This window comes from Alosa alosa, chromosome 10 (genome assembly GCF_017589495.1).
Source record: "Alosa alosa isolate M-15738 ecotype Scorff River chromosome 10, AALO_Geno_1.1, whole genome shotgun sequence".
Lineage (NCBI taxonomy): Eukaryota > Metazoa > Chordata > Actinopteri > Clupeiformes > Clupeidae > Alosa > Alosa alosa.
The window spans coordinates 25477726-25621904 of NC_063198.1; the positions used below are offsets into that span (position 1 = coordinate 25477726).

The following is a 144179-nucleotide window of genomic DNA, read 5'->3' on the forward strand; positions in this document are numbered from 1 at the left end:
CAAGCCATTAACCATGCAGTTGCAGTGCAGAGAGAAGACAACTCCCACTGGCTTTCTTCACTTTCTCCACCAGCCTGTGGCATCTTTAGCTTGCCTGCTCGATAAATTTAGGCTTATTAACTTCAGATGCACAGTCATTAGTTTGGTCAGACACACAGCAGCATCTGACTGGAAGGAGAAAGCCTTTAGCATTCTCAGCAAAGGGTAATTGCCTTGTAGCATGAGATATCAAAGAGCTTTTAAACCCTGCACACCCAAATGGCACAAGAGACAAAATGGCTGGCCTTGAGTTTTGGTGTGCTGTGCCTGTCACACACACATTAAAACAACACAGTTTAATTTCACACCTCCTAGTGCAGGTTTCACTGATACATTATGTGTGAACATGAGCACAGAAGAAGGTAAACAAGCCACAAAATAGGCTATAACTATAGCTTAACACGCCACCCAATGTCAGTAGTAATATATGTTCTTACCTTAACTTTCACGAGTTGAGTCATACCTCTCCCGTGTCAGTATGTGCACTCAAACGCTCTGGTGCGCGGCACGACTGTGTTAGCATTTTGATATGCTAGCGGGCTCAGACGTAGAAGTAGTCAAAAACATCCACGTTTTTCCGACTTAAATACAGTTGCACGAGTAGTTGATAAAAATGTCTACGGTCACACAACATGAAACGTGGCGATTTTCCAAGCGAATAAACAGGAGAACTACAATGTGTGCCGCAATAGCAGTGGGAGTACTTCGACCTAGCGTAGTAATATTAATTAAAGGAGAATTCCGGTGTGATATTGACCTAAAGTGTATTGAAACATGATACCGAGTGTGAACGTATGTCTCATAGCCCATCTCGGCTTGTCCCCTGCACTCCAAAATCTGGCGCTAGTTAGCCGATGCTACCAACAGCTTTTTCAATAGTGGTGCTTCGCATCGGCTAGCCATGCAAATAAATCACTGTTTTACACCCATTTACGAGGCTCAATGTATCTCCACACTTCATTGGTAGACTTCCGAGGGCCCTGACATTTAAAACGAGACATTGAGAACTTTGAAAAAGCACTGGTAGTTTACTTACAAGACGATTTATACAGACAGTATCTTTTAAGTTTAGCGTTTGCAGCCATCTTGAATTTAGTCACGATAAGTCGAAGCAACGAAAGTAAGAATGAACAGGTATGATAAGGGATCAGATTCCAAAAATAATTCAGTGGAAATGCATGGATTCCAGTTTCTTCCAGTAGCAGCAACTGGAATCCATGCATTTCCACTGAATTTGCATGCATTTTTGTAGCCTATTTGTTTCACTGTATGAGGAAGTTCTCTCTCTCTCTCTCTCTGTCTCTCTCTCTCTGTTTGTTTGCCCATGCAAACCCATCTGACTGAGGTCATTAAGTGGAAAAGTTCACTTTGTCAGTAGTCCAGGTTCTGGTCTGCCAGAGTGGAGAATTATATTTATTGTTTGTGCTTTGCAGCTCTACTGGAGAGAAGATTCTCATTTGAATCGCAGCAGGCAGTCAGATAGATAGATAGATAGATAGATACTTTATTGATCCCCAGGGGAAATTCAAGGTCTCAGCAGCAGCATACATACAACACAAACACATTCTTTAACCGCAGAAAGAGTAATTAAAGTATATAATATAAAAACACAACTAAGCAGTAAGGACAGTAGAAGATAAAGAATATGCTAAATATACTAAAATACAAATTATACTAACACTTAATACAATATATAAAAATATACTAAAATACAAATTACAAAAGTACAAATTATACTAACACTTAATCTAAATCAATTCTAAAAACAGTATCCACATAGTGGTGATTAATAAATCAGAGGCGCTTGCAATGACTGAGGCAGTGACTGAGCCTGTGATTCTCTGTGCATAGTAAGGTATGGTAAGGTGCTCTGTGTGAATGAGTGTCATGGTGGTAGTGCAATGGTGATAGTGGTCATGGTGATAGTGCAAATGAGTAAGTCAACAGTGCAACAATGCAGAAATAAAGTAAAGTAAAGTCTATATATCTATATATTTAACTATTTAAGAAAATGTATAAGTGTGGCCACAGTTCGGCTGTGGCATGGAGGGGGGGGGGGGGTTATGCATATGTGCTGATGTGCTAATATAGCACGCAAACAGTGAGGCATAAAGACAGTGGTACAAGTGGCTAGTGGACAGACAGTACCAAACATGGAGGGGGTGAAGAGGCAGACAGACTGCAGATAAGTCTATCTCTCCTCTTCCCTTAAGTGAGGCATTGAACAGTCAGTATAAGCACACAGCCTGCAATATGGGGATACACTGTTGTTGACTTAACTAACTAAGGAGGAGACAGAAAGCAATGCAATGCAAAGTCAAAAAGAGTTAACAGTAAATATATTGTTATATGGACCCCTGAACCCCACCTCACCCTGTCCCAGGCTATTGATATAGCAAAAAGAAAACTGAGAAAGTATATTCTTGAAGTTGACTTTTTATAAACTATATTTTATATACTATAGTGAAGTATACTGAAAACAAAAGTCTAAGAATAAGTACATTAATACTAAAACTTATACTTTAGTATACTTTTTATGTCTTTCTGCCACAAAGTACTAATAGTATATCTTGCACCAAGTGCATAATAAGGTCAAGTCATTGACTCGTGCTTAACATTTAATTTATATATTAATATAATGTTGGAGTTTCAAACTTTACATAGTATGTGTGCTCAATTGCATTATCTTTATGTACCTTAAAATCATACACAAAAACAGAAAAACATTTGACTTGACTTTAATGATCAAGTTCCTATAAGGGTTTGGCAATAGGCGTGTTCGACTTAAGGCAGATCTGACTTGATGTGATGCATGCTGGGTTGAACACAATGCATACTGGGATGGACGCAATGCTTGCTGGTCAGAAATTCTGTCCGACTTCTGTCAGCCGGGGAAGGACTTACCACCGTGACACCATATCACATGACCTTAAAATATCGCGGGAGTCTTAGCCTGCAGACGGATCTTGCAGTTGCCTTCCACGAGCTGCACGAGCTAAAACACGCCCTCATGACGCCAGTTCAAAGACGTGATAGGGCCATTTTGGAGGAATGTCCTCATGACGATTATGACTTCTGGCCATGGTCCCGCCCCCACCTGGCAGCCAATGGGAGCCGCCCAATTTTAAATAGAGCATCACAGTCCCGCCCACAGCCGAAATGCGGTTAGGTGCCGGAAGTAAGATTCCCATTCATTTGTCCCATTGACGTTTTGGAAAAATCCGTATCTAAAGAGATTTACAGCATGTCTTAGGCTAACCAGCTACGGCATAACTCATAAGCATACAACATATCATTTCGAGTGAAAAAACGAAGAGAAAATAAAAAAAAAGTCAAAGGTACAAGACTGTGTACATATTTTCATTTCCGAGAGAAGGAACTACTCATCCCATAAACCACGGCGCCTCACTGAATAATATAAGCAAGGACGAACCGGCGCGAATTGCCATTTGAACAATTTCCAACCGGCGACAGCACGCGAACCCTTTCCTCCAAACAGTAATTTTTATATAGTGAATGTGCAGTTAATAGCAGTTATTTCAGGAGTAATCGTGTAAATAATAGTGTTTTGATATTGAATTTTATATCGTGTATACACATTGTGTATTTTATATCGTGTGTGTGTCAAAGCGGTTAACATTAACGTTAGCAACATGGTGCAGTGCTTCGTACCTGACTGTCATATGCTGTCATCACTGCTCAATTGGGCTGCCTGATGGATGCTACTATCTGCTACTATATCGCTGCGTCGACGTTACTTCCGTGATTTTGGAAAAGCCCGTAAAAAAAAAAAAAAAAGTTTCATTAGGAGCCACTTCCGGGAACCCGGATCGCACGAGGGGGGGTCAAAATCCCCCATTTATGCAGAGCAGAGGCAGCGACTGCTCCATTGAAGTCTATGGGCACATAGCTCAGAATTTCACCACATATGCTAAGGTCTTGGTTCTATAGAGTTAGGAATGTGAATTTCGGGCACGTTTTCATGATCCTCAAACCCTTCTGAACATTTCAGGTAAATTTTTAGCATTTTTGAGCATTCCAGTCTGGAGAAAATCGACCTTATATCAGGTGTGCGCCGGTTATTTCTGCAGCTGCTGTTGGCCGGTTGCAACGTACGCTCGTCAATACGTCATCGACACGCCTCTTTATGCAGACAGGATTCGATCCCCATTTCGCGCCCATAGACATGAACTACGACGAAGTATCTTGCTCCGCCTTAACAATCTTTATTGAATTCTTACTTCCGGCATCGGCTGTGGGCGGGACTGTGATGCTCTTTTCACGGTCTCCCTTGCAAAAAATATAATGTTAACGGTCTCGTTGACCCGTTCTCAACAAGGAAAGGAGAAGGAGAAGATATCCTAGCTAAAACGTAATTTTCAACATTAAGATACCACAATGGCATTTGCCATTTATTATTTCAAGGACAAGACTGTGGAAGTTGGGAAGATTTCATGGATGAGTACTGACGACCAGCAACGATGTCCAAAAGTAATCACTCAGTGCCCTGATCTAGAAGAAGAAGACGACGGATGGATGGAGATAAAGTGGGACATGAAAGACAGAAAAAAGTCAGACAGTCCAGCCTTTTCCCCAGCAAAGGTTTTGATGGTTGGTGGTAAGTTGTTAATTGTATTGCTTCTCAGTTAGCTTGATAGCATTGTTCTGAAAGTGAGGCCTTGACATAGGCTAACTTGTATCATTGTGAACTAGCAGCTATTGTTATTTACAATTTGCAATGTCGAGGATGAGAAAATGAGCCCTTGTTTTGGCGTTAGATGCCGACGAGGATGGCAACGAACATTCCCGTTTGTCATGTTCACTCACAACTAACGTTAGTTGTTCGGTTGGCACCTTTGACTTCTTTGTTTTGGTCGCCATTTTTCTTTTTCTATAGCTATATGAAGGCAAAATAGCTAGTGAATTTGGCATAATAAACATAGATAAGTAATTCAGCTTATACTTTAAGTGTACATTTAATTTTGAACTTTTAAACCCCACTTTGCACTCTTAAACCTACATGTTTTGCCTGTGGTAGTTTCTACAGGTTTTTCCATATTTTAATAGGCGTTTCAAAATGCAAGAGAGATCCCACAAGCTTTTAATTTGATCTTGTTTCTTACACAGACAACTACAGTGATCTCTGCAAGAAGAGGCAGGAATTCATTAAGGGTGAAGACATCTGGCAAGAAGCAATCAAGAGGAAGAGTAAGCCGAACAGCAAGTGGAAAGATGTGGAAGAGGATCATGAAGTTCCATCAAAAAAGGTAGGTACCTTGATAAATACCTTGGTATGACGCACGTTGATTGTAAGTGACATTTCTTTATCATTTCTGGTGTGCATAAAAAAAATACCAACATAGTTATATGATTTTTGTTTTGAGTTAGGTTCTCTAGGTATGATCCATCAAGGTGGTGCAGTTGATTCTGTAAATGCAACTAAATCATCATTAACATGAATGTTATTATATGCCTGTTATAAACATATAAAACCGAATTATAATTTTGACAGAAGAGAAAGAAGTCAACGTATGCTGAAAAAGAGTCGGCAAACCAAATGATAGAAGAGCTGAAGAAGCAGCTGGCAAACGAAATATCTTCAGAGGTAAAATATTTGACTATTATGGTATTTTGAGTTGAAGCAATAATTATGGTGTGGATTTTCTGCCTGATCCTGATTTTCTGCCTGATTCTTTGATTTCACGTGTTTTGGTGTAGTCGACTAACTCAAATGAGGAGTCATCAGATGAGGAGCAGCTGCCCAGAAACTGGATTGGGGCACAGAAGAAAGTGAAAGAGCTTCAGAGAGAAATCAAGAGCCTGAAAGCAGACCATGGGATGATACTACATGCTATGAGAGGTATTTTCTATTTATCAATTCAAGTAGCCTAAAGCAACAGTCAACAGCTTTTAACGACTGAAGATGTGCCTATACTGATTCCCAAAGTCAGGTCAGGCATAATGAACTAAACTTAATAACACAATAAACTGAAATTTTCATACACTCCCATACTGAAGCATTGAAATCTGAACACCTGGCTTCAACCTGAGATTTATAGGTTATGGCTGATTCAGTCTCCTACTGCTTCCTGTTCCTGCCTAGTCAGCTCCTCTTCCAGTCACGGTCTTCATAACAAAAATGACTAATTTAATGTTTTAATGGTCTCAAAACACAGTATTGACACAAAACTTTTGTTGCCTTGTTTTTAGTGCTGGGCGGTATACCGGTTCACACCATATACCGGTGTATATTTTCGTTATGATATGAATTTTTATTATACCGTTGTATTTGATTACACAACGTATGGAACGCTGCGCCGCGCGACAGTGTTTCAGACGGGACTTTTTCACACGCACGCATGGTGCCACTGCGAGGCATAGTGAGGGTAAACACAAAACACCTTAAGTTTTTCCCCTGAAGTATGACCCTTAAGGCTTAATTTCTCCTTATAGGTAAGGGGTTTATTTAAGGGTGTTGCCCAGAATAATACCTTAAATTGATTCTTTAGTTAAGGAAAAACGTTAAGGGATACTGCATTGAAAAGGATTTACCGTCACGAAAATTCTATTGAGATTGTTCAACAGCTGTAACTAGCTGGCTAGTAGGTGATGTCGTTAGTTAGCAACCCACCGAACACAGTGAAGTTTAATGATCTTGTCATTCATCTCACCTTAAGAATATTCGCTGAAATTATCCAGGTAGCAAGAAAAGCGTGTTATAGACATGCACTGAGCAATACTAGCTGGCTAGTTAGAAATTATCCTGACTGTCATCAGTGCACCAAAACGAACTTTTTTGTTAATGTTTTGCCTAGCGAACCGAACCTCATGGCAGGCAAACAAGACATCCACATCCACATGAAGTTAACGTTAGCCTACCACTAACGTCATGTAAACCACACAATAACAATACATTTCTGATAGGCCTATTTGACAGAGTAAGCATATTAACAGAGAGGTTTTTAAATGGTATCATTTTCAAAAAAGTATAATTATTGCAAGTTGCACTACTTTTTGTATTGGTTTTATACAAGATGTTTGTGAAATTTGCACAGTAAAAGTTCTGTATTTTGACTGCAATTGTCTTTGCAATCTGATTAGATTTTTCATTAGAATCATGAGTGGCTCTTTGTAAACAGCATCATTTTCTGGGGCCATGCAAAACTGCATTACCACTAGTGTGGAGTCATTCTACATCATGACAGTAAAATAGACCATCCTTAGTCAATGTACTGCAGCAATTCCTCTCTCAACCTGTAGAAAATGCTGTGAACATCTGATTATGCATGGTAAAAAAAATACCGTCATATACCGTGAAACCATAAGAATTTTGAAAAATACCGTGATATACATTTTTGGTCATACCGCCCAGCACTACTTGTTTTCGTTCCCTTTACAGAGCTTCCAGCAGTAGTGACAAAACTGAAAGAGATCATAGAAAAAAACACAGTTCAGATCTCAACTCCTGCATCCACCTGGTCAACACCCACACCAGACCGACAAGTTTGTGCACCCGCCTCTCCTCAAGTGTTGTCTGACCCTGATGATATGGTAAATACCTCAAAATGCATTGATAGTGTATGTGTTTATCCATGTGGGGAAATGTTTGCTATACAATGTCCCTCTACACCTTGTGATTGTACACATAAGTTAGAAAGAAAGCATATTCATCAACTTTGTACTGGATGTATACAATTCATGATGGATTTGGAAATGCTATGATGATGCCCCCGAATTTCTTATGTTATGGAGTTAGTGTATAGACTGTAGGCCTATGCATATTCACTGCACTGATGAATAGATAGATTTACAAAGACATTTTTATGTAATTGTTTCATCATTATTTGGTGAGTAATATTCAAATGTTTTGCAGGTGCCTCTTATGCCAGGTTGTGTTGTAAAAGTCCTAAGACTAAAGCTGAAGTCTCTGCAGACTGCAAGTTCCGGTGCTCATCTATGGTAAAAATACATACTAATGCTAAACAATCAATGTTTTTCTCAAATTACAGAGGATTTGCATGTGATGTCACCGCCAGCATGCTGCCCATGGTTTTGCCACTCAGTGAGCAATCCCTTTATAGCAGTTTTTGCTGATTGCATTTAAGTTCAGAAATGTACCTGATAAACCATCCTCCCTGCCATGACGTGTGTTAATTGTGGACAGTGAATAAGAATAACATTGAGGTAATGTTTTGTTCTGTATGTGTTTTTTCATTCACAGCCCATGCCCAGACGAAATTTCCTGACACCACCATGCAAGATGTGAGACAAATCATAAGAAAGAAATACAACAACATAAGCTACGCCAACCAAGTAAATGAAAAGAAGTCATAAAAGTACAGATTTTGTTTCTATCTAGTTATTTATTTTTGGTTCCAAAGTTGTGCACTTGTCTTTTACCTTTTTTGACAATTTACATGAAACATGCACATTTTCCTTTCATTTTCTCCATTAAGGAAAGACTTGATTTCATAGGTCTTTGTTTTTGAAATGTTTGAAAATATATCAAACTTTTTTTCAACATTCTGTCTTGTGATTTTGTAAATGCATCACACTCTTGTATACAGTATGAGTAAACTTTAAGAATACTTTAAGGAGTATATTTCCAGTATATAAATAGTAAGCTACAAGTAATATGCCAAGCAAACTTAAAGTATAACAAGTAAACTAGTAAAATAACCAAAGTTTATAACAGTATACTTAAAGTATACAATAATAAACTAAAAATAGGGACTCAAAGTATATAACTAGTACAATGGCACTATATCGATAAGTGTACTTGTGGTATACTTTAAAGTGTACTTTTGCAAACTTAAAATGAACTTTAAAGTATACTTTTATAAACTTGAAATGTTCCAATTTAATCCAAAACAGTATTACATTTGTATACTTTCTAGTACACTAAAAGTACATGGTCTGTAGTATACTTGCTATACTTATACTTATACTGAAGCATACTTAAAGGAGAATTCCGGTGTGATACTGACCTAAAGTGTGTTGAAACATGATACCGAGTGTGAACGTATGTCTCATAGCCCATCTCGGCTTGTCCCCTGCATTCCAAAATCTGGCGCTAGTTAGCTGATGCTACCAACAGCTTTTTCAATGGTGGTGCTTCGGCATCGGGCTAGCCATGCAAATAAATCACTGTTTTACACCCAGTTACGAGGCTCAATGTATCTCCACACTTCATTGGAAGACTTCCGAGGGCCCTGACATTTAAAATGAGACATTGAGAACTTTGAAAATTTGACGATTTATACAGACAGTATCTTCACAAAGTTTAGCGTTTGCAGCCATCTTGAATTTAGTCACGATAAGTCGAGCGACGAGTAAGAATGAACAGGTATGATAAGGGATCAGATTCCAAAAATAATTCCGTGGAAATGCATGGATTCCAGTTGCTGCTACTGGAAGAAACTGGAATCCATGCATTTCCACTGAATTATTTTTGGAATCTGCAGGGGACAAGCCGAGATGGGCTATGAGACATACGTTCACACTCGGTATCATGTTTCAACACACTTTAGGTCAATATCACACCGGAATTCTCCTTTAATAAAATGAATTTAAGTATACTACTTTTTGCTAAGGGTCTGTTCATCCGTGCACCATTCATGTGTTCATGAAAGTGGCCTTTCCTGAAAGATGAAGATATGAGGGTTCCTATTCTGTACTTTAAACGGCAGTCAGATGGCTCATGTAGGAATCTTCCAACATGATGTTCCACAACATGTAATTAACATGAAGGATATATACAGTAGTTAATGGAACTGGACCAACTGGACAACACAGTTCTACTCACACAGGCTGTGAACCTACTGATGGCAAGCACACTAATAGTGGGACTGACCTTGACAGGATGACAGTCCAGTCCAAATATTATGAGACGGTAAGATGTATCATTTTTGTAAACTGTCCATGCAATATGAGAAACTGGCCATCAGCAGTGACAGAGGCATATCTGAAAACTGAATAGAACTGCTAATGCCATAAGATACTGTAATAATTGGGGCAGAAAGGTAGCCTGGCTAACGTCAGACCTCATCTCATTGAGATGGGGTCTGGGAACTAGACATTCATTTTCTCGTATTTGAAACGTGGTTTACGAATGCCCAGAGCCGTTTATTGGGCGCAACGAATGTCTATCAAATGCGTCTGTACGTAGCTCATAACGGCTTCGGTATGTCGTCATTGTCTTGCTGCCCTCCCTCCGTTCTGTGATTGGTTCCTTCGTTGAGGTGGAAACGAAGTCCATAGAATCCAGGCTGCCTAGCAGCGTGAATAAAATCGCGCGCGTAAGGCAGCATGGGAAAACCCAGGCTAGCAGAAAGGAGTGAGGTGGCTCTTACATACTGCTTAACAAATTAATCAAATAGGAGTTTGACAAAGCTTCACAATAGCAATAGCAATGCTTGACAGCAATGTTTTCAATTAATACATAATTTAACGGTATACCTTCTTCCTAGAAACATGACCGGTAATTATCAAGCTAATTTACAGTATGTGTTGATTTATATTCCGATTCTATGTCAGTAAACACAACTGACATCATTGTCATCACTTAAAGGAGAATTCCGGTGTGATATTGACCTAAAGTGTATTGAAAAATGATACCGAGTGTGAACGTATGTCTCATAGCCCATCTCGGCTTGTCCCCTGCACTCCAAAATCTGGCGCTAGTTAGCCGATGCTACCAACAGCTTTTTCAATAGTGGTGCTTCGGCATCAGGCTAGCCATGCAAATAAATCACTGTTTTACACCCATTTACGAGGCTCAATGTATCTCCACACTTCATTGGTAGACTTCCGAGGGCCCTGACATTTAAAATGAGACATTGAGAACTTTGAAAAAGCACTGGTAGTTTACTTACAAGACGATTTATACAGACAGTATCTTCACGAAGTTTAGCGTTCTTCTTGAGCCATCTTGAATTTAGTCACGATAAGTCAAGCAACGAGTAAGAATGAACAGGTATGATAAGGGATCAGATTCCAAAAATAATTCAGTGGAAATGCATGGATTCCAGTTGCTGCTACTGGAAGAAACTGGAATCCATGCATTTCCACTGAATTATTTTTGTGGGGGGTCAGTGTTTATACCGGATCTGTGTTTGCATATTTAATACGTTTCATACACGTGTTTCAACACTGCATTTCGGTCAGCCTACTTCCAAAACTCCAAAGCTGCTTGCTGTCAGATTTGGTTCCGAGGGAACAAGTTCAGTGTATCAACAACACTCAATAACAGTTTATATGATGTGTTCAATTAAATTCCCAACAATTTCACAATAGCTAGTTCCGCTTGCTTACGACGAGACTCAGGCTGCACAGTTGGCACCCGCTTCCTTATTTGGGTTTTGGGTTGCCAGGTTTTAGCCTATGACAAAACGGTTGAAATTGAAACTAAGTGATCGTGTATGTGTAGGGTGTATTTCATACACAATCTGGCAACCTGAATGGATCAATGATTTTAAAATGAAGTTTGATGGCCATGCAAATTACGGGAGTTTTCCGGGAGAAATAACAAAACGGGAGGGTGCTGGGAGATGACCTTGAAATACGGGAGAAACCCGGGAAAAACGGGAGTGTTGACAGGTTTGCCAATAATAGGTCCTGCCAGTTACAGCTAGCAAACAGAAGAAATGTAAAAAGAGTGGTAATGAAAGCACTCAGTGATGATGAAGGACAGCAGAAGCAGAACATTATGGGATGGCTGGGGCCCTGTCTCCTCCACCAACACACTCACTGCAGCCAGTAGATAAGTCAGCCTGGGTGGGTGAACCGTGACATGCTTAAAGGCAGTGTGTTTTGTAGAGTCATTCATCAGTCTTACAGCTCCTTTCGGCACACACACATGAACACACAGAAACATATGAACTTAACCTCTAGCCAGGCAAGTGAATATGGTTCTGACACGACACATTAGTTTAGCAGCACCCTTGTCCGTCTCACTTCAAAAGCAGTAAAAAGTCTCTCAACTCATTCCAGGTCCAATCCTGCTGCTCATGAATAAATGTGAACTGGTTGATGTGTGTTCCCTGTCAGAGGGAATATATCACCCACCAGCTCTGGGCGTCCGGAGGACAGGTCCCGTGGGAGCCTGAAGACTCTTTGTGATTAAGGTCGCCTACGCTGAGTTAGGTTGAGCTTCACAAAGTGCCTGTGACCAGCGTCTGATGCATGGGCCTCTTTTTACCACCAGCCCTTTGTGAAGGTCCTTCACCGAGTAAGGACAGGGGCAGAACAATGTTCTATTACATTCACCTCACCCCCACACACTAAAACTGTGGAGGCAATAAATAGAGATCAATCACCTGCCAGGGGAGCGACATCAGGCCCAAAAGTGGATGCATTTGTACAGCCATTTCTTGAATCTGATATCAATATAAAAATGAACTCAAAGAAGAAATTGTTGTGTCCAATCCCACACTCCCACATTTCTCGCTTGCACCTGTCCTCACTTTTTCTTCCAGATTATACTAAGACAATTTTGTCAGCCATCAGCTCTGACGCTAACGTGTGACGTGAAGCTCCGCTCAGCTCAGCTCAGACAATGACGCAAATTGAAGGAGGGCATTGCACCCTCTGGGACAGCTAAATACAGTGTGTGTGTGTATGCACGTGTGCTGCAGTGGCACACGCTGATTGAAAGAGTGATGACAGGGTACACGTGGGGACTGCGTCTGAAAAGAGAGAAAGAAAAGAGGAAGAAGAGAACGAGAGAGAAAAAGAGAGAGAGAGAAAGTGGAGGAGAGAGACAGGAAAAGATACAAAAAGGAAGGGAGAGGAAGATAAATCTTTGGACAAATAGAACAGGAAAGCAGTGGTAAAAAATCTACAGAGAGAGAGAGAGAGAGCAGGAAAAGAGATGGGGGAAATGAGAGGGTGTGTTGGAGTCTCTTGTTTACAACGATGGCCGATTCTGGCAGAGAGATGAGGTGGGGAGACGAGGTAGTGAAGACATTCACACAAGAGGCATGTACTGTAGCTTCACTGCAGCAGTCACGACCCAAGGATCTCCTCACTGAGTCAGTACTGGCAAATGCACATCAGCTGGGCTTCTCTCCTCCCTGACTGGATGCAGCAGAGGGAGGTCTGGATGACTAATGGGGAATGTTTCCCTCTCAGTCAGAGCCTTCCCTTTGTGCCTCTCTTGGGCTCGGGGCCCTGCTGCTCTTCCTTATGGCTCATTCGGACAGGATGCTGAGGTCATTTCGACTCCCACACACTCCCTCCTGTCCTCCTGTCCTGGTGGTAGGACATGTGACCTCTCCCAGTAAGAGGCACCCACCATGGTATCACACAAACAAATCTGAAAACTATTTGTACTATAAATACATTTTATCTAGACCACAGCCAGTTTATTTTGCACAGCTTTTTTGCTCACTCATTTCTGGAGAAATACATTGCTTATAAGTAGAGGGAAAGCAGATTTTAGTAGAGCATGTAGGTGAACATTCATATTACCTGCAGATGCCTGCTCATCTTCCATCAAGGCTTATTAGAGATGGCGGTGTAATGCCATTTTTCTGTCATATTTTCCACCATGGTGCTGGTCTGACCTTGTTCATGCTGCAGTTTGAATCTTCAGCAGCACAATTGGGCTGAGAACATGTCTGAGTGCAGTTGCCAGTAAGCTCTTATTCTGTAACGGCATACACTTTGAACATAACATGCATAATTGAAGATAACATTCATTCAGTTAAATTTCAAAGAAACATTCAGCTGTGTAAGCTGAAACAATTGTGTAGTTGTTTCTTAATCCTGCCCAGTTATACAGTGCCTTTTAGAATTGTTGGCACTGTAACGAAAGATAATTAAAAGGTTTAAAAGAAATTCACTCGATCATGCATCAATCTCATTATCTTTAAAATAGAAAAAAAAAAGTTTTATATGACAATAAAGAACCCATTTGTGTTTTAAACAAATTCACATACAGTATACATACACAGCATATAATACATAAATACACTTGAATGCAGGAAATGCAAATTATGTGACACTACAAATATTTCAGTAATTTTAAGTTGGCCAAGGGTTAGGGTTATGGTTATGGTTAGTGTTTGGGAATTTAAGGAGAAATCATTTCCTGTTTCACTGGGCTATGAGAGAAGGGTTGACACAAGGCCCAAATCCCTTAATCATGCATTAACATGGGGAAGTTTCAAGAGCATTTCACAAGCATGTGTTGACTTGTACAAATCAGGGAATGAATGCAAGAAAATAGCAGCTCAAAACACCCAAATCAACAACTGGGCCAATCATTTGCCCTGGCCATCCCAGACCCCTGAGTTACAGTAAATCCAAACGAAGACTTGCAAAAGGTTATGAACTGAAAAAAAGAAGGCGCACAGGAGAAGAGATTCTGTACTGAAGAATAGCCACATCCCTTCTTCTGTTTTCTCAAGTCCAAGACATGAGATATGAGAACACTTACAGTTTTGTTGGCATGTCTGGGGTTGCATAAAAGTCTAGATGAGGCGGTGCCAATAATTTCGTATGACACACATGTTTTTCAGAATAACATTACATTTTATGGGCTCATATGGTATATATTTTCTGTACTTGAGTTAAGACAACATTTGATAAACAATGAGGAGGAACTGTCATCAGCCCTTTTCACTCATGTTTGATAATGATGCCCAAAATTCTTGAGGGCTCGTATGTCAGCACTATACTGTAGCATATTAATGATGTGATGATTTATGAGTTATTTGGCTTAAAGTTTAGTAATGAAACTAAGTGCCCACTAATTTTCTAAATTAATGTTGGCAGTAATCCCAGATACAACCTTTTGGAACAAGGCTAAAACTTATTTTGGATGACCTTCCCAAAAAATTGGGAAAGACAATATTTGACAATATAGTGTAATGCAATTAAATGTCATCCTGATTTACAAACTGTTAATGAGCTGTTGGAAAATGATAGAACACATCTAACGCTGCAATTCACCCTTTAAGATCATCAGAACGGAATATTCCTCTGCTCTGCACTCGGCTGATATGCATACATTAGCAGGGGTGCTCCTGTTAAGGGCTTGCATGGCTGAACTACAACCCAGTAGAAGCTAATTAAAGTCGGTAGGTATCAAAGATCAGTATGCTGGCAGGCTGAACAGAATCAGCCAGTAAGACAGAATGCAATTAAATGCTTGCTGTAACACTGAGAGTATAATGGAGCATGCGGCTTCTTGGCAAACTTAAGGGTCTGTTTCAACGACTGAAACCAGTGTGTGTAGTGTGTGTGTGTGTGTGTGTGTGTGTCTGTGTGTGCATGTGTGTGTCTGTGTGCATGTGTGTGTGTCTGTCTGTGCATGTGTGTGTCTGTGTGCATGTGTGTGTGTGTGGGGGTACATGTTTGAAAAGGCGGGATGGGAGGGGGAAATGACGCATTGCTAAATTCTGCTTTAGAGGAAAACAAATTGTGACATTTCTGCAAACCTCAGTCATTTCCAGCAAAATGATTTATGGCACACTGCGGTAAAGTGGCAACTAGACCTTCATGAAGTTAATGCTTTACACGCTGATGTGGCTTCTTTGAATCCTACTGTAATACTGAAACCCACTTCTTCATATAGATTTTGAAAAAAATGCATCAGAATCTGCCAGACCAGACAAAACATAGAGCACATATTTATTGGTATTCTTTGTCCTCTCCAAAGGACAACTGAATTGGAGCAAGAAGTGTGATTGAGGACTGAAATCTAAGGATAACAAGCACAAACCAGCGTTCACAGTTACAAATGCAGCAGTGACTGTGATCTTTGCTAATCATGTAATTTGCCCCAAGCTGTAAGGGTCGACATTATCCACTAATTGCATTTCTGGTATATAATCAGACATTATGAGCTGAATTGCTGCTGATAAAAAATAAAAGATAATACAGTATGTCAGAATTTCAATAAGATGCAAACATTAAGAGTCACTCATAAACTAGTTTCAAGGCCATCCTCTTATTATTTGTGGTTAAAAAATATTTCAAACCTGTATGGTTTGTAAGAAGCATAGGCCTACAACATCGACATCACCCTGGTGGAAACAGTTATCTGCATTATGTTGCTGTAGTGGTTCAACCCTAATAAAGAAGAACCCCAACAGAGAAGAATAAAACTCCTAGCATGGAAGCTGCATTTCTTTTCATACTTAATGAAAAACACAGTTCAATCGGACATCCAGCAGGGCTATCACTGAGAGAAGGCGAGTTCACACAGCTAGCACTCTCAGTTAACACTGAGAGGGTGAGTTCACACAGCTAACACTGAGAGAGGGTGGAGAAAGAGTTCAAGATCAAGTAATAATAATAATAATAATAAAGCTTTATTTGTATAGCACCTTTCATACACAGAATGCAGCTCAAAGTGCTTTACATTTGAAACATGTAACACAATAATAGTCAGTCAGTCATTATCAATCACTTTTCTTTGCTGTTTATGTTATACTCAGCAACATATCAAAAATATAGAAAATGACGCCATAAGACTGGCAGCCTTAACCCTCTTACCCCCCACAAGCACGCCATATGGCAACTGTGGCAAGGAAAAACTCCCATATTCCAGGAAGAAACCTTGAGCAGAACCTGACTTAATAGGGGGAGCCCATCCGCTTCTGGCTGGCTGCGCCCTCCAATAGTAGCAGATGTAGAATAATCTGAAAATGTAGTCTACAGGATAAGATGAGTTAACTAAAAGCTTTCCTGTACAGGTATGTTTTCAGATCTTTTTTAAAAATATTTACTGAACTCGCCTGCTTGATGTACAGAGGCAGGGTGTTCCATAGTTTGGGGGCATAATGGATAAACGCAGCTTCTCCACTTTGTTTGTGGAGCACTTTGGGTGCGATTAAAAGATTAGAATTGGATGATCTAAGTTTCCTTTGTGGTTGATAAGATATTAAAAGCTCAGAGATATATGAAGGTGCTATGCCATTCAGAGCTTTGTAAGTAATTAACATAACCTTAAAATCAATTCTATAGGAAATAGGGAGCCAGTGCAGTTCAGCCAACACAGGGGTGATGTGTTCTCTCTTCTTAGTCTTAGTTAAAAGTCTAGCCGCGAGAGTTCTGTATGAGTGCCAATTTCTTTAGATGTTTTGGGAAGACCAGTGAAAAGTGCATTGCAGTAGTCTAACCTGCTAGTGATAAAGGTGAATTAGCTTTTTCTGCATCTTGTTGAGTTAAAAAGGGCCGACTTTGGCAATGTTTCTCAAGTGGAAATAGGCTGTCTGAGTAACTTTACTGATATGGGGCTTAAAACTTAACTCTGCATCTAAGATGACACCGAGGCTTGTTACTTTTGGTTTGACCTGGTGTGCCAAGTTCCCCAGATTACTAAGAATAATATCTCGCTTTAGTTTTGGTCCAACCAGAAGTACCTCTGTTTTGTCATCATTTAGTTTCAAAAAGTTTTGCTCATCCACTGATTAATGGAGGTTAGGCATGCAGTGAGGGAGCAAAGGCCATCTGGGTTAGTTGGCTCCACAGAAAGATACAATTGGGTGTCATCTGCGAGCTGTGGAAGTTTACATTATGCTGACTTATGACGTTTCCCAATGGGAGCATATATAGAGAAAAATAGCAGGGGACCAAGGCAGCTCCCCTGGGCCACACACAAAAAGGCAAGTCATGTTTTTCAGATACATGATCTCCTAGACTGATATAAAAATCTCTGCCAGTAATGTAGGTTTGAAACCAGTTTAGAGCATTATCAGAGAGACCCACCCACTTTGCAAAGGCGGTGAATTAGGATGCTATGATCAATGGTGTCAAATGCCGCACTCAAATCCAGAAGAATAAGGATTGAGACTTTGTTTGAGTCGGTAGCTAGTCTGAGATCATTGACTATCTTTACTAGAGCCGTTTCTGTGCTGTGATTTGATCTAAAACCTGATTGGAATTTTTCAAGGATACTGTTTTTAAGTTGAGGAAGGTATTTAACTGATTGCAAACAACTTTTTCAAGTACTTTGCTCAAAAAAGCGATAGATTTGATATAGGCCTGTAGTTGCTCAGATTGGTATGGTCAAGTTTTGACTTTTTAAGTAAAGGTTTCACAACAGCGGTTTTAAAAGCAGTTGGAAATATACCTGTTTCTAATGAGGTATTTATTACCTTGAGAAAAAAAGGAGCTAAGCCTTCATATACTTTTTTTTGAGGAATGTAGTAGGGATTGGATCTAAAAACACATGTTGAAGAGCTGGTTTGAGTTATAATTTTACCAAGCTCAGATTGAGTAATAGTGCTAAAGGACCTTTAATTTTGGGGGCTGTTTTTGGGTGTACTATCAAACATATTACTTGTGTTACCAATAGCCTCCCTTATAGAGAGATGACTTTGTTTTGAAGAAGTCTGCAAATTCTTAGATCTTAGAGAGGATGCCTGACTGAGTGTGTCAAAAAGGTATTTGATGCAATAGCCTATCAATGGTAGAGAACAACACCCTAGAGTTTCTACTGTTTTCAGCAATTACCTTAGAGAAGTGGTTCCTCCTCTCATTCCGAATAGCTCTATTATAATTTGCAATTTTTCTTTTTAGAATGGCGGTGAACCTGTAACTTAGTTTTTCTCCATGTTCTCTCAGCTTTCCTACATGATCTTTTTAGATCATGGATATTTTCTGTTTATCCAAGGTGTCAGTTTGCTACAGGGCCTTTTTTTAGTCTTTAAGGGTGCCACTCTGTCAAGCAGAGCCTAATTTCGATTAAGAGCCTCTACCATTTGATCAATGGGATGATGTAAAATATCTAAATTTATGGAGTCTATAAGAGCTATGAACTGCTGTTCTGCTCTAATGTCCAAGAGTCGCGATTTGATTGCAATTTGGATGAATTTTTGGAGTATGTAGTACAATATTAAAAGATACACAATGATGATCAGACATATTTTATATCATTTACTGATAAGTCTGTGACTTCTATCCCTCTGGAAATGACTAGATCGAGGGTGTTGCCAAGGTTGTGGGTGGGTCCTGTAACATGCTGCTTTAGCTCTAAACTGTCCAACACATTAAGGAACTTACTGGCTTTAGCATCAGTTGTCTTATTGACATGAATATTGAAGTCGCCATTTACAATTATCCCATCATAGCTAGTGATGATGAGCGACATAAGTTCAGAAAACTGGTCGAGAAAGCCAGTCCATAGTTTAGAGGGCGGTATAAGGTTAATAGAAGTACAACTGGGTCAGCCTTCAGAGTGAGGGGCAATATACTCAAAGGAAGCGAATTGGCCAAAGTTGACTTGTGTGCAACTATATTTGTTTGAGAGAATGGAGGCAATTCCACCACCTCGTTTGCCTTGTCTAATTGAGTGGAAGAAATTATAATTTGGGGACAAGTCTCAACAAGAACAGCTTCAGCTGTCTGAAGTCAGCCAGGTTTCAACAAGAAACAGAAAATCCAATTTTTTTCACTAATAAAATCATTGATTGCAAAGGTTTTGGTAGTAAGTGCACCTATATTTAGTAAACCCATGTTAGCTGAAAATGCCTCTGGCTTTGAGGAATATGCTGAGGTATGGAAAGAATATTTGTTAGGTTTCTAGTTTTAAATTTGTCTTTTCTTTTTTACTATATCGTTGGGTAGAAATCAACGTTGAATAGAACTATAAGCATAAGTCATGCTATTGCATGACACAGCTTGATCTATGGTAGTAGTATTGTATGTTACCCTGCAGAAAACATTCTCAGACCCATCCACATGTATAATGCCATTCGAATCAATACCTGGGGGTGAATCTGTAATATTTTCTACAGAATGTCAATGTCTCAGTGTGGACGCTTATGTTGTCAGAGAGTAGCCTGGCTCCATGTTGGTTTGGGTGGAGACCATCACGCTTCAGCATACTGGGCCCTCCCAGAACAAGCCCCAGTTGTTGACATAGGGGATGCTTAGGAAGCCGCAGTAGCGTTTGAGCCAGGTGTGGAGATCGAACAGTCTGGACCATCTCTCAGCACCTTTCTGTAGGTAGGGAGAGGCCCAGAGATGACAAAGCGTTTTTCTGTGCCCATCAGAGTGGTGATGAGAGTTTTGTAGTTTTCCTGCAGTGCTACTGACTGCTTATCTCTGATGTCGCTCGGGCCCACGGTAATGGCGATGTTGTTGACCTTGGTGTGGCGGGCCAGGATGCTTGGGAGTTTCTGCTGGATGTCAAGGACCTTGGCACCAGGGAAGCAGTAGACCTTGGAGGGACCGCTACATGATGGGGAATGCAGAGGTCTCCTAACCATGGAACTGCCGGATGACCAGGGTGGAGGCTGATGAGGTCCGGGGAGGGGGGGTCGGGGGCCGACTTTGAGGAGGGACCAGGATGGTTGTCTCGGGCTGGAGGGGCTCCTCATCCCTCGGTCAGAATGGCATAAGGATTTTCCAGTCGTATAGGTTGGGCTGGGCCTGAGTGCCGTCCGACCGCCTGGCCGTGCTTGTGATGCTTGCTTTCACGCCATGGCTCAGGCTGGTGTGGAGTGGAGCTGGCCAGCAGAGCAGGCTTGGTTCTCAGCAGAGGCGAGGGGAGAGGCAACAGGGACAGAAGTTGCATTAGTGCATGGCATGGTTAAAGTATTGGAGGACAGAGGAAATCAGGGCATCTGGCATTTGTATGTGTAAGAGAGGTAACGTTACTTCACGGAGAGAAAGGTGTCGAGGAACTGTTCATCCTTCTCAATCTGATGGAGGGTCGCTATTCTGGCTTCGAAGTTCCACTATCTTTTACCCACTGAGAAGGGCGCGATGAGTCGCAGCCTGGTGCACAGCTGAGGGGAGGCATCGCGGTGAGGGGCTCGCCGGTGTCAACTGTTTTTAAACGTTTGTTTGCTAGTTGGCTAGCAACAGCGTTATATCGTGCAGTTCCTTGATAACTCTCGAACACAGGTAGCGGGTAAGTAATCTGAGAAGATCTCACTTTTATATTGAGTCACTAGTTTTGAGAGGCGTTAGAAGGAATTTGATGCTTTCTTCTTCCAGATATCGATTTCCTTGGCCCGGTATTATTTGCAGCCCTTGATACTGGCTTAACGTTTAACTAAGATTTGACAGAAAAAGTTTGGCGATCAAGGTTATAGAGTCCGATAATCCAAAGCCTCGAGCAACAACAGTTTATGCAAGAGTTTGTTCACGAGATATGTCGGTAGCCAGTAAATCCGTAGAAAGTAGATGGTAACAAGGAGATTTAGTACTTATGTCCTTTTGATTTCTTACAGGTTGGGTCGTTGTTGCACATAACACGCTAGCATTATTGTCACAGAAGGTTATTGTCATGTACTCATAAAATTAATTATAAGTAATGAAATTATTAGGCTCAAGAGCCAGCTCAACTTTAAAGGATAAGTTAAAAAGTAGTAGGGCCTAATTAAAAAGGAATATATGGTGTGTGTGTGGGGGTAATGAAGTGTGTGGTCTGTGTGTATGGGGGTTAGGTGGGGGGTGGGTACCTGTGTGTGTGTGTTGGGGTGATGAAAAGGGGTTGGTTTAGGTTAGGGGAACATGATATTTGGTGGAGTGGGTGACTGTGAGTGCACTGGCCGATTGGATCCAACCACACCAACAAGGAAGGGAATAGGGGTAGGAAAGGTCAACTGTCAAAAATAAAATAAAATAATAATATGTAAATAACCCTAGGTTAGGGATGGGGGTTAGGTTAGGGTTAAGTTAAGGGGTGGAGGTTGGGTTAAGGGGAATTGGGGGTTGGGAGGTTAGGTTTAGGGATGGGGGTTAGGTTAAGGGTTAGGGTTAGGGTTAGGGATGGGGTTAGGTTAAGGGGTGGAGGTTAGGTTTAGGGATGGGGGTTAGGTTAAGGGGGTGGGGACTGGGGGTAGGAGGTTAGGGGTTGGGGGTTTGGGCCAAGCTCTTGGGTGGGGTTAAACTAGGGACTGGGGCTAAAAAGAAAAAAGTAAGTGCAAGAATTGGGACTAAAACCAGGAAAAGTGCTATAAGTGCTAGAAATCAAAAAGTGCTATAAGTGCTAAAAATCAAAAGTGTAAAATTCATAAGAAACAACCTCTGAAAATAAACACAACACTGCAGAAATAAAAAGTAAAGACATCTAAATTGTGTCAGGTGAAAAAAAAATATAATAAAAGGTAAAAGTCCTGGGTTAGTCTAGGGGGGAGTGGAAAAGATGGGGTGAACTGGGGTGGAGAACTTAGACTAAAAAGAGAGGGGGGGGGGAAAGTAATAACAAAGGGATAAATTACAAGGTATAAAATAAATAAGACAGGACCTGGGAGAAAAGGGGAAGGAAAGATGTAGCTTTATTGAGGAGCAGAAGGAAACAGAGGAGTGGATTAATTGAGACCAAGGGGGAAGAAAGTGTGAAGTTTATTTATCCAGCTCCGTTCTGCTCGTTGCCTCTGTGCTCGGGTCCAGCCGGGGTTGCTCTCGAGACCACAAATGCCAAGGTGTGCAGTGCTGTGTTGCTGGAAATGTGTGACTATATGGGTGGTGCGTGAGTTCCTAGAAATGGTGTATAGATGCTGTTTGAGTCTGGTTTTGATTGAGTGACCTGTTTCTCCTATATACTGTAAATATATATATTATATATATTTATATAAATATATAAATATATATATACTGTGTGTGTGTGTGTGTATGTGTGTAGAGGGGGGTAATGGGGTGTGTGGGGGAGGAGGGTATACTGTGTGTGTGGGGGGGGGGGTGATGAAATGATGTGTGTGTGTATAGGGGGGATTGGTGTGTGTGTGGGGAGGAGTAATAGGGTGTGTAGGTATTGTGTGTGTGTTTGGAAGGTATGGTGTAATGGGGTGCAAGTGTGTGAGTGTGTGTGGGGGGTGGGGAGGGGGTTGCAATGGTGTGTGTGTGTGTGTGAGGGGGCTGTACCTGTATGTGGGGGTGGGGGGCAAGTGGCAAGAAATATAGAGGAAAAATATAAATATAAAATAAATAAAAAATAAATACATTTTCCTTTTCACTGTTTTTCTTTTTTTTCAAAAAGCCTGAATTTTGGAATTTATACCTGTGAAATGCAAGAGCATCGATATAACCTCATTTTATTCTAGAAATTCTAGAAGAAGACTTGAGCCTGAGTTAGCAACTAATTGACTTTCACTGGTCTTAGTAGCGCAGCTCCTTTAGCAGTTAGCGCTAAATGTACTCTTCATGGAAGCCTCCAGAAGTTGTGGTGGTGGACATTACTTGAGTACATTTACTTAATTACTAAGTCACTTTTTCATGTATCTGTACTTTACTTGAGTATTTCAATTTTGTTAAACTTTTTACTTTTACTCCAGTACATTTCTAGGCCAAATATCTTACTTTTTACTCTACTACATTTTGTGACAGCTGAAGTACAACTGAAGTTCCTTTTAGAAAAAAGACTGTCCAAATATACATGTGTACTTACGTGTATATTTTCTATTAAGCGAGCTAGGCTTTAAATAATGGTGTTGCCTAACCTATGTTATTGTTATATCTACTAATTACTGTACCTTGTTGACCCCTTTTCACAATATTGATGTTACTATAACTAGCCTCTTGACGCCATCGAGCAAATGATAGACAATCCGACACTATCAAACACAAAAGGGAACATCTTGATTTGGTCTGAAAGTGTAAAGCATTCAACAAAGAAAAATGTGGTTACTTTGAAGGATCTAAGATAAGATATCACATTAGTTTGTTTTTAGTTCTTTCTACATACAACAATTCTTAGCTGATTTTGTCCTTGAATGGAGGAAAAAAGGCTCAATGAAAATGATGAATGCCTATGTCTGTGCCGAATCATTTCAACAATATACATTTCAGGACTTTTACTTTCGATACTTAAGTACATTTGAAGGCAAGTACTTTTGTACTTCCACTCAAGTGGAAATGTAAAAGGAGGACTTCTACTTTTACTGGAGTAACATTTAACCATGTGTATCTCTACTTTCACTCAAGTACAGGATTTGTGTACTTTGTCCACCACTGGCTCTCTGCAGGACATTAACACATAATTCTACAGGACTGTGGATTCGTAGCACTTCCTATCCATACCCTCACACTTACACTAGTGGTGCCTCTCTCCAGGACCAGCTTTGTTAAATAGGTCATGTCCTGCCACAGCAAAATGCCCCGAGTAGCCTGAACACTGTCTCCTATTAGCCCCTGCCACATCTGATCCCTTCACTTCATTTGCCCTTTGGGAAGGGGGCCAGGAAAAGAGAGGGAGACCCAGGACAGCATTGGGTGGCCAAGCATCTTGGTGAGGGTTATTTAGCAATGACTTAAGTTTCCTCCTAGAATGTAGTAATGTTGTAACAGTTGATGGTATGCTGTGTAAATCACATTTATGAGATTAAGAAGGAAAAAACAGCAACAAAATGGTTGTGGACGGGTTAACATTTCAGAGTAAGATCGTCAAACAAGTCTGATGAATGGCATCAGGTTGTGATTTGATTACATTTAAGATTGGGTTTTGTTACAGGCCTCAATGCTAGCGAGAGTTGGATGCGGTGATTAGATCTATGCAACAATAGACGTTTCCTGTCCTTGAGAGCCAACCTAGCCCTCAGATGACCTTACACTGGCTCTGAGATGGCCACAGGTCCACTTGGCTCAGAGCAGCAATCAATATTCCAGCCCATCAAAGAAAAGAGTCTGGGTCCTGCAGTGTCAGTTAGCCAGTAAATAGACTGTGCCTGTTTCTAGACCTTGCTAATTGCTAATGTTGTTGATTTGTCTGACCTAACTGTTCCAACACATCTGCGTACTGCCTGTGCTTGGATCTGCATTCTGGATCACTGCATCTGGATCTTGTGTGGGCTTCTACTGGTGGGCTCCTACTATAAACAGCTGATTGATTTGGGGGGGCAGCCATTTGTGCAGCCTTGTCCAATAATTTCACCATAATTATGCTTATAAACCTGTATTCCGATTGAAATGAGGAGTCTTTAGAGGGGAGAACAAACACTTAAAGAGTGTCTAAGTTGCCTCTTCCAGTGGACCAGGAGGGCCCTAACTTTAAAAAAAAACGTAAAAGAAAATGTATGGTTGTCAATGGTGAGAGACATTTTCTGGTCCTGTTTAACTTGTGGCTTGAGTTACACATAATGGTGATTATTAATTTAAAAGACAAATGTTCAAGTGAAGAAAGTCAGAGAAGGAGAAAGTGAGGGGAAGACGCACTACGCCCCAATGGGAATGAGGGCGCTCTCTCTCCCTATCAGTAACAAGGTTTCATTGACAAATCTCCCCTGGCCACTGAGAGGGCACCAGTGCCAGCTCCTGCTGCCTGTGGTGAGCACAGTGTCTATGATCAGGACCCTTCCACTACAGACACTTGTTGTTGAAGAATATTTATAGAGGAAGCTTTGTGGTGAAAAGTGTGTTCTCCGTGTTCTCGTAACTGTAAAACGTACATACGGTATTTCACTGCAGCCATAGGCCATAGAAATCACCTCAGACGTTACTTTCGGTAATAAACAGGTCTCCTCGTTTTGAATATGGAATAAAGCCATCACTTTGAACACAAAAAGGAAAAAGAACATTTGATGAGACTTCTACCACTCACAGTGTTTAATTGGCGGGAAATATGCAATCTGCTGCCACCTCTACCCTGCTGAAAATTGCAAAGCACCTGTCACTGTGTGTGTCAGGGAGTTTAAGTAGGGAAAATGCTAATGAGTTTTTGTCGGATTTCATCAGTGAGATGAACAGCTATTTTCACAGTAGACAGGATCTTGTTCAGCAAGTGAGAGGTGTGGAAGACAAGATAAAGATAGCATCACACTTTGCTGAGCTGCTATTGCATGTGTCACTTTCTCTCATTCTGTTGCTCCCTCTCTCTCTCTCTCTGCTGAAGGCTCTCTTGTAGCTATATTATCTAAACTTAATGCAAAAAATATCCATCCTTCCTTTCTTGAACACTTTATTTTACTGGAGATAGAACAGGAAGTAAATCAACCACACAGACACCTCCTGTCAAGATCAGAGCTTTCCTTAGGCATTCTGTATGAGCCTCTCTAGTGTACTGAAGTTCCACTTCTTGGTTCTGTTGTTGTAGTGGTGAGTTGAAGAGCTGGGTTGGGTTTGGGCAGCTGAGGTCAATGGTACCCAAAGGACAACCGCAGTGGTTTTTGCCTGAACTGAAAGTGAACCAAACAGACAGGCTTGTGAAGTACTACAACACAAATAATAACAATAACAACACATTGCATTTATATTGCACTTTTCAAGGAGCCTAAAGCGTTTTACAGTGAAGATGGAACCTCACTAAGCACCACCCATGTGTAGCACCCACCTGGGTAATGCATTGGCAGCCATTATGCGCCCGAACGCTCCCCACACAGCAGCTTGGAATCCAGGCATTTGTGTTCCATTTTCTTCTGCCCTTCACTCACATCCCCAACATTTCAGTGGCAGTTGACATTTAGCATCATCACCATTGTAGTCATGCCTCCCCAGTACATCCACTGAGCACTGAGTCTGCATCAGGTGGGACTGTACAACTACCACTAGATTGGGTTCAAATAGCAGTGTAGCAGTTTAGCCCTTTGAAGGATTTTCTCAAAATCATTGAATGTGCTGCATGAAATAAATAACTGCAGCAAGCAACAAGCTTTGAATTTAAAAGGCCCCCATATTCATCCTTTTGTCCACAAAATGAAAAGCAATGTAGTCAGTTTAATGCATGAAACGAATCATCACTCCGGTCCTTTGCACATGAAACTGTCAGCAGTTTGTGGTCAAAATATTACATAACATTTTGGTGGACAAAATACATTGCAATGTTACTTGGATGCCTGAACTAATGTACTCCATGGCACAAAATGTGCTTTGTCAATGAAAAGAAGTGTGACTTAAATAATGCCTCATGGATGGGTCATTGATGGTGTATGTACACATACAGGAATGCACATACTGCAGGAAAATACTACCTTTGTGTCTGTCTTTTTTCCCTTCTGTACATCGTGTGACAAATAATAAATTCATAACACTCTTCCAGCCCCTTAAGTACAGAAGCAGGGGAACTTGAGCATAGCTTGTATCAGTACTTGCATGCTTGTAGTCTTATTAAAATATAAATAAGAGGATGACAACATGGATGAAGATGTCTCATAACCGTAGTGTTTTGACAAACAATGTTATGATTAGCTTATTATTAACTTAAGTTCTTGTTGGTTCACACCTTATATGTGATTTTTGTGGGGTTAATATTGCTAGTCAGGTGTTTGAAGTGCCAAACAGATTAACATATCTATTCATCACTCAAAACATGGCATTTAGCAGGCCCACTGGCATCTGCACAGCACTCTGTAGATTTCTGCAGGAATTGCTGTGATGATCCTGTTCTTCTATAATAGCACCTTCTTGTCCAGAATGACTGTAATTTCTTAAAAACTGTGCCATTAACTCATGACGTGTGCAAGAAGTCAGATTCAATAGATTTTCAGTGCTGTGTTATATGAAAAGGTCTGAGTGTGACTGATATTTGGATGAGGTTGTGCAAATGTGATTATGTCGGCCGGCAGGGCATGCATCACGAAAACATTTTACAGCCCTATAAATTGCTGCAGAACATGGTAAACAGCCATTAAGACCAGGCCTCCAAATCATGAGCTGAGCTTTGCGCCATTAAGAAAATGTCTTTATATTTTCAGTGCAACCATTTTTGTCATTTTTCATGCATGTGCACATTCAATTCAGCAAAAAAGACTTGGGGCAAATATTGATAGGCTGAGAAAGATTATAAGGAGCTGTTTAATGAAACCAAATATGCAAAATTACATGATCCTCAAAGACCAAGCATTTTACAATTTCAGAATAAAGCATTTTCCAAATGAATAAATATGTCTGCATTTGCAACCTATGAAAAACAAAGACCTTGCATCTATATTTTGAACACAATGTCCTAAGGCTCTAACACATATACCACAGATACTGCTGATACCACTGCTCCCAGCAAACCTTCTATACTGTGCACTACACGAATGAAGTGTACACAATTTTTATCGCACTACTTACATAATTGTTTGTGTAAAGTGTCAACACTACCATGACAAGTTGTTACATTTAACCAGACACAGCATTCAAAAAATCCTCCATAGAAATGCATGGGGTTGGTTTGTAACGGCAATATGGCAGTTGTCTACACATATCCCACCTCTTCTGTTGCAAAACGTCGACATGTGAATACATTGAGCCAAGCATGTGGTGTGTTGTGAATACATCATGCCAATCATGTGTTGTGATCTCGCCGCTGGAGCAAGGTTGGTGTTGTGAAGCCTTGCGCACACACATTTCTGCCGAAATAGATGCCTGATAAGTGCCCAAAAAGCGTTGCAATATGGCCGCAGAGTGGAGGGACTTGTCTAAAAGGACTTTGCTTTAACTATAAAAGAAAGACTCACAATGGTTGGGATACTGATTTGCAGTGGCCTCTTTTTATCCCCTGCATTGATTGACAGAAGAGAAAATGGTTGTCTGTTCCAAAAGCCACATTGGAAGCCATGCTGGCGGGAGGGCAGGAGGAGAATCTGGAGTGCTCTGATCAATATGGTAATCAAGCCTGATTGGTGCTCTGGAGTCCCTTTATAGCTCCTGTTTGGAGAATAGGCTGCATGTAAGGAGACTTCTCTACCCGAGTAGTACAAACGTCACATTCATGGTCCTGTTTTAATGAACATTCCTCCCAACTGCATTACCCAACTGTGTTTCGCAAAAATGTTGAAATATTTGTGAAATATGTGTGTCAAAAATAATACCGGTAATAGAAAAGACAATTGAATGTGACTCCTGGAAGCATGGCGTTAATTCACTGAACGAGTGATGTCTTTCCTGAAGACCTGCCTTGATGAGAGGATTGGCAGATTGTATTCTCTATTGAATTCTGGAGCTCAAAGAGCATGGCAAAATGTAATGTATTTGCTGGGGGCAGAATTTTATTTCATTAGAATAAAGGTCCCAAAAATATGACATTTATTCCATGTTAAATGTTCCAATTTTTAACCAAATTATCCAGAATTATCTGAGGATTACATTGCCATGTTGCATTGCATATTGCAAAACCAAGTTGCACATTGAATATCTAATTGCTAAATGAATTGCCATTTCAATCAAGAGAATAAAATATAGCAATTAACCAAAATAATTCAAACTGAATTGAGGATTGCATTGCCACATTCTATATGATATTACACTACACAATATATTTTCAAATTGCATGATTAAATTGCACATTGAATTGTCAATTACAGAATGCACTGCCATGTGAATAAATGCGCTAACATGCTTTCATAATCCTTTTGTGGCTAAAATGTTAAGCTGACCTATGTTTTGTGGACAAAATTCCATACAATGTTACTTGGATTATATAAGCCCAGATATGCATATTTTCTGTTATAGAAACACAGCTAGTATTATACACTCTGAGTCTGGTGTTCATGTGATAAAAGTGCACAATAAAAAGTGAACACTAAAATGAAGCATATGAGCACCACTTACTGCAGAACAGTGTGATGCTATGCTACAGTATGCTAAGCCATTACTTACCCGAATTATGAATTATGTTTCCAGTTCCCACCACTGCACAGTGGCATGATGGGGGAAAAGCTCTTCATGTCACATTATCATGCAAAAAGGACTGTAGATCCACCTGTCAAAATTCCAACATCAAAGGGAGGATCCTTTTTAAAATTCACCTTCATCTGCTTTTCCTGGCGTTAGATGTGTGTATATGTCCCTACAGTATTGTGATGCTCTGTCACAAGACACATGAAAAACTAAACTAAATATATTTAGTTTAAGGGGGGGGGGGGGCAGATAGTGTTGGTCTGAGCCAGTTGTCACTATTGGCCTGAGGAAAAGACAACCAGCCTGAAAAATGATGAAGGTGAGACTAACCTAACACCTGCTCTTTTTTTCAAGATCAACTTATGCCCTGAGTCATCTTCACTGTGCTTTGCTGGCTTCTTTTGCCTCAAAACTCCCTTTTATAAGAATCTTGGAACAGTACCAAGAGCATTTCCGTTAGATAAGCATTTATATTACAGTCTAAAACGGACTAAAACATTTTTGGTTATGGGGCTTAATGTATCCAAACAAAGAGCACCCTCTCAAAGCATTAAAGCACTAAAAACATTCAAATGTTAATGGGTTGTATTTCAAATCCCTAGACAAATTGAAGAAGCAATGTAATATCTTTGTAATATCTTCTCTGCTGTTGTGATAACCCAGAGGACCTGGTCTAACCGTGCAACATAAACTGGATTTAAAGGTTCAATTGTGCTCTAATAACGCAGCTCATGCTGGACCACTGCACTGATTAGTGAGACGATGATCTAATCTCTGAGTGTTAAAGTAATTAGCCCTGCTTGTCATGGTGTAATGTTTTAAACCCACATGGCTGGAAATGCTTTACAGCAGAGACTAGATGAGGTTGGGTTTAATATTGGTGGTCTGACCTTATCAAAGTACACCACACCAGCTCCTGTGAGGGAAATACCACTGCGGTAGTCCTCCCTTTAAGTAATGCAACATTACATGTGGGACTATAGTAACCTTTGTGTGCACCTCCCATGCAGAGTCTGCCCTATGTCAAGCCTTTGTAGACTTCATTGATTAATAACATGTGTAGAGTGAAATCTACCGTTAGTTTGTCTTCAGGTTCAATTGAAGTTAGGTTATAATGTACAGATGTTAACTTGTGGTCGTCACTGGGATTTATATGATATCTGTAGCCCACCCCCAGTTGTAAATATGTAAAATCAGAAGGATTATTCAAGATTATTTTAGCTGTGTGTGAGCTGCCATCTCACATCATGAGGTCATGAGATTCAGATGGAAGTGTTCGCCAAGCTAAAGAGCACAACACCAGACCTGCATTCTCCAGTGATAGCTCCCATGACTATCAATTGTTTCTCTAACCAGTTTACCAAACCCTTAAGGGACACTGAAAACAGCAATCAGCCATTTACAACACATTGAGGCTGACCCTTTTTCTATCACTAATATTACAGTTGCTTCAGACAAGTATTGCTAATCAAGTTGGCCTGACTCAGTCAGGAACACACTAAACATGGGGGAAGACATTTAGATGAAGCTTAAGCTGTGTGGGTCTTGCGCTGTATCATATTTTTATTCACATTATTTAGACTAGAGCACACACTGTGTCACATTTCTCTACATTTTCAAAGGGACACTCAATTATGGAACCAGCAGACTCCTGAATTATCCTAAGAGCTGAATTAGCAAGGCCATTGTAACTACAGGCTCTGTTTTCACAGGTGTCTGAGAATGATGGTGCTGTAGCTTGAGCATGTGGCTAATACATTATTATTTCAAAACCACAAAAATAATCAACCAATTAATGCAGACAAACAATGGCATCCAAGTGCAGTGTATACCACAACAAGAGAGGTCTGCTTCTTTTTTTACCATGTTGACTTGTTTCGTAATGTTGCCCAAAATCACTGAGGCAGATTTAGTCGTAGGGAGGACTGTTATTTCTCTCAGAAGGCAAAAATAGTGACCCAAGGGGACTGAAAATATACAATGTAGCCACTACAAGACCAACAATGTGTTTTTTCAATTTCATTGCAAATTATGTAATGCTTTCATGTGTTACATGTTCTGCCCCATATTTATTTTTATTTCTGTTACAAAATTGCTCAAATAATGAGAAATCCCGAGGTCATGGGTTAGTCCCAAGGAACACATGCCGTGTATACCTTCCCTGTAGTCACCCCTCTTTTTTCAGGTGAGAATTTAGGTAGAACATTTTTGAATGTGCAAGTTGTAACATTTCTGCAAAATTGCTGAAGTCATGCAAGCTCACATGTGAAAATTGATTCTGGGTATTTTCACTGCATTTGCTGTTTACTATGCACCGGATGCACCATCAGTGTCTATTTGTGTGTGTGTGTGTGTGTGTGTGTGTGTGTGTGTGTGTGTGTGTGTGTGTGTGTGTGTGTGTGTGTGTGTGTGTGTGTGTGTGTGTGTGTGTGTGTGTGTGTGTGTGTGCGTGTGTGTGTGTGTGTGTGTGTTTGCATGCGTAATGCATGCATGCGCATGCATCTGTGCACAAACTCACCAACATCTCAGGATTAATCTGGGCAGGCGTGTGTCAGAGAGGTGGACAGCCCTGAGAGCCAAAACTCCACCACGGCAGCATTGCATCAGAGATGTGTCTGGCAGCATGAAGTCTAATGAGACCCTCTCCACTGCAGAGTTGGATAGTGGGCTTTGTTAGGGCTGTCTGCTTGTGGCCGTCTGTGACTGTGAATGTCTGTGTCCAACCTCTACAGCTGGCTGGTTCCCAATGAACCAGCTGTGTGATGTCAGATTGACCCTAAAAAGCACCCTCTGTGCGTTCATCAGGACTCGTCCGCTGAGCCAGCAGTGGTCAGAGGAGCTTGAGCAGAGCACCAGACTTTTCAAACACTGACTATTTACAAACGACTATTTTCCAAAATCAGTCAAATTGCATTAATTAAGTATAACTACATGAAAAGGCAAATATAAACATAGAATGCCTCAGGCCTGGGAAAACCAATGCTTACCAATGCTGACAACAATGATGTCACTTCCTCTATTTGTGTTATTTGCCCACAAGGTGGCAGCACAACCACAACATTCATTTGAATATCACTTGTGAAACTGGTTCATGAAAGTTTGCCTCTGAAATAAAGAAAAATTCAGGGGAGTGGAGTCCATGTAAGCTCAAATTCCCTTTTATCTGACAGGGCCATTGCTGCCACTCAGGACTCTGATGAATGCCAGGATGGATGCATGTCTGCAGTACTATGGCTTTATACCTAACATCTCTGAACATCTCTAACATCTCTGAACAAGGACCCTTTCCATTGAAAAGCCTTCCTTTGAGATTTGGTCCATTCGATACAGTAGGGCAGGGGTTCCCAAACTTTTCCACGACAAGGCCCCCCAAATACCAGGTTCTGGCCAAGGACCCCCTTGATGTGTTACTAAACCCATCAACAATACTACGGCAAATGTAAAAATACATTAAGCTAATCCTAATAATTATTTTAGCCACAAGCACTTCGCGATGGAGCATACCGTGTGTAAAAATTGCATTTGGGACTTTCTGCTATATGAGAGCTTCACTCTACTATTATTCCCAATTATTATCATGGAAAATATAATGTTCAGATATGCGACAAATTATTATAATGGCATTGTATTTTTCAAATGTATTTATTTGTTGCTTTTATTTTTCCATCCAACTTGCTGAGGCCCCCCTGGTGCCCCCTCGCGGCCCCCCAGGGGGCCCCGGCCCCCACTTTGAAAACCACTGCAGTAGGGCACAAGGTAGCAGACTGAGGTAAAACTGGCAGATACCCACGATTTTCTTATAGCCCTGTCATATGGTTACTACCATATGCTTGTTTTATCACTGCTAGTTATTTTTGCTCAGTAGCTGCTGTAAGAGTTTGAATGGAGTCTGTATACAGTGCTGTTAGCACATCTTACAGTATTTGGCAAAAACACCAACAGTCTTGATGAACAGGTTTGGACAGGATACGCATAAGTACTCTTACGCATGTGCTTGCAATTGATTTTTGATCATTAGTTTGGCTTAAGTTTTCATAAAGCCATTTGACAGTTTGTTTTCATAAAGCCATGCAGTTTATTTTCATAAAGCCATGGGACAATAGAGAGGCATGAAGACAGAACAGAGGGTTGCTCTTCGGTGTCAAGTTTAACATAGTACCTCACAATTAGACAGTATTTGAAACAACATTAAGAAATTGTAGTCTTCAATGCACTAGCCAGCTGGTAATAATAAAAGTGGATTAGCATGGTTAGCAGTGTCTTGTGGCGATGCAATGTTTTTTCTTAGTTGTGTGTGTGTATGGGTGTGTGTGTGTGTGTGCCCAAGGCAGCCTGTGGGAATATGTCTCATATGACCAGATAGATATGACCAGATATGACCATAGTCCTTAGTTATGTGTGGGTACCAGCATAAATAATATAGACAAATAGGAGAGTAAAGTATAATGTAGACAAGGTAAAATAAAAAACTATTTCAGTGCAAGAACAGGTTGAGGTAATAGGGTTATAGCCATTCATTCATTCAGTATTGTAGCAGAAGCCTGACCGCAGCCATTGATCATGTGTGCTAATATAGCATGAAAAACAGTGTAGCAGTAAAACAGTAGTGAAAACATTAGGCTGTGTACATTAGTAAAACAGTAGTAAGCAGTAGTGGGCAGTCAGTACTCAAACATGGACATCGAGAGGGTGGAGAGGCAGACAGACTAAGCAGAGAAGTCTATCTCTCCTCTTCCCTTTAGTGAGGCATTGAACAATGGCCCTAGGAACAAATTACTTCCTCAGCCTTTCAGTTGTGCATGGCAGTGAGCGAAGTCTCCAGCTGATCAAGCTCTTTTGGTTTTTGATAGTGCTGTAGAGCGGATGACATTCATTGTCCAAGATGTTGATCAGTTTGTTTAGGGTCCTTTTGTCAGATATTGAAGTGATGCACTCCAGTTCAGCTCCCACTACAGAGCCAGCTTTCCTTACCAGCCTGTCAAGTCGCCCAGCATCCCTCTTCTTTGTGCTTCCTCCCCAGCATACCACTGCATAGAAGAGGGCGCTGGCCACAACAGACTGGTAGAACATCCTGAGGAGCTTGCTGCACACATTGAAGGACCGCAGCCTCCTCAGGAAGTGCTCTGTCCTTTCTTGTAGAGTGCATCAGTGTTGGCTGACCAGTCCAGTTTATTGTCCAGGTGGAGACCCAGATACTTGTAGGTGCAAGAACTCATTCTCATCAAACTGAGTTTAGTACTTGCCTCTAAAACATACTTCAATTGTGGCAAATTGGGCCATGGTGTTGCTTTGATTTAGACTAGTGAGCCTTGGTTTAGTGAGCCTGTTTTTATTTTTTAATAAAACCTTTAATAAACAGTGTATACCTACTCTAAAATATGTTTTTTTCTTTTTGACAGGGCAAAAGTCTTCCGTGGAAAGAAAGTTCAAGGAGAATATGACATCAAAGTTGAGCAGGTAAAGTTTTACAATTTTCTTTGTAACTGTGCATAAGGCTTCAAAAACAACTTTGAAACCATTATTGTGGTTATGTTGGATTACTGCACACATACCGTGTACTTTTAAAGACCTCTGACATTTTTTTTTTTTTGACATTTTTAAAATGTCCATTAGGTGCTTTTTATGTTATACGACATATCACAAGCAAAATTTAACAGTCAATGTCTTGGCGCCCTTTTTCCCCTTTGATCACTTTGTGAGACACAGCTCACATATTGGGAACTAAATGCATGGATCTAAGTCACTGAAACATCTATAATCAAACCTTAGGGGGATTCGACTTGATGTAGCCGCCTGCAGCTGTCCTAAGCTGACTGCATAACATGATTATTTCTGAGATACTGATACGTTTTCAAACCGGAATTGTGCATACATTATGGTTGAAAACGTATCAGAGCTTGTGGAACAAACAAACAAAAAATCGCCCACATAAAATGCTACCCTATCAGATCTAATGTTTTAGTGGTAAATATGGCGAAACACAAGTAAGTCAAGTAAGAGTACTTTGAAAGGCGACGCCAGGAGTTGACGACTTCACAAATGTGCCTAACATCAGCATGTTCCAAACAAGTAGGCACTTCACCCACCATATCAGTTGGCTTGAAAGAATTGAAAAATATGGGTTGGGATTTAATGACCTTGGGAAATGTCAGACCAGTTAAGAACCACTGATGTAGACCACCCATTGCTCCAATCAGTCCACTGGCAGAACAATAGGCCTGACTGTGGTGGTACAGAGGCAGACAGACAGAGCACATTTTCTGAATCAGCCCATCTCCCCAACATGCCTCTTCAGTCCAGTCGTTACAGACATGCAGGGGCTTTCGAGGCCAAGGTCAAACTGGGGGAAGCCTTGGAAGCGTTGCTGCCATGCGCTAACGTAAGCGCCTGTCCCTGAGAGCAATGTATGTCAACATCTGAACTGAGGGCCGGCTCTCCTATTTCAGGGAAATGGACTCTCCACTGTGAGGTTGTCAGAATGATTTCGGAGTGGTACAGGGAAGCCCACATCGATCTATTCACCTCGCAAGAAAATCGTAATGTCAGCTATATTATTCAATAACGAATCAGTCTGTGCCCCTGAGGATGGATGTGATGGCCCCTCCCTGGCCTCCCTGGCCAAACGTCCTGCTGTTCGTGTTTCTCCCAGTAGATCTAAGCATTTACATTTACATAAATTAATTTAGCAGATACTGTTGTCCAAAATGACTTACGTATGTCAACTATCAGGGTTGGGTTGTAACGGATTACATGTAATCTGGATTATATAATCAGATTACAAAAATAAAGTAACCATAATCAGCCCAGATTACAATAAAAAATGTGTAATCAGATTATAGCTACATTGTTGGGGATTACTTGATTACATTTCACCATGCAAACAATGCAACTTTTTTATAATAGCCTAACAAATGTTTTAATTTGACAAGCAGCCCATTTGTTTGTCCACTAGATATCATCCAATTGCCTCTGTAGTTTCTTGACAAGAAAAAGGTTCAAATCAAAACCCAAGATGGAGGAGCTGTTGACGTTGACCGATAAACCCGTTCCAGTTGGGAAATATGTGTTCAGTACTTGGCAATATCGCCACAATTTTGAATTAAAGACAACAAAAAATAAGAATGTGTATATCATGTGCAAGTTGTGTAAAAAGTAATCCTAAAGTAATCAGATTATGTTACATGTTTTGGATTATCCTATTGATTACGTCACTGATTACAAAAATTTGCATGTAATCTGCAGTCAATAATGGATTACATTTCAAAGTAATCTGACCCTGTCAAATATATCACAAGGGATTACATTGTCCCCGGAGCAATTTGAGGTTAAGTGCCTAGATCAAGGGCACAATGGTGGAAGCCAGGAATTGAACCCACAACTTGTCATGCTACTACACACTAGCCCAGCTCCTTGACCACTAAACTACCACTGCCACACACTGACCAGGGTGAGAGAGAGGAGGCACACTCTAATTCTAATTGCTCCGAAATGGCCAGGGAACATCTGTTCGCGGAGATAGTCCATTTAACATCAAAGGGTTATCTAGCAGCCATTTCAGCATGTCATATAGGTTGTGTCTCCAGGTACACATCCATTAGCCACTTGCTCCCTCAGAAGGGTACTTCAGGCCAGCCTTGTGATCATTAGTCCCACAGTGGGATCTCTCCCTGGTGCCGGGTGCCCTTTGTGATCACCCTTTTGAGCCCTTACGTGATGTGGATATGAAATTCCTCTCGCATTAAGTGGCCTTTGCCTTTAGCGCCTGTAACAGCTAAAAGAGTGGATGAACTGCACACACTTTCAGCAAACCCCCTATGCACCAAGTTCACCGCAGATCATTCTGCTGAGAACAAACTCTGCCTAAGGATGTGTCTGCAGCTCAGTCTTGAGCACATATCAAGGCAGCTCCCTTCTGTCCCCTGTCATTCTCCTCTGATGAGCAGAGATTGCGTGTCCTATGTCCAGTACGAGCTTTGCTTATTAATATGGACAGGACGAGAGATATCAGATCATCTGACCAATTGTTTGTACTGTATGCTTTGCACAGCAGAGCACAACCTCCTATGAAACTCAAGGTGTAAACTTGCCTCAGGTGTACTCAGGTGTGAGGGGGGCAACAGGTGTGTCATGGCCAAGGCGGAGTTGGGCTCCTTGCCTTCCTTGTCACTGCCTGCCTTAGCCCTAGTTTGTGCATGCATCTAGTTCCTCATTCAGTCATAACGTGATGATAGTACATGCTGGTATTTGTCAGTGCCCTCATCAGGGGTATGCAGTTTGTTTGGATATGTTGCCGATCAGATTGCATATACAGCCACAGTAACAAAGAGGAACAGTAGAAGAATTTGTTGGTATTTGTGGGTTCCCGCGTCAAGGGCTTGCGGTTATCTATGTGTGGTGGTGGTAGCGTAGTGGTTAAGGAGCTGGGCTAGCATAGCCTGGTTAGCAGACCTTCTCAATTGGAATTGAGAGTGAGTGGGTCTGGATAAGGTTCACTGACTTACGACTTTCAGCAGGGGCGTAACTAGCAGTGAAACGAAACTGAAATTGGTGCATTAACAGTGTTTCCCACAGAATTGATTTATATTTGTGGTGGTAGGTTTGCAGAATTAACTTGAATGCAACAGTTTTTAACACATTAGCGCAGCGTGGTTATGATGCTAACAAGATTTAAGCACAATTTAGTAGAACCTGTAAATCATTGTGTTGTGGTCAATGTTGATATTGTGGTGGGCCGCCACAAATAAGTCAATGTATGGGAAATGCTGATTAAACTCTTAACAAGTCGTTTCAGAATGCAGCAATCTTGTAAACGAAGGTTTTCGATGCAGTTGTTTACTCAATTTCAAAGAAATACACGTCCATGCCGGATTTGCAATTGAATTTGGGTGCCTGTGTTTTAGGGACATTGGAAATGGGCTTCAATAGTCTCTTCGCCAGACGGACCTGCAGAGCAAATTCCAAATATGCCAAATGTTCGTATGGGTATTCCCAGGCTAGGGCTAGCATGCAGTAGCCAGAAAAGCTGTGGGTTCAGTTCACTGAGTTGTTCTGGGGACAATGTAACAATGCCCTTGTAATATAATTGAAGTCGCTTTGGAAAAAGTGTCTGCTACATGAAAATGTCAAATGTCAGAGTTGCTGATCGGATCATAAATAGCCACAGCAATGAAGAGCATTAGGATGCTACAGTTAGAAACATTTCCCAATGGAGAGATGTCAGACCCTCTTCAATAAGTGAAATTAGATTTGTATATTAATTTGACACACATGTATTTGTTGAAATAAACCCAAACTAATCTTTCAGTGGATCTAAGTAGTAGCCTATGCAATGTCCCAAAAGTACTCAATGCAAAAGTAATGAATTCATAATAAGTTGTTACAATCAGAATATAATCATAGAATGAAACTTATAATATGTATGGAGATCAAATGTTCTATTTGAGAATGTCAAAAATACATTGTACCTGTCATATTTCTCAGAGATCAAGCCTTGTTGTAGGCCTGAATGTATGTAGTGATGCAGTACTGTCTTGCTACCTTATTACTGGTTTGATGGTGTGCCCACATCATGATGGCCTTCCTGTTTACAAGGTGTTTACTTGGAGCTAAGGAAGTCATCAGGTTGTTAAAGCTATTCCTTTGATCTTTGTCTGGCTTCTCTTACGAACAGACATGGTAACCATTACACTGTTTCCTTCTGTCTCCCTTTCTCTAAAGAATGCTATTTTCCATTGTCTGCCAGCAATCTATAGGTTCATAAATGTAATGAATCAAGGGAGTTGAAGGGAGTAACAGACGCTGCACTTTAGCCGGGAATTACTGTCAGAAAATGTCACTGCATTGTAGATACTCAAGTTGTAATTGGTTTAGGTTAGAGGCATCACTAATGGGTGGGCTATTACAGAGGCATTGATCACACTTAAAGTCAACAAAGTGTCAATGGGGAAGCAGAACACAAAGCTTAGACATCATTATATCTGGTTGCAAAAATGAAAAGAATGTTTTTTTGTGTTAATGCAAAAAAAAGCGCTTTGAGTCTACCCCACCTCATAGAGAAATTTGTACCTGGGGAAATGTATCTTAGGGGTCACAAACCTATTCCATATCAGTTATGTTAGGCTACAAACATCCGAAGTTTCATGTGAAGTCGTGTGGACAAGTCTATGATATTGCAGACAAAAATGAATAAAAAGACAAAGAAATAATAATAAAAAAACACTGTATGACCACCTGCCTGTAATGCAACAGCGGTCTTATTTATTTGTGAAAGATAGACATTACAGTTTGGCTTATCATTTCAGGAAAATAAAACCAATAGCCATTTCTAATAGCTCAGTCAAATCACCATAAACCTGCGGCATGATACAATATGTTCTAGAAACCACTAAACACCAAACTTTGGTCTGATTGAAATTTCTAATACATAAATGTGCATAATAAATGATGTATACCTCTGGGAGCTCTCAAGCACAGAAGAGAGGTTTTGGGAATCCTAGTGGACCTTAGCTTTGGGTACAGTCCCCAGATCTGTGTTTGTCTTTCTTTGCTTATCAAGCCCAGATTATTAAGCCAGACCCACAGACCAATGTCAGATGGAATTGATTATCCAGTTCCTAAAATTTGCAACAAATTGCATGTCTGAAATGTGGCCACAAAAGCCACTATAAACTAAGGGAACCTTTTGACAAAGTATAGAAAAACAGGGCCCCAACATTTACAGTTTTATAGCTCAATCTCAACCTTTAATTAAAAGTGACTAATTGTTTTCACAGACACCCATGTTTTGCAGTGTTTTTTATAGGAAAGTAGTTAACAGTGTGCTGTTTAAATGAGTAATTGTGAAACACAATTGCATGATGTGTCATACTGACAGTAAAACCTAAGACAGCTAATCAGCCCACAACATCTTGTAAAACGCTGCAGTGGCTGGACAGTAAAGAATCGCTCAGGGTTGCTGTTATTGCCGAAGCCCAGTCAAAACAGTGTCCCCAGCCTCTTATTACACGCTGGAGATGAATGACATTATATTGCCACATGACTGCATACTCTCTGATCCTATAGTTGCCATGCACTGTATGATTTCTGATTACCAAATTTTTTTTTCAAATTACCTTTGACTGTATACGCAGATCAAAATGACGGATAAATGTAATAAGATTTCACATTAAATATTTCAGATTTTTACCCAATTGAAGATCGTGTTGTTTTTAGTTTGGCAATACTTTAGTAGAAATGAAATGAAATGCCTGTTTAAAGGGTGTGTATGTATTCTGGTTTTGTTCTCCAGGCTGATTTTTCTGAGATCAACCTTGTGGCTCATGCTAATGGGACCTGCAATGTGGACATGCAAGTCATCAGGAATGGGACTAAAGTGGTGCGGTAAGTCTGAAAGGTTCTCTTATTCTTCCTCAGTTACGGTACCCCTAATGAACATGTCACTTGTGCAGCATAGCTGTCTGGCTATGTAACTGCAAACCCAATATGGAACATTCCCAGTGGGATCTACTATCATAGAGGACACAAAGCAACCACCAGAAATGTGCCAAGGGGCCCCCTGCTATAGTGAATGAAGGGGGAAATAAAGATCTTGTGCTTGAGCAATAACTGGAGTCATGGGGCTGACTGAATCATAGGGGGCAATGTTTGTAAGGGACTGGATTTATTGCCCCATAGATCCCCTATAATCAAGATGTATTACCATAAAGTTGATAAGAGTGTATTTAATAGGTGGACTCATTGCATTTTCCCAGCACCTGTCAAGACCTGCTTCCAGTATTGTGTCTGGTACCTTGTCACAGAGGCCTGGGAGTGATTAAAAAAAAAGCATTGAATGGGCACGGTTCAACTCAAGGTCAAATTTTATATTAGCGGTCTCTCAAAGTGCCAGTGGGTGCAGCTGTAATGTGTGTATAGAATCTGATCTCTTCCTGAAGTAAGCCTGTTGATTTATAAAGTTTCACTAAAGATAACATAAAGATACTGTTTAAAAACATTGCCAAAACTAGTAGGAAGTAGTGATTACTCTCTCTATCTATTTCTCTCTCTCCCTCTCTCTCTCTCTCTTTCTCTCTCTCACACACACACACACACACACACAAACACACACACACACACTCATAGGCGAGAGACAGAGTGTTTCTCACTGTGGTGCCTCATTGGGGCTCATTAGGGCTCATTTATATTCTGTGCGCAGGAAGACTTGGTGTTCATCAAACTGTGCCCGTGTTTACCTCGCTCACACACACCCTCAGACAAAAGAAGAACCAACAGGCAGCATCTCCTATCACCATCACTTGTGCAGTGACCTGAGAAGCCTTCGCTCTGTTTTTCTTCCTTTCCTTCTCTCTCTCTCTCTCTCTCTCTCTCTCTCTCTCTCTCTCTCTCTCTCGCGCTCTCTAGTATCTTTTCTATCTTCATTTCAGTTTTGTTGAACTAGTTTTGCACTTTATGTTGTATGACAAATGAGAAATAAGGCATGGTGCAAGATCATCTGTTGTTCCATTGTAGAATTTTGGCATTTTTACCAACCTTGAACTCCAGTTTCATGTGCACAATGGTCTCTCTTCATTCCAGGGTCACTCATATCCTTCCTAATTTCTCCTATTCACATTTGCCCTTTAGGTCCTTCAAGCCTGATTTTGTTCTCATCCGACAACATGCCTACAGCATGGCAAAGAACGAGGATTTCCGCAACATGATCATTGGGCTGCAGTACGCCGGTGTCCCCAGTGTCAACTCCCTGGAGTCCATTTATAACCTATGTGACAAGCCATGGGCGGTGAGGCTTCCTCCCTTTGTTTAAGCTCATCTGGTGGTTAGATTGACCAAAAACTCTAAACTCTAAAAACTCTGTGTTGATATATACCATGGGTGAAGTGTTGTGCAAGTGACCTGAGATGGGAGAAATGCAGAAGCCTTTTCAGTGCTGCTGTCCTGCTGCTGTATTCAAATTAAAAGTGTTTCCTAGACGTTCAACAAATCTAATCTTGACAGTGAATAGTCTGCTTACTATACGTGCTGACAGGGCTTGAATGTATAACTAGAAGCAAAACTGTGTCATTATTATAATTTCCCTTTCACCTCTTTCTCTGCCATCAGTTTGCTCAACTCGTCGGCACTTGCAAGAAGCTTGGCCCTGATAAATTTCCACTTATTGAGCAGACTTACTATCCAAACCATAAGGACATGGTAAGCAAGTCATCATTGACCCTCACAGGATGGCAAAATCACAGACTACTGTGAAAACAGCATGTTCAGTCTTGTTCTGTGTTATGTATCAGACAGTGGCAAGAAATACTGATTATGATGTCATTACTTATGTAAGTGTTCCAGTGGCTGCAAGTGAGAATCTTCATGACAATCCAGACAAGAGAAGTTTATTTAGCCTCCCAGATAGGACATATACTTAGATATTTTGTGCATAAAAAAAGAAATCAAGCTTTAGTTTATTCCTTATTGTAAGTGAATATTTTTATTGAATGAAGGGACATAGTGTTAGTCTGGATGCTAGTCTATCTCTGCAGAGGAGAGACACAATACTCGGTCTGTATGCTGAAAGAGCTAGCATCCAGGCTAGCATTACACAGAAAATAAAGTATTGTTTGAAGAATATTTGAAATGTTTTTTTGAAAGTCCTAGTTAAACTTTACATACAATATTTTTGGTACGTATAGAAAACTATATTGACAGCAAAAGGAGACATAAATACCCATACAAACTTTTTGTATACAAAATCATTTCCTACATGGCTTCTATGCCTGCTTATGTTAAAGCAATGTATTAGCTTTTTGGCACAAGAAAAAAAAAAAACCATCGCACAATGAAACAAGATCACAAGGCAAAATCACAGAAAGAAGTTATCAAGGAGGCTTCCGTTTTAATCTAATGGGTGATTTCTATACTAATCTAACTCTTTTGTGCAGAGAGTTAAAGTCCAAATAATAGAAATATGCACATTTGTATACAGAATTCACACTGAAGTTCCAGGTGTCCAAAATATGCGCGCACATTTAAGTGTGCATACTGTACAGATTTGCTGCATGCAGCGATGAGAAATGTTCATGGTTATGGCAATATTTTCATCCTCAAAACAGACTTTTTTCACAATTCCAGTGTTTCTATTGCACTCTGGGGAAAGTGTTCCACTGGAATGGATCTTTCTTTTAGAGTAGATTTGAAAAGACAAGAGGAAAACACCAAACTGTCACCATATATTACACTATTGAATCAAGCAAAGACAAGTAAAGTCAGCATGAAACCCCGACCAGGGCTGATGTAGATTTGAAACATCTGTCTTCTGATGGGCACTCTCTTTCTTACATTCATAATAGTGGCAAGGTGAACCCTGAACGTCTTCGAACACAGATCTTTGAAGCCGCTGAGTTCTGGAGATCAGAGCGTGAGATAAATAGAGATTGGAAAATAGAGACCCATATGGCCCGCTGCCTCGCCTGGCTGATGGGTGAGAGTGGTGAGCGTGGCTTTGCCCTCAGGGGTCAGACAGGTCAAGCAAGTCCTTCTCAGGAGGAGGCCCACCCTGGTACCAGCCGCAAGAGCCATCGCTGCGCTTGATGCAGGCATGCTGCCGGGCCTGTTCTCCACTGAGGCTGTTGTCCAGCACCCAGTCTGTCCACAAACACTCGTTATCGGTGATCGTGGAACAGGGCACTGTGTAGCAAGGAGCAATCTGAGAGACAGGGCAGGGCCAATAGTTAGTCATTGGATTTGAATTAGTTTAGGTCAGATTTTATTTTAGTAAATAAAAAACATCAGCTTACATGACATATGTGGCATAATATCTTTTGCTCCCTTATTAATAATTATAAATAGCTCAAATCAAAAAATCAAGCTATGGCAACAGTTATTTAGTACTGTGCAGTACTCAGATGAAAACTAGTTATTTGAGAGATGACTTGATAGCTGTATAGTTGATCTCTGATGGGACATGAAAACAGCCGTCCTGTGCAGAATATTATTAAAGACTTAAAGGCAGCTGAAGATATTAGCCAGACTTACTTTGCAGTCACAGCCCATTTGATATCTATAATTAAGATTCTTCTTTTGCGTTAGTGACAAGTTGTCCCATGGCTCAGTAAAGTCACAAAGTCCAATTGAGACTTTTCCATCTCTGCGGATATGCCCTGCAGAACGACAATGATGTTCCGAGTTAAGAGGTACAAGTCTCTAAAGTCTAGCAGGATGTTGATCAGCAGAACTGACAAGCATTGATACAATTTTATTACTGTTTCAATGTGTGATATGTCATAATAGTGTACAGAAAAAAAACAAGAACTAAAGAACTAAACAAAAACTTGAGAAAGTGGAACTCTACCTGACAGTAGGTATTGAATTTTGTTATTGGAATCGAGCTTGACTCCGCAAAGAGAAGAGTAAAGTGGAGTGTAGACGTACTGGATGTCCTTAACTTTATCAAAGCCTTTAAACATCTGCAAGAATTAGAAAGCATTATTATGTTATTATCTATCAACATTGTAGCAGATTCATTTTCATTATTCAGAAGCAGGAACATATTCATGAACATGGCAGAGAAGTGGCCTTGACAGCAGCCTGATTTATGAGGAAGGAGAAAGTAACTGAATTCAACATGACAGAGTGACATATCACCACTATGGCATGTATATAGGAAAGCTAGTGAAATTGTATTGCCTGTTATTAAATTATTGAGCGCTTGTGACATTTTCTTCATTTTCTCTTTCATTCGGGCTCGTTGACTAAATAGATTTGTAACCTTGAGGCTGTCTACATGAGTTTAGATTGAATGAGTTGGGATGTGAGTGGAACAAGACAGGCAATGAGAAAAATCTCTTTAATTATTACTAGATGCAACGATAAGGCCTGAGGTGTTTTTCTGATCTCATCACATCAGTCAAAGCAGGAGGACATGGCAGTGAGTTAGTATCATACTGTATCTCATATTCACATACTGAGTCCAGGAACGAGCAGAGACATTTAAAGTGGTTGAAATTCAGATGGCCAATCTTACTCCTTACCTTAATGAGTTTAATTTCATATTGGACCATCTTCATGTAAGGGGAAGAGGTATTGCTTGGAGACACAATCTTCTCTCCTGATATCTTTGCTCGAATCACTGATAAATTAAACATGACTTTTCATTAGTAAAGCAATGATAAGCATAGAAATGTTAAACACTCTTAAAAACATGTTATAGCAGTTTTTCCTCCGCTTAGTTTCAAACAAAAAGCATCAGCTGAAGTCAAGCAAGTCTGGTTTTCGAAAAATCTTGTGTTTACATTATTCAAATGCAAATATTCATAATCAACTATGATGTCTATTGTTCTAACAGTGTTTCGAAGTGACCCCCACACACACACACACACACAAACACACACACACACACACACACACACACACACACACACACACACACACACACACACACACACACACACACAAACAGACACACACACACAGAGATTAATAGTCTGTGGGATGACCAGTGCTTGGGTAGGTTAAAAGCTGTACCTGGCCATTTAACAGCACACACTGATCTGTGGCTGTGATGATATTTGATCATGTGTGATTGTAACCAGAGACCTGAACAGCTATTAGACTGCTGGCACACTAAACCACACCGCTCCCCTGGCTGTTAATGGTTCCTCAACACTGGAGTATAAATCGGAACACGTTCTGCATCACAAGTACCTGTCTCTACCCTTTGGGTGCCCCAGCAGAAGAAAGGCTCACATTGTTCTAAAACAGGATTTCTGACTCTAGTAACCCTATGAAGCAGACTGCTGTTATCCATAGAGCACAAATCATGAGCGGAATGAAATATGCAAGAAACAAATATCAAGCAAAGAAGCCATTTTTTGAGGTGTTTTGGGCTATGCTGTGTGCAACCAGAGGGTATTAGCTTACAATTACAAGCTCATATCTGTCATTCCAATCTCCTTTGTCCTTGACAGAGGCTGGAAAGCTCATCCAGCTGGGCAGGCCTCTCCCTGTGGGGCCTGCCGGTGACATATTCCCAGCACAGCTTGACGTTCAGATCTCCAGCCCCACAGAGTCAGTGCTGTGCTGTCAGTTGTAACCCTTTAATGGGACCGTGCCAGTGACTGCTGGCTACGAGCGTGCAACAAGGCTGTTATTTGCTGCGCTGTCTAGGTTTGTCAGGTGCCCAAATTACTTGCACTTGCATGTGGATAGCGAGGAGAGTACAAAATGTATCTCACTCTATCCCAATTTCAGCTGTATGTGGATAGCGAGGAGAGTACAAAATGTATCTCAATCTATCCCAATTTCAGCTGTATGTTTAGCAACGTGCTGCATACCATTATTGAAACCAAACCGCATTAAACGTTCCCCTTGTTTTTATGGACAACTCTTGTGCAGTTTTCTGCCTGCCAATCTCAGGTGAATTGATTAGGTCAGCTTTATCAACACTGTCTGACTGCAAATATCTAGTTGCCCCCTGAACTCTGATTTCTCAAAATATGTCCTCAAAGACTTTCTCTCTCCTCTCCATATTTCTTTCCCATGTGATTACAGGAGTCTACTGTTCAGTTGTGAAGCAGCTCAGACACTACATTGTTTCAAACACACACACACACGTGTAAATATGCTGTATACTGCATTGCTAAACTGTCACTTTAAAGTCACCCTACAGGAAAGGAATTATAACTATCTAACAGACATGTTAAATTGTTAATTATTGTCCTTATGTTGCTCTTGATGTTTTCATATTTGAACCACACACAATGTCAGACAGACTGGTGCCATAGCATCTAAACATGTCACCACAAGCAATGCAAGCAATGATTTTGCATATTGGTTAGGAATATAACTACTTTCTTACAATGTTCAGATAGATATTTTCACATAATATTGCAACAATGCAAACACATGTCACTCCCCTCACTTCAGAAACATTTGTTATTTTGTTATGATATCATTAGAAAAGGTATGCAGATTTGGGCAATTCCCCACTACAGGCTAACATCTGCTTTACAGACGTGAACGCAGCAAAATGTGGGAAGATGAAGCTCTTAGTAGAGCATTTACAGCATGCTAAGTTTGTGGCCAGGTGAAACCATGTGTGTCCCAAAATGTGTCTTGTGGTGTAGCGGCTGTGAGTCAGAGCCTCTGTAACCAGCACTGGTTCAAATCTGAGCAACTGCCAAACTTTACACCAGACACTTTCAATCTGCATGTATTAGTAATGGTGGCCTGCATAATGCTCATCTGGCATGTTAATGAGCCCTGTGCTCTCCTGTGGAGGTTTCAGTATGAGCCTCTCAAGGGCTGTTGTCACACATTATTATTGGCAAATCACCTGCAGTGGTAGCACAGCCTCAGTGACTGCTGAAGAAGGGGACTAATACAGCATAGTGTTCCCTCGTGCTCTTGTTTCAATTACAAATAAAGACGAGTAAAGAGTACCGCTAAAGCTAGAGCATGTCATGTTTTGTATCTTTGAGGACTGACAGAAATGACATAACTACAGACAAATACGTTTCTGTATATTTGCAAATCATACTTTTCTACTTGGTTTTCTTTTCTTGGGAGGATTACCTGCTAAATAAAGAGCAAGTGCAAGAGCAATTTCAACAACAATTCTCATCCTGAGAAATCCTTTACTCTTACACTAATCCCTGTCTTTGTTTACTTATGAAATGTTTGTATTTAAATCCAGCGTAAGATTATGCCGGCTGTGTTCTTATTCCGACCCTTATGTGCTGGGACTACAGAGGGACGAAAGGTCTCCAGTGACTCAGTGGGGTTTTCTTCTACCAGTTATGTAAAAACGTCTAACACACAAAAAAGAGAAGGAACAGCCCAGGAAACTGATACATTAGCAGTAGTATACGCCATGTTGTCAAGGTTCCATTCTCTTATCAAGGCTATTTGGTCCCAGATGGTAATGGAGGCCATTAATTGTTATAAGATTTGTAGTTTATATTAGGTCATAACACCCAGTGTTTTTGTATCCATTGCAACATTTTTTAGCTGAAGTAGGATGTTCAGTTTGAGGACCTTTGAAGAATCAAAGGTTATGAAAATGCCTTACTGTTTTCTGTGTTGGCACGTCTATGTCAGCGAGAAGCCTTAATGGGATATAATTCTAAAACATCCAAAACATTGTTAAGGCTTATGAGGCCACCATTTATTTCCCGTCTGTGTTTCATTCATCACAACAAATTATGCACTTGTGCAATTTGCAATCTCTCAATTCTAATCCATAAAGGTTTCTAGTAGCTTGGCTAGTGTTCCTTTTGGCTACAGCAAGATGGTAATATAAGAAAAAAGTTGCTTCATTTGATGAATAACAGATGTATTACCTTCACAATCACAATGAATCGCGAGCCTTGTCATGTTCACAAAGATATCCTGTCAAGGTCTTTAAAGTGACCAATTAGTATGCCGAGCACCTCGCCTGGCCTATAGAAATGCTAATGGCGTGGGACTTTTGAAACTCATGTAGTACATTTACTCTTTGCGCAGCCTGGACCCTCTCCAGTAGAACTTTAGCACTCTGAAACCCAAGGCTGGGCTAATGGCTCTCCTGGTTGCTCCTATTAAGATCCAAGGAGTATGGCTGACAGGACACAAACTAACAGTCGCCTTGGGTCACCCAAAGGGGTTCCTAGGCAGATTCCACAGACCTTGGGTTACAGTATTACACAAATTGTGCCAAACCTACTTCAGCGCAAAGCACTGCCCTCAAAAAACTGACCCAAATTCAGTTATGTGTTCAAATCAGTTCTCTTTTAGCCAACCAATGGTGATTAAAGCTGCAGCATACCATGTTTTTATCATCTGTTTCATAGAAATGTGCTAAATATATATGCTATTTTTTGCACTTTGTCCTGTAGGTTCCAGTACTTATTAAATTATTAAGATTATTAAATGATCTTGGAAGCATTAAAGAGGTCCTGCCCTCTGAAGTCTGACAACGAGCCTAACACACTCGAGTTAGTCCAACATGAGAATTCCTGTGATTGACTTGCAGCAGTGTGAGGGGTCAGCTGGCCTTGTTTGTTGTGGCTCTACGACCCTGTTATAAGTTCAATTGTCAGAAAGAAAGTGCCATGTTAAATTCTTTCATTTCCATGCCAACTATTTTATCAGAAGTCCAGTTTTATTTCTCTTCCTCTCTTTATTTCTCTTCGGAGGTGGATAAGCCTATATGTTTTCCAAATAAGCCATATTTTTTGCACTCTGTACAGAAGCATAATATGTACACAGCTAGAGTCTGGCTTTTTACAATCTCTCTCTCTTTCTTCCCCCCCCCCCCTCTCTCTCTGACTTTTTGACATGTACACTGGGCTTTCCACTCCATGTGACGGACTCCAGCACTGTCCAACATGTTTCTGAGGACACAAAGTCAAATGGCACTGTTTATTTTGGCCTGCAAAGAGAAGAAGAGCTTGAGAATAGAAAATGACAGGGACAGACATGGAGAACGGCAGAGAGAGGGCGAAAGGAAAGAAATCTAAGTGATCCAAGAGAATTTTGTATTTATTTCTAAAAAAATGTTCAAATTTGAATTATCTTTAAAGCCGTTTATATTTTATCCACTCATTGAATTTTGGCCTTTTGATATTTCACAATTTATAACCAAATCCAATAGGCTGCTTGTAAATCCCTTGGGAATTCCACACAGTAACAACATACATTTACAGCCCTTCAGCCATTTGCCATCACAACAGCCATTAGTCTGAAACTTTGCACGCTGGTCTCACATTATAGATGTACACTGATACTATTATTGTAGCCAACAAATCCTCAGCTAGATCATGCCATGTCTCAAACAAACACAGCCCTCTCCAAATGGCCCGCAGGTGAACCGCAACTCAACCGGTGCAAACGGCGTGCACTTACCGACGTCCGAGTAGCAGAAGTGCTGCTGTGGGTGTGCTGGGTGGCAGCTGCAGCCCTCCGCTGCCTTGTCCAAGCCCAGGGTAAAGAGCAGCACCAGTCCCAGCAGCACGCATCCGGGCACAGGGACTCCCATGTTGTCGCTCACGGCTGCCTGCCCTGCCACTGAGGATTAAGGTCCTGCAGAAAGTCTCAGAGGGTCCCTGCTGGAGTCGAGTGCACCAGAGAGGGAGCAGGGAGGCTGACTAGCGTCGGGTCGGTTGGCTGTGCTTGGAAAGATGGAAAGGATGAGGAAAATGGCAGTTTGCACCTCCAGTGCCCTGACTCTCTGCTGTCTGCACTCTTTTCTTCTCTGTCTCACTCTTTCCTCTCTGTCCCTTCTCAGTCTCGCTCTCCTCTCTCTTTCACCTCTATCCTTCTCTCCACTCTGTATCCTGAGAGATTGAGACAGGGAACCCCTTATGTAGCTTTCATCTTTGTCCGTGGGAGGGACTGCCTCAACCAAAAAAAAAAAGAGGAAAAAAGAAGGGGAAAAACATGCCCCTCCTTCCTCTAGTCTCAGCCCCCACAGAATGGTCACCAGTTACATGAGCACCCTGTGCCTTGACTCACTAAGTACACACAGATCAAAAAAAAAAAAAGTCATGAATGAACTCCAGACCAACACTGTGTTTTTCAACTAAACCATCAGCCTTTTGCTGTTAGGATGTGTATGTCTACAATCTTTACTGTCTCCGTTCCCACTGCTGTGCAGTGTTAGATAACAGCTTAGGCTGGGAACGCTCTGTTACTTTGAAACTTACTAGTGAATCATAAAGGCGAGGAAATATGATCTCCCTCTCACTCTGTCATTTGCTGTTAAATTGCATTGCTGGATGTCAGCCCTGTATCATTAGTTTTCTGTGCAGGTATGAGACAAACAACGCTGCAGGCATCACACCTGCCTAAAATATTATTGGCATGATTCACAGACAGACAGCCCAGGGTCACCCAGACGTACAAGTTCAAAATCATCTGATCAGGGGAGAACTTATGTCAGTTGTAAATCCAGAATGCTGGCAGAAGGTGAAACAGTGTGGGAGAATTGGTTTGGCAGTCAAAATACTGTATAGAAATACATACAAATACAATTACTGGAGTCAAAGTGACAACATGTATTGACTTACATCATGCTGTAGGCCAGAGAGAGCTTTTGCTCAGGTACGTCTGCACACAGCATACCACTGGAATATGTTATACACAGCTTAGATAACTGTCTTATGACACACATCACCACCAGTCCCACTGCTGCTTCTCTAAGCTCCTCTAAGTACTGTAGACCCACTTGTGGGTCATATAATGCCATAGCTTTATGCAATTTATCCTAGCCGGGCTTTATCTGTAAACACCAGATGAATGTTTTTCCTACACACACACACACACACACACACACACACACACACACACACACACACACACACACACACACACACACACACACACACACACACACACACACACAACTCACCAATACCAACATCATTCACCAACATCATAATCCCTAGAAGATTGGTCAGAACCATAAATGAAACAGTATGATAGATAAGTAATCCAAATGATACAAATGCAATTCTGATGGCTGTTTACACTTGGTTCCTGGTTCCACCTAATGTCAATAATTTATTGGACACATAGTTGATAGATCTAATAGGACATAAGGGAGTGCCTCCAGACTCTGAAAGGGCCCTGATTCCACAGTAATCTAAAGGTTTCAAGTTTTGACATTAGTCCGCTTTTTAGAAAATAGATAGCAGGACTTTCCACACCTTCCAAAAATATTGAAATGTAAAGAAAGCTGTAATGTTTGCTCTAGAGAAGTGGACATCCGCTTCAGAGATCATCTGACCGCATATCAGTATCCCATATGCCCCGGTGTATTTGAAATTCTTATCCCATATGCCTGACCTGGTCTGACCACAAGAATGAATACAGCTGTGTGTGTGTGTGTGTGTGTGTGTGTGTGTGTGTGTGTGTGTGTGTGTGTGTGTGTGTGTGTGTGTGTGTGTGTGTGTGTGTGTGTGTGTGTGTGTGTGTGTGTGTGTGTGTGTGTGTGTGTGTGTGTGTGTATGTGCATGTGTGTGTATGTATTGTTGTATGTACCATCTACATCTGTATGGAGTTGTTTTATCAACTTGTTTTGTCTGAAAGACAAATCAAAAGCACATAATTACAAACATTAAAAAACATTAAGCTTTGCCAGGGGCTCTCTGCAGTTTAATTAGAGGTTAAATCTAGGTCTAAATCTAGAAAAAAAGAGAAAAAATAAATAACTTTTTGAGATCCATGTAGAAAACAAAACATGCCGCCACATTTCTTAGATGATCATGCCTGACAATGTGACTTACTATCAAAAATATTCCATGAATGTTTGGCTTTGCAGCTGGTGTTTTGGTCCTGTGATCTGTAATTACATAATTACTGGCAGCGATTAATGCTGGAATAATGCTTTGTTTTTTCAGATATCCATGCCCACGTTCCCAGTGGTGGTCAAAATTGGCCATGCCCATTCTGGTATGGGAAAGGTAAGACAGTCTTTAAACTTGTGACTGTGCACTGTCATTATAGCAGATTCAAAAGGTTCACATATATATCACATTAAATTACATGTCAGTGTGGTAATCCAGTTATTTTTTGACAGTAGAATTACTTAGTTACTAGATAATATTACCATTTATTACTTCTCCAATACCTTCTCATTTGGTTTGCCTGGTTCTTAGGTAAAAGTGGACAATCATAGTGACTTCCAGGACATTGCTAGTGTGGTGGCTATAACCCAGACCTACACAACCACAGAACCTTTCATCCATGCTAAATATGACATCAGGGTCCAGAAGATTGGAGGAGACTACAAGGCTTACATGTATGTATGTATGTATGCAATTGGTGTGTGTGTGTGTGTGTGTGTGTGTGTGTGTGTGTGTGTGTGTGTGTGTGTGTGTGTGTGTGTGTGTGTGTGTTTATGTGCATGTATGTGCATGTGTGTGTATGTATTCTTGTATGTACCATCTACATCTGCCACCGGATGCTTTTGAGTCATAATGCTGACAAAGTTATACAACAGTATGGAGTTGTTTTAACAACTTGTTTTGTCTGAAAGACAAATCAAAAGCACATAATTACAAACATTAAAAAAAAACATTAAGCTTTGCCAGGGGCTCTCTGCAGTTTAATTAGAGGTTAAATCTTAGCGCTAATAGAAAAAAAGAGAATAAAGGAATGACTTTTTGAGATCCATGTAGAAAACAAAGAAATGTTTTAGTCGTAATTGTGAAGTTGAATACAGAAGAGTTTGAAAATAACAGAACAGAACAAATTACTCAGAACAAATGACCTTGTAATAACAGAACAGAACAAATGTACCCAATCAGTTCATGTAGTCTCTATAGTGATGAACAATGTCACAATCGATGAAAAACCTTCAAGCTGTCTGGGTTATATCATGTAAACCATAGACTGTACATGTATATATATATATATATATATACAGTCTATGATGTAAACAGTGTATTACATGTAGGACCATGTGACCTCAGCCTTTGAAGCCACGATCTAGAGCCATCACTGTCATGGTCATTATCATTTTTCTGCATGTGTATCAGAGTAGCATTTGATGATATTATGAGCAAACAAGTACAAATAATGTACTGCTGTCATATACAGCTCTCTCTCTCTTAAAATGCTCTACTTCCATGTTAGCTGTTCCTCTTCTTCCTTCCTGGGCATGGGTAGTGCTAGATTTAATCAATGTATCATATCATAGAGATATTGCTTATTACACATTGTTGAAGACAACTGAATGTGAATATCTTTTTTTTTTCAAAATTTTCCTTCCTACCTAAAACATCTGGGGGGCCGTATGACACCTGCTGGTGGGCCTGATCTGGCCCCCGGGCCTTATGTTTGACACCCCTGATCTAGAGTATCTAATCAGTCCATCTGGCCTTTGTGGTAAATAACAATGCAAAGTTGTATGAAGACCCCTCAAGCCACTTACAAGATATAGCGCATTATAGACTACATGTTACCTTGACCTTTGATCCTACAATTCTGAAAGTCCGTTGAGCCTTTGTATAATTTAACTGTGCAGTTTCATGAAGAACTTTCAACCCCTCTGGGAGACAGCGTGCAAACACTGTGTGAGATATATGACCTCATGTGACCTTAAACGTTGACCCCTCAGTCCATCTAGTTTTGTGGTGATTAATTGTGCAAAGTTTGATGAATTACCTTCAAACCCCTTGCGAGATATTGCGCGAACGTGTTATGGACGGAACTACATGCACAAACAATAATAAAAACTAATACATAATAATAAGGTAAGGCTTAATAAAAACATACAACCCCAAATCAAAAAAAGTTGGGATGTTGTGTAAAATGCAAATAAAACGATATGTGATCATATACGTAAAAGTAAAAATATATGTTCATTTTGAATTTGATGCCAGCAACGTGTTTCAAAAAAAGTTGGGATAGGGAATGTTTACCACTGTACTGCTTAAAGGGACACCAGGCAATGTTTTCATGTTAATTAATCATCTTCGTAAGTCGGTATATGGTTAAATGACTCATTACGGGGCGAATGACGGCTCTCTCGCCCACCCCTACTGCCTGTGGAAGAATATCCCACTTGCAAGTTCGGTGAATCCTACCCGCCGACCGAAGCAGGATCAGTTTACAGCACAGAGGCAGGCTAATGAAACGCTAGAGATGGTTGCAAACGTGTGTATAATGGCGAAGATTCAGCGAAAACCCTTGACGGAAGACGCAAAGAAAAGGAAAAGAGCTTCAGACCGAGCGAGGGGGAGTTTCATAGAGAAAAAGCATCAGGCTTGCCTGGTGTCCCTTTAAGCTGTTCATTTAACACAATTCTGTAAGTGTTTAGGAACTGAGCCCAGCTGCCAGAGTTTTGAGAATGAAATGTTGTCCCATTCCTGCCCGATATAGGATTTCAGTTGCTTAACAGTATGGGATATGCTTAATCATGTTTTTCATATTCCATGATACACCTAATTTGACAGGTCTGGACAGCAGACAGGCCGTTTTAACACCTGGACTCTTTCTGGAGAAATGCTGTTTAAATATGTGCAGTTCATTTTGGCAGTGTTTTCCTGAAATATTCAAGGTCTTCCCTGGAAAAGACATTGCCTGGATGGCAGTATGTTGCTCGAAACCTGTAGGCTACATTATTCAGAATTGATTGTGCCTTGCCAGATGTGCAAGATGCCCATACTGTAGGACCTAATATACCCCCACACCGTCGTTGGGTTTCAAACTGAGCACTGAGCACAAAGAGCTCATAGACAATGGTTATCAGAGGTTTCCATACAATTATTTTCTTTACAGAAACAGGTCTGTGCAGTTTTAATGCAGTTTTAATGCAAAACACCATCCAATATTGTTTTTCAGCTCTATCCCTTGTTTGCAGAGAATATTTTACTGTATTTAATTGTACTTCACAATCTCATGCATTAAAGCATTAAAATTACATTATTTCAGCATTTGTCCAGACAGGTTTACACAGAGTGATGAATACCCCTACATTTCTACCCTTTACATTAGGAGACTCTGCCTCTTTGCAATGCTTTTTTTCATACCCTATCATGTTGCCAGGTACCCTAATTAGTTGTGAAACATTCCTTCTTTTGTTTTCTTTATCATTACACAACTTTTCCAGCATTTTGTTACCCCCGTCCCAACTTTTGTTGAAACATGTTGCTGGTATCAAATTGAAAATTAACATTTTTTTCATGAAATTGTCAAATTTGTTATTTTCAACATTTGATATGTTGCAGGGACGTCAGTAGGATTGAAAGACAGGGGGGGCTTAGCCCCCAGGGTTGTAGGTAATGCGCGTGCATAGAGTGCGCTGAAAAATCATCACACCTTAAAAGGGCTTCAATGAATTGGTACGTAGGCTACCCTTTGAGGCATAGGCTATTTTCAGTGTAATACTATTAAGCTCATTGTAAGGGCCATCTGTTATACTAGGTTATATAGTTTTCAAGACAATATATCACTGTGTGATTTAAAAATACACGTGTGCACAAAGTGCCCCCAAAAAAAAAAAAAAAGGTGAGATGTTCTCAGTTAAGTGAAATGAAACCTGACTAGAAGAGAACACTGACAAGACTTGCACAATAATCCTCTCTTGAGCCATCGCTGACTGGATGTGAAGGCAGATGTACAGATTACACACTGCCTTCTCTCTCCTTCCATCTCTCCCTCTATCTCTCCATCCACTTCTTCCCTCATGCCGTCCATCTCTCTGTCTCTCCAGCTCTCCAGCCAAATCTCTCACTCCATCTCTCTCCCTCCAATGAACTCACTCTGTCTATCCCTCTAAATAGCTCACTCTATTTCTCACTCCATGTCCCTTCCTCTCCTGTAGCATCTGATCAGTGCTCTTTTTAAGTTGAACTAGGGTAGTGCTTAACTAGCTACTACAAACTACTGTTAACTTATGTGATCATTGAATAATCAAACAATCATCAAACAATATTCAAACCTAAACAATTGTACCCTAGACTAAGTTATGACACTTTTTTACCAGATACGTCATATACTGTAAGTCCTTTGAGGCCTAGGCTATTTTTTGTGTATTTTTACTATTAAGCTCTTTGGTAATTGTAAGGGCCATCTATAGTTAGGGCTATGCTATATCGTTTTCAAGACAGTGGCTACACATATCTGCGAAAATATGATGTGATCATACCTGATATGTTATGTCAAAGAAAAATACTTTGTGCCTCATGATTGTTACATTCATGTCACCTGAAGCATGATGGTAGAAATATCTATTCAAAAGCACAGTTGATCTGTGCATGCTATGATCAACTTTTGATTCTTTGATATGGAAACCAAGTTAATTATTTTGAGCTATAACATCAGAATGTCAGCTCAAACTTGGATACCATGTAGAGATTTGCTGCTATTTCAAAACTCGGGAGAGGCTTAGCCTACTGTACAGAAGAATGCTTCATAACGTCGTGTTTGGTAAGGTCTGCTGATTAATCTGATGGTTTGCCCTGTATTGTGAAGCATTCGTGAGATATACCATCAGTACAACTGGGTGGAGATGTTGTATGTCCAACGTTAATTTTCTCGCAAACCGTTTATCACAGCACCTAGCCTGAGCATTCAACAGAGAATAAGGAATGTGAATTTGAAAGCATATTATTACTATATATTTTTAGAGGGGCTTTTGATCATCTTAGGGTGGCTTCAGTCCCCCCAAAATAGGCCTAACAACATCCCTGATATGTTGTCTATGTCCTTTTTGCAACTAAATATGAGTTTACGAGATTTAATAATAATTTCCTATGGTAAAGTCTGTGGAAATGGCAACTTACAGAAAGAGCTCAGAAGGTCTGCGAGAGAGTCCTCATGCACTTTGTGATTTGATAGAGATAACCCTAAGTGAAGGAACATGCCTGAAGGTCTGTGAGTCAGCCAGTGTGGACAGTGGGAGTCTTCTTCTTAGGTTTTTTCACTCTTAAGAGTGCCTGTCCTGTCATGCAATGTTGACACATGAGGTGTGTGCAAATTTGCAAATACAAACATTTCTATTTGACAGAAAGTTGACTAAAAACAGTTTGAGGAGGTAGTTCTTCACAAACATAAAGGGATACCATAGAAATGAAATCAACACAAAATCGTTCCAATTTATTTGTTCAGGGAAAAGATTTCATCTCTGTTCAAGGAATTTGAACACACCTATGGTGTCACCCATTCATTCTACTGAATCAAGGAGTCAAGCATTTCAAGGATTCTACGTTATCGGATCTCACCAAAGGATTGTTCCGATGTCTTTTATCTGTTAGAAGATCTAAGGAAGCGAGATGGGGTTTATGGGGTCAGGAGTTCACTGAGGTAGAGGAGGCTTTGAAGGTGAGAAGGATTATTTTGAACTTGATATAGGAATTGTAGCAAATATAGGTTGGAGAGCACTGGGATGATGATATGGGCAGAGCGCCTAGTGTGGGAGAGAACCCTAGTTTTTGGAGAGTCTTAGCAGGGACGCCAATGACGATTTTTGGTGTTTTGACATTTTTGAAGGAGGAAGGGCAATAGAAAGGGATAATCAATACGGGACATGATGAATGCATGGACCAGAGTTTGTGTATCAGTGACAGATAGAAGTGGGCGAAGACAAGAAATGTTACAGAGGTGGAAAAAGGCGTCTTTTGTGAGGGACTTAACATGGAAATCAGAGTTAAGTGCTGAGTCGAATAACACACCAAGATTTCTGGTGAGGCAAACAGCTTCTATGTAATTAGGATTGAGGCTCTGGTTGTTGCATCATGGGACATGAATGATCCGAGGGCATCCCGAGGTTCCGAGGGCTTATTTGGAAGTTGCCCCTATGTTGAGCTAGGGGATGTTGAGCTAGGGGATGTTTATTCCTCCATGTCTGGGAGAATGTCACCTGAGGCTACAAACCTGCTGGAAGGGCATGTGTTCCACGTAACCAACGCTCTGAAGCCCTGCATTTGTTGTTTTGACAACTCTGGGTCTAATGTTGCAAGATTAACAAGAACATTGGGTTGGATCCACAGGTAAAGTTATCAATTGCCCCAAATCATACCTACAAGAAAGGAGCTTATTTGTTGCCATCAGCAACTATACCTCCTACAGTACACCAACCTCCTCAACGCCCTGTGGTGTTATCTGGGGGTCGATCTTGGGGCCACTATTAGTTAACTTTCACATGCTCCCACCTGGACAAAGTTTGATTTTCTATCCTAGCTATGCTGATGACATTGAATTTACTACTATTCTCTGCTTTTGTTTATGTAGCCCATTGAATTGTGTATGAAATACGCCATATAAATAATCTTGTCTTGCCTAGGTTTATCCTAAGAGCCCTGAAGCTCACAAACATGGTCATCAAGTGGTGGGAGGCAAATTGCTGTTCTAGAGATATTGAACAAATCAAATCTAAAAGAGCTACCAATCTACCATGCCAGTTTGAGGTTGAATAATTGAATAACCCACGTAAACTGGGAGATCATTTGGGGGCCAGGGTAATTCCCTAATCACTGGGTAATTCCGTAATCTCTGTGGTAAGTATCATGGGATCATTATAGACCACAGTGTCCCCATCACAGCACTGAGGTACTGGGATTTTTTTGCCAGATGGAAGATTGCCACCTACTAGCTGCCCACCAACACCACTTCCAGATTAAATCGTTTTTCCCCAGGAAGTCTCCAAGTACTAACCAAGGCCACACCTGCTTCGCTCCAGTAATTCAGCAGAGACAGGGAATCTGTTGGTCTGGTGGGTCTCAACATTTCAATGAGGACCTTTCCTCTTGAGTGACTGAGAAAATAAGCCCACTATTGTCTTTGGAGAAAGCCATCACTTTTACTGACTGCTCAGTGATGACAAATTCCACAGCAGAAGTCTAATAACCAGGAAATATGTAGTCCTTTTAATTTGGCCTAACCCATTGTGAGGAACCGAGGTGGCCACCTCACATTTAGGGAGGTGCGCTAAGATGGTGTTGAGGGAAGAAGGTGGCAGGAGACAGCAGGTCAATACAAAAATATAGATTTATTTTGTCCATTAACAGGCAGATCCAGGAAGCAAAATTAGAGTCCAAACATGAAATCCGGGGATCTTCAGTAGACAAACGAACATTTACCGTGCCATTAAACTAGGCACCAGGAACCTACTCTTTCTAGGCTCCCTGTCCAAGCAAGGCGCCCTTGCAACTTTTGACCTACTTTCCCCTTGCCTCACAACAAGCAAGGGTTAGTTTCACATAAAACCAAACAAACAAACATTTAACTCTACAACTTCCCTGGCCCTGGATCTCTAGCTCTTCCATGTGTCTGTATATCCTGTGTTTCCAGTCTATTCTCCCCTGTGTGAAATGAGCCCGCCTTTAAATAGACCAGCCAATTACCCAATCAAGTCATTGGGCTAAACCATGTTAGAGGGGTGACGGTCTGTACCAATATCCAATATCAGCATCTTTGTACTGAGGAAGATTTAAAATCTTCCTCAGTACAAAGATGCACACATATACAAGTTGTAAACACATACAGAGCAATAAACATGACACTAAGTGCAGGTGGGTGTTTTCAAAATCAAAATAGGATAACAAAATAATGACTGATACATGTCTTGTGACTGTATGCATTATACGGTAAAATTCAATATTCACATTGATAAAGGGCATTATTTTTAGGATAAATTAAAATTGAGTAGAAACAGTGTAGCAAATGTTTTGTTGTTTTTGTTCATAACCAACTGTATTGCATTACATTTTATTTTTCTCTTTTGTAACAGGAGGACCTCCATATCAGGAAACTGGAAATCAAACACGGGTTCTGCCATGTTGGAACAAGTGGCCATGACTGATAAGTGAGTTGCTTTTATGTACCAAAGCCTGGAGCTTAGATCCTGCATTGACATTGTATGATGTATGAACTGCTGAACTGAACCCAAGCAACTACATGAAATGTTGTATTCCGTTGTAGATCTCATACTATTCAATTTAGTACACCAGCTCACACGCAGTCATGGTCTGACTTATACTTACAAAGCTCACAATAATGAAGAGCAAACACCTGAGGGAAGACCAGTGATGACCCAATGATACCACGCTGTGTGCAGAAGACCTGTGATGACCCAATGATATCACCGCGGTGCAGATTGATGACCCAATGATACCACGCTGTGTGCAGAAGACCTGTGATGACCCAATGATACCACGCTGTGTGCAGAAGACCTGTGATGACCCAATGATACCACGCTGTGTGCAGAAGACCTGTGATGACCCAATGATACCACGCTGTGTGCAGAAGACCTGTGATGACCCAATGATACCACGCTGTGTGCAGAAGACCTGTGATGACCCAATGATACCACGCTGTGTGCAGAAGACCTGTGATGACCCAATGATACCACGCTGTGTGCAGAAGACCTGTGATGACCCAATGATACCACGCTGTGTGCAGAAGACCTGTGATGACCCAATGATACCACGCTGTGTGCAGAAGACCTGTGATGACCCAATGATACCACGCTGTGTGCAGAAGACCTGTGATGACCCAATGATACCACGCTGTGTGCAGAAGACCTGTGATGACCCAATGATACCACGCTGTGTGCAGAAGACCTGTGATGACCCAATGATACCACGCTGTGTGCAGAAGACCTGTGATGACCCAATGATACCACGCTGTGTGCAGAAGACCTGTGATGACCCAATGATACCACGCTGTGTGCAGAAGACCTGTGATGACCCAATGATACCACGCTGTGTGCAGAAGACCTGTGATGACCCAATGATACCACGCTGTGTGCAGAAGACCTGTGATGACCCAATGATACCACGCTGTGTGCAGAAGACCTGTGATGACCCAATGATACCACGCTGTGTGCAGAAGACCTGTGATGACCCAATGATACCACGCTGTGTGCAGAAGACCTGTGATGACCCAATGATACCACGCTGTGTGCAGAAGACCTGTGATGACCCAATGATACCACGCTGTGTGCAGAAGACCTGTGATGACCCAATGATACCACGCTGTGTGCAGAAGACCTGTGATGACCCAATGATACCACGCTGTGTGCAGAAGACCTGTGATGACCCAATGATACCACGCTGTGTGCAGAAGACCTGTGATGACCCAATGATACCACGCTGTGTGCAGAAGACCTGTGATGACCCAATGATACCACGCTGTGTGCAGAAGACCTGTGATGACCCAATGATACCACGCTGTGTGCAGAAGACCTGTGATGACCCAATGATACCACGCTGTGTGCAGAAGACCTGTGATGACCCAATGATACCACGCTGTGTGCAGAAGACCTGTGATGACCCAATGATACCACGCTGTGTGCAGAAGACCTGTGATGACCCAATGATACCACGCTGTGTGCAGAAGACCTGTGATGACCCAATGATACCACGCTGTGTGCAGAAGACCTGTGATGACCCAATGATACCACGCTGTGTGCAGAAGACCTGTGATGACCCAATGATACCACGCTGTGTGCAGAAGACCTGTGATGACCCAATGATACCACGCTGTGTGCAGAAGACCTGTGATGACCCAATGATACCACGCTGTGTGCAGAAGACCTGTGATGACCCAATGATACCACGCTGTGTGCAGAAGACCTGTGATGACCCAATGATACCACGCTGTGTGCAGAAGACCTGTGATGACCCAATGATACCACGCTGTGTGCAGAAGACCTGTGATGACCCAATGATACCACGCTGTGTGCAGAAGACCTGTGATGACCCAATGATACCACGCTGTGTGCAGAAGACCTGTGATGACCCAATGATACCACGCTGTGTGCAGAAGACCTGTGATGACCCAATGATACCACGCTGTGTGCAGAAGACCTGTGATGACCCAATGATACCACGCTGTGTGCAGAAGACCTGTGATGACCCAATGATACCACGCTGTGTGCAGAAGACCTGTGATGACCCAATGATACCACGCTGTGTGCAGAAGACCTGTGATGACCCAATGATACCACGCTGTGTGCAGAAGACCTGTGATGACCCAATGATACCACGCTGTGTGCAGAAGACCTGTGATGACCCAATGATACCACGCTGTGTGCAGAAGACCTGTGATGACCCAATGATACCACGCTGTGTGCAGAAGACCTGTGATGACCCAATGATACCACGCTGTGTGCAGAAGACCTGTGATGACCCAATGATACCACGCTGTGTGCAGAAGACCTGTGATGACCCAATGATACCACGCTGTGTGCAGAAGACCTGTGATGACCCAATGATACCACGCTGTGTGCAGAAGACCTGTGATGACCCAATGATACCACGCTGTGTGCAGAAGACCTGTGATGACCCAATGATACCACGCTGTGTGCAGAAGACCTGTGATGACCCAATGATACCACGCTGTGTGCAGAAGACCTGTGATGACCCAATGATACCACGCTGTGTGCAGAAGACCTGTGATGACCCAATGATACCACGCTGTGTGCAGAAGACCTGTGATGACCCAATGATACCACGCTGTGTGCAGAAGACCTGTGATGACCCAATGATACCACGCTGTGTGCAGAAGACCTGTGATGACCCAATGATACCACGCTGTGTGCAGAAGACCTGTGATGACCCAATGATACCACGCTGTGTGCAGAAGACCTGTGATTGCAGGGGAGGGGTGTCGATTTTGTTCGGCCTCTTTTTTTTGTCACAAGAACTAAACCATGTAAGAGGCTCAAATGTTGCATGCTGGTACATGGATCTTACATAAAAGTCATTTTACAGTGTGTCTCCTGGATAACATAGGTACCCAGTTATGGATATCTTTGTAAGGTATGGTAGCTATCGTGGGGACGGACATATTATTATTTTAGTTCTAACTCAATATTTCATCAGTGAATGTTCAGAATAGGAACACCTCATGTGTTGGCAAGCTGAAAACCTGGATATATGGTATTTGTATAGGAGAATGAAGAAATGATGGCTTTACTTTTTTCTTCATTCCAACCATTTAGACTCTTCTCCATTAGGAGCGATTACTGTATTTCAGGAGGAAGAAAGAAGCAATTCGGGACTTTACAATCTACATACAATTTTTGCCAAAGTGTGAAATTTCATTTTACATCATTGAAATGTCCTTATTGTATAAAAACCTCTCTCATCGCAGTTGACATGCTCTTTGGTGCCTGTTCAAGACCACAGGCCACTAGCCAGCATCCTGAAATGATTGTAAAGGCTTCAGCCCTCTGATGGAGATTAGTTGAAAAAGTCAAAATACAGAAACATGTCTTTTCTGTCTTCATTGCACCAATCATGTCATCATGTCATAGAGATGGAAAAAGATCAGACAGAGGATTGTCCAAATATGGGGATGATTACACAGGGATAAGATGTCTATCTGAAATGTTGTCCTATGACCACAGTGATGCTACATTTTCCAGAAGTGGTGGCTTTGATTAAGGAGGATGTTTGTTGTGGACTTAGTCTTGCATTTATACATGACAACACAAACCAGTGATGATACATTCAACTCAGTGGTAGAGTTGAGACACACCTTGATGCCATGTGCATTATAATAGGGATTCTATTGTTGTTATTTGATTGTTATAAGTTGCATCCTACATAGTGGTATGTTGGTCTTAAGGAGGCACATAACCATTAATTTGGGGTGTAGCTCCACTTAGTGAAAGTTGTAAATGCAAAAATCAGGCACTTCAATCATCAATATGTATGATGAGGAGGTGTGAACAGCACACAATTTATCATAGGATCCCTACAACCTGCTAAGAAATTCGGCCCATAGGGGGCGCTGCAATCAACACATCTCACTGTCTCAAGATTGCATGTGCCATATTGGTGGGGCTGCCACACGAGACAGTGTGGGTTTTGGAACCCTTATTTGAGAAATTGTTTCATTTATTCTGAAATTGCCTGTATGAAAAGCATGTAATAGTGGGTCAGGCATACTCTTACCAGATAAAACAAACATGGCTGCCACAGAGGGAAGTGGTTGTGCCCCTACTCTGGCCCAGCTGAATCCCTTTTTGGTTGACACCATGACAGAGGGCTTCCATCCTTTCAGATCTTCATCTGTGTCTGCCCCGCACATGCTGAAGTACTCTGTGGCTTACCCACACACCCTCCCACACTGAAGCCCATTCATTCTGCTGCTGGTAGATTGCGTGAGAAAGCTTTTGATGAACATGCAGTCATAATTCTTTCCTTATGTCCTTATAAGGGCAGAGCTTGAATGAGGTGTTTTGCTCATTGTACTGTATGTCACATCTTCATCATCAATCTGCTTGCAAAAGGCCTGTTATTTGCCAATGTAACTATAGGACATCACTACTAATCAGAACATACAGTATGTGAAATGTGCCATGATCAATTGACTACCCCATTAATGTTATAGTCCTGCAGTAATAGACTCTAAGAAAGAGAAACAGTATTTCTGGTGTTGTGAGGATAGTGAAATAGAAACCATTCTTATTCTCTGTACCTTCTTATGGTCTGTACCAAGTTTTGCCTCCTTTCCAGAAACTGCCTTGAAATCACATGGCCACTCTATGTTGCCACGGCAGCACCGATGAGCATTTTTTAATGTTTTCACAATACCCAGACTGCCACTGAAGCCTCTAACAAAGGAAATCCTGGTGTACATATTTCCGCTATGGGTATACTACTAGAATGATATCAGATTCACTTTATCCAATCTGATTTGTCTGACCGTCCATTAGGACGATTCTAAGGGCCCGACACTGACAGGGGGCCCCCAGAGAGCCCCCCCCAATAAAACTATAGATTATCGGGGGGCCCAGAATTGTTGTCTGTCCTAAGGCCCAAATTATCTAGCAGCGCCCCTGATGAGTTCAGAGTTCAGTACAGTGAGATTTATTCATCACATACACAGTTATGTCAGTATATAACAAGCAGTGAAATGTAAGCCTGTGTGAGCCAAGAGGAGTGACATGACTTCAATTTGTGGGTTTGGTAAGTTCCACTGACTGTAACTTTTCGCTGTGATCTCTAGTTTGGGACATAAACTACTTGCTGATCCAGTAATTTTCAACATACTTTGTGTCAACACATATTAGCTGTTCCCCTAGTCTAATTCTTTATTAGTCAAAGACTGACACCTGACTCAGAGAGGCTACTCTTATAATCTGCCTCTCTTATCAGCTACAGTTGTTGACCCAGTCCTCTGAGCAGTTACCACATGCTGATCTCCACTTCATCAGGAGTGAGGTTTCTGTTCATCATTGCTGTCTAGGTGGTTGGATCCTCTTTGCCTCTGATTGGAGAGCACCAAGGTGAAGACCGGCAACTCATTGCTGATGTTGTTTTAGCCAAGATGAACCAGGCAGGGAGCCGAGCCCCCGCACGCCCTCCTCAAAGGCCCATCCCCCCAGCCCAGCCCCCAGAGGTAATCACCCCCTTCTGCAATCTGTAGGTTCGCTTAATGGTGCATCATGGGAGATCAGTAGAAATGGATTTCTTGGATATCCTTAGCTTCAGGCGCCCTCTGGTGTTTATGTTCAACCCCTCCAATTCACTGACACTTAGCATATGTGCTATCAGGATTTATTTTTGCTTACTTTAAGGTAAGGTTGGTAAGTACGAATTTATGATTGATTTTAAAGACATTTTAGTATGATGAACCTGAACTTCAAGTTCACGCATGACCTTTACATGAATAATGCCTGCAAAAGACTCCAACCTGGGCCTCATATTTCTGGAGGATTTTGTAGCATTAAAATTAAATTAATGCAAATGCTTATACTAAAAAATTTCTTTTTTGACACCTTTGGACCTACAACTAGTATTTTTCTTCATAATTCCTGTTTCCAGGCTGTAGCCAGTCTGTTTGATTCTGCTCTCTGGCCTTCCTCTCTTGAGCTCATGAACTCAGCTCTAATCTGCTCTCTGCTCCGAGTGCTTTGATGTTGGGCTGACTTGTCGTCTCTGCCTTCTCACAGGGAGCCCTAGCAAAGGAGACTGTGGCGGAAACCGCCAAGATCCCTGGGCAGCGACCACCACCACAAGGTTGTTTACAGTACATTCTCGACTGTAATGGCGTTGCTGTAAAACCCAAACAAGTCCAGGCACAAGTCCAGACATAGTGAATTGAGCCTACAGTGACACCAGAGTAGTGGTGGCAGTTCAAGGAAGGAAGAGTTGCCTCAGATTTCACTGTCTAGATTACAGCACGGAAAGGTGTAGCTAGTGATGATTATAATTCTGCCAGGGCTGTTTAATACATTGTTAGAATGTATTGTTAATTTGTGTTGTTTTGCTTGATTGTTTGCTTGTGATGGCTGCCTGCTTTGTTTTCTTTCTCAGTGTACACAGTGTACATCTCATTTTGCAGGGCTTTTATCATGCACTTGATAAACAACACAAAACTAACTGTGCCTACTCAAAGATCAGTGCTGCTGTCAATGTGCAGAATTGTGTGGGAATTGTGCAGTGTTTGTTTGGTGAATTAGTTCTTTTATCTTTTTCTTCAGATAGATAGATAGATACTTTATTGATCCCCAGGGGAAATTCAAGGCCTTGCTTTCATGTTGTGTGCATGTGTGTGTCAGTTTGTGTATATGGGTGTTTGTAAGTGATGACAGTGATTTATTACTGATACAGATTTGTCTATTTTTGCATGAAATGTAACTGCTGAGGAAATGTACTTGAAAATATGTTTACAATTGGTATACCAGAATGGACGCACAAAAGCTTCTTTAATATAATTTACAAGGAGCATGAAATGTTGGTGGAGAATAATCTGTGATAAAAAGAATACTTGAACTAAGATGGTAATTAATTAATTGTGCTTTGGTTACTGTAATATGTCCACAGTTAAAGGTAAGGATATATCTAACATTAGTTCATGATAATCACATACAGTGTTTGCCTAGTTATTCAAAACCAACAAAATCATCAGAATGACCTGTCTGGTTTCAGAGATCTTAAAAAAAGGTTTCTGCATTTTAAAACACAACCTATCTTCATAAACTATCCTGTTAGTGGAAGCCACTGCGTCAGCTTTTGTGCTTTGTTGTTTTATGCATTGCATATGCTGACACCGTGGCAAAGGCAAACGCACAATGTTTTAGAATCCATCCTGGGATTGAGGAGTCTCTTAATTGAATTCACATGTGCCTGAGATTCTTTGCTAAATCTCCACATTGCCTTTACCGGTACCACCATTGCATTTGTCATTACAATTTAATGCTAGAAGTGATATCGGAGAGAATGTGTATTTGCCTTTTGCAGTAAACATGCAACAGTAACTCATGGAGCAGTGACAGAGGATAGGAGGGCAGGGTTATGTTCCATTTTTAACCAGGCTATGGGCAGTGACACATCTCTGCTTGTTTTTGAAGCGAACCTACAATGCTGGCTGAATGTTCTTCCAATCTTCTGTTTGATCTGTGTGCATGCAATTGGATGTAGGACACTTTGCATGGCATATCACCAAAGGAAAGAAACTTTGTGTGTCAAATTTAGATGGTTTTGTTGAAATTTTCCAATGAATGTGCAATTTCTTGGAGAACAACAAAGTTTGTTTACATAACCTGAATATCTGTTGTTTGTGTATATACGTCAGTGATGTTTTCAGTGAGTTGTATTACTGTGTAAGTAAAAAGATCCCGAAGTTTGAGCCATTCCTATCCTATTACTGTGTAAGTGAAAAGATCCTGTTGAGCCATTCCTGCTGTTTATGGGCAATGTCTCATCTTATGTGCTATTTTAATCAACTTCAATCGAGTGGCATCTAATAACTAAATTAAGATGTCACTATTTACAGCTGCAGCTGTTTTCTTGGGATAAGACTTTAAATCCAGTGCCAAGGTTTAGAATATTAAGGATCTCCTTCTTCTCCCTCCTCCTGGTGTGTCAGTCTAAACAATATTACCAAAAGTTATTTACTAAGAGAATTATCTGTATAGTGTCAACACAAAACCAGTAGATGGCACTGTGTTTTTAAATATATCTTAGTCTTGCAGTCTTATCACTATATATATTATATATTATAAATATGATCATTTTTAAGGGGAAGACAAACAAGGGGAGTGCATGCACATCTGCAAAATTTAAAAAGGTGCTGGGTATAAGGCTTAGCCAACAATTGAAAAATAAAAAGATACCCGCACTCTGTTTCTATAAGCTCCCAGAGCGGTTTATTAACACAACGTTTCGACCAGAGGTCTTAGTCAGGTATCAAGAAGATGAGCGGGTGGGTGGTAGCCTAGAAATCTAGACGCGCCCCTAGCGGCAGGGCTAGTCTAGCAACTCTCTGTTGGCTTGTGAGCTCCAGAAATCGAAACTCAATCAGGCCAATGAAATCGTGTAAAGAGTCGTTAGGTGGGCTTAACATAATGATTGATGGCAGAGTTGCAACGGTTTGGCTTGAATTCCCTGCTACTTGAAAACAAATAAGATGGATGTTGCTGTTGGCTTAACAGTGTGACCACGAGTTAAGCTTTTATTAAGTTGGCAAACGTTTGAACTAGCCAACTAGCTCCGCTGGTGGGAAACGCATGGGACTCATAGTGCTGCCGCTGTCCTATTGCGTGCAGAGGAAATTTGAAAGACAACTGATTATCCCGCCCCTCGGACTAAGCACTGCGAACGGTGAGTGCCCAGACCCTACATTTTAATGTGGGTCTGGCTCGTCAGGCTAGGTGGGTGGAGATATATAGACAAAGTAGTGGGTAATGCCCCATGTCCACCAATCAGTCTGTCCTATCCATTAATGCATCAGACAATTGTAAGCAAATGGCCTATGTGGCCTACATCAGCCCACCAAGTGTTACAGTTGCATCAGTTCAATCCTTTGTATAGGTCATTATACATCAGACTGAAAAACACACCCAATCCCTCACAACAAGTGCCACACATTACAAGAAAAAAAGGAACATAAAAAAAAGGGAAAAGTTGATATTTCCAAGTGTCCAATGTCTTGTGTCAGACGAAAGAAGAGTAAATGTGCAGTATGGTCAATCTCACACACACGACAGATTTTTAGAAAATAATTAAAAACGTTTTTATAATTATAAAAAGGGTTTTATATCAAACTCCTTGTTCAGTCCAAATGGAGCCATGGTATTGAGGGCATGTATATAATAAGTTTCACGCTGTAAAAGCAGTCGTTCAAGGTCACCACCCCTAGGTAGCCGTTCCACTTTTTTAAATGCCCATATAGGGAAGGGTGCTGATATTGTGCCCAGCTTCTTTGAAATGTGCCGCTACAGGGTACAGATGTGAGGGATTGGGTGTGTTTTTCAGTCTGATGTATAATGACCTATACAAATTGTAAGCATATATCTCCACCCACCCGCTCATCTTCTTGACACCTGACGAAGACCTCTGGTCAAAACGTTGTGTTAATAAACCGCTCTGGGAGCTTATAGAAACAGTGTGCGGGTATCTTTTTATTTTTTATTTTTCATTTTAAAGGGGAACACAACATTTTCAATGCATATTTTTCAAGAATGAATAGCATATTTGTGAATTATGATTTTCACTTTGTTTGTGGGTCACAGGCAACCAAGGCATGTATAAAACATGGTACAGAGATTCATTTAAAGTGCACAAAAGCAAGATTCACAAAAGTGCAAAAGCAAGTTGCTTGAACACAAACCCAGTCGGCATGTGTACAACTCCCTCCACTTCATTCCATACATGTTTGCCTGAGCAGTAACTTTTGTTGTACTCCTCGTCTTTAAGATATCCAAGGAAGCATACCATGTGTTGACTTGCTTCCGTCTGTGGATATAATTGTTTTGTCTTTATCTCAAAGTTCTGACCTTCATTTTATTATATTTGGTTTCTTTGATTAGACTCGGGGGTTCGTTGTTCTCTGTAATGTGTGTAAATAAAATACTCAAACACCAGGTGCTTGATTTAAACATCAGTTTGTTTTCTCTACCCTATTTGCCTTTGTCGTAGAGATAGTGTGGTGAAGTGATGAGTCTCTCTTGTACTAAACCTAGGAGGGCCAGTGCAACCCCAAGAGTCGCAAACTCAGAGTAAGGAGTCTCCGTCAGAGCCAACTCCCCGTGGGTCCTCCCCGGAACCAGCCCCACCCAAGCCGACTCCACCCCCACCCAAGCCGACTCCACCCCCCACCACTCAGCAGCCCAAACCCCAGCAGCCTAAACCCCAGGGGGCGCCCGCACCCACACCTGCTCCAGGCAAGCCCACAGAGCTCCCTCCCAAACCGCAGTCCCCCAAGCCCCCTAAGCCAGTGCCTCCCGTTCGGAGAAACTCCAAACCTCAGCTCCAGCCAAAGCCCCAGACCCCACCTCCAGCCAAAGCCTTCCCAAAGCCAGCTCCACCTGAGGCCCAAAGCCAGGCTGCAGCTCCTACAGCAGCGCCGGCTGATCCTGGCCCGGCGCAGGTCCAGTCCCCAGCTAAACCCCAGCCCCCGCCTAAGAACATACCGAAAGATCAGCCACTGACTGAAGCCCCCGCTGCCACCCCACCTGCCCCTGCGGCCGCCCCAGCAGATGCCCCAGAACCCTCTGCCGTACCCGCCGCTGCTCCAAGCCAGGAACAGCCCCCTGTTGAGGAGCAACCACAGCAGAAGTCAACTCATCCCCTACTAAAGTAAGAGCACTCAGCAGCATTTCTTTAAGTCCATCATTATCATCTAATGCATGATGACTTACCAAAATATGTGCACTCTGTGTTGTTTCAGCAAATCTCAATCCCTGACCAATGCCTTCAGTGCCTTTGGTGACACGTTCCGCTCCAGCAACGAGGATGAAGCCAAGGCAGAGACCATTCGGAACCTGAGGAAATCTTTTGCCAGCCTGTTCTCAGACTAGTGGCTACATCTAAGCTTAACTGACCTATTTGTGTCCTGGTCCGAGATTCAGTCTATGTAAATGTATACGTTCTATCTTCCCTCCTACCTGGCTATATGTGTGAGTATGAATTTGAAATATGGAGAGTGTTTGTACAGTATCAGTTTGAGGTAAAAAAAAATATGTTTGTGTATGTGTTTATAAGTCCTATTGGTCTGAACATGGCTGTCTGTATAAGGAATGGAATGTTAATGTACTGTTGCATGGTTACAAAACATGGATGGCATCAGTGAGAGCAAAAGGAGGAGAGGTCATGTAGAGTTATCCTTCGTCCTTTGATGTTGTAGCCTTATTGTAACAGTGTGTTTTTCCAGACATGTAACTGAGACTTCTTTTCTTTCCTTTGCCCACCCCACTCTTGCATATATCTATAGATCAATCTCATAGAATTCAGTATAGAAACATTAGTTCAATAATACCTCTCTTAAACAAGTGTCTTTTCAATAAAGCAATCTTTCCCAGTTCCAAGGTTCCTATACTGTACTTAGTACTGCAGAGCTGGAGTGTTTCTTCCCAGTTCTGACTCTTCAGACAGATGCCCATGTTTTATCACCTGGCTTGGGATCAAGTTGCTTTTACCCATGAGTGCCATGTAAGAGGTAGTGCCCTTGCGTATTGTATCGTATTGTACGTGAGACATCTCAGGAGTTTTTTTTCTTTATTTTTGTAAATGTATTTATCTCTGCCTCCATACTGTTCATGTTGTGTTCTCTTTGTACACAATATCTGCTTTGCATGACTCGTCGAGGATTGTTTCTTTTCTGTACAGGTGTCAATAAAAGTGTGGCTCCACCATTCTATTTGTGTTTTAGCGTGCTGTGTGTTGGCATTGCGTAGCTACCCATGTGTGCCCATTATATTGTATGTCCTTGTACATCCATCAGCAGTAAGCTAAGCTGTTTCAGTGTTCCAAATTTCTGCCTGATGTTGTCTGCTCCTAGAGCTAAAGATTCACAGGCCACCATGAGCTTGATGCTCAATTCTTGGGTCAGTACACACATACAGCCAGTGATTATAAATAAAAGTATATATAGTATGACTGGTCATGTATGACTGAATTCTAAAAAATATGTGAACTAAGAAACAAATCTATGTGTGTATATAATCAGCAGAGGGCACTGTGACGCACAGATTAGGAAATCCAGTTTGCCGTCTCATTACCACGGCTTGGACCCCAATCAGATGACAGGTCCCAAAGGCTGTAGTCATACTTACATGCATTCAGTGTTTATACTGCAGTTCATGGAGCATGCTGCATTGTGTTTTTTGCTGTTCATAAACCAATGACTCCGAGTTTTAAAAAAATAAACAAACTGCTGAGTTGATGCTGTCTTGAGCTGTCAAGAGATCTACTGCCGATGGGAGATGTCGAGATTTGTGAGGTACAAGGGATGAACTATGGGAACCCAGTAGAACTGACCATTCTAAACAGGCCCACACAGCCTCATGGCAAATGATCTATTTGTTTTGGTGTGCTTCCCATCCCTAGAAGCCCCTCCAGTTTTTTACAGCACAGCAGAAGAGAAGCCTCAAGTGTAAACCTTTACAGCCAGAAAATTTTGTTCTGTGTTGGAAACAACTGAAAACAGAACAAAGTCACAATCAAAGATGGCTTTCAGAGATTCTTGCAGAATGTGAGAACGTCTACCACAAGTGTGTGTGTGTGAGTATTTATGTCTCTGTTTATGTGCCACCGCAGTTACCACACACTGGGTACAACTGTGACCCTTTACAACTGAAGGTGATTTCACATGAGAACAACCTGAGAGGATACCCACTGTATGGAAAAAAGCTGTAAGACTGACTGCTGACCCCTTAAAAGCATGTGTTTCTATAGACCACAATCAGAGGATAATCCTACAATTCATTGTTCATTTGAAAGATGTCGTTCTGTAGACATTTCGGAGGCAGAAGAAAGATCGTTCCTGATACAGTAGCCTAATTTATTGTCAACAGCATCTACGTAAGCAAAGATAATAAACATAGGCAGGGACTTACAGACTGGATGTCTCCATATAGGCCTATTATCACAACATTTACATATGGTTTATGATCAGTCAGAGAGGATTCCATATCACACTGAATTGCAAGGCCTAATGGCTAGGCTATATTGACCTGTCTTTAGATATTTAAATGAGTAAAAGTCACAAAAGTTTTAGTGGCTAATCCATACTTTTGAAAAATGCGTTGGCTTCAAAATGTGTTAAATATTCGTCCTCCGATACACACTGCACTGCTAATGTTTTGATATTAACCACGTAGGAAAATAATAGGCTACAAAAATATAAATAAAGGCCTAGCCTAAGTCTTGATGGGCTTCATTAGGCTATATCAAGCAACACTTAATGTTTTCTCATAAAGTTTATTAGGCTACATATTGTCTTTTGTCTCTATATGGCAAACACTAAAGGCAAACACTTTTTTAGATGAAAGAAGAAGAATGAAGCAATTTTGCGCAGAAATAGCCTACCTATCACCAAATCTGTTACAGACCTTGGAAGTTTCTGCCGTCTTTTGCTTTTTTCTGATAACGTGACAACTAGTCTATACGGAGCGCTGGGCTGAGTTAGCACTTCGTAATCATATTTCACATGATATCAAACCCCATTCGCGCTTTTCCGCTCTGGTCATTCCATGTCATTCCCGTAGGTGTTCCAATGGGAGGGGAGTCACGGTAGCCTATACAAAATGTGTCTGCAGCATCACGGTGTTGGCTGTCACAATCACAGTTGCTCGCACTTCAGTTGCCTTTGAATTAAGGGGCAGTCACTTCTGTCACCAGATAAGTGCAATACACGGTTTTTGCACAATCATCTTCTAATCAGAAAATAAATAATCTGTCAGGAAAGGAATCAACTGTAACAAACGCCAGGAAGAGACAAAAGGAAGCGTAATCGAAAGGACTACTTCAGGTCAGTGTTTTTTTAAAGGTTTTATTTGAAGGTGACCACAGTGAAGTGAGTTTATGTCACTATGCAGAGCATTCATTTAGCTCCCATAGAACACAAAACTCCACCGAACTGCACTTGTGTTTTCTAACGAAGTACGCAGTTAAACATGCTTTATAGTTATTACAACAGACAAAATCCAGACGTCGTCTCAGGTACGTGCATGTCGTTAATGTAGCCGCATCATTGATGTTCAGTCAGAATATACAGTTAACCGAGTATGACTTTTGATTTTAACCAGAAATCAGACTACTTATACTTATACAATACTAAGATGCTTATTTTTGTCAAGTGTCATTTTAAAGCTGTTAACAGTCTGAAACTCTGCTAGCCTAGTCCAGACGACATGCGCCGCACTTTCATTTAGGCTTAAGTTTTAATGGTTATACTGTTGACTTGAAAATCACAGTCGGATGACTCAGCATTCTCTGAACTTGATCTGGTGCACCACTTCAAACAATTTCCTGAGATTCATAAAGCAAAATCAACACTTTAGTTTCTTTATCACCAGTTATTTGTGTTTGCTTGTTAAAAGGAGAGCGCAGTGCTGCACACAACCAACCTGTTAACCTATTAACCTGTTAAAAGTTGATGCTAGACTATCATAATTTAGTTTTGTCCATTCAAAACCAAAATTACATCTCATTATTGTATCTGGACCTGTATCTACATCATTCTATAAATCAATATACTATGGTCTTGACTGGCAGATTAGGCTAATCGGTGAGTTCCAGTAGCAACGTTTTGCCATCAATTGAGACTTGATCTAATTTTAGGAAAATATTACTTCTCTCTGACAAGTGGTCAGTAAAAGTTGTCAAAGAAAGCTTAAGTATCATAGCTAATATAACTGATATGTGTTTTGTTCAAACACTCTTCAAGTTTTGGAGTCAGCTGGGCAATTTTCTGCTCTGTCACAAAATTTTTCTATTTGGCATTTCCATAAATATCATCCTTATTTAGAAGGTCCATATATATATGTGTGTGTGTGTGTGTGTGTGTGTGTGTGTGTGTGTGTGGAAAAGGGATTCCGCCAATCAAAATAATTTTCTGCTGTTTCTAGCCTACTGTATGGTATCTCTTGTATATTTATTTTTTTCAAGTGTGAGTTGATTATGATTCTAAATGAGTGTAGAAGCCCAGGAATATGAACTCTGTTCAATCACTTCAGTATGTGGACTACACTGCAATATACATCAATGTACCACAAACCAACAAACTATCTTAAGTCCTCACAGAACTGTACAATGATAAGGCGATGGGAGCTAGACACAAAAAGGCATTATACATCCATCTCTGATTTCTCATTGTTATAGGCTGAGATGGTTTGGGAATCTCTGTTCTTTCAGAAAGTGTGATTGAATTAAATTTAAAAGATGCATGTTAATGAGGCTGGACAACATTTGAAAAAGTCTGTTCATGTCAGAAACAGCAGTGCGTGAATACATAGCGACGCTGGGTTATGCATATTTAAGCTTCGTCCACATAGTTTAGATGCATCATACTTGATTTCTCTTCTTTTTGTCATTTATATTTATAGTGATATGATATTATCTTTAGGGAAGTAAAACTGGATTGGAGTCAGTATTTCTGATCAAATATGATGAAATGTCACTTTCTTGTGACAGAGGTCACTGAAAAGGGCTAAGTTGAAATGTCTCTGCAAGTTATTTTAGGATGTGACAGAATATCGTCTGACATTTGTGTCTTTTCCAAAGGCATTGTGAAATTGATATGAAGTGATGTATCAGTAAAGTGGTTTGCCAACAGATTCAGTGTTAGTCTCAGTCTGATGATACATCTGGGATCTCTGGTGTTGTCACACCAGATGTCACATTTATGAGAAACACTAACTTAGATTTCATCATCAATGCCAGGTTGAACTCATACACAGAATGCATAAACATGACAGACATATTTTTGGTATTTTAAGTTATAACGAATATCTGTTATCACTGATTAAAAAAGAAAATACATTACTAAAATGATTGTTCTAAGACAGGGGTGGGCAATTATTTTGGCTAAAGGGCTACATTGGGTTTAAGATATGGATTGACGGCCTGGGTTGCACGGGCTATTAGTAGATGGGGGTTGGGCTTTATAACTAACAATCTTCTATGTCAGCATATTGTCAGGAAAAATATTTAGATGAGCCTGTAAATTGGGTGCTAATCTCAAACCAGTAGCCCCACTTTTTTGCTGGGTGAAGAAGGAGGGGGTTTCATGAATACGAAAACATTTTACGATAAATCAGGCCTACAACCTCACTTAAAGGTGCTCTAAGCGATGCCACATTGTTTCTAAGCTGAAACATTTTTTGTCACATACAGCAAACATCTCCTCACAATCTACTAGCTGCCGGTCTCCTGCATACACTTCTTTTTTTTTAATGCGGCCTCTGTAGACTGCCTAGGCTCCAAAAACGGCAACAAAAACAGCCTTGTACAGCCTGGGCCATGAAACATAAACTTTTCCAGCCATTCACCGACGAGACGCACGTTGAGGAGAATTTCAGTTGCAGGGGAGGGAGGGGGAGGGAGGGGCGAGCCAGCTCTCTTGTTTGAACATCAATCGAAGTAACGTTACCCAACATTGCTTAGAGCACCTTTAATGAGAAATTGTCCTATTTTATGAAGGCTCTGTGGGCCGGATTAATTAGTCCATTGGGCCGAATTTTCCCCCCGGGCCTTAGTTTGCCCACCTCTGTTCTAAGATGATGAACGTCAAATGCAACCAGATGGACCTCAAACCATTTCAACCCTGTCAAGATCGTTGTGTGGAAAGTTGTGAAATCATGTGATCGTGCTGTCTTTGCTATGAAGTCATATCAACTGGTATAACTCATTGGCAAGTACACCTAATACATCATTACATCTCATGAGCTAGTGCACGTTAAGATTTAAACCACCACACTGGTGACTTTCAAACATTTGATTTGCTGTCAGTGTCTAATCTGGTTAGCTATATGCCATTCAAACACCATTTGTTTTAGATATGATTTGATTTTTTCATATTAAATGTAAAGAAGATCAAAACTAGAATGTTTGTATAGTCTAATCAGTTATATAATTGGCATAATGTGCATGGACTTTGGTCTGTTGTTATAAAAGAAAGGTGTGGCAATAGCAATGATGCTCTGTTTACATTGCTCCTTATAAAGAGGCACTGTGAAATTTAGTATTTGGAAAGGCTGTAAACCTTGATATCACATAGTCACCATTAACATGTTTGTATAGACCAAGGTCCATAATATACTCTCTTGACCCTCCTGCACTGATTGCAAAGTTATCTGTCCGACAGATATATATACTGTATATAGTGTTAAAACAAAGTCATAATAGTGTGTGTGTGTGTGTGTGTGTGTGTGTGTGTGCGTGCGTGCGTGCGTGCGTGCGTGCGTGTGTGTGTGTGTGTGTGTGAGTGTGTGTATGTGCTTGGTATTGTATTTGGGAATGGTTGACATGTATATCTTGTCCCTTTTTGTCTGTTGCGTGTTTTGTGTTTACAGTATATATATATGTGTGTGTATGTGTGTGTGTGTGTGTGTGTGTGTGTATATATATATATATGTGTGTGTGTGTGTGTGGTGTGTGTGTGTGTGTGTGTGTGTGTGTGTGTGTGTGTGTGTGTATGTATGTGTGTGTTTATATATATGAGTGGGTGTGTGTGTGTGTGTGTGTGTGTGTGTGTGTGTGTGTGTTTATATATATGTGTGGGTGTGGGGGTGTGCATTTCTGCATGTCTGCTCATAGACTCTTTTCCCTACTCAAGGTGGAATCATTTCAGTACAGTAGTTTTCTACTAAACTCCTCTCTTCCTTCAGTATGATTAAGATGCTAGGGTAAACAAAGTCAACAGTCTTACAATTAAACTGTCCCCGAACCATATATACATCTTTCTTTTTTTTTTTTTTTAAAACAGCACCAACCTTTTCCATCCATTTGAATTATCTAGAATGTAGTTCAGGATGTCGTTCATAAGTTTTTCATGTTGTGGACCAATTTAACATCAGCTTTAAGCTACTGCCATACTATTTTGAAATAGGTAAGCATTTCTGTCATTCACAGATGTATCACTAAAATAGACTCTCTGAGAAAACTATCTCTGAAGTCTCTGAAGAGATCGGCATCCTGCCTACATATAATTATGTTACACACTGAATGGGAGGGTGAACTTACACGGTAGTCAGCTGTGACGGAAGTTCAAAAGAACTGTTAACATCGCTGACAGCAGCAAGTGCCTTCAGTCTGAGTCTTAATGATTTGAACATTACATTTTCAGCCAAAACAAAACAACGTTACTAAATTCCTTGAGATTCTGAGCTTAGTAGCCCTCACCAGTGTGAGTTTTGTGAGCGTTTGATAGCACGCTAGCTCTGAGGCATTCAGTCATACGTGCATCCCGCCCTCCTTTCCTCTCCTTTCTCTCGAGGAATGGGAAATGGGGGGAACACCCCCGAAAGGACACTGGGATAACAGAGCTTTGGAGCCATGCAGGCCTTGACAGTGAGCACTCCTTCCTGATCTGGGAGGGAAGCGCTGCAAACCTCCTCCGCCACTCCCCAGGGGAGTAATCAACCATTAACTCATGCCTATTAAAAGCAATTGGGGGAAAGTTCATGTCCTTAGATATTGTGCAAAGTCCAAATTCCCAAGGAGCTGTACAATAAAGATTGCAGGATGTGCAGAGTTTGCCAGAAGCATGTTATTTGTAGTGCGTCCAGTGTGCTCTTGGGGTCCCTTGAGTATGTTTGAAGTAAAGTATTAGGCCTCACATCCACTGATATAGGCAAGCTGACCCTCACCCCCCTGACTTAATGGGGCAGCATGGCATCCTGCTGGTCAAATAATGACACCTTTATGGTAAGGGGTGTAACAGTACTCAAAAATCACGCTTCGGTGTGTACCTCAGTTTTGAAGTTATGGTTCGGTTCATTTTTGGTAAAGCAGGCCTGTAGGTACTGTAACCTAAATTTCACTGACAATATGTATGATGCACAATGGGAATCGTATTTCTTAAAAATGTGTGTGTGTGTGTGTGTGTGTGTGTGTGTGTGTGTGTGTGTGTGTGTGTGTGTGTGTGTGTGTGTGTGTGTGTGTGTGTGTGTGTGTGTGTCTGTGTGTGTGTGTCTGTGTGTGTGCATGCGTGCGTGTGTTTGTGTACATCTCAGGCAGTTGCGTGTACACACTTGCACATGTGCGTGTCTACTTGTATGCAACGCTGTCTGTGAAGTCATTCATTTGGGTGTTCACTGAGATAACAATCTTAAAGTGAATAACAAAGCCTGCCTCAGCTGCTGCTAGAATATTCATTTATAGAGGAAATGGGACATTACATCAGACATTTTAAAATAAGGTCTGAGATTAGAATTCTTGCCAAAACACAAAGTCAGTATCTAAATAATGTGAAATGAGGCTCAACTAAGGCTCAAGGCCAATGTATAGTTTAAATGAAAAGTGTCCACTAAATATGACATAAAAGAGAGTCTGTAGGGTGTTGCGAAGCAACACAGAGCCGAAGTGGCAAACTCTGAAAATAAACGCAAAGTTCTACTGTGATTGATAATGACTGACTGACTCTATTATTGTGTTACATGCTCCAAATGTAAAGCACTTTGAGCTGCATTCTGTGTATGAAAGGTGCTATACAAATAAAGCTTATTATTATTATTATTATTATTATTGAGTTCTACTGGAGTTCTATTGTGTGTTGCTTTGGTCATGGTTTACTTTCGTTCCATGTAATGTAATGTCCAAGTTAAAGAAACTAGTTGATGTATTCACCAAATCTTCAATGGCACTGGACTTTGAAAGCCTACAGCATTCGCTTTTTTGTCGAGCGACACTTGCCGCCTAATCTATAAAATTACCTGAGGCTCAACTCAAGTGATATGTCATTAGAGGCATATGTATTTGTGGTATACACAGTGCACACTATTGTTCTCATATAAACCCTATTCCATTTCATTCCAGTTCAAATCAGTGACTTATTCCACAGTATGTTCCCTAGTGTAGCGTTACTAATTACAGTGAATGCGTAAAGACATGTCAGCATAATTGACGGCAGAAGTAAGCTACTGTATGAGTTGTATCTGGACTACAACATCTGACACCATTAAATGATGGATGAAAGAAGAAGTGTTCATATGTGAGGATTCAGAGAAGTGGAACCACTGTGTTTGAGTAGAAGTGAAGCAACAGGAAGTCATCTGGCTGGCCGTACACCTCACACTTGGACCACATGATGGTTAGCTGTCTGCACTTTTGCTGAGGTTAAGTAGAGTCAAAGTAAGAGACTCCTACTTCCTTTTATCTGGACATACAGCACAGGAATAGATGAGCGAAGAGCTGGCCACCCGCTTTCTCAAGTCAAAAGTTCAGTCTGGTTTCTTGTGTCAATGTGCCAGGTTCAGAGCCTGATTTGCTGAACTACTACTGTAGAAGGGGTGCTGGGTGAGTGGCCATGTTTATTAGCTCTGTTTTTCACAGTAATGTCAGAGTGTTTGTGTAGAATTCAGATGAGTCAGAATGTATGTCCATATTAGAGTCATATATATATATATATATATATATATGAGTCAGAATGTATGTCCGTATGAGAGAATGCGGGTCCAGATTAATAGTAATATCAGTGTGTGTGCGCGTGTGCAGGGATGGGCAAAGATACATCAAAATGTATTTTAAAATACCCTCATTTTAAATGTATTGAAATACTGTATTTTGTATTTTTGAAAATACTCACTTTAAAAATACCAATAAGGCTACATCAAAGTCCTTTTAGTTAAGTCCCTCCATTAGGCGGCCATATTGCAATGCATTTTGGGCACTTATCGGGCATCTATTTCGGGCCGAACTGCATGTGCGCAAGGCTTCACGACACCAACCTTGTTCCAGCAGCACGTGTTTAGTGATCACAGAGTAGGCCTAGGTTCAACTGCTCATACTGGAAAACAACAGAAAAAAAATTCTGCCACGCTTTAGCACAGCCAGGGGTTATAGCTGCCCGTATTGTGTTTAGACTATAATACAGTCTTTATTATCAGACTTGTTATGGAATGGATTTCTCCTACTTTATGCGCTGTGTATTGTAAACATAATAATAATAATAATAATAATAATAAATAAACATAAATAAACCATGAAAACATAAATAAACCAAATATCAATACCAAATATCCAACTGGACCGGGCTCAATCTGAAATATTGATTTTTTTCCATGCGTTGTGAGCCTGCTGTTTTGTTAAACAATGCTGAACCCACAGCCTTTTTTACCAAACTTGTGAAGAGTAACACCTCACTTTCTCCAAGAATGTTTTACTCATGGCCGATGACACCCGCATCAAAGGCAGGTTTTTTATCTCAAGTCTTCACCTTATTCAACCAGTAAACTAAATCAGAGCGACTTGGTGCTGGTACCGATGTGACTCATGTGCAGTGGCCCCCACAGCCTTGTGGTCTGCAGCGTCTACTCCAGGTCTGGCAGCTTTTCTCCCATCAGCAGATGTGACACTAGCCTGCCAGTGAGCAAAGTCAGTACCAGTCGAGTGGGTACCCAGACGGCTTTAATGTCTGTGCTAGAGTCATAGCAAGAGGGCACGGGACTGGTATTTGGCACAAACACACTAGGGGTTTTTGTGTGCATCTAGGTGAGGTTTTTCTTTTGTGTGTGTGTGTGTGTGTGTGTGTGTGTGGTTTGTGTGTGTCTATGTGTGTGTGTGGTATATGTGTGACTAATTGTGTGCATATGGGTTTGTGTATGTGTACGTGCATGTGCGCTACTGGTCTCACCAGCGCTATGGTCAGGAAGTCTCAGCTCTTTCTTGCCTTGTCAGTGAGCTTTGCGGTTAGAGTCCTCCCCCTTCTTTCAGAAAGAACACAACCATTGCATCAGGTAAATGTCTTAAAATGTTCTTGAAAATATGTTGCAATTTATTGGAATGTGGGCCTGTTTAAGTACCGTTCGTATCTTTTCACTCCTCTCACCTTTTTGTCAGTGCCACAATAGGATGTTCAATCACTATGGGCCCAAATGCTGGGCAAAGTGTGAAGTCAGTCTATGAGCAAAGTTCTCATGTAGGATCTAAAAGCATCATGTGGTGTGAAAAAGCTTTCAGCTGCCCTTTCTGATGGACATTTTTTGCAATTCACTTTTAATTTAACTTAGTTTTTAAATTAGGCCCCTATATGTTTAGCACTCTCTTACACTCATCATTATTATACTCAGTAATTCACTGTAGAATTCATTGAACAAAGTTGTGAACACAGTGTACTTGAGTTCTGATTAACAGCCACTGTTTTGACTGTAAGTAGATATGTGACTATGAGAGCCAAGGTGGTTTAGTGTGACCAACAAACAGGAAGGCTTTCATCATATTTTGTCTCCCATCCTCCACCTCACATCCTTACCCATTAGAGAGCATTTTTAACAGAAGTGTTTAGCCGGGGACAATATCATAAATACAAATTTAGTTTTGTCTGTGTGTTTCTGTAAGATATCAGATGCACCATGTGTTTGAAACTATGAAGGAGAGCTTTGTGGTTTGCCGTGAACTAGATATGTTTTTTTAATAAAGTAGTGCAACACATTTCTTGCTTTGCATTATGACAAATCTGTAGAATTGTTCTTACGGTACTCAGTGCATGGCACAAGTAATGTGTTCTTCTCTCAGTTATTTTGTCTATTTTTTAACATTGTTCTCTTTTATAAACACATTTAAATAGTTGAATCACAGTCAAGTGTTTGAATTGCAGTGCAAATAGGATTTGAAAATTAAATGAGTAAGAATAGAATGACTAAAAGGTTGAAAAAACAATAAAATCGAAATTAGTGATGTGTGGTAGGATACTGTAGGACAGGACTAGTCGAAACAGAAGGTGTTCGTTTTCGTTGTACCCATGGTCCACTTATCTGCAGACACACACGCTGCCGCCTGTGAATGCAGTTTGGCAGGTTCTGCTAGTGTTACGTTAGCACCTAAACACTACAAAACCTCCACTAGAAGGTTGGAACGTTCTTCATGTAGATGTCATTGGATTTCTGTAAAGAGTTTGTATGTTGACACAGAAGAACACCAGAAAATGAAACTGTAACAGACTTGTGAGTATTTCAGTTTATGACATATACATTGTTATTGTTATTAGGATGTTATGTTTTCTGTGAGGTTATCACTGGTTCTCAGAATTCCTCTGAAGCCCGAGATGACATACATAAACATGGTTGACATATTTTACAGGCTGTTGCAGTAGTGGTTTAGTTCTAAGTATGAAACTCAAGTTAAAGATGGTTGAGTGTAGAGTTATTTTTACTTTGGCAAAGATATTCACACAATATGAACAGTCCTAAGGAAAGTGTGTTTCATGTGATTTGAGCCACTTCAGGCGGACAGAAATGAAATCTTAGCTTCTATGTTTTGCTCTTCTGCAACTTGGCTTTTGTGTGGAGATGTGAAGAAATATCAATGGCAAACACTGCATTCCTTTTGCAAGACCGTCCCAGTGGAGTGTCTTTCACATCACATACAAACAGACTGTTCTTACCTCCTCGCTCACATGGTGAGGAGCAACACTTTCACGTGAACAGAATTCATGTCGCAGAGTGCCATGTGAGCAACATCCTCCATTAGTCTCCATCAACACTGCCTTCACATCCATCACAAACACTAGCACAAACACTCACCCATCAGATTGCCTGCGTGTGCGCTGGGAATACAAGATCAGGCTTGACGAGAGGACTGAGACTTGTAAATCTGTCTATTAAGGGTTGGCCCTGCATCTTTTGTTCATTTACAGCACATAACCTCTGATAATTTGTCATGTTTTGTAATGCTCATATCAGATGTCAGACCACTGCAAACACAGTCTGGAGCACATAAATGGAGTGGAAATGATGTGGGGTTTGTATGGGAATTTGTATAGTCTTGTGATTTAGTTGTATTTGTATAGTCTCCTCGATATCCTGCCCATCCCTCCATTTTCAATAAACCATCACTTTTAGCAACAGACTGATTGCTGCATGTCATATACTATTATAACATATTTAGTGATAATGAATGAATGTCTGTTTAGGCAAATTCATCCAAATTACAAGAGTTGTGACCACCAGCACAATAGTGTGTGTGTGCGTGTGTTTGTGTGTGTGTGTGGTGTGTGTGTGTGTGTGTGTTGGGGGCATTTTCAAAGAAAGGATAGAATACAAGAAGGAAAAAGTAAAGGGGAGGGATTTTTCAATTACACAAGGAGAAACTCTTATTTGGTATTTTCTGTCTGAACATTAGTATAACATTAGCATCAGGAGACACCTTACTTTATCATGGTTAAGAAGGAAGAAAACAAAGCCTAGGTTCGGCTGAGGGTTAGTCTCTCGGAGCAGAATAACACCACATGTTTGGCTCCAGAACAAGCGCAGCTCAGCTAAATAAGAAAAGGTGCCTAAACCAGAGGCCTGACCCTCCAATCTCTTGCCCTTGCCAACCAGAGCAAAAGTCCACCCTCAAGGACAGTGTTTACTGCATTGCTAAATGGACACACACTGGACGGAAACTTGTGTCTTTGCTATAAATAGTTTTCTCTGCCTACTGTTTCCAGCGCTTCTGAAATAAGCATCGTTTGGCAGAAGCTGCAGCGCTAGCAAGAATTCAGTCAATTGTCTTGCCTGATTTGGCACATTCCATCCAGGTGTAGGGAAAAAATAAACCATTGAGAAAAGGATGTTTGTGGCATGTAGATATTTTTGGAAAGTCATTGGGCCGTGTTTCAAAAATGCCTTGGAATTTTAATGGAATTCCACCCATGTAAGAGTGTACTTCGTTTTCATAGTGAGGTGGTACGCACACACTTAATCACACAAAAATAGAAATGATTTGTACTGTTTAGTTTGAATGTTTTATTAAACAAGGTGAAAGCCTTGGTTTCCTGACTGAATGTTGCTAATCAATATAGAATGGCAGGCCAGTGTTTTGCAAGTTCAATAGAGTTCAATTAGAGTTCATATCATGACTTGCACTCTATATATAGTGCGTTCTTTTCTGCAAACATTCTCTGACATTCATTAACAAAGAACATATTTACATATAGCTTTCCTTGCCTGCAGAGTAATAGATGTTTTGTAGTATTTGCTTCTAGTGGCAGGCCTTGCTGACTTGGTGCCCAAATGATTTTGTGAGCCTTATCTGCTTAAAAAAGATTCCTAAAAGGAGATTTTTCTCCTTCACTAATTTTAGTGCAATGTACAATATACTACTGCTAGAAATAATTATACTTTGATTGTGAATAATATGTGCTTATGTCTTTGGTAAGACAGTACATTGTAGAAGATGTTGGTATATTCATTTTAAGGATTACATATACCGGTATATTAAAACACAGTGAGGGCCCTGTTTCCTGTAATACACTGTTGCAATGTGGCATTTATTTGATACACATTTCCATCCATTTCTAATGCTGTGACAGTGCTCATTATGCCTGGTACAGAAGGTGAGACAATACAATGAAAGCCCAATGTTCACAGCGCGACATCACCATTAGCGATCTGATCTCTTACTTGGCGTGGTTGATATCTAGTGAATACGATGTGTAGTGTGTGGTTCATATTATGATATTATGGGTGTAGTGTGTTTGCTCTTTGTTTGGTTGGTCTTGGTTGTATTCGCAGATTCCCAGAAGTTTTCTCAGATAAACATAACACCCCTAATATGCATATAAGCTACAGACCAGTGGAAGATGTCATGCCATCTGGCTTGTGTGCACATCAGATCTAATGATTGCAACATGATTTGCCTTTAGCCTGATTCTAAGTCTGGGTGCCTCTCTCCCGCAGACATGGTTGACACGCAAACTCTAGGCTGGTCCATGGGCTTTGGCCTGACCGCTCTGGAGCTGGAGGAACTGGACAACAGCTCCCACTCTCTGGACCTGAAGCCCTACTCCATGCTGGACTACACCAACCTCTCAGGAATGGAGTACGACCCCAGCCTGTCCCAAGGAGACTACGCACACACAGACCTGACTCACGTGTACAACTACAGACAACAGGAGAGCCAGAGTGGGTGTCCTGAGTTGTTCAGAATGATTGTTGTTCAGAGCTCAGTGTAGATTTTGGACCTGATACCAGCAAAATAATGACATGAATAGCTTAGAGTGAACTTGAAATAGAACAATACTGGCAGTAGGAAGAAATACAAACCATTTAAGATTAACCACATTAGATTGGGAGACAATGAGACAGAGACAGTGTCAAATAGCATTGTGGTTTTAACACTGAGGTTTCCAGTGGAGGGTTGTATCTGTTTTACAGGGGGTTTGGATTGTAACCAGGAAGTGTGCAGTATAATTTTGCACTAGAGGTTAGAGCTGAGTACCTACTGTTGTCAAATTTAGAGAGGGTGATAATATCATAATAAGAAGTTCTTCATTTAGCTACTTAAGAAGCATCAGGTGAAAAAGGAAATGAAAGACATGTATTTGAAAATATTTATTTGAGCCTTTGCATAAGATTATGGTAATAGTAATATACTGTATGAAACAGATGAAAAAATATTGTACAGTTAACATTCCCTGAACTTTGTTTTAGATTATATAAAGCTTGAACCAGAGTCACCTCCTCAATACACTGAGAGCAGTCTGCCTTTCTCCAAGCTGCATGACGACCCCTCAACTGCTGTCTTGAATATTGAATGCCGTGTGTGTGGGGACAAAGCTTCAGGGTTCCACTATGGAGTTCATGCCTGTGAAGGCTGCAAGGTACAAACGCCTCCACAATCCACATTCCAACTAGTCGTCAACTCCAACGTGCATAATGGTGCGTTCGTTTTTATCAGTACACTGCTGTACAGACTTATATGATTCATTGTGGATAAACAGCAACAGGCAAGGCTAGAACATAGGCAAGGGCCTTTTTTATTTCATTTGAAGTTGTCTCCATTTTGTAATTTCCAGAGAAAGCATGCCTAATGAGCAGAGGATGGGAATGATACCTGTAATGTTACTTTTACTTGAAACTGTAGTATGATAACACTGATTTCATTGTAGGACTGCGTTATCAGCTATTTTGAACTTATAAAGCTTTACCTTTTTAAGCTGAGAAGCTATCGGTCAAAAGTTTGGAGTCACTTAGAAATTTCCATTCCACTCCATTATAGACAGAATACCAGCTGAGATCAGTTGCATTGTTTTTTAATCGGCAGTTTTCAGATTACATTTTGTGCCTACATAATTGCATTCTTGACAGTTGTTGAAGAAATGGCTGATCTTTAAGGCAATATCTACATTGCCCATTATAAGCAACCATTCATCCAATGTCCCAAAGGCATATTCTGTTTACTGTTTATCATTTTAAAAGGCTAACTAAGAAAACATTGGAGAACCCTTTTGCAATTATGTAAGCACTATTGTAATTCACTATTAGCTAGCTTACCTGCTTGTGTAGTAAGATCATTACAGCTGATTCAGAATACTGGAGCACGCCTGGTCTTCAATCAGCCAAAGAGGACACATGTAACTCCTCTCCTAGTTAGTCTCCATTGGCTCCCTATAGTAGCCAGAATTAAATTTAAATCTCTCACTTTGGCCTATAGGACACTGACTGTTGATTAATTTGACATTGTTGTTTATTATTGATATTCTCCTTAATGTAGTCTTACCATGTTATTTGTTTTTATATTATTGATTGAATGGGCATTATTGTTTATTATTGTTTTTTCCCTCATTTTCATTGTTTTATTTCATTAGGCTATTGATTGAATTGACATTGTTGTTTATTATTGCTATTCTCCTTATTATAGTCTGACCAACATTTTAATCTGTTCCCTGTTAAATTTAAGTATTATATTGTTTTGTATTTGTATGTCGCTTTGGACAAAACGTATCCATAACCATAACCATAACCATAATGTAATCTGAAAACTGCTGCCCTGATTGAAAAAACAATGCAACTGACCTCAGCTGGTAGTCTGTCTATAAGTGGAATGGAAATTCCTAACTGACCCCAAACATTTGAACGGCAGTGTATGTATAAAACAATTATTAGACTTTCAAAACAATACTCATAGCACTGAGGGCATTGTGGAGTGGTTTCAGTGATATGTGTTCTATTCATCTATCTGTTTAGCGGTGCACCCTGTAGCATCTCCTCTGGCTTCCTTCAGCTATAATCATACTTCCTGTCATATCAAAACCCAGAATTTCTTACCAAAACCTCAAACTTCTTCTTATTCTGTGTTCGGTAAACCCCGTCTGAAGGCTGCGCTACAGCAGAAGATAAGTGAATAGGGTCAAAAGGTGTCACCCTCACACTTGATCACTGTCTGTCACCCCAACCACAAGCTCATGACAAGTTTCCACTCACTTGGCAGATAATATACATGGGCAGAGTTGTACGGTACATATATGAAGAAGTGTCTGAAAAAAAATAATCTCGCCGAGTGGGCGAGCCAAAACCTCAGAGGTGTATTTCCACACGGCTCAGACACTGGGGCAGTGGAGGTGTGTGTGTGGTGCATTTACAGGCAGGCAGTAGATGCTTTGACTTCAGGTGGGAGGAAATGCTCACCCAGAATAAGATTTTTTTACACTGATTTCCTGGTTTTGCAGTCACCTACGATGACTGCAACAACACCGCTAATCACACTCACCATTATATATTGACAGTGTCTACACGTGTACAGTAGTGTATGGACATGCTTCATTTTGAAACATTTTTTGAATGAACCTATATCACGGTTTGGTCTCAAATATTGAGACTATCTATTGAAGTTAATACTGTTTTTCAATAAAGCCGCTCAAAGCCTCTTAGCCAGTGAAAAGCACCAGACCTGTACTTCCATGACTAATATTGGAAAGAGAAACAAACTCTTGCCACTGTAATTACGCATAAACTACTAGTGAAAAGAATATTTGAGGCATTTTCTCTGTTGACTAGAGCTGTTGATGATGTAGCCTACATGGAAAAGTTGTTCTTTTACACATTCCATTATGTACATGAGTTTTCCCCATGTCCTAGTATATTGAATCAAGCTCCTGACGTCTGGAAGTCACCTTCTAGTTTGAAGGGGAAGTCTAGGTCGATAGTACCTGGTCAAGTACACCTCAGTTGGGCACATGGCACTAAATGACTAAGCAGACACCTCACGTCCGTCTGGCCACAGTCTGCTGTCTGCCCTCAATGCTGGCAAATGATGATCATCAAAGGTGTGGGAATGAACCCACTATTTCCAGTTCATGCTCACCATATGAACGCTGACAAAATCAAGTCTTTCAAAATAATACGTCGGTAGATATCATCTGAGCCACAACTATGATTTTTTCAGGTTAACCAGATCTACGTGTAACCATGGCCAAAATCCTCAGTATTATTTTCATTCACTCAAATGAGTGTCAAATGAGGACAATGTTTTTTTTATGATGTGCTGAATGCCTGAGCTGAGTTAGCCTACCAGGTCCATCTTTTTTTTAAAGCCCATTGAACCCTACAGGGCTAGAGCCATTTGATTAGTACTTTTTTCTTTACAAATACCTCCACACATACAGATCAGGCATGAACACACACACACACACAGATACACACACACACACACACACACACACACACACAAACACACGAGTTCAGGTGAACATTGAGTGTCTGTTTGAAAACATTTCCTCTCTGCCAGCTTTATCAACAGTGGCCTAACAGGAGCTGCTGTATGAGAGCTCCTTATCTTGCCAAAGTCCAAATAGAGGTGCACAACCGCAACATATATCATTAGCTTATTGCACTGATATGCATGTGATTACCTGAAGATACATGCTTTGCAAACATGACAACAGTGGTGGAGAGATTGCATGTGAGGCTTTCTGTTCAAACACGGTTGTTTCTTGGAAAGCCCCACAAGATTAATTAACCGTTGCTTCAATATAGCATATTTTAATTGGGCATTTACAAAATAAAAAATGATTGGCAGAATGATTATCCACATTTAATAAGGAGTGGTTATGGGGGTGCTTCTCTATTTGCATATATTATTATTATTATTTCACCCATGAATGTTCAAATTAATGTTAATGAGGCACTGAATATGAAAGATGTGCTATGATGAGGGTTTGCCTGAGCTGCTTTTCTTCTACTTCTTCCTCATGGTGTGTCCTCTCCTCTAGGGTTTCTTCCGCCGAACCATCAGATTAAAGCTGGTGTATGACCACTGTGACCTGCACTGCCGCATCCACAAGAAGAGCCGCAACAAGTGCCAGTACTGCCGCTTCCAGAAGTGCCTGATGGTGGGCATGTCACACAATGGTGAGCGAGCACAAGCCCGGAAACCAGCTAGCAAGCACAGCCTCCAGATCACCCCTCAAACTTACAAGAATGTGCAAGATGTTTCACAGAATTTCCTTTTGAGGCTTTGTGCTTTTTTTTCTCACTTCTGTTGCGCCTGGGCTGAGTTTCCTCCGTGTGATGCCCTGGTGTGCCTGCTGTGGCAGGGGCTCTCTCTCTCTCTCTTTCTTTCTCTCTCTCTCTCTCTCCTTCTCTCTCTCAAATTCAAATTCAAATTCAAAACGCTTTATTGGCATGACAATTCGTGAAAAAAGTGTTGCCAAAGCATACAGTGTCTAGAACTCATCAAGACTAAATAACAGTCATAAAACAAAATCTGTAAATACATATATATATATATGTATAGAGAAGGAGAAAAAAAATACACATACACACACACACACACACACTCTCTCTATCTCCCTCTCTCTCTCTCAGCCCCCACACACTGCTTCAGCCTGCCAAAAGTGTTGCACCTGAGGGGCAGGGCCGGCCAGGCAGCCTGACAGACAGGCGTCTCCAGTTACAACACTGGCGCTGGTCGCTCAGGCCGAGATTACAGGTGTTTTCACCCCAGGGAGGTCAGCAGAGTTTGTCTTTATCGTGCCATGGCTTCTGATTGGTTGGCTCTGTTTTCCTCTGCTCGTGGCTCCACTTGCTCCACCTGCTCCACCACCCCCCACACACACACACACACACACACACACATACACTCACACACACTTTCTCTCTCTCTCTCTCTCTCTCGTACACACACACACCTCCCAATCTTTCTTTCTTTCTTTCTCTATCTCACACACACAAACACTATCTCTGAATCTACTTCTCCATCACATCTCTCTCCCTCTTACCCTCACACACACACACACACACACACACACACACACTCACACACACACACACACTCACACACACACATACACATTCTCTGTGTCCCTCTGTCTCTGTCATTTATTCTATTCATGTGCACTGAGGCTGACTCTTTTTTTTCCTCTTTTTTATCAATGATTCATAGAGGCTCAGACGTGCTGCCACAAATCTGCTGTGTCACAGCTCCTGGCAGGCTGCCAAGACAGTAGGGTAAAGGTTGAAAAGACATGAGGGTGTGAAAGTTATAACAAATGACATAGAGTAATTATTGTGTAACGTGTGTGGGTATATAAACTGTATTACCACAGCATGCTGTCAAAAGGCCAATTGAATCAATATGTGATCAATTGTATCATGTGGAATTGCTTACTTGGAAGCCCTTGCCAAATGATCTGAGACACCACTTGCCTTCAATATGAAATGTATAGTATATAGTATAGTATAAGTATAGTATAGTATATTTAGGGCCCGTCCCAATACCTCCCCTACCCCTAGATTTGTGCCCTAACCCTCGTTTTTGCGCGTGCACGTGTAGGGCTAGGGTGTCCCATTACTTTAGGGAGCAACCCTCAAAATATAGCCTTAAAAGCAACCCTCAAAATATAGCCAGGACCGATGCAGGCTTAAAACGAAGTGGGAGATGTAATTACCCAGGATACCGTGCAAGCTCAGCGAGCCGGCCAAATTTTTCATGTTTTTAACGCAAATAAGCATATCAAAATTTCAAAATATGTTGGAATATGTTAGTTTCATGCACATCTAATGGACTGTTGAGTTTTGAACACTAATGTTAGAAAATATCTCACGAAGCTATCTGACGATGTTTATGATATCTGCTGAGTGCTTTGAGAGAGTCTGCCCATCAAGTAACGTTATATATCTGATCTGGGTAGTTTCGTCAATATTTAAGGTGTGTGTTCTGGCGTTGACATGAACACGAATATCTTTGTTGATTAACCAAACGTAGATAAACCAGCACAGCCCACACAACAATGACTGCTGGAACGAGCATGTTCCTGAATGAAAATAGTAGCAGGCTACTACCGGTAGACATGTCGGCGCTGTGTGTGACGTAGGTGAGCACGTTCGCTACGCTAATTTGCATATAGTGGTGTCCAAATTCATAGGGAAAGATCTTCACCTCCGCTTCCCTTGTCAAGGGGGCTTTAATGTTGAGGGCAATCAAAACCAAGTGGAAGTTTTAAGGGGGGAGAAATTAGACGGGCCCATACTCTTTTGATCCCGTGAGGGAAATTTGGTCTCTGTATTTATCCCAAGCCGTGAATTAGTGAAACACACTCAGCACACAGTGAACACACAGTGAGGTGAAGCACACACTAATCCCGGCGTAGTGAGCTGCCTGCAAAAACAGTGGCGCTTGGGGAGCAGTTAAGTCTGGGGTTAAGTCTGCATGTCACATGTTATCATCAAATCAAATAGTACTGGTTGAGGACATGCCAGACTGGAGAACTGTTGAAGCTGTTGAACTATAATCTTACTGGTTTTGGGTTTTTCTTTGCATTTTGTGTTGTCTTGTCCTGTGTTTGGAGAGTCCAGTATATCATGGAAACTATAGGAAAGCAATAGGCTTTGACTTTTCTACCAATGTTTTCCATTGTATTATCATTCTGATTAGCTAATGTACGTTGTATAGGCTAGAAATGTATTGATCTTAATTAATATTTTACTGCTATCAGGAGAAAATGATGACATGAATCGGACTTCCTCATGTCCAAATGTGTCATAAAATGTTTCTCAACGGTCAGTATTTATTTTTAGTGGTGTGTCAGCTTTCATTGTGATCATCAAGGAGTGGGAGCACTTGTTTAAAGAAATAAAGACATTTTCCAGTTGGCAGTTTGGACATTTCTCAAGCTCTCATGGTGACGTTGATTTCCAAACCAGCCCGTTGGCCTCTCCCAGTTTCCATCCCACTCACTCCTCCACGCACATCTGAGTTATGAGCAAAGACCTAGCCTGGGGCTTTTTTTGCCTTTTTCTCTTTTTTGTAATTCATTTCACTTTTTTTAAAGAAGTGTTTGTCTGTTTGCTTTTTCCCAGCCATTCGCTTTGGCCGCATGCCCCAGGCGGAGAAGGAGAAGCTCTTGGCGGAGGTCTCGGCTGACATGGACCACATGCACCCAGAGTCAGCTGACCTGCGGGCCCTGGCCAAGCATTTATATGAGTCCTATCTCAAGTACTTCCCCCTCACCAAAGCCAAGGCCAGGGCTATCCTCTCAGGCAAAAGCAGCGACAGCTCTGTGAGTCAAAGCTTCACTTTTCCCCTCTCTCTCTCTCTCTCTTTCTCTCTCTCTCTCTCTCTCTATCTCTCTCTCTGGAGTTACACTTAAAAAAACAGACTCATTTAGGCTTTAGAACTTCAAACTACTCGGATATAAAATAGGATAAACAAACAATTGTTAATACACCAGTATTTCCAACCCTCAACATGTCCTAATGAAACTTTCACTCGATGATTGCTTGCAGCATGGAGAAACATTCACATGTGATGCTTACATCAGGACACACCTAGAGCTCACAACTTTTCCATGAACTCTACTGTTTGTTCTATGTAGTACCACACACATTGGCAAAGGCTTGGCAAGAAACAATCAGACAACAATCAGATGAGAAGGAGACAGAAATACAGGATTATGATAATATGTAGTGGTTGTGGCAAAAACTAATTTTAGTTTTGGTAAGTGGTTAGTGGTAAACTAATTGTTTTAGTATGTTTAGACTAGTACGTATGGAACCACTAGTGGATACTAATCACTTATCATTTACTGTATACTTTAAAAGGCCGAAAACATGGTCATATTCCAACAACTGCTCAATGCTTTTAGATAAACAAAGCGCTAGCACAGGACAGCTGTAGAGTGGCAGACAGAGTGCTTTCAAAAATGGGCTTTGTCATGTTGTTCAGCTTCAGTGAAACTGAATCAGCGTTGGCTTAGATTTATTTTATTTTCTTTGGATGATATATTGTTTCAAGGAAAGTCAATTAATCTTTTTGAAGACAGCATGGCCACTTTGCGTGCAATATGATATTACCGGTAATTCATTTAACAAGCTATTGTAAGAAGAGAAAATATAGGCAGGGCTGCTCACAGAGGAAAAAAGTAAAAGAGCAAAAATGTCACCCTTTGGATTTCAAAGCAGAAAAAAAATAGTTGCTTTCTTTTACTAACCAAAGTAAACACACGCTGCTTTGGAGTCTACTCCATTCTTAACCTGCAGGGCCACTCCCAGTAAACTCTGAATGACACCTTTACAATGGCTGTCTATGGGAGTTGTAAAATTGTTTGGAAGGCCTACTCTAACTGTAGTACATGCACAGGCTGGCATGTACTCTGCTGACATTATTACTGCATGTAGGGCTCAAAAGTTTTTGAAAAAATATATGCATATTCATTAAGGTGGCATGCAATTTAAATGGCAAATAAATTCCTACAGGTAATATTGAGAAGAAATTTCAGAAACCACATATTTTAAATTGATTATTCATTTAAGGCTGCAGAAATTATTACTTTAGTGTAGACTCACTTTCACTCGAATAATTTATGATGCTACTTCTTTATCAAAGACTCTGGCTTTCTTAAAGTTCAATTCTATGATGTAGCCCATACCTTCCGTAGAAGTAAAACTACACAAGGTATATGAGGCCTACAGTATGTTAATGAGTTATGCAAACCCAAAAATGTGTTAAGGAACCAGGACGTCATTGCAAGTACAACCACCAGATTTGCATAGACGCTGTGCAAATTTATTGTGAATAAAACACCTCTGAGATATGAAGTGAGTGATATCCTCTAGATATCTTAAAAACTAAAGACTTTTGAAATGGAGAATTCATTGATTTATGAATTCAAAATGAATAGAACAATTCTTGTATAACTTTCAACAAAAAACATAGACATTTGCGGCATGACTCAACTTTTCAAACATGAGCGTATACACTGTATTAAGCACTTACCAACAACAGTGAAGAACATGCTCAAGAACACATAAATGTAGATATCGGAGCAACACTAGAAAAAGGAATTGATTTCTGATTTCTGCCATTGTGTGGTTTCTGATTTCTTTCCCCCTGTCTCTCTTTGTCTCTTTCACACATAGCCCTTTGTGATCCATGACATGCGCTCCCTTATCGAGGGTGAGCAGTACATCAATAGCCAACAGATCCGGTTCCCTTTGACCGGTCCTCAGCCTGACTTGGGCCTGTTACCTGGAGACACAGTTGATTCAGTGGAGTTGCGCTTCTTTGAACGCTGTCAATCACGATCAGCTGAGGCCGTCCGCGAGGTCACCGAGTTTGCCAAGAGCATCCCGGGCTTCATGGAGCTGGACCTGAATGACCAGGTGACGCTGCTGAAGTACGGAGTCATCGAGGTGCTCATCATCATGATGTCTCCACTCATGAACAAGGACGGCACACTGATTGCCTATGGCCAGATCTTCATGACGCGCGAGTTCGTCAAAAGCTTGCGCAAGCCCTTCTGTCAGATGATGGAGCCCAAGTTTGAGTTCGCCTTGAAGTTCAACACATTGGAGTTGGACGACAGTGACATGGCACTCTTCCTTGCTGTTGTCATTCTCAGTGGAGGTGAGACGTTGGGGGTGGACAGAGGAATTTTATGTTAAGTATCAGAATCTTACACCACACTGTATTATCTTATATGATTGATTCAGTTTGGCAAGTTCAGTTTTGCAGTTTGCCAATTAATCAACATAAGTGATCCCATAAAATTGTATGAATGAATTTGAATGAATATGTATTTATGAATTCATTCATAAAATGTCATAAAAGCTTTATGACCAGAGGGGTTTGGTTTTCTTTTTTTGACAGGCCCTAGTTCTTTAAAGACCACTAAAATATGACAAGACTAGCTTGTTTCATTCCATTCACTAGGCTATAGCTGTCTGAGAATCTGAATAAGCTGCATCTACTCAACAACATGATTACTGCTTAGTCATTCTTGTCGTATCAGCCTCCTTGTGTGAGATAAAGTGTGGTCCAGATCACAAGACCAGCTAATGTCAGGGTTTGTAGATAGCATTACCTTCCAACATTTTTCAAGCTTATCAGACAAATCATAAGCACATGGCTCTTATCTAAATATGAAGAAATTGGTTCCAAAATGCTATAAATCCATTTTTGAAAACTTAAATAAGTCATGTTATTTAATTGTGTATTTCAGGTAATATCAATAAAATGTCAGTGCTGTTGTTTTGATTGAGTAAAGATAAATCAAATAACAATACCCAACTACATTTCCACTGAAATTACAAAAAGTACAAAATGGAAACAAATGATTTATGAAAATTCATTAAAATAGAGGATGTAGCGTTTTGGAAGCAAACTCTTCATAATAACTTGATGTAAGTTCACATGTAACCTCAATATCAGTGTGTAGTACACCAGTGCTACTGAAATGTGTAAACAGTGTTAACCACCTGTGTTGTCTGTAGCCAGTCTAGACTGGTTTGTAAAATGGTTATCACAAAGAGATTTATTGCTTAGCATTTTGTGGTCATTTAATAACATCACAACCTTGAACTTTGACTTGATTATTGATAAGGCCATCGCACGAAAGCTTGTGAAAAATTAACTCTCAAGCACAAAAGATGACAAGAAATACAGACAATAGAATGGACCTTCTTTATGTGTGATTTCTGTCTACTGCAGTGTTCAAGTCAGCTGTTCCACCACTAGATAGGGCTGCCATTCACATGACTCATGCACAATCTCAAACTCAATTACAAACATTTTTGTAATCAATGTAGTTATTTGACCATAAAATAATGGCTTCAAACTCATTTCTTTGCCATACTGGCTTACGATAAGGAGAACAGAGTCTCTGACACTGGCATGTGTGCCGTGTCTGATGCCTGGTTTTGCATGTACTATGTCATGCTGTCAAGAGCATGACGGTTTCAGACGGTTGACGGTTTCAGACCAATTGTGTACCTCCTTAGCCCTTAATGGACACCCAGTACGTTGAAAAGCGACAAAAGGGAAAATGTATTAATTGTGTTATTTTAAGACGGTCTTTCCCCTTTTCTTCTCCTGACGCAGATCGTCCTGGCCTGCTCAACGTCAAGCCTATCGAGGACCTGCAGGAGACTGTGCTCCACTCTCTAGAGCTCCAGCTGAAGATGAACCACCCTGACTCCCTGCAGCTTTTCGCTAAGCTGCTGCAGAAGATGACGGACCTCCGGCAGATGGTGTCTGATCATGTGCAATTGCTTGGAATGATTAAAACGTCAGAAGTGGACATCTGTGTGCACCCACTTCTCCAGGAGATCATGAGAGACTTGTACTAGGAAAAACATAAGCAAAAATGATGTATGATGTGATGCCACGTCTGTAGCTCCGTTCGTGCCTTTTGGTGGCAGCTGTGGAGAGCTGTGACTTGAGTTCTCGCACTGGATGACAGGCAGGTGATCTGCTCTCGGTCATGGGGTTGGTCCAGGGACTGACGATGTTTGAGAAAGAATGATGATTTCATTTGAATGCTTCTGTGAGACTTGTGCTGACTTTTTTGTATTGATACAATTGCTTTGATAACTGCATGAGTGATAAATGTCTTGAAACCAATCTAAACAGCTAAGAATCTTAACTGTAAAATTATACACATGGCTGTTTACCTTCAGGAAACAGTTATATGTTCATGGTAACATAATAGAGATGTGTATGTATCAATAGTATTAGGTCACAGAGTGTTGAATGAATTACCATGTTTCGCCATGGTCTGTTGTTTTACCATATTTGTGGGAAATCCATGTTGGCTATGTCAGGTAGTTTTCTGTTAAGTGTTACTAAGGAAGTGAATATACAGGATTGTGTTGAAACAAGGGAAAATGTCACTGTGAATGTTCTTAGGACTCTTTATATCTTCAAACTGTGTATATACATGTAATTTTTGCTTTGTCCAATTTGATTTTTTTCATTTAATCAAGATCTCAAGGTGCATCATAATTCATAGAATGTATCTCATATATGACATCTTGAATAATGTATCTCTTTTGAGGTGTCACTCAACCAGCAAAAATATATTTCTAGCTATCTAGCACTGATTGATTAAATGATTTTGAGTCTTTGTGCCTTGGTGAATTGAAAGGGAAATACATAACTGTGCCTTCTAAAGGTTTGTGTTCTTTTATTTGTAGGGATATCTAAATCCCTCATAAGATATCATTTTAGTTATATAAGTTCATATTGGGAATTTATGTTTAAATTTATACAGTAAAAACATTTCATAAAGTTTTGTGTAAATTTCCTCTTGGAAACACTCCTCAGCAATTAGTTATTGGGTGAAGCAGCCAGTTGTCATAATCCAGCCAAACCTTGTCAAACTATTTCCCTATGGTATTACTTGTTCAGCTACCTACTCAATGCAACCATGGCAAGCTCCGTGCAATCCAAGAACATGCAAACCTATTTGGCTGTCATTACGTCATAGATTATTGCGTGCTACAAGAAACACACCCTGTTGTGATTGCAAAACATGAACTGAGTTGAACTGACTCAAGAGATGGATATCTGCTAGATGACAATACACTTACCAGGTGTAAAGAGGACAAATTTGGTTTCGGGCACAGAAGTCTTTGATAGTTTAATCCAGTTTGGTGTAGCCGTTACTCTTTGAAACATACTGGCTCACTGAAAGGAAAGTAAGTTCCTGACCCTCACTCAATGTTAAGCTCCTTCCTATGGGAAATGCTGTTACTATTAGGAATTAATGTAACTCTGTTCATCATCATGAAGCTGAGAATCATATCTAAGTCAACTACATAAATTCACTTCCCATGAGATACATCACTGCATTATTCATAACTGTGACTTAACTCCAAAGTACTTCAAATCCCCATCTTGCACAGATGGGAAAAGTTAACCTTTTGAGAGAGTTTGCTTCACTCTCCATTCAAATTGATTTCATAAACTTGTAAATCTTGCTGATAGACGGACTGGGGGTGGTGGTTCTATTCAGATGTGAAAGGAAAAGGGGACAGAGAAAGCATTGGCCAGGCAATCACGCTAAAGGATTGGCAGGTGGGTATTCTGGAGTCTGCTTTGAGGATGATGATGATTAAATGTGTTTTTTTATGTTATGTCAGCATATCCTTACTTTGTTACTACCAATTCTCCGGTGACCATATCCTGCCAAGACTCTTTTGCTGGCTCTGCCAAATAATTGCAAAAAATAAATTTTCCGGCTTTATAAAAAGACATAAAGGACTTGAGCCAAAGACAGCATTCGGTGGGGGAAATTATTTTCTGTATATTTGTGGGCCCTTAAAAAGCAGCAGCTTGGGCTTGTCCTCATTGTTTGAAGAAGGCATAGGAATTTCAGTCATGAATAAGGCTTGCCACTGACAGGAGGCACCTGCCATTGTGGGGTGATGGGGAGTGGAGGGGTTTAAGAGGTCAAAAATGCTCTCTCTAATGTTGTTTCATGCTTTCTTTTTCTCACTTTCTGTTGCTCTTTGCCATGAGGACAAATATTTTGGAAACGTAGGCTCATTAATCAAATATTACAACAAAAATATATGTTTTGCTCTTTTAAAACTAAAATTCATCCAAGTGTATTCTGAAAATGAAATATTATACAATGGTACATTTGCATACTGAATTTAAAAATCTTTATCACAAAGCTTTGTGTCTACCAGCTGTATTTGTCTCCATGAAGTAAGTTGGCACATGGAGTTCCTCGCAAGAGGAAAGACATAGAATGTTTCTGAGAAACTGTTGAGTAAACCATCAGCTTGACTGTGTGTGTGTTGTGCAAGTCTGTCTAGCTATCCAAGTCAGTTTTCCTTCCATCTGATTTTCTACCAACTGGTGAGACAGTTGCATCCTTTTGTGCTTGAGAAAACGAGGAAAAAAGAGGATTAAATTTCCCTATATTGCTTTTAGATTAATTAATTCTGATCAATCTGACCCCCCACCACCACCATATCTGTTGTGTTCATTCATACTGTATGTATTCCCATGTAGAGTGCCCAAATGTTCAAGACACAACAGCATATATTGGTGTTAAATCGGCAATATACACACACACACACACACACTCACGCATACGGTTAGCTGTCCATCGTGTCCGATGATGACGCTTGTTCCAGGGGGTTGGGAGGGGGGGTGATTGGTCAACGTTGTTGGCGTTGATGCCACCTCACGTGGCTATGGAGGCCGATTTTGGAGCCGCACACTCTTCCACAGATGGAGCAGGTATGTCCTGATGATTGGGAGGTGGGGTCTGCCTGCCGGTGTCGTTGGGCACGTCTTGCGGTCCTCCTTTGGATGAAGGTGTCGTTGATTTGCTCAGCTGCTTTGTTGCACGTGGCTCTCCAGGCTGGTCTGTTGGATGTTATTGCCTCGAGCTGGCCAGGGTTGACATTGCAGCGCTTCAAGAGTTCTTTGGTAAAGTCCTTGTATCGTCTCTTCTGGCCACCAGCGGCCCGCTTGGAGTTGAGCAACTGTCCATAAAGGACTTGGCGTGGGACGCGATAGCCAGGCATGCGAATGGTGTGGCCAACCCAACGTAAATTCCTTTTGGCCAGAGCTGCTTCCATGCTGGTGGTGCCAGTCGCAGTCAGAATGTCAGTATGGGGGATGCGGTCCTCCCAGGACAGGTTGAGTATTTTTTGGAGGCATCTGATGTGAAACATCTCCAGGATGTTTATGTGGCGTCTATACGGCGTCCATGTTTCTGCCCCATAGAGTAGGGTGGTGACACAGACTGCATTATAGACAGCTACTTTGGTACTGATTTTTAGGTTGTTGTTGCCGAATACTCTCTTCCTAAGGCGCCCAAAGGCTGATGAGGCTTTGTTGATCCGATGGTGGATTTCACTGTCAAGGGTGGAATCTGCAGAGAGTGTGGAGCCCCCTTTCTGCTTATAGAGAACGATGATGTTGGCATCCTTCCAGTCCTGGGGTACATTCTCAGACTGCCAGGTTTTGGTGATCAAGAGGTGTAAGCGGCGTGTGAGGAGGTAGCCCCCATGTTTGAACACCTCCGCTGGAATACCATCGGGTCCTGGGCTTTTGTTAATTTTCAGGCTCCTGATCGCCTTGGATGTTTTTCCGAAGTCAGGAGGGCTGTCCAAGTGTTGAATCTGTGGCATAACAGGCGCCTTGTCAAGGATGTTGGGGTCTGCAGGGTTGCTGTGATTGAGGAGACCATTAAAATGTTCGGCCCAGCGCTCAAGGATCTCTTGGCGGTCCTTCAGGAGGCTGTCTCCTAACAGGAGTGAGGGTTTGCTTCCTTGGTCCATGGAGAGCTTTGATGGCATCATAGAAGCCATGCGTGTCACTACAGTCAGCAAGATGTTGAATTTCTTTTGCTTTCTCCAGCCACCAGGTGTCTTCCATGGCCCTTAGTGACAGCTGTGCTTTGGCTCTAGCCTTGGTGTAGTTGGCTTTTAGCATGGAGGATTGTGGGTTGGAGAGCAGGGCTTTGTGGGCCTGCTGTTTTTCTTGCAGAGTCAAATGGATATAAGAAGAGTTGTTGTCAAACCAGTCCTGATGTTTTCTGACCTTGGTGCCAAGGGCTGTTGAGGCGGCAGAGTGGATGGCGGCAGATAGAACTGGCCAGTCTTTGGCATCAGCTTCCTCTGGGACATGAGAGAGGTTGCATGCAAGGTGGCGACGGAGGTCATCAATGGTGTCTGGGTTGGAGAGAGCGGCGATGTTTAGTCTTCTAGTCTTTGGGGCCGTCTTGGGACAGCAAGGTGGGATGACCAGGCGTAGTTTGGATCTGACCATGCGGTGCTCAGTCCAGCACTCTGCTCCCTGCATGGCTCTAGTGATCATCACATCCTGTCTGTCCTTTTGGCGAACAATAATGTAGTCCAAAAGGTGCCAGTGTTTAGATCTGGGATGTTGCCAGGTTTTGCGATGTTTTTTCATTTGGAAGGTGCTATTAGTGATAAGCAACTCATGCTCTGCACAGAGGGATAGTAGGCGGTGCCCATTGTTGTTCATTTTTCCTACTCCATGCTGACCAATGACCTTCTTCCAGATGAGATGCTCATTTCCCACTCGTGCATTAAAGTCACCCATAAGAAGGAGTTTGTCGGCGGCTGGGACTTTCTGGATGACTTCATCAAGACGATGGTAGAAATCTTCTTTTGTGTTGTTATCTGCATCCAGGGTTGGTGCATAAGCACTGATGAGTGTGGCAAAGCGCTTCTTGGTAAGAGGAATGTGCCATGTCATCGGCGCTCACTGATGCCCACAGGGGATTCCGGAATTTTCTGCAGCAGCTTGGTTTTCACAGCAAAACCCACACCGTGGATACGACGCATGCCTTCGGGAACCCCTTTCCAGAAGAAGGTGTAGCCTGCACCTACTTCCGTCAGGGAATCCTCGCCATGTAACCTGGTCTCACTGAGGGCTGCAATGTCTATGTTGTATCTTGCAAGCTCAAGGGCTACAAGAGCTGTCCTTCGGCAAGGTCTGTTGGATGCTATAGGCATGTCCAGTAGGGTGCGGACATTCCAGGTGGCAATGTTCAGATGAATATTCTTTTGGTTTTTCGGCCGCAGTAGGGGATGCTCCGATGGCTGCGGCTAGCCATCCAGAGTGTTGAGGGAACAGACAATTTTTAGACCACCTTTTCCAGTTCCTTCCCCGTCAAGGGTGAGCAGTGAATTCAACGAATTCAAATGGGCTACGGTTTCAGATTTTTCCACTCTGGGACCAGGTTTCAGAAAAGTGCGGCTTCGGGCAGTGCGTTTACAGGATTCGTTTGGACGCTCGGCCAAGACGAAGCAAAACCTCTGCGTTTAACCTAAAAAGCGTCTCCGTGTGGACAGGCCCCCAGAGTGGAAAAATCTGAAACCGTAGCCCGTTTGAATTCGTTTAGACAGCGAAACCGCACATCCTGCTTGCGTATCGATGATGTCATCGCCACACCTCAGCTGCCCTGGACTTGCACTTAAAGTATTGCCTAACAATACTAGTTTTCATACATGACATTACCTACGCATTACACTCCGTGAAGATAAATATCACAACTGGAAAGCGCGAGCCGATAGCTTATGACTTGGTGGACTGAACACTGTTTTTCCCGGTGTTTTTTTATGCATTCTAGCTACGGTCAGTGACGCGAGAGAACTTAGGAAAGTGCGGTGTAAGTTTAGGCTATTAATTTGTGCGTAGTGCCAGTGTCATTCATTTATTTTACATGTCTTACAACATATATACATGCATTCACAGTCGAGTGAAATCAGATATAAGCATACAAAGACGCTTAGAACTCACGTTAAGCCGATGGTAGCACACTGAATGCAAATGCGCGATTTGATGCAGGCAAAAGTATTGACTGTTACTAACGAAGGTTTTATAGCAATATTTTTAAATGTGGCGACAGAATAGCCTAGAACTTGGGTAAGCCTTGCGTTTAGTAGCCTAATTGCGGTGATAGCCAAAACTAATGTGAATCACGGACTATCCTACAACCAAAGAAACTAAAGGTGATTAGTAGGCCTACCTGCGTTAGCCAAATAAAGGACGGGACTGCACCCTTCACAAACAGTAAAATAAAGTTTATTAGTTTTACAGTTGACAGTTCACCATCAGTCCACACAAACAATTCTGGTTTCCTTGCACTAGCCATTTCGTTGTAGCCTATTCTGTCTGTTTGTAAAGCGCAAGTTTTGGTCAATTTCTGTAAAGAAACAGTGCCACCTATAGGCCTGGGGTTTGAAGTAATGTGTTGAGTCGTGTTGAGATGGATCCGTTTGAACGCAAATATTCTTGATACGGTTCCAGGGAAGACGGAGGAAAAAAAGATCGGTTTGGTACGTGTGGACTAGGCCCTAGATGCACACAAAAACCCCTAGTGCGTTTGTGCCAAATGCCAGTCCCGTGCCCTATTGCTATGACTCCAGCACAGCATAAAAGCTAAAAATCAGATTTGTGTCAGCGTGTAAAAAAGTTTTGGTTCAAAAAGTATAGTCAATAACTAGGTTATGCAAAATACAGATAAACAAGAATGACTGTACTTAATGGGTAGGTCATTGCAACCCTGGTCAAAAATAAAATAGTAAACAAGAAGTTTGGCAACTGCAAACTGCAATTTTCACAGTAAAGAACTTGCGGAGGGGGATCCTGTATCTGGATGTCATCATGAAGGAGGACCAAGACCCTCTATCTTGTATATTTTTAAAAAATGTGATGAAAATCAGACAAATAGGCCTACTTAAGTTTTGCAAGCAGACACACATACAGATGGACAGACAGACAAATGTACCAGATCTGCCCCCTACTGGGTGGTGCACAAGGCTGGCAGAGATGGAGACCTATAAAACACATGTACGGAAACATGTAGCCTGACAAGTGACTATTGTAGAACAAACCCTTCTTGTTTACACTGCATATTTGTTTGTTTTATTTTTCTGACTGTTGGGTTTTGTCCAAAAAATGTTGCCATTTCAATCTGGATTTACAAAGGTGCTTCTAGTGCAAATGTTAGCCTATTTGATATTTCCCTCTACTGGTCATGATGGTGAACAGTGTCATCTCTGTAGCCTGGCCTATTTTGTCGCTGTTGGATTTCGTACACGCTATATTCCACTTGAAAATTAATTACTGTAATTAATTGTACTAGAACAAATTAGATATTTTGTTTGTAGGCCTAAACCATGTCCACTTGGCAGCCCATATAGCTTTAACCTGCTCTCAAATATTCGTCGTGAATAATAACGTGCATTATTTGGTTTATTGGTGACTTAATGAGATGGAAATTTGCTATTTTCATTAAAACAAGCAATCAATTAAACGGCATAAGTAGCCTGTGGTCCATGTTCAGCTATTAGGCAAACATGCAGGAACTAATGTCCCTCTTTGCACTCCACGGGAAAGAATAGCGGTAACACACACGGTGACACGCTTGAAATTTGTTGACTCGCACAAGTCTGTTTCCAGCTGTGGGAATACACACACGCATGCAGTTTTACTGATAGGCTACTGTAATGTGAGTCTAGGCAAGTGTACATTTGTACCTATACTTTTGTTTTTATTGTTCGGTTCGTTTGCAGTCCTGCTAGTTAGCCTACTTCTCATTAGCTTACTAGCCTAACCCGTAGGCACATTTTCGTTTGCTGTCAGTTCCTGGGTGAATGATTGTCGTGCATCACGATCAACTAATCGGCATGGAGATGCACCATTGACTGCAAATCTTTAACCATTATAATTGCTCAATAATCCCAAAGAGGTCGTTGCAGAGCTTCGTGGCGCTTTGATGGAAGCTGTTTTTCAAGCTCCCAAACGACGTGCAAGAGTTTATGAAGTTTATGAGGCGCCTCTGCCTGTATTAACATTCGATCAGGATGCGGCACACCGGCATCATCTTGTATTCAAAGCCGAACTTATCAATAATCACGTAATTGTGAGGCATCCAGACTATATACAATCCCTGTACAGTAAGGTAGGTCGGCAGAATATACCATGTGTGTTGTCCTGTGTTTTATACGTGCCATACCATCAGTTGTAAATAGACTACATACTCTTGACACAGGGCTACTTTGGCAAGGGCATTTTGTCTAGAAGCAGACCAGAACATAGCCTGTCTGAGCGGTGGAAAAGTGAGTTCATGGCCTATTTTTGTTGTGTACAATCAAAAAACATTTAACATAAATTGGATTCACATAAAGTTAATGAGCCTTTGAATCAACATAAATGTAGGCCTACTATAAACATGCGCTTGATTGTATGATTTTAAAAGTTTTCCTGCTTGCCCTTGTAGATCATGGTGACCTCTATCTCCCCATCATCTCCCACTCCAGGTGCTTTTGCCTAATTTGGACTGTCATGTACTTCATATGCCTACATATCTCATACATGCATTTTGTAGGTGAACTAGTGCTGTAATTCTTTCATAAACCAGATTTGTTTTTTGACGTTTTAGGTATCAAACACAGGTGCAATTGGCACAGGAGGCTTTGCAGGCTCAAGGTTTGGAAGAGGAGGTTGTCGATCAGACCCTTGAAAGGTTATCCCAGCCTGTGGAATTCCTTGTAACAGAAAGTAGTAAGGATCAGGAAAATGGACATGCAGAGACCCCTCTCAGCCCTCATGGACAGGAAAACGCAGAGTCATACTTGGACACAACTGTACATTTCCTTGATTCTTCATCAAAGGCACCTTCTGGAAATGAACGTCTCAGCGATGCATATGAAGGTGCAGGTGAAAACCCTCCTGAGGCTAAGAGGCCTCGACGGCAAGGGAACCCTGTGCACGACCCCTTAGCCAGTCTGTACCCAGAGGAGCCCAAGCAGCTAGACCAGAAGACCTTGTCCCAAATCAGGTGTCTGAGGCACGACGACTGGATCGTCCACTGTGGCTGTCGGCTGCGGGACAGTCAGCTGGAGGCTGCGACCCAGAACAAAGCTGGCGTTCAGGGTGTTGAGTATGTTCTTGTCGAGGAGCAGGATGACAATGAGGAGTCCACATCAAGCCTGAGAAATGTAAATACACGTGTAAGCACTGCAGTGCTCTCTATTTTACTCATTATATTACACATGCTACTTTCCACAGTATCAGAGCATGAAAAGAGAGTTAGTTTGTCATGTTATGTGAACAGTCGACTAGAAACAAATGCACCTATTGTGTTTAAAACAATGGTTTGTTTCCTCCAGGCCAATGGCACAGGGAAATTAGTGTGCCGAATTAACCCCTTCAGGATTACTGAATACCTACAGCTGAGTTTGGAGGAGGTGAGCCAAACCCTGGCGACTGTTAATCATCTGTAGTACTCTGGCTGACTATTTTTACTGTGTATCCGCAATAATTTGTGTGGGGGGAAAGACAATAGAAGCCCAATTAAGCTTGTATTGCCACAGCTGGTTTTGTAGCGGGAAGAGAACCTTGGCGCAGGCCAACATAAACAGTTGACAAGGCTGTGAAAGTGGCGAGCTTTTGGGCCTCCTGTGCCTTCTCTCCACGTGGCAGTGTTACAACGGGCCTCCCCGCAGTGCCAACGTGCTGACATCTCTATTCCAGGCCACGAGTGGGATTTATTCGCTTCATTTCCAAGAGCAGCTGCTGGAGGGGGATAGTCAAGGGATCACCACTTTTGAGATCAGTATAGACCCTTTCAAGAGTTCCATTATAAGCATCATAGTTGGCCCCACAAGGCTTCCGTTTTAACATTCCATATGTTATCTTAATGCAGAGGAAGTAGATTGGGAACCAAATAGAATGTTCAAGCATTGTTTTTGTTTTTATTGTTGACACCACTTTTGAGATCAGTCTTTGGAGTTTGGACTGTTTCATTTTTCCTGTCACTGCTCTATGGCATGCTATGGTGAAGTTCACCAATAAGGGCTCAGTTGTGTTGAATAGCCAGTGTTGTTTTAAACCTAATGAATTTGGAGTGTTTTCCCAAATTAACCCTGCACTCCTACACCCTGCAGAAAAATGTTGAGTGGGGGGTTATGATGTACTAAGTGAACTATTGTTATTGCAGATCTTAGCCACTTACTTAAGTGTTTGTCCATTTGTTCAATACATGTTTCAGGCATTCTTCCTGGTCTATGCTTTGGGCTGCTTGTCGATTTATGACCATGAGGTAATCTTCCATCCCCCTCTCAGGGAAAAAAAAAACATATTTACTGTGTATAATAATATTAGTACTTTTTAACTGCCACTGCTGTATTTTGCAGGAACCACTGTCAATTGTCCAGATGTGGGAAATGTTTCGTTCGATGCAGCCTAACTTTGAGACCACCTATGTGGCTTACCATTATTTTCGCTCCAAAGGATGGATTCCTAAGACAGGAGTGAAATACGGTTCTGATTTCAGTGAGCATCAACTTTTAATATGTTGTATTTGTGTGACCTTGTTTGGGTGTAATTTCTGCCACATTCTCCAAAATAAGTATCTTTAATGCTGTCTTTCAAATGAGAACAGTTATGTGTATTCCTGGGGCAACTCCATACACAAATCTTGTATTTCAAGGTGACAGTCCTAAACACGTAGCCAAAGGGTTGCCATCTTCTAACTTCTGCCATGTATTCACTTGCTACAACTCTGGCCCCCTAGCTGAAACATTTATGACCTGGCCTTGCCCCGTACCCTGGAGCCTGCTCACGTTCAATGGAAAGTCTTTGACTCTATTGACTAGACGATCATGTGCTCTCTCTCTTTCCTGGTGCCAAACTTTGCCAGGCCAGAGTCACTGAGCGAGATTTTCCACCAGGGTTTAAGTAACACTCAGCGGCGGCAGCTAAATTATTCAGCGGTACTACAGCACAGCCTTCCTCATGCTCCTCACCTGCCTGAGTGCTGTTAAGATGATGACCGTGACAGGGGGACCGACTCCTGGCGTCTGACCACAAGCTGTGCTCATTGTGTATGGAATAGCCAGTCGTGGTCACATGTGACACAAGACACTGTCTGTCTGATGCCCAATAGAGTTACAGTCTGTTGGGTTGGTGATCTTCCAGAGCTGTAAATGTTTTGTCTTCTGCAGTGCTCTACCGGAAAGGACCACCTTTTTATCATGCCAGGTTGGTTTCTCCCATTTATCATTTTGAAAGTTAAGACATAAGTGGGACTTCAAACAAATGCATACTGTATGTATATAACAAAATATGGAGGCATTTTCAGGATTTAGGTCATCCAATTGTTTGGAAGTCCCCCCCGTTGACTATCTGATTCTAAGCAGACCCCACTGTCTTCACACCTCTGTGTCTCTGACCATGTTCTCTTTGACGTCCCTTTGCTGTGCAGCTACTCAGTGGTGGTGGAGAGGGTAGATGAGTCCTTTAAGGGGGCAACACTGCGACCTTTCAGCTGGCGCTCACTGGCAGCCCTTAGCAGGATAACTGGTAATGTCTCTAAGGTAGGACACAACCTGGCAGTCTGCAAAATCTCTAGCCACACACTCTGATCTCTTCATAAATTTACAACCGATAAATTAACAACCGACGTTACAGTGCACAGCCTTTATCAAATCTGCAAAATCACATAATTGATTACTTTAGGGGAATGCACTGTGCATCACTCTGAGGGACAGATGTATACAGACATCAGTGTTTTACAGAAGGTGCTGCAAGGCTGCAGCCATGGCATGGAAAAATAAATAGTTTTACACATAACAATGAATTCTACACATAGCACAATGAACATATATTTTTCATTATACAGTGTAATGTAGAATTGGGGCATGTACTTAAGTGTACTCTGCTTTACAGGAGCTGATGTTTTGCTATGTTGTTATTCCGTTGAACATGACTGAAGAGATGCTTTGCTCTCCAGAATGCATCAAGAAGATTAAAGTGCAGGTGAGATCTGATAGCTCTTTCCTTGTTTCAGTAGTTTATTTGATTTACAGTATCTATAAAAAATCTTCAGCCCCATGCTAAAGTTTCCAAAAGATGATTTTTAATTTTTTTTATTCCTCTTTTTAGTCAGCTTTAGCATGGGGCTGAAGACTTTTGATGGTACTGTACTTTACTAATACACTGTTGTTGTTTCAGGAGATTATTTTGAGCAGATGGATATCCTCACGAGAGCGCACCGACCAAGATGAAATCTAGACATATAGATGTGGGCTGAATTACTACTGTCACTGTTACAAAGGCGGTCAGAACAAATCAACAGCTGTGGAGCAGCTCCTCTACAAGAGTTGAGACACGGCCAAAGTCCACATGGACGTTAGAAGAAATGTTGCAACTTTCTGTCAGTTGAGTGGACTTTATTTGCTTTAATCATTCTTTTGCCAATGAACATTTGTTGCAGCTGTTTTAAGAATCTGGAAGTCCGATTTTCCGTTAATTGTTTGGAGACCAATTGTTGTTGGAATACTCTGCTAAACAGTCACTTGAGATGTACAATCCTTTTATCCTGAATAAATGTACAAACGTCATCTATATTTCGCCGTAGAGCACATTTGTGGATGTTGCATAGCTTTATTATAGTGCATTCGGACACAACAGTTTTACCAACTACTAACTGGAGAGGCTACCCCCTAGAACAGAGTTCCCAATTACTACATGAACATAAAGTAATGAAACCGACAGCATTGCTATTTAGTTACTAGCTACTGATGTTATTGACGAACTACAAGCTTGGTATATCAGGAAGCATTAAAAAAAAAAGTTTAAAAATGGTATTTCTGAGCCTTGTCATGCACATCAGTCATGGTTCCTATGCACTGGGAAAAGACCCTTCCACAAAATAGGAGCTCAAATAGTTTAGGAACTGCTGTCAGAGGAACTCTTTAATCCCCGGTCCCATGCTGTCCAAATGTGCGTAAAAAGGGGTGCTAGGAACTGCAAAAGTCCCTTCAGTGCGAGAGGGGCTAATGCCAGTTTTTTGCAACAGGAGGTAAGATGCTCAGAAGACCATTTACAAGTCTTTGCTGCAGCTTAAATGAACACCTGTCACAGCACAGCCTGTATGTTTTTTTTTTTTTTTTTTTTTTTAAACTCAAGCAATAATTTGCAATGCTCTGAAGTCAAAGACCATTTACTGAACACAGACAAAAGTCTTTTGCAACAGGAGGTAAGATGCAGACCATTTAAATGCTTAAATGAACACCTGTCACAGCACAGCCTGTATTTTTTTTTTTTTTTTTAAACTCAATGCAATAATTTGCAACTTTTTAGGTATATTATTACAGTTATTGTCATCTTCATTTATATGGGCATATAAAGAACAGAAAGTCCAGCCATTCCCTCTAGCCCCCCCTGCATAGGCATTAGTTCAATGTTCCTGGATGGAGCACTCCATGAAAATGCAAGAAAATCTTTAAACAGGTGATGCCAGTCTCAGCATATTAGCAGTTACTAGTGCACATTTGGCTGTTGGTAAAGTTTTTGCATGGCCTTTTGGGTAGTCTCTAGTTTTAGACCAAAACTCCCCTGCAGCTTTAATTGTGAGACCGCTTAGTGGGTAATGGGATCCCCACATGTACATGGCTAATCAGGCAGGCAGCTCTTAGTAGATACTACTAGCGGATCTGTAGTTTAGGTCATTTGGGTTGGTCACGCTCATGTTGTCCTATTGTTGCTGTGAGACAGGGTGTGCGTGCAGGGCCAGGATTCATTGAGTGAAAATCATTTCAGTTTGTTTAACTGTGGCTGTAGCCCAATTTCAATTATTTATACTGCTGTGCCAGCGGGATGCATTATATTCCATTTTTTATCATATCTGCTAGTGAGTAACATAACAATGATGTCGATGCGCGTCCTCTGAAGTCTTTTCTTAATTGGTTGTGTGTAAGACCTTTTTTCTGACTCCAGGAAATCTTCACAGAAAGACATGGATTGTACACCTCTACCAATAGGTCTGTAACACTACAGTAAGAGTCTATGTCATTGGATTCAGATATAATGAACCAGTTATTGTATATGGATAGGCACAGATAAACATGTACTCCACACTTGGTTAGTCTGGTTGTAACATTATGGTCCTGATGGGGTCAAGTTCATAAATGGCATTATAAAAGCAGCATGGAGTGCCCAACAACAGTCCTCCCAATATTAAGTCTTGCAATCTGCATCTGTCTCACTGGTCTTCTTCTGAGGACTGTCCACGATATAGAAGTGGTTCTGGGAGATCTCTCTGCAGAGGGTGGTGTATTTGGATGCCCGCTTTATCCGAGGAAGCACAAAACTCTTTGTGAACTCATCTTTGCTGAGGGCACGTTTGCCCTGAGTTGCTAACACACAGTTTATGAACATGAGTGTGTAGTTGTAGCAGTTGTGGGTCTCCTCATTAAAGCTGTAAGAGACACCAAGAAATACTCAGCTTTTTTTGTGTGTGTGTGTGTGTGTTTTAAAGCAACACCAAAGAGTTTTTTGTACCTTAAAATAATGTTTCCAAAATCGTTTCAGTGGTTCATCAACTTGTAACAGGGTGAACAGCACTTCTGCATTAAACTTGCGACCCCTCTATCGGCTATAACCACACTATGTAAGTTTGCCAGATCGGGTAGCGGATCTGTAGTTCGATGGAATGAGACATAAGAAACTACAAATTTGACTTGCATCTGATATAGATAGATAGATAGATAGATAGATAGATAGATACTTTATTGATCCCCATCAAATCTGATGTCGCAATACATCATACTTTCATAAATCGAGCAACATATTCTACCTTGTCTGTGGACATCGTTATTTGCAAAGCCGGTGCTGGATAAACAAATAGCGTGCGTGCGACAGAGGGAAAGTTCTTTGATGTTGCTTTAAGAAAAGCTTTCTAGCAATCTGTGCACACATCTGATCATCAGCATAACTGAATCAAGACAGATATCGTAGTTTTCTGCTTTAAAATGACCAGATCTAAAATTGATAAGCAAGAGATATAGAAACATAAATAATAAAAACTGCAAATGTACCTTTGCCAGACCGGGTCCCACATCTGGGCAGTGGAGAACTTCTCCAGGTACTGATCCCACTGGTCTATGAGGTTGTACATGTCAGGCTGGACCAGAGGAATGCTGATGCATCTCTCCCAGCCCTGGTAATCTCTGCGCACTCCGACTTTGGTATAGTTAAACACCACACCTACATTGTAGAGAAAGATCATATAAGATTTCATAGCAAATATGAAAACACATTATGTGCATTTCTCTTGTGAATGAATTGATATTGATGTATACAATTTTATCAGCCATGAATGAATTCATACCCTTAGTGTTGGTGATGCCTGTATGAAGATCAAATCCTCCATCAAAATCTCTGTTTTAGAAATAAGCATCAGATTGGAATCAAATTGCATAATAGTAGCTGAACCCAACCCTCACAGCATCATGTTCTAAAGAGGAAGTAGTGTACAACACTAGCTGAACGTAACATGTAGAACCCCACATCAACAAAAAATGCTTAAGACAATTCCAAGAATTGTTTACATTTTCCACAAATAAATATTATAGACCCTTTCAAGAGAGTTCCATTATCAGCATCATAGTTGGCCCCACAAGGCTTCCATTTTAACATTCCATATGTTATCTTAATGCAGAGGAAGTAGATTGGGGCCCAAATAGAACGTTCAAGCATTGTTTTTGTTTTTATTGTTGAAAGGGTCTATAATGTGTAACTGAACAACCCACCTGAGTTTGTTTTCATCTGTTGGAGCCACCAGGAAGGAGCATGGAGATGTGTGTCCGTTGCAGAAAGGGTCAGGTATGCTAACGGGTGCCTCCTCCAGCCGCCGGCCGCTGAAGCTGAGCCCACACTCGGGGCATTCCTCCGGCACGAAGAAACAAAAGATATCCTTGTTGCAGTGGCTGAACCTCACCACACTCTTATCCATGGAGAACACACATGGACACAGCAACGTCCAGGAACGATAACGCTGGCTCCTATACCTTCACACACCAGTGGCTGTGGAGGGTGATCTAGTAGTATCTGTTTGTGACGTTCACAGACACCCTTATTTGTAACCATTAGCCTATCCGGTTTCACATAACCCAATACCTGCTGAGTAGCAGTACCCATTTGTGTATTAATGCCAAGAGGGAGCAGCAGCCATGTGTTTTTTATGGAAACTGTCTGGTCGGTTACAATTCTAAATGGGTTCAGGGAATGGGATCTTGCTTTATAACAGCTTTCTGTAGTGTGATCCATCCCAGAGTTTAAAGTAGATGTAAAGGTCTCAGAGAAGGTATTGTGTGCTCAGATAAATCACATCAACATGATGAATAAATTATACACTAACGAGGGATGAATGGATAAATTAAATAATGTTTAATTGCAATTTATCAACCAGAAACATGTTCCACAATATTATAAAACTATTCAATTTCCTTTTAATTACAAGATTAATTAAGACATGCTCAGTGGAGAGATAAGAAACAGTTAGTGTTTCTTTTTTCAATTAGTTCAATTGAAGGCTATGCATGAGTGGCAATCGGAGCACAGGAGAGAGCCTGTGCATGATGCAATACGATTTTCATCCTTAACCCCCACAACAGCAGATGGACAGAACAAAGCGACCCTGTGTGATAGAAGACACATTGAAATGCAATTCTGAGCCTTTTGAGAACAGACAGTGCATCTGTATTATGTGTAGGGGTCGACCAATTATCGGCTTGACCGATTATTAGGGCCGATATTTAGCCTTTTTATAATAATTGGTATCGGTCATTTTTTCCACCGATAAGCCGATATTGAAATGGATAAAGAATGAAACGCGCTACTTTGTCTGTAAAGCGTCTCAGCGTCTCTCACTCCCTGAATTTGCTACTCTGTGGTCAAGAGCATTGTCCCGCCCACTACACAGTCTGATTTGTTCGTTAGCACGAATGCAGCCAATCAGGATCGAAGACTGAACACAGACAAAGTTTAGGATTCTCACTGAGGCAGACTGGGCTTCAGCTGTAGCCTACGGAGCTATTTTTCGAAGGTAAGGAAGGTAGCCTATATTGCTGAAGTTGCAGTGAATCACAATCATCTACACTGAAGTTACAAAAACACCACTTTGTAAGCTATTGTCTCTTTGATCCGGATCAATAAGTAAAGCACCCACTTCCTTCATTTAGCGAATTCCCGATTGATGCACGTTACTGAAGCTGTTTACTAGTTATCCCACAAACTCGGGTGCTGTGTGTCGGGAGTTCTCTGCCTCCGCCTCGTTCGTTAATTGTGAATAACGGGACACCTCGGCGGACATAGTACAGACAAGTCCTAAATTATGCGATAGCGAACGACAAAAAGTCTAATTGCTCCTTTTTGAAACGGACTGTCAGAAAAGACTACATGCACCCAGGGCCAACCGTAAATGAATCCGACCTGAACAAAATCGCGTCCTGAGCTGGCTATTAACGTGCCTTTTAGGCTCTCAAAGGTGTAGCTTATAGCTTACACATGGACACAAATTGCATGCTTAAATAGCCTAAGAACTATTTTAAAACTGTTTTGTTAAACTATTCAACCGTAACACTTGCCATCACGCATGCACCTCTTCCTCTCCCTCTCGTGCACTCACACACGATGGCAAAGCATCCGCTTTGTGACAGGTCCCTTAACAAGCACATAGCCCATTGTGCAGGCCTACTCCATGAAAATAATTGCTATCACTCAGCTCTTGGATTAACATGATACACAAGATTTACACTTGCAAAGTGATGCAAGTTGATAGACAATTGTGTATCAAAAGAAAAGTTTGCATAATTAAATGATTTTGAATGAAATTTTTGCAGCATATAGCCTTTACTATCTACCCCCCTTTTTTTTTGACAACTGACATATCGGTTTTACATATCGGTTATCGGCCTCCTGTTTTGGTAATAATTGATATCGGTATCGGTCACCCCACCCCCCACCACCACCACACACACACACAACTGCATCTGTATCATGTGTGTTGTTTATATTGCTTTACTGAGGCTCCACACATCATGAGCTTACTGTGGTCAGTGCTGAAAGCTGGACAGGTGAAAAAACTGCTCAGTATATTTAAATATCTATTTTGTGTCCGTGTTTGTATACATTTAACATCATTTGTTTTTATTCAATTACAAGTTAAATTTTGATCACTATTCTCAATCATATGCATGTTAAGTGTATTTTTGAATGTTATTGTAATTGTTTAATAAATTACTTACATAATTTGCTTTGTTTTAATAATTTACTAGATTACTACATAATCATAGAGACATTTACCCAAGGCCTATTGTGATGTCATCTCTGCCAACATGACCAATGAAAAAAGTGGCAAAACTGCTCAGTATGTTTAAATATCTATTTTACATTTCCATTTGGTTAGCAATATAAAAACCATTCTGTGATATTTCTTGATAAACTCTGATGTATTTTGAGATCATCTTAACTCTAGGAAGAATGTGAGTCCCTGTGAATTCCTCTCTACTCAAAGAGGGTTTCCCTTCCAGGGTACGTATGTGGTTTATAAAGGCAAGGGCGAAACCATAGCAGCAGGATCCAAACTCCCTCTCCTCGTGAAACCTGTAAGACATCAGTTTAAGATGTAGCTTTCTGCTTTCAGAGAAGCAGCGTGAATGACCTTTTCAGTCTGACCACAAAACTGAACATAAGTCCAGAAATATGCAGTATGGTTTAAAAAAAAAACATTTCAGGCACTCTTGATATCATCTATATAGGAAACAAACAACAGCAAACTTTTAACTGGTCTTAGATATTTTGTGTTCTGAAAGGAGAATTCCGGGTGATTTTTCACATAGATCTCTCGAGGTCACCAAGTACTGTCAGTACGGGGGAAAAAACAATCGGCTCTACCTAGCTTGAGTTTCTGCAGCCAACAGCTAGAGCAGCCAGGCAGCTACAGTGCTACACCAGAGACTTTCTAATGAGGAGACGCAGCACTCAAAAAATCCTCCATAGAAATGCATGGGGTTAGTTTGTAACGCCAATCAGTTGTCTACACATATCCCACCTCTTCCGCGGCAAAACGTCGACATGTGAATACATTGAGCCAATCATGTGCTGTGTTGTGAATACATTGAGCCAATAATGTGGTGTGTTGTGAAGACATGTGCCAATCATGTGTTGTGAAGCCTTGCGCACACGTGTTTCTGCCGAAACAGATGCCCGATGAGTGCCCAAAAGGCGTTGCAATATTTGGCCGCCGAATGGAGGGACTTGCCTAAAAGGACTTTGGCTACACTCTCTGTGACTTCGAGAAACAGATATCTGTGTGAAAAATTGCTGGAATTTCTCCTTCAATTGTTTGTCAAACGACATTGGGTACCTTGACAATCACTAAAAATCTAAGTTATTGTCATTAGCCTATTATTTATTATTGTTCAGCTTTTATCTGGACAGCTTATATTCTCCGTACCGTTCTGGTGCCCAAGTAGAATGGGAGCAGAATTGTTCAAGCTCCTTGTCCCAGGTATGTTTTAAATGCTCTCTCCAAGGTGGGACTAATTGCAAACATACACATTTCTCCCAGCCATGTTCATCTCTCTGGAGTCCTGATAAGGTATAGTTATATACCACACCTAGAGACACACATTGAATAATCTGATAATGGGCAGATTTGACTTTATCAGTTATAAGGAGATGTATAGATTCAACAAAAGTATCCCTTTCAAAAAAGAAGATTTCTATTGTTCTTTGGTAGTGCTGCTCTGTAGACCCAATAGGCCTAACTCCACAATAGCCTTAGTGTTCTTATAGTACACAGTCTTACAGTACTTCTATAGTATGCCCCAATATACTATGCTATCCTATAAGATTGCTATATCTTATCCCAAAATACTAGTTATTTTTCATAAGGGATAAGAGACAGCAGGCAACAAATTGCCACAGCAAAGTGGTAAGCTATCAATCATCGTTTTCAATGTAGGATCTGGCTTGCCTGAAACAATTTGGTCATGATACATGAAGGACAATACACATCAGATCACAGTGCCAGGTTTTCAGTAGGCCTAGGCTAGTTTGGTGAATGCGAAAAGGCTAACCTGTGGAATTTGTTATGCCAACGTGAAGCTCCGTGTCATGCCATTCCCTGCAAATAAAAAAAAAATACATGGTTAAGCTCTGAATGCATTTCCAATTTAGGCGATCTGTTCAAATTTTACGTTTTCTACCCGAGGAAAGACGGTCCGTGCACAGATCCGATTCCAAAAGCACAAGGAACTTTGTGTCCATTGACAAATGGACTCGGAATGCTGACAGGTGCGTTGAGGAGGTCAAACATTAAAGTCTCAGAACAGATGGGACATTGTTTGAATTCGTTTTCTCCTGGACCATCCATTTCTACATTTACAACTGGAAAACGATAGATGGCCTTTTTACAATGGTTGAATTTGATAATTGTTCTCTCCATTCATAATCGTAGTCACAATCGTAGTCTACAGGTAAGGAGGTGGAGTCTATCCGCGCTGTTGTCTCCGATTAATTCAATCGATAAAAGCAATCTTCCTTGGTAGATTGTGAAATGTACCTGTCCAAGTTGTATATAACGTTTTTCGTTAAATTAATTTAACCATAAAACATGCAACATTTTTGTGATAGTGTAAAATTACGGATAAAATGTGTGGCTCCGTTCATGACAACGGTGCGGAACTGTTGGATTATCGACCACTAGAGTAAGTGGGAGATAGTTTCAGGTTGCACTCAAACGCAATAACAGGAACACAAACAAGACAGCTCCTATGGAATGAAAATGTCCACAAAGCAAGTAACCTGCAGGTAAATGATACACGCCAGTGTTCAATGTGCTATTTTGAGTCATATAAGTTTGGTGTAAGCAGTATATTGGTATGATTCTATCTACGTGACTGTGGTGAGACAATAGAGATAGAAATGGTGCAGCCTGAACTGGCTAACGTGCTCCGGCTAACACGCTAACGTTAGCCAAATTGTCAATGTCGCCTGTTTTAGCAAGAAAACGATCAAGCGAATCGAATCGAATCTGCATGGTTCTTAATGAAATGTTACATTAGACAAGTATTTGAATGAAACAAGTTCTGTAAAGACTGCCCCATGACTTTGTTCTACCGTGGTAATTGCGTGTCTTGGAGAAATCTCTCTTGTTCTTTGTATAAGTTGTTCGGATAACTTGTCCTGATTAGCACCGTCTGAATGTCACCTTTTCATCTTTTTTGAAGATATTTCCTCCATGGCGTGTGTCGAGAAGGGAGCAGATGTATGTTTTCACATGATCTGGCAACAAGTAAACCGTCAACTATATGTAAATTTTATCAGAAAGGTGTTTGTGCCTATGGAGACCGCTGCAGGTAAATTTCAGTTTGTTCATTGTTGTTTGATATTGCGAGATGTGTTGTTCTCTGAAACATGTTCGTGATGGAAGACGTAGGCCTACTGCTTTTTTCGTCCTGGAATTACAGAGTTAACGTTAAACTACTAGCCTAGAATTTGAACTCTGCAGTAGTTTCTAAAGCAGTTATGCATTTCATTATTCTAACATATTAATGCACTATATTAATATGTGGATCTCGAGATGTTCAGTCTTTTGTGCCAATATGTGGCAAAACATTTGCTTTTGCCTTACAAACGTGGCTTGCTGCCTATGTAGGTATGACCACGTCAAGCTCTCAGGTGGTCGAGGAGGTGGAGTAGGGGGTGGCACCAGCAGCGGTGCTGTCAGTGGGCCTCCAGGTGTTGATGTGGCCAGCAGAAGCAGCACCAGTTCAGGACCTCCAATGTCAGGAGGTGGTCCACCAACAAACACTGGGAGACCGGCCAAAAAGTCAGTGGTGCTAAGAGACAGAGGTAGGTGCTTTCATCACTTCTGCACTTTGTTTTGTCTTTTGTCTAATGGGTCTTTGTAATTACAAGTCAACATCAGCAATGTCAAGAGTGAATAGATATTCAGTTCTCTTTTAATATTACTACTGTTTAAAGAGTTGAAGGCATGAGAGCAGTCTGTTAAACACTGCCTTGTTTTTCTGCTTTAGCACTGGGCTGTGAGCGAGGCCTCCTCCACCCAGCAGAGAGTGCGGAGGTGCTGGAAGACCGCTGGGAGTACCGAGACGGCGGCGGGCAGGCCAAATCCCACTCCTACCTGGACGCCATCCGGACCGGGCTGGAGTGCTCTGCCGCCGCGACCCCCTCCTCCTCCTCCTCCTCATCCTCCTACCCGGAGATGCCCCAGACACAACTGTGCCCTTATGCGGCTGCTGGACAGTGTCACTATGGCAACAACTGTCCCTATCTCCATGGGGACCTGTGTGAGATATGCAGGCTTCAGGTGCTGCACCCACTGGACCCTGAGCAGAGAAGAGCTCATGAAAAGGTGAGAGAGCTCACTTGATATGCTGCTCACCTTTGATTGGTTATCAGTTACAATGTGTTTCATGGAGACAGATGGTGGTGGGTTGTTGAATGAAATGTACTGGTTTAGCTTAGCCACATGTGAAATATGAAAGAGTTGAAGTACATGCGTTGGGAATTGGAGATGGAAAATCCTCGTCCATCAGTTGTTCTTTTGATAATAGCCATTTAATGTATGGGGAGCATCAATAGAAGTTAGTGTTTTCACTGTATTTTTAACTTTCCACTTTTTCTGTTTGCTTATGAGGCTGGACTTTTCCATCCCTAGCATGTGTCAGATGGAACTGGAGAATATTCCCTCTCTTCTCTTCCCATGTAGATGTGCATGATTGCCTTTGAGATGGACATGGAGAAGGCCTTCCGGGCCCAGCAGAGCCAGGACAAGGTGTGCAGCATCTGCATGGAGGTGGTGTATGAGAAGGCCACGCCCTCCGATCGACGCTTCGGCATCCTGTCCAGCTGCTGCCATACCTACTGTCTCAGCTGCATTCGCCAGTGGCGCTGCGCCAAGCAGTTTGAGAACAAGATCATCAAGTGAGTGCCAGACAGCTGGAAAAGCGCACGTTGAGGCGTTGGTGTGTTTCAAAAGAAATAGCATTTCATCAGCTGTGGTGGACACTATGTCCCCTGTGTGTGAATACCGTTTTTTTTTACCAAGCACAGTTGTCAGAAGTGAGGTGTGTGTAAGATAGCGGCGGTCCCTAAGGATTTTATACTGTCGTCTGCTCTTGCAGCTATCTGTTATGTATTCTAAAATCCCATTTCATATTCCCAGGATTTTGGCTAGCTATCAGTCGGAGTTATGGGTCACTTTAAGTAATTACATCAAGAAGAAGTGCAGAGGCATTTTTTTCCCTGATCGCTTGAAGCACGCCCCATAATCAAACCCAAATGGAATGTTAACCAGACTCTGATTGACAAGATAAGTCTGATAGGAATTTGAGTCTGGCCATGCCAGTCTACAACCCCAAATCAGAAAAAGTTGGGGCGTTGTGTAAAATGTGAATAAAAACAGAATGTAATAATCTGCTAATCTTTTAAACTCATATTTAGTTGTAAAAAGGACAGAGGCAACATATCAAATGTTGAAAATGACCAATTTGACTATTTCATGGAAAATATATGTTCATTTTGAGTTTAATACCACCAACATGTTTTAAAAAAAGTTGGGACGGGGGTAGCAAAATGCTGGAAAAGTTGTGTAGTGATCAGACTTATTATCACATTCTGTTTTTATTTGCATTTTACACAACGTCCCAACTTCTTCTGATTTGGGGTTGTAAGAGAGAATAGCATTACAGTATATTTTTTTTAGTCCAGCGTCTTCTTTTTTTATGGTGCTGGTCGTGTCATCATATTTCTGGCTTTGTCCATTTTGACTTTGCTAGCTGAAAACAAATATCCAGACCAAGAGTGAATGTAAGGGCAACGATTGGTGCAAGACGGCGAGAACCAATCAGGTTTCATGAAATGAAAATGTGTTTCCTTGATGCACCTGCAGGAGGCAGCAGCAGGACATTGAAAGTACTCAAGTGATCACCACACAATCACATTTAAACAAAGTGCATCTACCCCATCAGAGCAGAAGCATAATTATGTATGTAGTAATGTGAAATGCCTGAATACATTAATCCAGTGGAATCCCATGGCATACATACATACATGCATACATACACACACACACACAAACATGCATACACACATACATACATACACACATACACGCATACATACACACATACATACACACACACACACACACACACATACACATACATACATGTGCTGCAGAACAATGAACAACTTGTTGACATATTTGCTTCTGTTTCTTTTGTCTGTGTTTTGTCCAGGTCTTGTCCTGAGTGTAGAGTTGTGTCTGAGTTCGTCATTCCCAGTGTGTACTGGGTAGAAGATCAGGATGAGAAGAATCGCCTCATTGAAGAGTTCAAATCTGGCGTCAGGTAAGAGAGACTGGGAGTGGCGCACAGGACTTTGGCTTTGAGCTTTCACTTCCTCTGTAGTTTTCCACATACTCACTACACCTCACTGCATAGCAGTTCTGATTTTGCATTCACGCTAAACTAACCTTGTATACCATGAGCTTTATTTAGCTATAGAAGGAATTAGTGGCCTTTTGCATATTATCCTTAATAACCATTAGCGCCAGTAAGGCAGCAGCTCTTTTGTCTGGGCCGTGTTGTTCAGTGACCTTCGGGCAGCCATGGAGAGCTGGTGGGCTACAGCCAGAGCGCTCTGCTCCACTGGGCTCCACATAAATAGCTACCCCAAAGGTCAGCAGCCAGGTCTCTCTGCATTGACTGAAGTGCTTGTCCCCACCACCAGCTGCTTTTGAAGCCCCTACTGATGGGCTCTATATGCTAGGAGGAAGTGTAGCAAGCTGCTCTTGAGAGGCTTGGGCAAGAAAAAGAACAAGAGCACCAGCAGTCCCAGATACTCATGCCCAAATAGCCAGACATGATTTGTTGATAGTCACAGTTACGCCTGTAACCAGATTCCACTCCTTTCATTCTTGATGTTGTATCAACTCCATAATATTAGCTTTGCCTTCAAGGTTTAGCGGTGACGAGCTTAAGACATGGCTCTTTTCTCTTCCTTCTCTGTACATACATGGCTCCTGTAGGGCACTTTCATACACTTCATATGTGGCCTAATTGAAGTTAACACTCTTAAGTGGCTGAATGTTACATACATACCTCGACTCCATGGCTGATTGAATGTTTCACGAAAGCAGAGAAGGATCTGAACATCCATGCTGTCTTTGGTCACATGGGATTCCAATTCCTAGTTGTAGTACATGGTGTCTGAATTGTTCTTGTGCTTGTCCCTGAAGTAAGAAGCCCTGCAAGTACTTTGACCAAGGACGAGGAACCTGCCCATTTGGAGGGAAGTGTCTCTATTTGCATGCCTATCCTGATGGCACACTGGCAGAACCTGATAAGCCTCGCAAGCAGCTCAGCTCCGAGGGAAACGTGCGGGTAAGGACAGGGTCTCCTCTTACTGACCTCAACCCGGTGTCCCTGACCACCCCTGTAAATATTTGGGCACAGAGGATGCAGGCATGGACTGTATGGATTCCCATGATGATCCCATGGTACATTCATTTGGCAAGCCACTTTTGCATGAGATTGTATGAAGTTGCCTAAACGTGTGTGTGTGTGTCTGTGTGTGTGTGTGTGTGTCTGTCTGTCTGTCTGTGTGTGTGTGTGTGTGTGTGTGTCTTGTCATGTCACCTTTCAGTTCCTGAACTCCGTGCGCCTGTGGGACTTCATAGAGGAGCGTGAGCACCGCGGGGCCTCCCAGTACGAAGACGAGGTGAACGAGTTGGGGGATCTCTTCATGCAGCTGTCGGGAGCAGGGAGCGAGAGTGGGGCCCCAGGACCTCACTGATGCTCAGCACTGAACCCTGCCCCCACCCCCCCCCCGCCCCCCAGTCCCCCTGGCACTCACACCCACTCATGGCCCACAGGATCACCCACAGGCTCATATCAAACTGTGTACTGAACTGGGCAATAAAAATGTGCTCACTGGTAAGCCTTTCATGTTGAAAATGAGGCTTTTTAAAATGGCATTTTTATTGGGTGGTACATTTTTAGTGAAAGACTATGGCAGTTCTGTATATGGGGAAAAAAAAAAAAAAAAAAAACGTTATAAATTTACTGTACTCACACCAATACCAGTTATGTTTGTGAAAGCTGCTATATTTTCTTAATGCAATCAGGTAAATTTTGCCAGATTGACATCCATGTTCTCTCACAGTGAGGTCTTAGTGGCCCATCTGCGGTGGAAGTTGAGGGGCTGATCCTGGCAGTGGCACGCGGCTCCTAATGCACTTTTGTAGCAGAAGAGACGCCCTGTGAGACCTGGCAGATCAGCGCACATAACGCAGATTCAGACAAGCTAAGGTCATGGCATGTTTGTGGCTAAACAGTTACATACAAGATGAAGTAAGCAGGGAGGGGATGACCTAAAGAGGAAAAAAGTCCATTCTTAGGGCCAGAGTTTGAGCAGTGAAAGCTACAGATGATTCCCAACAGTTACTCCCAACCACCATTAAGATTCTCAGAGATTCTGTATGTTCCCTGTAGTTGATATCACATTTGTGGTTGTGGTCTTCTATTTTGTGACTGAAGCCTTACTATTTTTTAGATCTCAGAGCACTTAACTCAACTTTGAGTGCTTTGAGTCATATGTCCATTTATATACTTCTGCTGAATTATGTGAAATAGGCTATTGCTTATTTTAAGATTTGGAGGGCACATCATTTGAAATGCAGTTTCAGAAATACAAGGCAGCTCAAATTTTATCAGCATTTTTGTCGAAATTGCCCTATGAAATCATGCAATATATAAATAAGTATTTAATTCAGTTGTCTTGTCTTGCTTTCAAGTACTATTGGGTTAAACCCAAAGATATAAAAAGAATACCTCTTATTGTTTCAAAGAAGGCTTTATAGAACAGTGCAGATATTTTGGCACAAAAAAGCCAAAGTGAATTCATTAATCCAGTTTGTGTGAGTCTACGCCTCAGTTATCCTTTGGAGTTTAGTGTATGCGATTCAGTGTAGGGTTGTGCTATAGACGGACTCCATTGCTTGAAGTCAGGCTCCCTCTTGAGTTTAGGGTCTGACCACTCGGCACTCTCCTATAGGTGAGCTGATCCCTGTATGTACTCTTTTAATTTGATTGTGTAGATGATCTCAGACCTTATGGTTGTGCACCCTTTGCCTAGCACCTTTCTGTGACTTTCTTAGGTAATTGAACCCAAGAAAGTTTAATCAGAACATAAACAGTATACAATATGGTGTTTGCAAACTTAGCTCAACTTGTGTTCAAGCTTGAATATTAGGGCATGTGATGTTTTACGTCATAAGAATTTTTTATCATGCGGTCATATAGAGCCTTGAGTGGCTCTGAAAGGACTGTAATGAATTAGCAGTGATTATGGTGTGTTATTACATGGCTGAAGTGTTTGCAGTGAAGGACATTTATAGAAATGCTCTTTCTCATGCATCTGTAGGTCAACATTACAGCCCATCATTTGACTTGAAGTTCTCTTCCCCACAAGTATTTGTGAAATGGCATAAAAAACAAATAATTTGTATCACGTCCTAATATTATTAAAGGAGATATTTCATGCAAATATGAAAATGTGGTTCATGTTAATATGAAACTGTACAAATCAAAGGGTATGTATTATTATTTATAAGAAAAGTGCCACCAGGAATGTTGTATGCCCTTCTAACAATGTATGGGAAGGTCATTCATAGTCATGTTTACTGTCTGTGTATTTACAAAAAAAGCCCTGCATAACTGTATGTATTCAAGTATACAAGTATGTAGTCAAATAAAGAACATGTATTTTGGGGTATGTACACATTGTCACCATTCAAAGTATTTAACTTAATTTTATTAAAATACAATGGATAAACAATCTTTCAAGTTTACAAGTTTATCCTCAGTGATAAGCAATAAGACAAAAAAGATCCCTAATAATTTCTTAAGAGGCCCCATGCTCTGACCCACGGTTCTTTGATAGAGCCTTAGAAAGTCAGAGAAAATCTCCTTGCAGCATTCCTATAAAGCAAACACCGTACACAAATACCCTGTGCAGAGAGGAGAAAATCGAATGCCTTATCTCACCTACATGTGAACAACAGAAATGCATCAATTAGAACTGTACATCTAGACCGTCAAAAAGAACCATTGTCTTACATCCGCGCTGTATGGAGAACATTCAAATTGCTACATTTCTTTACCTCTCCAGGACGTGACCCGAGACAAAAGATTTCTTTGATTCGGGTCAGATTTAAGAACAGGCCCTGCGATAATCATCTACGTTTCAAAGAAACAGCAGATTTAAAATATTAACCCTCTTCCATTCCTTCATGATGTATCTTGCCCCTTTCAATAAGAGAAAAATTCTGATAATGTATGAAGGGGGCGTGTAGGCACAGAACACGATGCACTAGAAGACGTGTGTCTTGGCGGCCATTTTCTTTACATTTCAAATTCATATTTAGACCGTTCTGTAACCCAATGAAACCTCTCTCACCATTTGAACTACTGGTTGATGAAAGAAGTCCATTCAAAGTGTGCAACAGACAAGCCTGGCTGGCTACAGCCACAGTAATGCTAAATGTGCTTAAAGCCTTGGAGCCGATCCTCATGCTAGTGTTGTAGATGGGCCCTCTTGATTTCCAGGGACACTTTGGCGTTTCGTGGCGACTCAAGGAAGAGAGGCACTGTGCTAAAAGACGGGGAGCCGTGTGGAGGTCAAAGTGCAGGCGTTGATGTCCTCGGTGTGTGTGGCTCGGTGCATGGAGGGCTCGGAGGCGCTGCGGTTGATTTTGGGAAGGGAGTGCTGCAGCAGCTCAATAGAGGACAGGATCTGTGGAGACAGACACCTCACCATGTTAATATCAGTCCTCCCTCACGCTCACACTCAGATCAGTCCTTCACCCCCAGTCTCTTGGCCAGACACCAAATGCATTCATCTACGGGGTGCCGTTACAAAGTCAAACATACAATGATGCAACACTGGAGGCATGGTGAAACCACACTGTTCACACACTGTGATGCACTTTATAGAAATATTTTCTATTTTGGCCCTTTGTTTACATATCTGTGACCTCTAAATAGTGTGCATCAACACACACAGAAGAAAATTAACAATTATAAACTATTCTTCAAATGTGTCACATTTCACAATGAAAAATACTGTTGGTACCTTTATTTTTCCTAATCATTTTCAAAACGTTTAATTTATTCTACTGGCTCTAATTACATCAATAACATTAAGGTAGGCCTTCAAGTAATTGAAGCGAATGGTATATCTTGATGGATTTTAGTGATAATTAAATTAGACCTTACAGTCAGACAGTATGTGTAGTAATACCTGTGGGAACAGAGGCCTGTCATCTCTAGACTTCTTGATGCAGTCAGCGACGAGTCTCTTCATGGCTTTGGGGCAACTCTTGTACAGCTTACTGAGGTCTGGAGATAGGTACCCCCGTCCAACCATGTAGATAATCTGAGACAACAGTGGACACGTGATCTCTTTGAGGTATGGTCAGCACGATCATATGTACATAGCAATGCCATTTGAAACACTTTCTGTGATAACAAAATGATTAAAACATGCGTTTGTCTAACCAGTTGTCACGTTTTCAAAACTCAACACAATTAGCACAGCATCAGTCTTTTGTGGCTATACCATTCACACATTTCATGTCGTTTTCACACAATATGCAGTCAGTGAACACATTTCCACAATGCTTACATTTTCTTAACAGACAAGCTATACCTCCCAACAAAACTATGGATTGTTTTTGTAGTATTTACGAATGTTAACACACAACATCCCACAATAGCAAACACAATATTCCAAACCTTAGATACACTATAAAAACCTCTGCTTCTGCTACCAAATGGATTTATCCCAGGTGCATCGCCTTGGATAATATCAGATGCGATGTTATCACTTGCGAAACATGTGGCCTAACCCTGAAGATCGCAGAGATTAGAAACAGTAATTTTGTGTTTTTTTTAGTTACCCCCCTTTTTATCTGGGCTTTTTGATGCTGTTTTTTTTTTTAGAATGCTCTTGTGTGTTTAATGGATATTTTGTTCACTCTAAGCAATACTGTAAAACTTTTTCTGTTCCATCATACTGTAAACAGTATTTCTACTATACCTCCTGTAGTAAACAGTAAAGGGAAAAAATGAAGAGTTAGTATATATTTAACAAAATGTGTTTTTGTGAAGAAAATGATCCATTTGGCCAATTGTGTTTTGTAGGTGTGAGTCTGTGTTAAGAGTTTAGAAAAAGTAGCTGAAGTATGGGTACACTGCAAAAAATGAATTCTAACCAAGTGTTATTGATCTTATATTAAAGATTAAAAAATCTATTTGGTATTGTTTTTAGTATGAAAGGACTTACCTAGCGCCCTCTCAAAAGATCATTTTGACTTAATTTAAGGAGTCTTAATTTAAGACTTTAACTTATTTTAAGGAGTCTTATCAAGACAAATTTGCTCAACGCACTGGCAGACAAATTTGCTTGTTTTTAGGACAAATTTGCTTAACGCACTGGCAGACAAATTTGCTTGTTTTCAAGATGAGATGTCTTAAAATAAGTCTTTTTTTTTTTTTTTTTTAATTAAGTCAAATGATTTCACAAGAAAGCGCTAGGTAAGTCTCTTTATACTGAAAACAATACCAACTAGTTTTTTTTATCTTGATATAAGATTAATAACACTTGGTTAGATTTTGTTAGATAAGCAGTTTTTGCAGTGTATGCGCTTGTTAGCGATTGAAAAAAACTGTAAGGTTGACCAACATAGATCCCATATGCTACCGTTTGTCAAATATGACATAACATTCAGCAACACTTGACCGGTGTGCCATCTCACATCATACCACAAGCGTATGCAACACGATACTAAACGAGGCCTAGGTTTGCTGCGTACATTGTTTGCCAGATGTGAAATAATTGAACAGAGCACTTTTCCACATGGATTTGCTCTCAGAAGGGTATTTCAAAGCCACAAGTCTCCTCTCCTTTGGCACAGACAGATCCAACAAACACTTTCCTCTTTCACTGGCAGAGGGTGCAGCCCACACAGCACAGCAGAGCAGAGGGGACTGGACCTGAGGTTTGGCAGCACTCTCCCCTCCAGTTCAACAATAACAGCAGTAACGGCAGGAACAATGAAAGAGACTGAGAATATGCAGGCCAAGAGCTAGCGGTTTCCAGTGAGAACACGTCAAAAACAGAGGCCCCAACAAGCCTTCATCCTGTGGTTTTGAAAACGAATAAAAAAGAAAAAGGGGCCACAGACCAGCCCAGGGAGGCCTAAATTTAGTGCCAGTGACCCACCCTCTGCCATGAGAGGGGTGTCAGGCCATCCAAAAGCCTGCACGCAACCAGTGCTCCACCCCAGCCACCACCCAGACTGCTAACCAGCACCACTACCATGAACACAACCTGTCAGAGGGACTGCAGAGAACACCGCTCTGTGGTAAGTATTTTTCTAGAGCCAAGTCACATGGTATTCACAAGGCACGTTCATGCTGTGCTCCAACATCTTCCCTTAAACTTGCAGGGATGTCTGGTTTTCACAGACCGCTATTTTCTTTTTTGTTGCATCAGGTGCTCAAGTCAGCCCTTCTATTGATAGCGAGTTTTTCCTCTGGTCAGCAGTGAGATCATGCATTTAGCTGTTTGCTGCACTTGTGCAACTTACTTGGCAATTTAAAAGCAGCTTCCAGATACACAAACATCCAAGTGACACAAGCATGGCTCTGTGTGTAGGATTGTGAGTATGACTGATGCATGGATTTGAATGGCAACATCTCCCACACTAACCTGGTCTCGGTTTGCAATCATGGAATAGGGCAGTTCCCCGGTCATCAGCTCATAGAGGACAATTCCATAGGAGTACACATCTGACTGGAAACTGTAAGGGTTGTTGTCCTGCATCCGCAGCACCTCAGGAGCCTACAGGAGAGAGACCAGAGAGAACTAGTCCCACACATCTTTACACATGTACACAAGTCATTCAAGCCAGAAGTCATCTACATCATCAATGACTTGGTTTACTGTTCTCCAAACAATCCTATTGAAGGATGAATAATATTGATGTATTGATTCACATGTTTGTTCCGAAGCGCTCACCATCCACAGTATGGATCCCGAGGGCTGTTCCACCTGATGAGAGCCGCTCCACCTGGCTTTCACTGTGGCCAGGCCAAAGTCCCCGATCTTCACAGTCAGGCCCTCATGAAGGAAGATGTCTGCAGCCATGTCAAGGAGAAGTTACTGGGCTGCTCTTGGGTGTGCTTCTCACCTGAGGTGACCCCGGTCACCCACACCACTTCATTGGCCATCTCTACCCTCAGTAGTGAGCTACTAACTATAAATCATAATACAGTATAACAAAATATTGAGGGGTGGGGACAACATTTTCAAAAAAGGATACTGTTTGACTTCATGTCCCGATGGATGATATTCTTTGCATGCAAATAACTGAAAGGAAACAAAAGCAATGTGGTTAGGACTGGCAGGTGTGCAAAACCTTTTAAACATTCACATTTGCAGATCCATTCCCAATGACACATCATGTCACTGGTATGTTTATGTGAAAATACCCTTATTTTTTAATTGAACTCTATAAATACATCAAACACAACAGCCAAAAATATGTTTTGTTATGGGATTTTTCACCCTCACAAAAAACAATAGGGGTAAAAACATGGCACTGGACACACGCACAGGGAGAGGGAAAGGCAGAGAGAGAGAGAGAGAGACAGACAGACAGAGAGAGAGCATAGAAAGACAGAGACAGAGAGAGAGACAGAGAGCATAGAAAGAGAGAGAGACAGAGAGAGCATAGATAGAAAGGCAGAGAGACAGAGAGAGCATAGAAAGACAGAGACAGAGAGAGAGAGAGAGAGCATAGAAAGAGAGAGACAGAGAGAGCATAGATAGAAAGGCAGAGAGACAGAGAGAGAGAGCATAGAGAGAGAGAGACAGAGAGAGCATATAAAGACAGAGAGACAGAGAGAGCATAGATAGAAAGGCAGAGAGACAGAGAGAGAGAGCATAGAGAGAGAGAGAGACAGAGAGAGAGCATATAAAAAGACAGAGAGAGACAGAGAGAGGCAGAGAAAGAGAGCATAGAAAGATAACATGAAGGACAATCCACCATCAATTTCATTCAATCATCAATTCTCATTCTCTCTGATGGACACCAACTGTTAGGATTTAGAGCTTTGATTCCCAAAGACTGGGTTCCGACCCACGGTGGGTCACAGAAGATTTTATTGGGTCGCCATAGTCACATTTATATATCTACAGTTTGCAGTCTTGACTTACAATATGCCTATGATGAACTGGGTCTCAATGATTTGACATTTTTAAAAAGTTGTCCCCAGAAAAAGCTTGGGAAACACTGATTTAGAGTATATATATTTTAATGTGAATTCTTTAATGAAAAGGACCTTTTTGTGTAATCCACATTTCAGTTCCTGTAATCCGTTTGGTGCACTCTTGTGCACATCTTGATTTCTGATGATTTTCATGAACAGCTTGGGCCACACCTGACGTGTGCTTCTCACACAACCAGCGCTCCTGCTCACACACAGGTTCAGCCTGTTAGCATGGGCGTGAAATGCCAATCTACTGGTAGCGCAGCCGGCAGGCACGCACTGTGCACCTAGTGTGTCCGAGGCCTGGGCCAAGAGTGGTCCTGTGGCCTTTCTGGGCATACTTACTCCATGCCCTGAGCGGTCTGCCTCGCGATGTCAATCAGCTGAAACATCTGGAGGTTGGTCTCTTGGACGTGCAGGTGCTTGTACAGGCTGCTGCCATCACACCACTGGGTCACAATGGCCAGATTGTCCTTGGTCATGTATCCCATGAACAACAGGATGTTGACATGCCGAGTCTTCCTGCGATCAACACACAAATTGATGACAATGATCACAATGAGCACATAAAACAATGTTCACATATCTAATTAATCGGTGTTGAGCCATTAAGGAGATTCAGACAAAAGGCCACAGTGGGTGGGTTAGTATATCAGCTTACAAAAGCAATAATCACATGTCTCTTCCAAAGCAATAATCACGTGTCTCTTCAATCTCTTCAATCTGAAAATCCTTACTGACCTGAGAACAGCCACCTCGTTCGCGGAAGGCCTGGAATTGCTCTGGTGTGGGGTCAGTGACCTTTAAGATTTTTACTGCGACATCACCTGGAGAAATACCAATTCAGAGAGTGGTTAAAAGGGGACATGCAACCCTAAGCACTGTTGGATGCACGAGTGTTTAGGGAGTCCTACTCACCATGCCATTTCCCTTTGTAGACCGTCCCGAATGAGCCAGAGCCTATCCGGGAGTGGAGCACCACCTCGCTGGCCTCGATCTCCCAGTAGTAGCTGGAGTCTCTCTTGTCTCTTGGACGCTGTACACAGATCAGTTTTGTGTGACCTGGGTGTTATGGTTATTGCTGCGCTGACAGGGTAATCAAGGTGGCGATGCGGTATTGCTATACGGTAGTTAAGGTTGTTGCCAGGCAATTGCTAAGGTAAATAATAAAACAGTAACAATGGCTGGATCAAGAGTCTGCACAGCAGCCCAGTACATTACGAGAAAATCAGACCCTACTGTGCAATGGGGGGCTATGCCATTGAATTTCAGGTAGTTTAACAACCCAGTTTATATGAGGGTAGAGCATATTTTACTAATTGTCAATTTTTTCATTTTCAATTTTAATCAGCGAATTGTGCATAATACTTTCATTACAGTACAGTACATTCTGATTTGAGCTTCTAATTTCTAGAATACCATCTATTTAAACAAAATAATGTAAAAAGAATTAGGAGTTAAAGACAGGTGCACTTACGATTCGGTTCTTTTCCTGAGTGTTGGACGTGGCAGCTCTCTCTCTGTGCATGGGAGCTGGCGCTTTTGGCTGAGTCCAGCCAGTGGGACTCACGGTTTGGAGGACTCCCTGCAGACAAGATGTATGGACATAGGGTAAGGGTGAGTAGCCGAGAACTGACCAACAAAATCAAGCATACCATGGTAAGAGTTGTAAAAGGAAAAAAGCCACAAAAATCTTACCAGACTCATGACTTCTCAATGCATCCTGAGAAGAACATAATGAATATTATATTTAATTGGTCAATCATGTCAAATGTATTATACAATCACATGTTGAAAATATGTTTAAAAGCATTCGGGTCATAAAGATTTTTTTTTTTTATCTCATTCTCAATACGACTTACCCTTCAACTGTTCTTTAATTTCATCATTTTATTTAATAACAGATATTTCAAATGAATTACATGAGTTCAACCACAAAATGGGCAAAGAGTGAGTGCTAATCTATCTATCAGAACAGGTCACACAAACTAAACTCCCTGTAAAAACACGGACCCTCATTAAGTTCAGTTTACATGTGCATAGGGGTTTGTTTATTTTGACATGCTATCTACAAAAGAACTGAGTTAAATATAGACAAACCACTGGTCTGTTGTGACTTGCAGGCTTAGCACTGTTACTCCTAACCTTTTCATGACGGTCTTGGGTGACATCAATTAAAGGATTGGAGAAACAAACAGTCCCTACTCTTCTCCTCTGGCAAAAGCGCCGGCTCCAGGAACTAGCAGGGGCTTTCAGCCTATCTAGCTACATCCCATCACATAACAGGGCAGTGCAGAGGAAAACAGGAGAGAACAAACAGACAAATGACAAAAAGAGAAGGAATAGAGTGAAGGATAGAAATGAATGTTGAAAGCACCACAGCACATGGCAAGAAAATATAGCCATAAAAATACATTATTATTATAGTCCATAGCCATGCACACTAATATTCAGCAAATCATTCTAATATCTAGAGAAGACAAAAACAAGGTTGAAGAACACAGAAAACATGCATAAAACAATCTAATACATGACAGAGGAACTTTAGCACCACATAACAAAGAGGCTGAATAGAAAGACAAAGGGGAAAAGGAAAGATGGGATAAAAATAACCCTATCTGCGTTCAAGTGTGGCCTAACTTCACACGCGCTGATGGCACAAGGCACGCCAAAAAAGCCAGTTTCTGTAGCATTACCTCAAAGGCAGTGCCGTCCACAGGCAGGGTGGTGCTGACCATGTGGACGTTGGGTGTGGACGTTGACCTCTGACGGTGGGAGAGAGAAGGCTCTGAGGACGGGTATGGGGCGATGTAGTTAAAGGCATGAGGCGTTGAGTGTCTGTGATGGGAGCTATGGGCAGAGCAACAGAGACAGAAACAGCCCACAAGGTCAAAACATCATCAAAAGGGGACAAACCTATAGAGTTGGACTTGTATATATTGTATAAATATGACAAATGGCAGACAACAGAAAGTTAAAAAAAAAAATGGCACAGCAGCACCGACAGTTTGACTGATTTTGTCACACCATTCACCACACAACAGCGTGGTGAGGAGCGCAGCATCTAAAACTTCTAATGCATTCATGGATGTGTCTACAATATGCCACGTGAGCACACAGTGCCTTCCAGGTTTATTGGCACCTCTGGTGAATTGACTAAAAACAGGCTTTTAAAAAAATCCTTTGGGTGATTTATCGTATTCTCACAATAAAAACAATGAAGACAAATCTAACCTGGAAGGGAAGCAAATGTATTCTAAGAAAAAGGAATGGCTCAAAGAAATAAAGAGTTTTAACAAAAACACATACCACAATTATTGGCACCCCTAGAAAATCTAGTGTCAGTAATCAGTGTAAAATAGAACAGTGTTTGCATGTGAAATGCTTAATGATATCGTTTAAGTTAAAAAAATTAAAAAAAACCTATAAGACCTCAACAACATGGCGACCGTCTCTGGATGTAGTGTGCCTTCAGTCAAGAAAACATTTAGCAGATCTTGACCTCAACAATATACACCTCTGAGCATAGTCTGCTCTCCTACTCTGTCCACCCCAGCTGAAGAGTGGAAAAGTGTGACAACAGTCTAGCTGGATGAAATGACAAAGTGTTTTAGGCAGGTTCAGCAGTTGCAGACTTAGTAGCAAATTAAACACAATAATTAATGATTCAACAAAATCAGTTATGTGGTTTTCATAAGCTTCACTGTGGTCAAATGAAACATAAACCAAATTCCAGAACAGGAATTAGTGTTATGTCTGTTTTGATCTGTACAAGACGAAGTTCCTTTGTACAGAGAGAGGATTCTCTGTTCCATTTTTGGAGTGCCCGTGGGCACATTTTGTAGGTTTTCTACAGGAACGGGCACGGTTTGTATGGGCATTGCACTAGTTGGTAGCTATTAAAATAGCATCAATGTGAATCCATATTAGGCAAAAGTTTCAACTTCACCCATTTTACTTAGAGGTGAAGAGTTAATTAGTTTCTGTGTGTGAGGTGAAGGCCTTCAATCTACTTTAGGATCTCATCTACCCTTTGCTTGAAGGAACTAGAGTTTGTTTTCTGGACACAAGCCTGGGAAATATTGCATCTGTCTGTTGTGAGCAGCTGATCGAGCAGCCTTGTGACTGGCTGTGCTGCTGATGTGGCCATGTGCTGACCTGCTGCCTGGAAAGCCCCTGAGGAAGTGGGGAAGACGCAGTGGATCCACCGTCCTCTCACGGCCGAGCGAAGCAGCGCAACCCAGGCCCGTGGGCTCATCAGGCACGCGGCTAATGTGCAGGGGCGACTCTCCAGGGGGGTCTCCCTTTCATTTGTAGGTTAAGCATTGAACCGAAAGCCTGGCCAGAACAGCTTCAAAATGAACGAGAGAGATGGGGTCTTCAAAGTCAAAGCCCCTTGGATGGCCAGCTGTTATGCAACAGGCATAGCCATCAGTAGAGACAGAGGCGTTTTTCTGATACATGTGGCTCTTAACATGTACTGCTCTTGTATCAACACCATAGATAGAGTGGCAGAGAAAAGATCAGATAACGCTGTACGAGAGAGGAAGGGAGGGAGGAAACTGGAAGCATCTAGATAAACACTTGAGAGCTGTTGGTCAACGGTGGATTCCGATGCGGCCCACCCATCATATGATGGATGGGAGTTTTGACCAAAGATTCTAGAACAGAATGCTCTAGAATCTTTGGTTTTGACCCTGAGCCATGAGCATGGGTATGGGACACCAGAGTGAAGAGGAGACACTCACCTGACGGGAAACCTGGACAGGGAGTCTCGCATGCGCCGGCTTGTGAGAGGGGGGAGGGACGGACCCCCACCTTCACCTGGGCTTGGGAACAACCTGCCGGGAGCAAGCATGAATTAGAAAGAAGAAATACACAAACACACACACATACTGTGCTTAGAAGTGATCATATGAAGTTCACACAACAAATGCTGCATCTATTTCAATAGAAAAAGGCTGCAAGAAGACATCTCAACCTGTTTGAGATCTCTTATATTGACTCCAACAGAGGTGTTGCAGTCTACTGAACATCAAATGGATGCATCTAAGAGAGTGGGACACTAGGTCTACTACTGTTGAGCGAGGACCTGATGCATCCATTTCATACTGAATGATCAAGTTACAGGAAGACACTTGGTCTACAGCGCTGCAGGAAGACAGCGCTGGCCATAACAAATGACTGGTCCATTGTGCTACATCTCACTTCATTTCCATTGATAGTCATCTACAAAAGCCCAAACGACAGCATTGGAAGGTCAATATGCAAAATTAATTTTTGCGTGTTTGAAGTGACTATGTTGCCACATATTAGTGATGAGTTACAGTGGCTTGCAACCTGAAAGTAATCACCCATTTCTGGTTTATAAAAGATGCTTAGACATATTTTCCTACTCAGTATTTCAAATTTGAAAACTTTTTTGCAGCATATTTCTGAGGGCTAAATAAGTTTATTTATATTTTTTTAAAAATGGTACGTGGTATAAAAGCTTCTTCATCCCACCTTCCAATACAGGCCAGTTTTATGGATAACTCCTATACCTGAAACCCAATTCCTGCCAATGAATTTTTGTATTCATACATATTCTTTCTTACAGTTCTACATTTCCTCTGCCCTTTCTGTATAGAGTCTGTGTAGAGCAGCAGTCTCTGTGTGCGCATGTGTTGAAGGTGGCCAGTCTCCAGGGGACTTACAGGAGCTGACGGATGTTGTTCCAGTCAATACACATGGTGGGGACTTTGGTACTGCAGTGCTCATGGAACTTATAGCCACAAGTCTGGCATCGGAAGCCATTCAGCAGGAACTTCTGACAGATGTCACAGAAAGCCAACTTCAGAAATGTTTTCCGAACCTGGACAGAAGAGAGAGGCTATTTTAAAATGTGACTGGGCACCAAAAATTCCATAATTTGCAAAAGGACCTTGCTTCCAAATTCCATGCACTCTAAATATAATGTGTCAGGATACATGCCTGCTGACAGCCTGTTAGGATTGCATCCAAACACAAATAGTTTTCCATGAGGAGTTTCAATTAAACTAAAGGGCACTAAACGGAGTGGTACTCACAAAATTGTGCGTGGTGAGAGGTACATGGTCTAACACTTCTACCAGGAGCTCCTCCCCGATGAGTGAGGTAGAATCTGTGTTCCAATCCATGCGTGTTTTTCTACTACACAAAATACATCAACAGTCAAGTACATATAGAGACATCGAAATTGTACAACCAAGAAAAGTACAGCACATCTATAGAGCAACAATGAAACCTGGTGCAGCTAGTGGTAAAAAAAAGGACATGTGTTACAGGTTAAAAGATTACAACCATTGTGGCCTACAACACATTTGAAGTCAACACTGGGCTAACCTGTCTACATTCCTCCTGAAACGTTGATACTGAGCCACTGCATGGGAGGCAACACACACGCTTCCATAAACTCACAGCTCACCTCTATCCAGCAGCCTGCTGCTCTATCCACCAGCTCTATCTACCAGCCTGCTGCTCTATCCACCAGCTCTATCAACCAGCCTGCTGCTCTATCCACCAGCTCTATCAACCAGCCTGCTGCTCTATCCACCAGCTCTATCTACCAGCCTGCTGCTCTATCCACCAGCTCTATCCACCAGCCTGCTGCTCTATCCACCAGCTCTATCCACCAGCCTGTTGCTCTATCCACCAGCTCTATCAACCAGCTCTATCCACCAGCCTGCTGCTCTATCCACCAGCTCTATCCACCAGCAGCTCTATCCACCAGCTCTATCCTACATCTTTGTGTTATGCTCAAAACAAACGGCTCATTAGTCTCAATGCGCTGGGGATCAGTGATGACCTGGAGTGACCACTGTCGGAAACCTGAGCCGACGGCGTTTGGGCTGCAGTGCATAGTCTCAATAGGCACAAGACTACAGTGATCTCTGAATCTTGCTCAGCTGTGAGACTGTTTAATCCGTTTGGCCTTCATGGATGCCTCCTTGAAGCGCATCAAATGACACTCAATTACAAAATACATATTGTGGTTATGCTGGCATGCTACATCTAATGCAAATATTACCACAATGTGAGACACATGGTCATGGCTCAGAAAAGTCCCGATTTTTGAATACATATGAAACCAAGTGTCCCAATAGCCTTAAAGCAGTATTCTATTGAACTTCATGCTTACCTTCTTTGTCCTGGATGTAGTCTGAAGACAGCACAGCACTCTGGCTGTAGCCCTCTGACCTTGAGAGCTTTGATTAGGCAGTTGTGCAAAGTCATTCCAGGACGCACATTCACCTAGGAGAGCAGGGATCACTTTGGGTTATTGCTTGTGTATCTACCATAACTATTATTTCATATATGATGCCTGATTAGAGATGAAAGGTCAAATGGAAGAATGGTTGACAAACATAGTGTACAGAATGACACACTATGTGTTTTTTGTTTTGAAATCTTAAATTGTAAAAACTCAAAAAAAATTAAATCACACAGATATGGCAAAGCCTGTCATTTTTCATTCCCTATTCTAATCATCTTCCACATTGTCCACATCCATCATCATCATCATCTTCATTGCCATACTCAGGGTCCATTAGACGTATTAGGTGGCTTACCACAGTGCGCTGTTGATTAGGCAGGTACACTCGAATTGTGCTGCTTGTTTTGGAGGAGTCGGCCATCTTCCCATCATCTGACGCACGTCTCTGATAGGGGAAGCTTTTAATGATGGTGGGGGACATGCACGCGTCCTCAAACACAGAGTCCTTGAACCCAAACCCATTGCTGAGAGTCCTCCAGGCTCCTTGAATGTGCTCCATTGTCACCGACAGCTGACTTCAGTAATCTAGAGTGGAGGTTGAGAAATCATGCTTTAATGGAACGTTACAACATTGGCCATATTCGGAACTCACAAATTAGAGCTCAAGGCCACCCATGCACTCATCAATTCAAAAGAACAAGGACAAAGGGCCAAAGTTGCATAGAGAAAATTTTTTCTCTTCCCATTATGCTATTAGGCATATGGTCTGAGGAACTACAGGGTCATTTACATCTAACTGAGGAACCAAAACATGTGGTCAGCAGTGTGAATAGATGTAAAGAGGTCAGAGTCTTCGACTTTAAAAGGTGCATCAGGGAGACATTATCACATACATAACTGGAGCACTATGACAGTGGTGGACTGCCATTCCATGCCTATGCCTAATGCCTGCATTAAAAGTTGCAATAAGTTGCTATTAGCTCAGAAAGCTAACAATAAAATACATGCTCTAGAAAGTTCTCTAAGCACTCCCCCCAGATCTATCAGCAGAAGCAAGTAAAAACTGACATTGCGGGTGAACTTCCCAAGGCATCACACCTTGCCAGTCAACATTCATGTGCATGCGTGCTGAGTGAAGAGATGGCATCCTACAGTGCATATGTTTGATAGTAAGATAGATTAGCCTAAATCCGTATTAACCACTTAACTGAAGAAAAGCCGTAAAGCACTACTAAGGAGTTTTGGTCTAAATCTATTCCAATTAGCAGCATTGGCAAATATTTTTGACATGTGAACCGATGTCCTTTGGCAATACAGAGCTACATACATCAACTACATGGTGTGCTGTAAAGATATCATGACCATATATCACATCCACCATTCATTGATACATTGATTGAAACTCATTAGAACATTGATACATGCATATAGCACCCAAAAACATTTGAAGAGGTTTCAAAAACTAGTTGTCTAGAAGCACAGAAGCATGGAAAAGGGTTGCATGACTTGCATGAAACACACAAGCTATACTGCAGTGTGTCCACCTAAGAGAAACGCCAAGGTGCTGGTAAAGGCTTGCTCTGGGGGAGAGGTTCCTGATCCTGGATCAGCAGCACAGAGCTGCAGTCATCTGCTCCTCATTTACAGAACAGAGCCAAGCCATCAGCCTCTCATCACCACCAGCCACAGGCTCCTCTCCCAGCCCGCCGAGGAGTCGTCACAGAGACCACTCACTCAGACCAGCCCAGACCTTCTCTGTTCACGCAAGGAATGCATGAGCTCCTTTACATTTCTGGCAGCTGGAATCGCTTACGCTTCACCAACACATGTCTACGGCCAGTTCCCCCTACCTGAGATTTTGTTACAGCCCAGGTTTGGCAGTGCAGCGCTACATTCTGTCCCCTGTCAAATAGTGCTCTATTACTGGTGGGCTCCAGTGAGACAGACAGATGATGCTTTGTGTGCAGGGCTCAGGAGCTGGTGTGGTCTCTGGCTGGGAGCCAGGCCATGTCCCCCCTCTCGGCTCACAAGGCCCACAGGCTTATTAACAGGGAGCTGAACCTTCAGTGAACCCTCACGCACGCACACACACACACACACACACCCTTTCCCAGGGAAAATGTACAGCATATGCAAGGAAAAAATACAGAGCCACACATCAGCCCAAAAAGTATTTCACTTCTTGAAATAGTAGGTAGGCAGGTAGGTAGGCAGGTAAGACATTGTGCATTCCAACACGACTATGCAAGAGGCAACTTGATTGTGTTGGGACAACTAAGAGCTGATTTGAACAAAAACACTGCAAACACCACGAAGAAGCTCCAACTAAATGTAACATGTCTCAACAGACTCTTTTTGTCAATCCTATTTCTCCACACATTCAAAACGGTCTAATATGTCCCATCTCTTCCACTCCTGTGGAGTAATGCCTGCATCTCCTCAGGCCACAGGAATAATCTGCATCCTGTTGGGCCTTAAAGTCCCCCGCCTCTCAGCAGGGGTCAGATGCTAAATGGCCACGTGTGTGAAGACTGCACACACAGGAGCAGGAACAGGGCATCGGGCCGCACGCACTCACCTAGTCTGGTGCAGTGGAAAAAGCAAGGCCTCCGAGAAGCATTACAGACAAATTAAATATTCACCAACTAAATATTCACCAACAGACAGACGACCTGAGAGGTCTAGGAAACATTTCCACCACACCTGAAAAACAAATCACAACAAAGGCAGAGGACTTTGCCATAATAAGACACCATTAAATGTATTCTAAAAACTAATGTGCAGTATGCCATCCAGGGAATGTGTCAAACATAGCTATACCTATAACATAGGTATAGAATGCTTTCAGCCATAAATTCCCCCTGCCATCTTATTATGTTTTGCATTCATTATAGCTGATGAGTGCAATGCTGCACGCTCTCTTTTCAGCCATCTTGCAGAATGTGAGTGGCGTTTGTTGGAAAAGCTGGTCTCCTGATTTGTTATGCAAAAACACTAAATGCAGCTGTTGATACATATTTTCTGAATCCATAAGTCAGACCAGAAAATGTTTCTGAGAAAACAAAACATTATCTGGCTCTTGTTTGGCTCTGTAGTCAGCAGCTAAACTTTCGACACACACTCATACAGACCAATCAAAACTCTCCTAAAGAGATAGGCATCCCTGCCTGGCAATTAAATTGCCTGTACACAGCCATTAAAAGGAAGGGGTGGAGGTGCCTAGGTCGGGTGAGGTCAACAAAAAATAACACTGCGTCCAGCATCTTTAGGCCAAAGGAAACATAATAAACCCAAGCTACTGCTAGACCACAGCACGGCAAACTGAATGCAACAAGATTCAAATAAGCATTCCTGCAGTGTTGTCCATCGGCCTTATAGAAAAGCAGTTCAGCTACTTGTGTGGAATGATGTATACCTGTAGCAGACAGCACTTCCTCAAATCTCTCTATCAAGGCCCAAATGCCTTCTGCTGTTAGTTTTGATGTCAAGACCAATGGACAGACATTGCTGCCACGATCAGATTAACTCAGCAATTGCAGTACAGCTGGCTTGCAGATAAGAGAAGTTGATAAGAAGCACCCGACAACCAACACAGATATTGCAAGCAAACTTGTCCACCACTGCTATGGTGCACGCACACACACACACACACGCACGCACACACGCACACTTCTGGTGCCTGTCATGCAAGTTGTGTTGCAATGAAGGGCAGGTGACAAGAATATCTATTTGTCTGACCACAAGTAATGTTTGCAGTTTGTTAGAATAGTATCAATAGTCTAATAGTTTTTTTAAGCACTCTCTGATGAACAATTTTTTTTCTAAAGCCACAAAACAGGACTGGAAGGAGAAAGTCAGCATTGTTTTAAGGAGGGAACTTGCTCAACTGGTAGGTGCAGTTACCAGCATCAAGGGCAACAATGTCACTGTTGGTTTTTTCCCCCCGTTCCTGCAACTAGAGTCAGGCAGAGCTCCTGTGTCAGAGAAAAGGAAGCTTGCTCTCACAGTTACACTACACCTAAGGTAGACTGTTTTGGCAAACCATGCCAATGACTGATGGACTCTCTGTGTCCAGCGGATCAGTAACATAAGTAGCCTAATCACTATGACTGAATAAAGGTTTTATGTTTCATTTCACTTTTCTGCAAACAAAGATCACTTCGAAGCCATACTAAAGGGCTCATGCAGGCTACACACAGTAGGTCACAGTAAGTATCCGATAGCTAGTGTACCTTGATTGTTCATCTGGCACACTTTAAGCTCTCTGCAAATACTTGAAAACATGTGGAAAGACAAGTGCTCACATTCTTTTGAAATTCTTCCCAGTGATGTGACTCTGGTTACTTGCTGCTATGTGCTCAGTTTTCTTTGGAGACTTGGCGCTCACAGGATGTCCATCTCAGACACACTCGCTGTGCTGCGCAATCACAGGTCAGATCAGGAAAGAGAATGAACAACTCTCAGTGTGAGAAGACAGTGGTCCTTTTCTCTCAGCTTGGTCTGCAGCTCGAGTCACAAAATAAATGTTTTGGCCAGCAGTCAGGCCTTAAAAAATGACCGACGTAAGCCTCTCTGTTTATAGACAGGCAGAGGGAGGGTCAGCTAAAAGAGGTCTTGAATTTGGAGAAGGATTTTCATTATAAAATCATGTATTCAGAAAATTAAACTTCCTATAACAAACTGCATAAACAATATTACACATACATACACACAGGTCAGCTGACAGGGTAACGTGCAGTGGTAGGGGATAGGAGCATGGACGCTCTTTTCCAACCCAGTAGCGGGCCCTGAAACACCATCAAGCACAACGCATGTAGCACATAGCTCATCCTGCTTAGAGGACCCACAGAGAAGACCAACATCTTTTACAGCGAGACAGTCTTCTTGAATATGACACACACACACACACAGACACAGACACACAAACACACACAGCACTAACTAATGTTTGCACAACTTCCTACCAGCCAGTGTGAACAGCACGGGCCTGAAGGGAAAACGGAAAACAATTCAGAGCATTTCACGAAGGCTTGTGAAACTATTATTTCGTATTTAAAAAGTTAGGTTATTCTATCTTATATCCAGAGAAGTCACTGAAACAACAATCTGATTTTTGACTATTCAGGCTCAGTCTGGTGTTTTTGTTAAATCCCTCCATGCATCTATATGTTGCGCAAAGTGCATAGTACTTAAATATTACTGTAGATTGAGTTCCTTCAATCATCTGATGATAAAAACAATAAATGTACTATTGGTCTAGCACGAGTAAAAATGTTGTAAACCTGTGCTGAAGTCATTTGCAAAACTGTTTATGGAAAGAACGGTATGACATGTAATGTATTGCGATATCGA

General features: G+C 41.4%; 8 protein-coding genes across 10 annotated transcripts in view; 4 read left to right on the forward strand and 4 right to left on the reverse strand.

Annotated features, from left to right (window-relative positions):
• The first annotated feature begins 4273 nt into the window (after positions 1 to 4273).
• On the forward strand, positions 4274 to 8562 carry LOC125302018. Its single transcript, XM_048254961.1, has 7 exons — positions 4274 to 4657; positions 5167 to 5306; positions 5552 to 5644; positions 5758 to 5899; positions 7439 to 7590; positions 7913 to 7998; positions 8261 to 8562. The coding sequence occupies exons 1-7, from the start codon at positions 4438 to 4440 to the stop codon at positions 8283 to 8285; spliced, it is 858 nt and encodes a 285-aa protein (XP_048110918.1). The 5' UTR covers positions 4274 to 4437; the 3' UTR covers positions 8286 to 8562.
• Positions 8563 to 42977: 34415 nt separating this feature from the next.
• Positions 42978 to 50876, reverse strand: LOC125302022 (metalloproteinase inhibitor 4-like). Its single transcript, XM_048254966.1, has 5 exons — positions 50401 to 50876; positions 45549 to 45646; positions 44870 to 44984; positions 44554 to 44678; positions 42978 to 44224 (listed from the first exon to the last, which is right to left on the reverse strand). The coding sequence occupies exons 1-5, from the start codon at positions 50531 to 50533 to the stop codon at positions 44027 to 44029; spliced, it is 669 nt and encodes a 222-aa protein (XP_048110923.1). The 5' UTR covers positions 50534 to 50876; the 3' UTR covers positions 42978 to 44026.
• Positions 50877 to 74493: 23617 nt separating this feature from the next.
• pparg (peroxisome proliferator-activated receptor gamma) lies at positions 74494 to 99050 on the forward strand. Of its 2 annotated transcripts, none has more exons than XM_048254946.1 (7): positions 74494 to 74709; positions 86561 to 86785; positions 87314 to 87483; positions 90874 to 91012; positions 93962 to 94161; positions 96020 to 96506; positions 97980 to 99050. In XM_048254946.1, the coding sequence occupies exons 2-7, from the start codon at positions 86563 to 86565 to the stop codon at positions 98225 to 98227; spliced, it is 1467 nt and encodes a 488-aa protein (XP_048110903.1). In that variant the 5' UTR covers positions 74494 to 74709; positions 86561 to 86562; the 3' UTR covers positions 98228 to 99050. The 2 variants fall into 2 exon arrangements, with proteins under 2 accessions (XP_048110903.1, XP_048110904.1); XM_048254947.1 differs by lacking the exon at positions 74494 to 74709 and adding an exon at positions 83675 to 83842.
• A 6699-nt stretch (positions 99051 to 105749) lies between these two features.
• On the forward strand, positions 105750 to 110786 carry tsen2 (TSEN2 tRNA splicing endonuclease subunit). Its single transcript, XM_048254948.1, has 11 exons — positions 105750 to 106338; positions 106429 to 106495; positions 106657 to 106696; positions 106819 to 107377; positions 107549 to 107626; positions 108430 to 108480; positions 108575 to 108713; positions 109385 to 109421; positions 109645 to 109756; positions 110109 to 110198; positions 110394 to 110786. The coding sequence occupies exons 1-11, from the start codon at positions 106153 to 106155 to the stop codon at positions 110451 to 110453; spliced, it is 1419 nt and encodes a 472-aa protein (XP_048110905.1). The 5' UTR covers positions 105750 to 106152; the 3' UTR covers positions 110454 to 110786.
• Positions 110787 to 112209: 1423 nt separating this feature from the next.
• On the reverse strand, positions 112210 to 114487 carry mkrn2os.2 (MKRN2 opposite strand, tandem duplicate 2). Its single transcript, XM_048254968.1, has 4 exons — positions 113975 to 114487; positions 113554 to 113603; positions 113261 to 113429; positions 112210 to 112641 (listed from the first exon to the last, which is right to left on the reverse strand). The coding sequence occupies exons 1-4, from the start codon at positions 114175 to 114177 to the stop codon at positions 112401 to 112403; spliced, it is 663 nt and encodes a 220-aa protein (XP_048110925.1). The 5' UTR covers positions 114178 to 114487; the 3' UTR covers positions 112210 to 112400.
• Positions 114488 to 116163: 1676 nt separating this feature from the next.
• On the reverse strand, positions 116164 to 118718 carry mkrn2os.1 (MKRN2 opposite strand, tandem duplicate 1). Its single transcript, XM_048254967.1, has 4 exons — positions 118436 to 118718; positions 118307 to 118353; positions 117682 to 117844; positions 116164 to 116828 (listed from the first exon to the last, which is right to left on the reverse strand). Exons 1-4 carry the CDS (start codon positions 118672 to 118674, stop codon positions 116612 to 116614), a joined length of 666 nt encoding a protein of 221 aa, XP_048110924.1. The 5' UTR covers positions 118675 to 118718; the 3' UTR covers positions 116164 to 116611.
• mkrn2 (makorin, ring finger protein, 2) lies at positions 118711 to 126036 on the forward strand. Of its 2 annotated transcripts, XR_007194821.1 has the most exons (9): positions 118711 to 119039; positions 119459 to 119587; positions 119887 to 120083; positions 120269 to 120606; positions 120964 to 121178; positions 122495 to 122605; positions 123496 to 123640; positions 123903 to 124192; positions 124422 to 126036. XR_007194821.1 is itself a non-coding variant. In XM_048254954.1 (8 exons), exons 1-8 carry the CDS (start codon positions 119008 to 119010, stop codon positions 124050 to 124052), a joined length of 1317 nt encoding a protein of 438 aa, XP_048110911.1. In that variant the 5' UTR covers positions 118711 to 119007; the 3' UTR covers positions 124053 to 126036. The 2 variants fall into 2 exon arrangements, 1 of the variants encoding a protein (XP_048110911.1); XM_048254954.1 differs by having other exon boundaries at positions 123903 to 126036.
• Positions 126037 to 126049: 13 nt separating this feature from the next.
• raf1b (Raf-1 proto-oncogene, serine/threonine kinase b) overlaps positions 126050 to 144179 on the reverse strand; it is a 21519-nt gene continuing 3389 nt past the window's right edge. The window contains 18 exon segments of the mRNA XM_048254944.1: positions 126050 to 127052; positions 127560 to 127694; positions 130032 to 130163; positions 130341 to 130459; positions 130645 to 130691; positions 131939 to 132115; positions 132335 to 132354; positions 132356 to 132420; positions 132512 to 132629; positions 133071 to 133163; positions 133165 to 133178; positions 133292 to 133316; positions 134290 to 134443; positions 136342 to 136434; positions 137290 to 137447; positions 137662 to 137764; positions 138753 to 138865; positions 139183 to 139412. Of these exon segments, the coding sequence (XP_048110901.1) occupies positions 126912 to 127052; positions 127560 to 127694; positions 130032 to 130163; positions 130341 to 130459; positions 130645 to 130691; positions 131939 to 132115; positions 132335 to 132354; positions 132356 to 132420; positions 132512 to 132629; positions 133071 to 133163; positions 133165 to 133178; positions 133292 to 133316; positions 134290 to 134443; positions 136342 to 136434; positions 137290 to 137447; positions 137662 to 137764; positions 138753 to 138865; positions 139183 to 139386 (1911 nt within the window). The 5' untranslated portion in view covers positions 139387 to 139412 and the 3' untranslated portion in view covers positions 126050 to 126911.

Excerpts from the sequence above, each read along its gene's own strand:
- LOC125302018 (XM_048254961.1), top strand. The coding sequence starts at position 4,438 with ATGGCATTTGCCATTTATTATTTCAAGGACAAGACTGTGGAAGTTGGG. Across the intron at positions 5,645-5,757 it reads CAAACGAAATATCTTCAGAG|TCGACTAACTCAAATGAGGA; the intron begins GTAAAATATTTG and ends GTTTTGGTGTAG. Across the intron at positions 5,900-7,438 it reads GATACTACATGCTATGAGAG|AGCTTCCAGCAGTAGTGACA; the intron begins GTATTTTCTATT and ends TTCCCTTTACAG.
- LOC125302022 (XM_048254966.1), bottom strand. The coding sequence starts at position 50,533 with ATGGGAGTCCCTGTGCCCGGATGCGTGCTGCTGGGACTGGTGCTGCTC. Across the intron at positions 44,679-44,869 it reads AATTCAATACCTACTGTCAG|GGCATATCCGCAGAGATGGA; the intron begins GTAGAGTTCCAC and ends GTCGTTCTGCAG. Across the intron at positions 44,225-44,553 it reads AAATGGGCTGTGACTGCAAA|ATTGCTCCTTGCTACACAGT; the intron begins GTAAGTCTGGCT and ends CCTGTCTCTCAG.
- pparg (XM_048254946.1), top strand. The coding sequence starts at position 86,563 with ATGGTTGACACGCAAACTCTAGGCTGGTCCATGGGCTTTGGCCTGACC. Across the intron at positions 86,786-87,313 it reads CAGACAACAGGAGAGCCAGA|ATTATATAAAGCTTGAACCA; the intron begins GTGGGTGTCCTG and ends ACTTTGTTTTAG. Across the intron at positions 94,162-96,019 it reads GCAAAAGCAGCGACAGCTCT|CCCTTTGTGATCCATGACAT; the intron begins GTGAGTCAAAGC and ends TTTCACACATAG.
- tsen2 (XM_048254948.1), top strand. The coding sequence starts at position 106,153 with ATGGAAGCTGTTTTTCAAGCTCCCAAACGACGTGCAAGAGTTTATGAA. Across the intron at positions 106,339-106,428 it reads TACAATCCCTGTACAGTAAG|GGCTACTTTGGCAAGGGCAT; the intron begins GTAGGTCGGCAG and ends CTCTTGACACAG. Across the intron at positions 106,496-106,656 it reads CCTGTCTGAGCGGTGGAAAA|ATCATGGTGACCTCTATCTC; the intron begins GTGAGTTCATGG and ends TTGCCCTTGTAG.
- mkrn2os.2 (XM_048254968.1), bottom strand. The coding sequence starts at position 114,177 with ATGGATAAGAGTGTGGTGAGGTTCAGCCACTGCAACAAGGATATCTTT. Across the intron at positions 113,604-113,974 it reads ACAGATGAAAACAAACTCAG|AGATTTTGATGGAGGATTTG; the intron begins GTGGGTTGTTCA and ends TTTCTAAAACAG. Across the intron at positions 113,430-113,553 it reads AGGCATCACCAACACTAAGG|GTGTGGTGTTTAACTATACC; the intron begins GTATGAATTCAT and ends TCTACAATGTAG.
- mkrn2os.1 (XM_048254967.1), bottom strand. The coding sequence starts at position 118,674 with ATGGAGAGAACAATTATCAAATTCAACCATTGTAAAAAGGCCATCTAT. Across the intron at positions 118,354-118,435 it reads CACGGACCGTCTTTCCTCGG|GGAATGGCATGACACGGAGC; the intron begins GTAGAAAACGTA and ends TTTTATTTGCAG. Across the intron at positions 116,829-117,681 it reads TCTACTTGGGCACCAGAACG|GTTTCACGAGGAGAGGGAGT; the intron begins GTACGGAGAATA and ends GATGTCTTACAG.
- mkrn2 (XM_048254954.1), top strand. The coding sequence starts at position 119,008 with ATGAAAATGTCCACAAAGCAAGTAACCTGCAG. Across the intron at positions 119,040-119,458 it reads ACAAAGCAAGTAACCTGCAG|ATATTTCCTCCATGGCGTGT; the intron begins GTAAATGATACA and ends TCTTTTTTGAAG. Across the intron at positions 120,607-120,963 it reads AGAGAAGAGCTCATGAAAAG|ATGTGCATGATTGCCTTTGA; the intron begins GTGAGAGAGCTC and ends CTTCCCATGTAG.